The 123,867-nt window shown below is 42.1% G+C and overlaps 3 protein-coding genes and 1 pseudogene across 4 annotated transcripts; 1 reads left to right on the top strand and 3 right to left on the bottom strand.

Annotated features, from left to right (window-relative positions):
- Positions 1–15,101: 15,101 nt before the first annotated feature.
- On the bottom strand, positions 15,102–43,430 carry LOC120025146 (DNA damage-binding protein 1-like). 2 transcript variants are annotated; one of them, XM_038969595.1, is made up of 26 exons: positions 43,301–43,430; positions 42,192–42,340; positions 41,800–41,916; positions 41,422–41,643; positions 41,001–41,115; positions 40,662–40,759; positions 40,322–40,480; positions 39,781–39,864; positions 35,540–35,759; positions 31,548–31,623; positions 28,572–28,680; positions 27,055–27,233; positions 25,114–25,274; positions 24,109–24,216; positions 23,247–23,454; positions 22,861–22,956; positions 22,568–22,679; positions 21,890–22,013; positions 21,539–21,703; positions 20,905–20,999; positions 20,091–20,261; positions 19,545–19,654; positions 18,675–18,844; positions 17,730–17,832; positions 15,835–15,958; positions 15,102–15,611 (listed from the first exon to the last, which is right to left on the bottom strand). In XM_038969595.1, exons 1-26 carry the CDS (start codon positions 43,359–43,361, stop codon positions 15,528–15,530), a joined length of 3,420 nt encoding a protein of 1,139 aa, XP_038825523.1. In that variant the 5' UTR covers positions 43,362–43,430; the 3' UTR covers positions 15,102–15,527. The 2 variants fall into 2 exon arrangements, with proteins under 2 accessions (XP_038825523.1, XP_038825524.1); XM_038969596.1 differs by lacking the exon at positions 43,301–43,430 and adding an exon at positions 43,131–43,232.
- On the bottom strand, positions 16,595–16,703 carry LOC120025392 (annotated as a pseudogene).
- Positions 43,431–45,460: 2,030 nt separating the features above from the next.
- LOC120025086 (transmembrane protein 138) lies at positions 45,461–47,510 on the bottom strand. The gene is made up of 4 exons (XM_038969521.1): positions 47,383–47,510; positions 46,957–47,128; positions 45,951–46,026; positions 45,461–45,579 (listed from the first exon to the last, which is right to left on the bottom strand). Exons 1-4 carry the CDS (start codon positions 47,508–47,510, stop codon positions 45,461–45,463), a joined length of 495 nt encoding a protein of 164 aa, XP_038825449.1.
- Positions 47,511–59,292: 11,782 nt separating this feature from the next.
- LOC120025205 (CD151 antigen-like) lies at positions 59,293–112,855 on the top strand. Its single transcript, XM_038969670.1, has 8 exons — positions 59,293–59,494; positions 69,398–69,491; positions 88,618–88,809; positions 106,474–106,548; positions 107,619–107,723; positions 108,087–108,245; positions 109,706–109,792; positions 111,744–112,855. Exons 2-8 carry the CDS (start codon positions 69,399–69,401, stop codon positions 111,801–111,803), a joined length of 771 nt encoding a protein of 256 aa, XP_038825598.1. The 5' UTR covers positions 59,293–59,494; position 69,398; the 3' UTR covers positions 111,804–112,855.
- Positions 112,856–123,867: the final 11,012 nt, after the last annotated feature.

The following is a 123,867-nucleotide window of genomic DNA, read 5'->3' as shown; positions in this document are numbered from 1 at the left end:
TGTGCTCAGTGTGAACCTGCTTTCATCTGTGAAGAGCACAGGGCGCCAGTGGCGAATTTGCCAATCTTGGTGTTCTCTGGCAAATGCCAAACGTCCTGCACGGTGTTGGGCTGTAAGCACAACCCCCACCTGTCTGTTTCTGACCGTTTGAGCAGACACATGCACATTTGTGGCCTGCTGGAGGTCTTTTTGCAGGGGTCTGGCAGTGCTCCTCCTGCTCCTTCTTGCACAAAGGCGGAGGTAGCGGTCCTGCTGCTGGGTTGTTGCCCTCCTACGGCCTCCTCCACGTCTCCTGATGTACTGGCCTGTCTCCTGGTAGCGCCTCCATGCTCTGGACAGTACGCTGACAGACACAGCAAACCTTCTTGCCACAGCTCGCATTGATGTGCCATCCTGGATGAGCTGCACTACCTGAGCCACTTGTGTGGGTTGTAGACTCCGTCTCATGCTACCACTAGAGTGAAAGCACCGCCAGCATTCAAAAGTGACCAAAACATCAGCCAGGAAGCATAGGAACTGAGAAGTGGTCTGTGGTCACCACCTGCAGAACCACTCCTTTATTGGGGGTGTCTTGCTAATTGTCTATAATTTCCACCTGTTGTCTATTCCATTTGCACAACAGCATGTGAAATGTATTGTCAATCAGTGTTGCTTCCTAAGTGGACAGTTTGATTTCACAGAAGTGTGATTGACTTGGAGTTATATTGTGTTGTTTAAGTGTTCCCTTTATTTTTTGAGCAGTGTATATAGCCTACATACATATTTATAAATATCTTATCTAGGGTGTAGTAAGTTATAACACGCTTTGGTGATTACATTTCACTTAAACTATATTTGCGTTCAAATGTGAGTTACAATTCATATAAGTAAATCTGTCAATTAAATTAAATTCATTAGGCACTAATCTATGGATTCCACGACTGGGAATACAGATATGCATCTGTTGGTCATAGATACTATACCTTAAAAAAAGGTGGATCAGAAAACCAGTCAGTATCTGGTGTGACTACCATTTGCCTCATGCAGCGTGACATCTCCTTTGCATAGAGTTGATAAGGCTGTTGATTGTGACCTGTGGAATGTTGTCCCACTCCTCGTCAATGGCAAAGTTGCTGGATATTGGCGGGAACTGGAACACGCTGTCGTACACGGCAATCCAGAGCATCCCAAACATGCTCAATGGGTGACATGTCTGGTGAGTATGCAGGCCATGGAAGAACTGGGAAATGTTCAGCTTCTGGGAATGGTGTACAGGTCCTTGCGATGTGGTGCTGTGCATTATCATGCTGAAATATAAGGTGATGGCGGCGGATGAATGACACGACAATGGGCCTCAGGATCTCATCACAGTATCTGCATTAAAATTGCCATCGCTCATGAAATCAACACTTTACATTTTGCTTTTATATTTTTGTTCAGTATATATTTACTTTAGGGCCTCAAAACCCATTGCATGACCACCAAACTGCAGTACGCCTAAACCTCCCCCAGTCACTACAGGCACCCTAAAGGTTATACTAAAATGTTTCACATATTAAAAGGGCTATATGTTATTTCCTTTGAACAAATGTCCACACATGGTTTTCTCCCCCCACCTCTTGGAGACCTCCGCTATTGCGTTTTGAGTTCATCATAGACCTACTTTCTGCAAACCTCTCCCTACACTCAGCGGATCCATAATTCATTCCCATGTTCGCTTGCATTTCTCCCTTCCCGCACTTGATCAATAAAACATATACGTGCGCTCGCGGTCATCCTCTATCGCCTCTCGTCTCTCCGAAGCCGCTGACAGTTGATGAAACATTAAAGACGGAGAGCTGACTCGGAGTGCAAACATGACAATGGTTGAACTGGGGATGTTTCACAGTCAGCTTGTATCTACGAAGATGATTGGCCTGGTTGTACATCCACGGTATTGTCCTGGAGACTGAGGTCATCTAGTAGAGTTGCTTTCCCAATTTTTTTGTCAGTGTTCGTTAATTACAACCACTTAATTTGTAAAAAGGTGTCTAACAGTAGTATATCCCTAAGCTACATGGTGCACAGCTCTGTTCCTTGATTGCTGCATGCAGAGTTCCATCGTATTTTTATAGGGACTGATTTCTACATTGGAAACAGTAGTGCACACTCTCCGGCCAATCACAATACAGTACCAATTAAGTACCAGATAGAAACTAAAATCAGGCGCACGTTCAGCAGGACTCACAATTTTGGAAGATAGACATATGTTATGTAGAACAAACATGCCTCTGACATTTAGAACGAGGAATCTTGTCGGCTCTATTCGTGGCATTTCTATCGACAACGTTTGGCAACTGAACGTGGTGCAGCCCTTGTGGACTTACGGGCCTGAGTTCTGCACCCCTGCTATAGAATAATGACATTTCCAAATGAAGGCTTTAACCGGCAGAATATCTTATTGTCAAAATGAATATATTGCCATGGCGGAATTTCTGTAGTTTAATGCTTCACTTGTCTCCCTCTTCTGGCTCTTGGGATAAAATCCAGAGTGTGGTCTCAAAATGTATATGGCAAGGTAAGCAAGATAAAATTAACAAACTTACAAAGAGGGAAAGACATAGGAAGACTATCCATATCAAACTTTAAATTGTATTTCCAGGCACTAGCATAAATTTGTTTAGACATGATTCTTCTGCCCCCCACTGGCTGAGTATGGAGAGAAATATGATGTATCCTATTGCAATGGACATATCCCTTAAACAATGTTAACCTACATTTTGGTCCTATTATTGCTCACACTTTCTATTTGGCACAAAATAGCAAAACAATGTAACTGGTAATCGAAATGGCATGCCCATATTCAATAATGCTTTGCGATCTGGAGGGCAGCCTTTGCATCCCCCCCCCCCCAAAGGTCTAAATGTGGAATCTGTACCCTTGCTAATATGATTGACAGTAATGGTTGGAGAACATTCCAAGATTTGGAAAACACACATTACCAGGTAACTCCTTTTGTGTCTTCATATTTACAATTTAGTTCAGCTATTTACAATGATGGGATTTATAAATAATTTATCTGGGCTTCCGAAAGGACTGATCACTATAATATATATATATATATATATATATATATATATATATATAAAAAAAAAGTTTGGAAAGCTCATATTCTGAGCTAGCCATTAAAAAAGTATGGTCCACAGATCTAAGTGAATCCAAACAACCCTTTAACTGGAACAGAATATGCAGAAATATGACCTTGGCATCCCGTAATCCGAATCGTCAACCTTATACATTTTAAGTTTGTTCATATCCTGTATTTAACACCAAGAAAACATTTTAGGGTGAAAATGGCCCCAACTCCCAACTGTTCACTGTGTCCCCTAAATCAGTTAGGCAGACTCCTTCATATGATGTAAGAGTGCCATGTAGTTACATGCTTGTGGGAAAAAGTTAAAAAATTCATTTCGAAGTGCATGAATGTAAATATTCGATGCGTTGCATCTACTGTGTTACTTAAGATGATAGCTCCTTGAATCTCTCGATAAGAGACGATTACTACTGGCAGGCAGCGTTGACACAAAAAAAGATGTTGGCTCTTAGATGGCAATCAAGGAACTAGTTAAGGAACAATTTAGACCTGGACAAATATCCTTGACTCTGTAAAGATCTCAGCTAAAGCCCAATACATACAAATAAACAATCTATACTGAAGCAAAATATAAACGCAACATGTAAAGTGTTGGTCCCATGTTTCATGAGCTGAAATAAAAAATCCCAGAAATTTTCCATACTTTAAAACCTTATTTCTTTCAAATTTTGTAAACGAATGTGTTAACATCCCTGTTAGTGAGCATTTCTCCTTTGCCAAATAATCTTGACAAGTGTGGCATATCAAGAAGCTGATTAAACAGCATGATCATTACACAGGTGCACCTTGTGCTGGGGACAATAAAAGGCCACTTTAAAATGTGCAGTTTTGTCACACAACACAATGCCACAGATGTCTCACGTTTTGAGGGAGTGTGCAATTGGCATGCTGACTGCAGGAATGTCCACCAGAGCTGTTGCCAGATAATGAAATGTTAATTTCTCTATCATAAGCAGCCTCCAACGTTGTTTTACAGAATTTGGTAGTACATCTAACCTGCCTCACAACCGCAGAACACGTGTAACCACGCTAGCCCAGAGCCTCCACATCTGGCTTCTCCACCTGCAGGATCGTCTCTGGGAGGGGCCTTATGCCATAGATTAAGGCCTAATGAATTTATTTAAATTGACTGATTTCCTTCTAAGAACTGTAACTCAGTAAAATCTTTGAAATTGTTTCATGTTTACGTTTCTATTCACTATATAAAGCCCAACACATACAGTACCTTCTGAAAGTATTCATACCACTTGACTTATTCCACATTTTGTTCTTACAGCCTGAAATCAAAATAGATTTCTCTCCCAACTACACACAATACCACATAATGACAAAGTGAAAACGTGTTTTGACATTTTTGCAAATTTATTGAAAATTAAATACAGAAATATCTCATTTACATAAGTATTCACACCACTGAGCCAATACATGTTAGAATCACCTTTAGTAGCTGTCTTTCTGGATATGTCTCTAAGAGATTTGCACAGCTGTATTGTACAACATTTGCACATTCTTTTTAAAATTCTTTAAGCTCTGACAAGTTGGTAATCGTCATTGCTAGACAGACATTTAAGTCTTTCCATAGATTTTCAAGCCGATTTCAATCCAAACTGTATCTAGGCCACTAAGGAACATTCAAGGTTGTCTTGGTAAGTGTAACCGATGTGAAATGGCTAGCTAGTTAGCGGTGGTGCGCGCTAATAGCGTTTAAATCGGTGACGTCACTCGCTTTGAGACCTTGAAGTAGTGGTTCCCCTTGCTCTGCAAGTGCCGTGGCTTTTGTGGAGCGATGGGTAACGATGCTTCGTGGGTGACTGTTGTTGATGTGTGCAGAGGGTCCCTGGTTCGCGCCCGGGTCGGGGGGCGAGGGGACGGACTAAAGTTAAACTGTTACATTGGTGCCGTGACCCGGATCACTGGTTGGTGCGGAAAAGGAGGAGGTCGAAAGGGGGGTGAGTATAACCGATGTGAAATGACTAGCTAGTTAGCAGTGGTGCGCGCTATTAGCGTTTCAATTGGTGACGTCACTCGCTTTGAGACCTTGAAGTAGTGGTTCCCCTTGCTCTGCAAGGGCCGCGGCTTTTGTGGATTGATGGGTAACGATGCTTCGTGGGTGACTGTTGTTGTGTGCAGAGGGTCCCTGGTTCGTGCCCGGGTCGGGGCGAGGGGACGGACTAAATTAAACTGTTACATAAGCAACTCCAGTGTATACTTGGCCTTGTTATTGTCCTGCTGAAAGATGAATTTGTCTCCTAGTGTCTGTTGGAAAGCAGACTGAACCAGGTTTTCCTCTAGGATTTTGCCTGTGCTTAGCACTATTTCATTTATTTGTATCAACAACAAAAAACTCCCTGGTCTTTGTCAATGTCAAGCATACCCATAACATGATGTAGCCACCACCATGCTTTAAAATATGAAGAGTGGTGCTCAGTGATGTGTTGTGTTGGCTTTGCCCCCATTTTTTGTACTTTAGTGCCTTGTTGCATGTTTTGGAATATTTGTATTCTTTCAATTATCTTAGTATTGTTGTTGATCCATCCTCAGTTTTCTCCAATCACAGCCATTAAACTGTAACCGTTTTAAAATCCCCATTGGCCTCATGGTGAAATCCCTGAGCGGTTTCCTTCCTCTCTGGCAACTGAGTCAATAAGGACGCCTGTATCTTTGTAGTCCCCCATATTATTTTTGGGATATATACAGTATCAGTCAAAAGTTTGGACACACCTACTCATTCAAGGGTTTTTCTTTATTTTTACTATTTTCTACATTGTAGAATAATAGTGAGGACATCAACAATATGAAATAAGGAATCAGGTAATAACCAAAAAGGTGTTAAACAAATCAAAATATATTTTATATTTGAGATTCTTCAAAGTAGCCACCCTTTGCTTTGATGACAGCTGGTGCAAAGCTGTCATTAAGGCAAAGGGTGGCTATGTTGAATGTATGTAAACTTCTGACCCACTGGAATTGTGATACAGTGAATTATAAGTGAAATAATCTGTCTGTAAACAATTGTTGGAAAAATGACTTGTGTCATGCACAAAGTAGATGTCCTAACCGACTTGCCAAGACTATAGTGGTTGAAAAACGAGTTTTAATTAACTCCAACCTAAGTGTATGTAAACTTCCGACTTCAACTGTAGCTGCTGAAACCCATCTGTGGTCACATCTGCAGAGCCATTTGGGCTGGTGAGTGTTTCCATCTCAGTGTATTACATAGAACAGTAGTTAGTGAGTGCATTAATTATGCTTCAAAGTTATCAAGGTTACATATTTTTTTATTTATTTAACTAGGCAAGCCAGTTAAGAACAAATTCTTATTTACAATGACGGCCTACCGAAAGGCCAAAGGCCTCCAGCCGGGACGGGGGCTGGGATAAAAAAATATATATATATCTAGGACAAAACACACATCACGACAAGAGAGACAACACAACACTACATAAAGAGAGACCTAAGCCAACAACATAGCAAGGCAGCAACACATGACAACACAACATGACAGCTGATAACATGGTAGCAGCACAAAACATGGTACAAACTAGAGGTCGACCGATTAATCGGAATGTTATAATTAAGTCTATGATTTGATAGAGCAGTCTGACTGAGCGCTGGTAGGCAGCAGCAGGCTCGTAAGCATTCATTCAAACAGCACTTTTGTGTGTTTTGCCAGCAGCTCTTCGTTGTGCTTCAAGCATTGTGCTGTTTATGACTTCAAGCCTATCAACTCCCGAGATTAGGTTGGTGTAACCGATGTGAAATGGCTAGCTAGTTAGCGGGGTGCATGCTAATAGTATTTCAAACGTCACTTGCGCTGAGACTTGGAGTAGTTGTTCCCCTTGCTCTGCAAGGGCCGCAGCTTTTGTGGAGCGATGGGTAACGATGCTTCGAGGGTGGCTGTTGTCGATGTGTTCCTGGTTCGAGCCCAGGTAGGGGCGAGGAGAGGGACGGAAGCTATACTGTTACACTGGCAATACTGAAGTCCCTATAAGAACATCCAATAGTCAAAGGTATATGAAATACAAATGGTATAGAGAGAAATAGTCCTATAATTCCCTCAACCTAAAACTTCTTACCTGGGAATATTGAAGACTCATGTTAAGAGAAACCACCAGCTTTCATATGTTCTCATGTTCTGAGCAAGGAACTTAAACGTTAGCTTTCTTACATGGCACATATTGCACTTATACTTTCTTCTCCAACACTTTGTTTTTACATTATTTAAACCAAATTGAACAGGTTTCATTATTTATTTGAGGCTAAATTGATTTTATTGATGTATTATATTAAGTTAAAATAAGTGTTCATTCAGTATTGTTGTAATTGTCATTATTACAAATAAAAATAAATACAAATTGGCCGATTAATCGGTATCGGCTTTTTTTCGGTCCTCCAATAATTGGTATCGGTATCGGTGTTGAAAAATCATAATCGGTCAACCTCTAGTACAAACATCATTGGGCACAGACAACAGCACAAAGGGCAAGAAGGTAGAGACAACAATACATCACGCAAAGCAGCCACAACTGTCAGTAAGAGTGTCCATGATTGAGTCTTTGAATGAAGAGATTGAGATAAAACTGTCCAGTTTGGGTGTTTATTGCAGCTCATTCCAGTCGCTAGCTGCAGCGAACTGAAAAGACGAGCGACCCAGCCATGTGTGTGCTTTGGGGACCTTTAACAGAATGTGACTGGCAGAACGGGTGTTGTATGTGGAGGCTGAGGGCTGCAGTAGATATCTCAGATAGGGGGGAGTGAGGCCTAAGTAGGTCTTGCAATGGGTATACAGAGATGACCAGTTTACAGAGTATAGAGTGCAGTGATGTGTCCTATAAGGAGCATTGGTGGCAAATCTGATGGCCGAATGGTAATGAACATCTTGCTGTTCGAGAGCACCCTTACCTGCCGATCTATGAATTATGTCTCCGTAATCTAGCATGGGTGGGAATGGTCATCCGAATCAGGGTTAGTTTGGTAGCTGGGATGAAAGAGGAGCGATTACGATAGAGGAAACCAAGTCTAGATGTAACTTTAGCCTGCAGCTTTGATATGTGCTGAGAGAAGGACAGTGTACCGTCTAGCCATACTCCCAAGCACTTGTATGAGGTGACTACATCAAGCTCTAAACCCTCAGAGATAGTAATCACACCTGTGGGGAGAGGGGCATTCTTCTTACCAAACCACATTACCTTTGTTTTGGAGGTGTTAAGGGCAGAGAAAGCTTGTTGGACATTAAGAAAGCTTTGTTTTAGAGCATTTAAACACAAAATCCGGGAAGGGGCCAGCTGAGTATAAGACTGCATATAAATGGATTCATCTGCATATAAATGGATTGTCCATCCACTTGTTGTTTTTATGGTTATGTGGAATAACTATCAGACCATAAAACTCAGCCTGACTATTAGGACAAGCTTATTCCATCAGTAGTCCTCCCTCTTGCCGCCAAATGTAATATTGAAAGCAATTGACAAAGCAGGCCGTCACTGAATATTTTGTGGGTATTCACAAAACATCCATTTTCAACAAGTCATTATGACAATGACTTGTAGTAAAATTTGATATTTGCTGTATGTACCTCAACTCTCAGAACAGTACATGTAATATTCACAAACATTCTTATTTAACTAGGCAAGTCAGTTAAGAACAACTTCTTATTTACAATGACAGTCTAGGAACAGTGGGTTAAACAGGGGCAGAACGACAGATTTTTACCTTGTCAGCTCGGGGATTCGATCTAGCAACCTTTTGGTTACTGGCCCAACGCTCTAACCACTAGGCTACCTGCCGCCCCAAAACATTAACCCTTAGTTATCTACTGTAAGCTGAACTACACAACACAGTCATAATTAACGTAGAGTTAATTTCTTAGAACTAAAGATCTCAACTAAAGAGATGTGCCTCACCTCAGCTCACATTGTTGAATATAAGGTCATATTTACAGTGCATTATGAAAGTATTAAGACCCCTTGACTTTTTCCACATTGTTACGTTACAGCCTTACTGTAAAAAAAAAAGTATTACCAATCTTCACACGATACACCATAACAAAGAAAAAAACGTTTTTTAGAAATATAACATTTACATAAGTATTCAGACCCTTTACTCAGTACTTTGTTGAAGCACCTTAGGCAGCGATTACAGCCTCGAGTCTTCTTGGGTATGATGCTACAAGCTTGGCACACCTGTATTTGGGGAGTTTCTACCATTCTTCTCTGCAGATCCTCTCAAGCTCTGTCAGGTCTGAGGGGGAGCGTCGCTGCACAGCTATTTTCAGTTCTCTCCAAAGAGGTTAGATCGGGTTCAAATCCGGGCTCTGGCTGGGCCACTCAAGGACATTCAGAGACTTGTCCCGTAGTCACTCCTGCGTTGTCTTGGCTGTGTGCTTAGGGTCGTTGTCCTGTTGGAAGGTGAACCTTTGCCCCAGTCTGAGGTCCTGAGTGCTCTGGAGCAGGTTTTCATCAAGTATCTCTCTGTACATTGCTCCTTTAATCTTTCCCTCTATACTGACTAGTCTCCCAGTCCTTGTCGCTGAAAAACATCCCCACAGCATGATGCTGACACCACCATGCTTCACCGTATGGATGGTACCTGGTTTCCTCAAGATGTGACGCTTGGCATTCAGGCCAAAAGGTTCAGTCTTGATTTCACCAGACCAGAGAATCTTGCTTCTCATGGTTTGAGAGTCTTTAGGTATCTTTTTGCAAACTCCAAGTGGGCTGTCATGTGCCTTTTACTGAGGAGTGGCTTCCGTCTGGCCACTCTACCATAAAGGCCTGATTTGGTGGAGTGCTGCAGAGATGGTTGTCCTTCTGGAAGGTTCTCCCATCTCCACAGAGGAACTCTGGAGCTCTTTCAGAGTGACCATCGGGTTCTTGTTCACATCCCTGACCAAGGCTCTTCTCCCCAATTGCTCAGTTTGGTTCCAAATTTCTTCCATTTAAGAATGATGGAGGCCACTGTGTTCTTGGGGACCTTCAATGCTGCAGAAATGTTTTAGTAGCCTTCCCCCAACCTTTCTGGGATTGCACCAGAATTCCCATAATAATATCTCTCAAATCTCTATATCATTATGGATAGTTTGATGTTGGGGGGGTTCAAAAATCTTGTTCACAAAGCTGAAAAAACCCTACATCAAATAGATTCGATAGATCTTAATCAAACTCTAGAATGATGGATGTCATTGAGGATGTTTAAAAAGAAACTTGATACAACCGTGGTAAATTCTGAAAATATGCCTATTATACAGTGAGGTCCAAAAGTATTTGAATTGATAGAATTTATCGATATCAGGAGAACCGTTTAGAAATTACAGCACTATTTGTACATAGTCGTTGTTCTCCCATTTTAGGCAACCCAACGTTTTGGAGAAATTAACTTATGTGTATTAAAGTGGTCAAACGTTTAGTATTTGGTCCCATAGTCCTCGCACGCAATGACTACATCATGCTTGTGACTCAAACTTGTTGGATGCATTTGCAGTTTGTTCTGATTATGTTTCAGATTATTTTCTGCTACCATGATTACAGATAAACAAGAACTGTGAATATTTGTATTTTTGCATTTATTAGCAATCCCCATTAGCTGCTACTCTTCCTGGGGTCCACACACAAAACACAAGATAAAAACAGTACATCATATAACATTATTACGCCACTAAATATCTACAATACAAAATGTATAATACCACCATACAACAATATTACAATTTACGTGTGTGTAGAGTGCGTGTGCTAGCTTGTGTGTGTGTGTATTGTATGCGTGTGTCTGTTCTTGTCTGTGTGCATGTCTTCACAAAAAAAATCTGATTCTACTACTTGCATCAGTTATCTGATGTGGAATAGAGTTCCATATAGCCATGGCACTATGTAGTAATGGCTTTATGCAGTCATGGCTCTATGGAGTCTGTTCTTGACTCCGGGATTGTGAAGAGACCTCTGGTATACATGAGTGTCCGAGCAGTGTGCTAGTAGTGTGCAAGTTTGGTGGAGGAGGAATAATGGTCTGGGGCTGTTTTTCATGGTTTGGGCTAGGCACCTTAGTTCCAGTGAAGGGAAATCTTAATGCTACAGCATACAATTACATTCTAGACTATTCTGTGCTTCCAACGTTGTGGCAACAGTTTGGGGAAGGCCCTTTCCGGTTTCAGCATGACAATGCCCCCGTGCACAAAGCGAGGTCCATACAGAAATGGATTGTCGAGATCGGTGTGGAAGAATTTCACTGGCCTGCACAGAGCCCTGACCTCAACCCCATCGAACACCTGCGGGGTGAATTGGAATGCCGACTGTAAGCCAGCCCTAATCACCCAACATCCGTGCCCGACCTCACTAATGCTCAAGGGTGAATGGAAGCAAGACCCCGCATCAAATGTTCCAACATCTAGTGGAAAGCCTTCCCAGAAGAGGGGAGTCTGTTATAGCAGCAAAGGGGGACCAACTCAATATTAATGGCCATGATTTTGGAATGGGATGTTCGACGAGCAGGTGTCCACATACTTTTGGTTCTATAGTGTATCTCTGTTGATATCCCATGCATTATCAACCATATTATCCAGATACTACTGTTGGCACTTGGTCTATAGCAGCTTCCCACAAGAATGGGAATAATGATGATTAACAAAGTTCAAGGCATAAATATCATCATACCCCCCCCCCCCCCCCCCAAAAATGCTAACCTCCCCTGTTATCGATAATGGTGATAGGTTAGTATGTCTTGGGGGTATGATCATTGTGCCTAACTTTCTCACTCATCACTATTCACAATGAATTCATGATTATCTGTAGTCATGGTAGCATCCACATTAAGTGTTTAATTGTAAATAAGAGTAGAATGTTTCTAATGTGATTGCAAAATGACACAATACATTATTTACCATGCATTTCTATTGGGCACAAAACAATCAGAAACAACCTGAACTGTAGATGCATTCAACAAGCTTCTAGAGTCCCAAGCGTGTCATTGTTTGCTAGGGATATGGGACCAAACAAACTTTTGACTACTTTAATACACAAGTTAGTTTTGTCCAAATACTTTGGTATTTGGGGGGAGGGAGAGGCGGGCGGGGCTATATACAAAAAGTGCTGTAATTTCTACGTTTTAGTCATTTAGCAGATGCGCTAATCCAGGGCGATTTATAGGAGCAATTAGGGTTAATAACCTCATAGTCACTATCATTTCAAAGCCAAAGGGCTGCAATACCTCAATCGAAATGGATAAGTTCCCATCGCTTTCATCGGATGATAGAGCGCAACAAGGCTAGGATCACCCACTCAGCTGCTGTAAGGTATGTTCACATGTTCGTCATCAAAACAAACCACTGACAGACAAGGGAGAACCTGCCTAGAGAGAAAACTAATGAGGCATGCTGTTTGATTTAAAGTGCAGACTGTCATCTTTAATTTGAGGGTATTTTCATCCATATCGGATGGCAGGTAGCCCAATGGTTAAGAGCGTTGGGTCAGTAGCTGAAATGTTCGAATCCCCCGAAATGACTAGGTGACAAATCTGTTGACATGCCCTTGAGCAAAGTTATTAATTAAAAACGTCTTATGGCTGCAATCCCGTTAACGGGATGATATGACAACAGCCAGTGAAAGTGCAGGGCGCCAAATTCAAACAACAGAAATCTCATAATTAAAATTCCTCAAACATACATGTATCTTATACCATTTTAAAGGTAATCTTGTTGTTAATCCCACCAAAGTGTCCGATTTCAAATAGGCTTTACAGCGAAAGCACCACAAACGATTATGTTAGGTCACCGCAAAATCACAGAAAAACAGTCATTTTTCCAGCCAAAGAGAGGAGTCACAAAAAGCAGAAATAGAGATAAAATTAATCACTAACCTTTGATGATCTTCATCAGATGGCACTCATAGGACTTCATGTTACACAATACATATATGTTTTGTTCGATAAAGTTCATATTTATATCCAAAAACCTCAGTTTACATTGGCGCCATGTTCAGAAATGCCTCCAAAATGTCCAGAGAAATTGCAGAGCCACGTCAAATAACATAAATACTCATCATAAACTTTGATGAAAGATACATGTTTTACATAGAATTAATGATACACTTGTTCTTAATGCAACCGCTGTGTCAGATTTCAAAAAGCTTTACGGCAAAAGCACAATATTCAATAATCTGAGAACAGCGTTCAGCCACAAAAGGAAGCCATACAGTTACCCGCCAAATTGTGCAGTCAACAAAACTCATAAAAAGCATTATAAATTTTCACTTACCTTTGCTGATCTTCGTCGGAATGCACTCCCAGGACTCCCACAAGAAATGTTCGTTTTGTTCGGTAATGTCCATCATTTATGTCCAAATAACATTAGCTATTTTTGTTAGCGTGTTTGGTAAACAAATCCAAAGTCAGGAAGCGCGTTCACTAAAAGCAGACGAAATGTCCAAAAGTTCCGTAACAGTCAGTAGAAACATGTCAAACGATGTATTGAATCAATCTTTAGAATGTTTTTAACATAAATCTTAAGTAACGTTCCAACCGGAGAATTACATTGACTTCAGATGTGCGATGGAACAGAGCTCCCTCTCATGTGAATGCGCATGGTCAGAGCATGGTCCGGTCATGATAGACCTGACTAATTCCTGTCTCCTTCGGCCCCACTTCACAGTAGAGGCATCAGACAAGGTTCTACAGACTGTTGACATCTAGTGGAAGCAGTAGGAAGTGCAAACTCATCCATATCCCACTGTGTATTCAATAGGGGCTTGGTTGAAACCTCAGAATTCCCACTTCCTGTTTGGATTGTTTCTCAGGTTTTTGCCTGCCATATGAGTTCTGTTATACTCACAGACATCATTCAAACAGTTTTAGAAACTACAGTGTTTTCTATCCAATACTAATAATACTATGCATATATTAGCAACTGGGACTGAGGAGCAGGCAGTTTACTATGGGCACCTTTCATCCAAGCTACTCAATACTGCCCCTGCAGCCATAACAATTAACAGAGGTTTGGTCCTGGCGGAGGATGTTACGGACGTTCTGGTGTACAGCTGACGTCGGCAGATAATGCCTCTCTGGGGTTTCCTAAGAGCCTGTGTAACTACATATACACTTAAGTACTTCTTCAGCTACAGTGGACATGTGGTCCAGTTTCCTCTCTTGTCGACAGTAGTGCTTCTCTGTTCTATGGCATCAGTTGGTTGCTGGCAGCCTGGCACCACCATCTTTGTAGATGTAATTCCGGCAAGGGTCTAGCCGACATCAGGGACCGTATGTATCAAGCGTCGGAGTGCTGATTTAGGATCAGTTTTTCCTTTTAGACCACATCAAAAATAGATGAGCCGAAATGCTAAATGAATACGGGCCCAGTGCTATTCAATTCCAGCCTTCTCCCTGGCAGTTAATTAATCATTGGATTGACCAGAATTACAACCTGGTAGCCCAGAAACTCTGTAGATAACTGTCATGTAATAATTATAGCTAAGTACTTATCTCATAGCCCAAGCACAGCTCATTCGGGTTCCTTTGGAACCCTGAGGTCTCTGCACACTGGTCACAATATGCACCATGACTAACTACAAATACTCTTGACTTTGCTAATAAATCTTTCACCCCTTTCTTATGCCATACGTGTCCCCACAGTCAAAACAGAATTAAGAGAAGAATGAATCTATAGGAGACAATCCAACAACAAAAAAGTTCATAGTGCATTGTAGTAGTAATTTAGCACAAAGGACCATTACTGCACTCAGTGACATTGTTTAAGTCACGCAGTGATACATTTGTCATTTAGCAGATGCTTTAATCCAGAGCTATTTAAAGTAGTGAGTGCATACATATTCGATAATAGAATATGTCATTGTTGGTTGGCATGTGCGCTTCTATAAATTGCTTTTGAAATTATACTGTGGTGTAGGACTTTAGACATGCTTTGAAACCGACTTAAGTTAATGCTCAGAAGTGAAAATTAAATGAATATCGTCATTCTGTGGAAAGATCGGAGACCTGAACTCAGAGGTACACAGTTCTAAAGCAACCTTTATTAAAATAAACATGGAGAAACGCCAATGACAAAATAGCTAAGGTATCGTTATCTAACTTTAGTGGATCTCTGTCAAATCCATGAGTCATCTTTCCTCGCACTGCAGTGATTTGGCTGCCGCCCCCCCCTCTCTCCTCCATAACGTATGGCCTTCTAACCAGTCCCTTTGCTTGTCATCGTTATGGTCGATAGGCCATTTTGTTTATCCAAGCACCTGGGAAGAACTGAGGTGGAATCAGATTTAAAAAACATTGTCAATTCATTTGAAGTCCGGAGGACGGTCATGCAAACACCTTTTTATTTATTTATAAGTATTTACAGAGCTCTAGCCACCCCTCCCCCCGGTTCCCTCCCTCCACCCCACTCCCCTCCGTAATGGCCGGAGTCTGAGTGGGAGGGGGGCTAGTGGATCCTCGTCAGCTCCTCCACAATCTTTATGACCTCGTCCACGGTGGCCTCGCGCTTCATGCCGCTGCCATCGTCAATCTGAAACGCAGAAGAGGGTGTTATTTCAGCTCACTGGCCCAGTAGTTTGCATTAACCCGCACAGCTATGGGACACATGCATCTAAGTGGTACCTTTATCAAGCGTCACTGCATTCCAAGAAGTGTGTGTGAGCGAGCGAGCTCGTGTGTGTGAGAGTGTGAACGAGTGTGTGTGTGTCTGTGTGAAAGCGTGTATGTGTGAAAGTGTGTATGCGTGTCCGTACCTGTAGCGTGCTGACCACCTCCTGCATCTTGGCGCGGCCCAGGTCCAGGAAGCTCTCGATGAGGTCCCCGTCGATGAAGCCCGTGGCCTGCTCAGTCTTACGCTCCGTATGGAAGGACCTCCAGGTGCCAGAGTCAAGGAAGACAAATAACACATACACACACATCCCTACAGCAAAACCACTCCTCTTATTGGGAACTCTGTCCTTTTGAGTACCAGAACCTGCATTTTTGGGGGTTTGAGTACTCATAGAATGTTCACTCTAAAATATGAGCACCTGTACTGAATAATTTAAATGAGTAGCAGCCCCTGAAATGAGAACTGGCACCTTTTTCAAAGGAAAGTAGAGTGTAAGTGATTTTAGACCACTATAAGAGTCTCTCAGACATGTGATTCTTAGGGCTGGCACAATTACTGTATAACCGTGAAACTGACGGTTATGGATGGACACTGTCTTGAAAATAAAACAGTCATAAGAACGAACCGCTGACTGAAGACGGGACAGCCGGGAATTTGTGCGGTTGAGTCCGTTTCTGTGGTAACATGGACTCCTAACATGAAACTTTGTTGCTCCTTGCTGAAACAAGCAAGTGTTGTAGCAAACAAGTCTTTGGTTGCCTAGGCAACAGCCCCTCCCTGCAGCACAGAAATAGTGAACAGAAGTCAATAAAACGGGCTTGGAAGCTCTAACCCTTGCAATTTGACTGATAAAATGATGGGTACACGCAATGGCTGCCTGGTATTGTTTTCTTTTCTCTTTGAGCTTACAGCACCTGGTATTCCCAGGCGGTCTCCCATCCAAGTACAAACCAGGCCTGACCCTGCTCAGCTACTGAGATCAGGTATGTTCGGGGTGGTATGGCCACAAGCATATTTTTTTAAACTCAATTTTCTCTCCGAATTAGTCTTTGGCTCATCGCGGCAACTTCCAAATGAGCTCGTGAGATGCGAAGGTTGAGTCATGCATCTTCCAAAACATGACCTGTACTTATCACACAGACCTGAAGTCAGCTGCACCAATGTTTCGGAGGAACACCGTTTGACTGACGACTGAAGTCGGCTTGCAGGTGCCCGGCCCTGCGACAAGGAGTCACTCAAGCGCGATGAGACAAGGAAGGCCCTCCGGCAAAACCTTCCCCTACCCCGGTCAGCTCTGAGCCAATTGCGCACTGTCCTATGGGGCTCCCGGTCACGGGATCGAACCCCAGGCTGTATTGGCGCCTCAGCACTGCAATGCAGTGCTTTTGACCGCTGCGCCACTCACTGGTATTGTGATGCAATAATTTCCATGGTAATGAAGAATGTTGATTCAAATGATGTTAACTGATGTGGCTCATGGAATAGAATGTCGTTTTTGTAATGTCAGTTCAGTTGAGTTTAAATCAACAAATCACAGCACATATTGATGGCGACACTTCCTGCTTTGCGCCTCGCAATGGCCACCCATTATGCTATCATTGACTTGAATTGGGACGGCCCGTTCTATTCATTCTATTTTTATGGCAGCACCTGCAGTTAGGAGCGAAGGAGTGCCTATTCGAATGGTTATTACAGTGACAGCGGTTATTTGGCTGGCCAATTACCATTATCCAAAATTCCAAGGCCGTCAACCCTATTGTTACTTCCCCGTATCACATACACACGGCTACTTGTCAACTTCAGGCCGTCGCTTCATTCGCGCATAACGCGGTAAAACACGGGGCCTTGTCATTCATCCATTTACGGGCTAGGCATGTTAAAACAACCATTACCATTCTGACAGCCAACGTCGAGGTCGGTGGTACCAAGTTTTGCCACCCATGACAGTGGTGGCTCACCGGTTCTGAAAAGGCACTTTCAATGTGATACATAGGGGCAGGTCCACACACACACACACACACCAGAAGGAAAGGATATAAGCTGTGCTCGATCTTGCCCACGCTCTTGATGACCTTGTTGAGTCGGTTCTGCAGGTCCAGCAGCAGGCTGTACCAGCCCTCGGACAGAGAGGTCACAAGACCTAGAGACATAAGACGGATGGCTTGCCATTTATGGGAGAAAATAAAAGGAGAACCGAAATAGATTTGTGCAGATCGATACGCTCGTGGTGCTCGCCACTCATACCTAGTGAAGGAGAAAAGATGGAAGATGAGAGGGAATTTGAGTGTGGGTTGTCTGACTGAGGGAAGGTGACATTTTTTTTTCTCTCTCCAATTTGTGCCTACTGAACATGTTGTCGTCCACGAACACAAATGTGTTGTGCAGCTTTTTAACGGGGGAATAGTCATTGCAGAACTTCAGTGAACACTCCAATCATCATTCCCCTTTCTTTATTACCACAGCTATGAAAGAAATTGAGAAAGTAAATTGACTTTGAAAGTCACTTGGAAATGACTAGCAGATGAGTCCCCTCTCCACTGCTTCCCACCTCTCATCCTTAAGATGGGTGCTTATGTGGCCGAGGAAAATCTGTAGAGCGCACCGCTTCGCTGTAACAGTACATAGCCTAAAAAAAAGACACGGGGGAATTCGGGACCTTGAAAATCGGCATCAGTACTGGGTCAGTAGGCACCAGGAAAACAACATTTTGAAACCCAAGTGCTGCTACAGAAACATGTCCAATAAGAACACAGATCTCTCTCTTGCGGTCTCAAAATGTTTTGTGCTAATGCATACTCTACAACCCTGGGGTATATTCATTACGGCAAACTAACAAACCATAGCTAAATGTTTTGCAATGGAAAAAAACAAGTGTTTCTTATTGTACAAATTCAGGTTAGGCCCTCCCTTGTTTCATCCCGTTTGCTTCCATTTCGTTTCTAGTGAATACACCCCTGGCATGTGGCACTGGTGGGCCATTACCGATCATGCCGTTGACGGTGCCGAAGAGCACGGAGCCCTGCGTGGGGGTGGAGCTCTCGCCCAGGTTCTGCAGCACCAGTGACCCATGGGAGAAGACGTTGACAAACTCCCCCAGGTGGAACACGCCCACCTCCTGGAGGTGTTGTCGCTCCTCGTCTGTCGTGGCCGCGCTGCCAAGGGAGAGAGAGAGAGGGAGAGAGCTCAACTTCTATTTTGGTCCTAATTATTTCATGCTTTGGCAATGTGCACCCATTCATTTCATTCTAAAAAAGCTACATTTCAGAGAGTCAAAAATATTACACTTTTTGTGCTAATTATTGTACCCGTTTATTTATACATTTCTGCTTTGGCAATGTGTACCCATTTATTCCATACCAATAAAGTAGCATTGAATTTATTATAATTGAGAGAAAGAGATAAAGCGAACGATACAGAGGCAGGCAGAAAAATATAAAATGGGGAAAAGCAATAGCAACAGATGTAGATGAGTGGCAATGAGTAAGAAAAAAATGAGCGCGTGAGGGAAGTGGTAGTAAGAAATAAGATGGTGACAAACAGAATGCAAATTTGACGTCTTTCTAAGCGAAACACCACGGGAGGAAGAACGAGGGAGAGGAGACAGAAACGGTGGCATCAACAAACACGTGAGAGAAAGATAAAGGTCAATGGAATTCAGTGATCATGGATGATTAACATGACGGCTTATGGATGATGGCGGTGAGAGAGTGAGGACATGTCTAGGTCGGCCTCCATCTCAATGAGTCTTTCTGAGATTCTACGCATGCTACTTATTTGCCTCCTAAACCGTATTAGAGGTCTCTTCCTTCTGAGGCGAGGGGATTCCAGAAAGAGGTCAAGACTCCACCTCACCTGTCTTTTTGACACACAAAGAGGTTGAAGGCATTCTCCGCCCCCAGGAAGTTGTCATCGTCCAGGATCTCCACAGCACTCATCCAGTTGGGATTGAAGTCACGGGCGATCTGGGAAGAGTGACAGGTGAAAAGCAGGCGTATCACCAGTGCCTCAATTCAATTCCATTCAATAAACTTTATTCATCCAAGAGGTGCAATTATTGATAACAAACAATGGTTCCAACTCATCACGCAAGTTCTTATTCATTGCAAGTGTTTGGTGTCGAATCCTCCTTGATAAAGCCCATGAGAAATGAGGGCGACAAAATAAAAGCATTCAAATCTATATTTTGGAGGATGCTGTATTCCAAGGGGGAAAAAAACCTGTCTATGAGCAAAATCAAACAAATCGTCATTTAGACCTTATAAAGCCTGTCCCCAGTCTGTGTTCCAATTCTACACCCTCCTCCTCGAAGTGTGGCATTGAGCACATCCACCATCCTCTCAAGGGAAAAGGGTAGAAAATTGGGACACCGGCAGGGCCTTTCTTAGTATCATTCCTTACCTCCTCAAAGTTGCCCTCCATGGGTTTATAGGCCAGCAGCAGCACAGACCTCATCAGGTCTCCCACCAGGATGAAGTCTCCTTTGGTCTTCAGGTAGAGTGCCATGATGTTGTTGTAGTGGTTACACTCGGTCCTCAGCTCCTTCTCAGCGGTCCACTCGTACAGACGCACCTGGGGCGGGCGCACATTGATGATGCGTTGATATTGACATGCGCAATTGTCGAGGAGCAGAGTCCGGACGCTGCAGTGTAGTTTCGGAGTAACGAGGACTCGAAAGCACCACGGTTGTGTTTGTAGGAGACATGCATATCATACAATTACAAGAAATACCCCCTTCAATGTTCCTTCAGATTCCAACGTTCCATTGGAAAGAATACTACTGGATAGACATAAATGATCCCTAACACCCTTTCCGTATGGTTGTGGGTCCCATAACTACAGTTTCACTGTGGCAGCCATTACGGGTCAGTACGGTCCATTGTAGATGAAGCACGGAATTTGACAAGGCAGCAACACGAAGGTGTTTAACTCATTTTAACGTCAGGATTGAGAAATAAAACTTAAAACGCGGAATGTCTCCTTTAATTTTCTTCGTTTTTTTTATGCCAAGTAACATGGGGCGAATCCTAACTTTCCCTTAAATCAAATATTCATTTAATGATGCATTAATGGCAATGAGAGACATCGTGAAAGTTTTAAAATTAAGTGGACGTAAACATTTCCCTCCATGTGAGTATCTACAACTGTAGCCTGTAAAACAGGAGCTGGCCTTAAAAACATCCTACTTTCAAACCATCAAAAGTGAAATGCTCACTGTGCTGTTGATGCTGGCCAGCAGTTTGCCATTGAACTCCACCATGGAGTAGACGGCTCCCTTCACCTCCTTCTCTGCAACCGTCTGCAGCTTACCTACACAGAAGAAGAGACATAACAGTCGGGGTCAGGGCTGGTGCTGCAGTAGCCTGAAATCCAAACGTATATTTTTTGTTTCACCATTCGTTTCACTGTGAAAGAAAGGTGAAACTGAGCATAATGGTTTGGATTCCAGGCAATTCTTTGAAACAAATGGAGAAAAGCAGCACATCAGTTTGGTTTTCAGGCTCGTGTTACAGCTCTCTGATACTGTATTTCACAGCACCTGTTCACTCTTGAGTCATTCATCTTCACGACTGAGATGATTATCGAGAGGAAGGTGCTATCAGGCACTATCAAGGGAGGAAGAGGTGTGGAACGAGTGAGAAAAAGGTGAGAGAGAATGAGTGAGAAAAAGACGAGGGGAAGAAAGAGACTGTAGAAGAAAGTGTGAGAGAGCGCGAGCAAAAAAAACAGGAGAATATGAAAGATGGGGGGGTGAGAGAATAACAGGAGAAGAATGATGGGAACGAGAGCGAGAACAATGAGAATGGAAGAAAGACAGCCCTCACCGTCTCAAGAAAGTTAGCCCTCACCGTCAGTGTAGTGGAAGACGATGATGCGACCTTGCTTGGGCTCGGCCTCCTCTGGGTAGACCATTGCAGTGCCAACGATAAAGTAGACCGAGAGGTCCCTGCCCAGGCGACAGGACACCATGCTGAGGGCGTACTCACTCTGGAGGAACTGGTGGGCGTGGAGCACTGGGAGGACGAACACACATGTGAAAATCACGCAACACAGGACAAATCTCCACAAAAAAGTGAGAATTTTGTGTGCTCCTCAGAAGTACAATCAACAGCTTATCAATCACCAGTACAATCACCATTGATTAACTCACTTCAAAATGTTCTCTTTAATCAAGACGTTTTTAAAGGGGGGGAACTTACCTTCGAAGGTGTGTTGGTCGACCACCAGGAGGCTGTGCACCTCCACCTCCTCCCCGAAGGAGGTCTCGTGTGGGGAGGTGCTGCTGGGGAACAGCTTACTGGAGCTCACACTGCTAGACAGAGCCTGGGGAGAGGTAGGGAGAGAGGAGATATGAAAGGCAGAGAAAGTGGGAAAATATGAAAACCCAGACTATGCACACCCACAAGGCTAGGGGAAAAAGGGAGTAGGTTCTTCCTCACCTACAAGTTCTTGTAAATATTTTTTTTCTCTTTTCTTGTTTTTTGTGCAATAAACCTAGACTAAACTAAGTCATCTGGACACATTGTCAGCCAAGCGATGTGCACCCCTAACATTCAAGTCATTTCCCCCCCCAAAAAACATAATTGCACTAAAACTGCTAAATAAAATACAGTAACTCTGAATGCTGATGCTTCAGTTCATATAGAGCGAAGTTCACAGATATTTCCGGACTGTTCTTCTACAAAACACGCAGTTGCACTTAAGTCACGATGCATCATGAAAACACCGTTGAATACGGGAAACAAGGCTCATGGCCCATTTTCAAAAGGTCTTAATCTGTGATCAGCACTCCTACTCTGAGAATATTTATGACTACAGGCCCCAGAACAGGAGATCTTGGCAGTGGTACACTGAAATACCAGACGGTGTGAAGCTACCTGAGTGCTAGCGCTGGGGCGCACTGCTGCCGTGGTCCCGCTGGCGTCCTGCATCTCCACGCGGCTGGACAGCACCCCGAAACACTGAGACACTTCCTGGTAACAGATCCTCCTGAGAGGGGGAGGGAGCAAGAATAAAGTGGAGAGATAGGAGGGGGGAGTGAGTGACAGAGCAGAAAGAGTAAAAAAGAGACTGAAATAAATATTTCACTCTTGATTTACCTGAGGGTAAATCCATCGGATAGATATACTTCTACTCTGTAACTATTTCTACTGGTGTTGCTCCCTCTTACCTGGGAGACTCGTAGAGTGGAACTGTGCGAATGTGGAGCTTCTGGATCTCGTCGATGGTCCCGATGGTGAGAGTGCTGTTGTTGGCCAGAGCCAGACTGCCAAAGACACAGAAACGCAGGTTACAACCACACACCAACAACAGATAAGTTACATATTTATTTCTAGCTTTGCAATCATTCCTGTTCTTTCTTTAGAGTCGTTGAATGAGAAAAATAATCAACGTCTCCTCTCCACCACTTGCACTGGTCTGAAAACACAGGACAGATGACAGGGGGAAAAAAAGGTTTCTGTTTAAACCTGTTGAATTCGTCCCACATCAGTCCAAACGGAGAAGAAGTGCTAAGGATGCCACTTTGGACTATTGAGACGCGCGCGACTGACTAACCTGTCGGGGTAGCCCTCGGAGTTGAGCGGACACATGTAGTTGACCTCCTTGAGGTTGACATTGGAGAAGACCAGCTTGTGGTTGGAGGAGTAGATGACGGTGGGCCGGTCGGAGCAGGCAAACACGTTGGAGGTGGACAGGGAGCGGAAGGTCCTCAGCACCGTGGGCTGGGTGCCCAGAGTCACCTTCTTACGCTCGCTCAGCACACCTGTTGGCAACACAACAGGGTCAATGCCAACAGTTTAACAATAAGTTTGCAAACCTGCCAGGGGTAAGTGCACTTTCAAGTCAGTCTATTCAGGAGATAAGCGGAAATTCCAATCCAAAACCCTTTCCATTTTTAATATACACCGAGTGTCAATAACATTGTGAACATCTGCTCTTTCCATGACATACACTGACCAGGTGAATCTCTTATTGATGTCACATGTTAAATCCACTTTAATCAGCGCACATGAAGGGGGTTGTGTATTTGTCCCATTCAGAGGGTGGAGTCAACATGGGCCAGCATCCCTGCGGAGCGCTTGACACCTTGTAGAGTCCATGCACTGACCAATTGAGGCTGTTCTGAGGGCAAAGTGGGTGTGGGTGCAACTCAATATTAGGAAGGTGTTCCTAATGTTCTGCACACTCATTGTATTTCTAATGAAGAGTTCGACATTTTCAATACATTTTCAGAATTCTGAAGCAGAATCGAACTGCAGCTGTGAAGACACAATGAACAGCCTCCTATTTGACACATCTTAACCTAATTTGTTCTATCAATGAATTAGATGACGGTGCAGTTAACTGTCTGGAATTTTTATAAAAATTGGACTCAATCAAACGGCAACAGAAGTATGCGTTTCTCCAGCAGCCTGACCTGAGGTCAGGTCCAGGCCGAAGTAGAAGAGCGCTCCGTCTCCCAGGGCACACAGCAGGTAGTAGCTGGCCTCGAACGTCGTCATCAGGATGGAGCGAGGGATAATTTCTGTACACACACACACACACACACACACAAAATCGCGTCAAATGTGTGAAAAGCTTCAGAATAGCAGCAGAATTCCACTGTCAATTCAAAACAACTATTATTCATCCTTCGAGAACAAATAAGAAGGCATTGACAGCTAGGTCCCACAATAACATCTTCCACACGGTTGTGCAACATTGCAAATGGATCTAGGACGTGTGGACCCAGCAGTAGAGTGCTTCTGTCCCTTAGGATTCCCTCCCCTTTCATGGCCAAGTTACACAGGCTTTGAATAGGAGGGGTTTATAAACACATCCAAAAATAACAACAGGAGGACAAAGAGAATGTCGAATACAGAGAATGTGTGGCCAATTCTTTGCTGCTCCCAATCATGATATCCTTATAAAAATGTTGATATTTGAGAAGCTTTATTAAAACACCATGTGCGGGAGCAACAAAACAATGGGCGGACATTAGGGATGGACATTTGAAAGAATGTCTGGGTTCGAGTACTCTGGAATATAATTTTGCATGCTGGCGTGTTAGCGTGAAACAGGGCTGCAATAACAGTTGCTCCAATTACTGGTTGTTCTGACACTCAACTGAAAACTAAACTAATATTTTCAATGACAGACTCCAAACAACAAACACATCTTAGCATTAGAAATGTTGTCAGTGCTTATAAATTGAACCTGCTAAATAGTTGCATTTATTAAAATGTTGTCAATTAATAGTTACCAAATACAAAACCTTGAACCGCGTACTCGTACCCATCCACAGTGGGAAATTGGCTTTTTCTCAAAGTTACACAGACTTACCTGGCTACACAAAAGGTTCAAATCAGTTGCTCCATCTATCCATCCATTCCTCCCTCACTATCCCTTTAAGTACACTGTTGAATCTCCATCCACCTCTCACCTCCTCCGAGCATCTCCTTGTGCAGGGTGGTGAAGCAGGGCAGCTTGAGGACCCGGGCCGATATGTCCGTCCACAGGCCCACGGCGCAGAGGGGCGACTCTCCGCCCTCCCCCAGGGGCGTGATGTCTAGGCAGGCCACCTCATGCTCCATCTCCACCGTGCTGACGGGGGACAGAGAGAAGGGCATGGGATTGGATTCATTTTTGTATTAAATTATTTCAACAAAACAAATGACTAGCACTAATATTTATTTATTTTTACTCCAAATACAAACAACTTACAGACACACACAAACAACGACTACATCTCACCTTGCCAGACCGGCATGCTCACCCCCCCATCCCTAATGTCTGCATTATACGCCTTAAACTGTACCAATTTGTTTTTCCTCGCTATTTCCAGGCACTAGCATTTCGTCCCATCCTAAATTTGTTTAGACATGATTCTTCTACCCCCCACTGGCTGAGTATGGAGAGAAATATGATGTATCCTATCGCACTGGAAGAGGAGGTCTTAACTGACATATCCCTTAAACAATGTTAAACTACGCTTTATTATTGCTCACATAATTTCTCTTTAGCACAAACTTGAAAAACAATGTAACTGGTAATCGAAATGGCATGCTCATCGTCAATAATGCCTTGCGATTTGGAGGGCAGCATTTTGCATCCCCCCCCCAATGTTTCACATGTGGAATCCGTACCCTTGCAGATATCACGGATAGCAATGGTTTGAGGACATTCAAAGATTTGTAAGACAACACATTACCAGGTAACCCCCCCCCCATATATTTTAAACTTAAGTCAGCTATGTTGGCCTAAGGAGTCCCTTGTAAAACGCAACTACTGAACTATCCAATTATGGAATTTATAAATAATTTATCTAGGCTCCCGAAAGGACCGATCACTATAATATATAAAAAAAATAAACTTTTGGAAAGCTCATATGCTGAGCTAGCCAATAAAAAAGTATGATCCACAGATAAGTGATTCTGAACAACCCTTAACTGGAACAGAATTTTGAAAAATACAACCTTGGCATCCCGTAATACGAACCATCAATCTTTTAAAAAGTTTGTTCACAGACCGTATTTAACACCAAGGAAAAGTTTTAGAATGAAAATGGTCCCAACTCCCAACTGTTCACTGTGTCCCCTAAATCAGATAGGCACATTCCTTCAAATTATGTGGGAATGCCTTGCAGTTAAACGCTTCTGGGACAAAGTTACAAAATTCATTTCAAAATGAGTGAATGTAAATATTCAATGCGTTGCATCTGCTGTGTTACTTGAGATGATAGCTCCGTGAATCCTTGAATATCCTAAAACCCAAGGCCAAATCTACACTGGAGTTGCTTACCAAGAACACTGTGAATGTTCCTGAGTGGCCAAGTTACAGTTTTGACTTAAATCTACTTGAAAATCTATGACAAGACCTGAACATTTTAGTCAAGCAATGATCGACAACCAATCTGACAGAGCTTGAAGAATTTTGAAAATAATAAACGGGCAGATATTGCTCAATCCGGGTGTGGAAAGCTAGAGATTTACCCAGAAAGACTCACAGCCGTAATCACTGCCAAAGGTGCTTCTACAAACTATCGACTCAGGGTTGTGAATGACATTTACTTACTTATATTTCATTTTCAATACATTTTCAAAATAATTATACAGAAATGTTTTACTGTCATTATGGGGGTATTGTGTGTCGATCAATTTACACACAATACCCCATTAATTTAAATTATTTTGAATTCAGGCTGTAATAAAATGTGGAGTAAGTCAAAGGGTATGAATACATTCTGAAGGCACTGTCATTTCTTCTGTTGATTTAACTTTAATTCACACGTATTTACAAATCAGTTGGTATGGGGCTCACCAAGTCTCTGGTGCTGTTTAACAACACTGTAAATAAAGTCAAAATGGATTTGAGTTGTGTGTACCTGATCTGTTTGAGTTCCCCAGAGAGGATCTGGAGATAGTAGAGGGCCCGACCCACGGCCAGCACCACCTGGGAGGAGTTACATGCGGCCAAGCTGATGTTCCGGCCCTGCGGCTCCTTCCACTCAGAGACCAGGGCCTTGCTGTCCTGCATTACCAGACGCACACCGCCTGTCGTGATCTGAATCACACACACACACATAAATATATCAGCACCTTTGTACGATTCACTATTTGAAAACTTTGTGTTCACACGTGTATTTGTTTGATTTAGAACAGCACAAAAAAATAGATCATTCGATTTTTCAAAGTAAAAAATGGTGAATTAAATTATTCAAAATTCGAATTCATTTGGTTTATGGCAAGTGATTCTTGTTTATGTGTAATTTCTCACTTGTGGTAAGTGTCAGGTGCCTCTTGGGTAAAAAAAAAAGCCATTCAATCAGTTTTGCAGAGAAAACAGAAGATTCTGCTCCAAAGAAAAATTGCAAGGGTGCCCTTGCATTTGTGTGTGTGCGTGGCACCGGTTTGTGTGTGTGCGTGTCTGTGGCAGACGCACATGATGGAGCAGTGACTGTCTGATGAAGAACGGGCTGTCTTACCGTAGTGAGCTAGGTTATAGGCCTACATCATGGGCTGGATAGAAGCAGTCTGCAGTACTGGATAACAATTGCTAAATTTGCCTCAAAATAATAGAACAATAAATAATATCGTTTGTCCCATCTCTCATAAAGCTGTGATTGAGAACAGCCTATTCCTAGGCCGAGGCAATCGACTTTCATTCTTGTTATTTTTGAAAGCCACAACTTCAGGACATCTTCTTGGTTCGAATATTTGGGAAATAAGCTACTGTTCATAACTAACATATATTTTACCATAGGCCTTGTAGGAGGACAGGTTATTGGCCATTTGGTTTTCAACCTCTCGTGGAGGAATTTTCCCGGCCAGCATGGAGCCCAAATCCAGATGTGCAAAGCTGATAAGACATACCCGGGATGACTCAAAGCTTTAAACGCCGCCAAAGGTGCTTCTACAAAGTAATGACTCAGGAGTGTGAATACTTATGTAAATGAGATATTTCTGTAATTCATTTTCAATAAAATAGCCCCAAAAATGTAAAACATGTTTTCACTTTGTCATTATGGGGTATTGTGTGTAGCTGGGTTAGAAAAACAATCAATTTAATCAAATTTGAATTCAGGCTGTAACAACAAAATGTGGAATAAGTCCAGGGGTATAAATATTTTCTAGGCACTGTATTGCAAATCAATACTGCGATTGTATTGCGTTTCGATGTTCCAAACATATTGCTCACCATACGTCTGCCTCAGAGGGATAAGAGAGCCATGAGAAAAGTTCTGATCAGTCATGGAAATAGGAGTTTGTGCAGGTACAGCCAATTAGCAAAAAAATTATATTGCGAAATTCAAAATTATACCATATATTGTCAAAAATAGTATCCCAATATGTAACTATCGATTTTTTCCCTCATAATTAGTGTGTGTGTGTTTGTGTATACCTGGATGAGTTGCTGGTGGGCCACGTTGCCACAGTAGAAGGTCTGCAGGTTGTCCACAAAGCCAGGCAGCTCAGTCTCCTCCACCTCCTCCCCGCTTAGCATCAGCACCCTGAGGACACACACAAACACAGAACAACTTATTATATACTGAACCAAAATATAAAAGTGTTGGTACCATGTTTCATGAGGTGAAATAAAAGATCCCAGAAATGTTCCATATGCACAAAAAGTTTATCTCAAATTTTGTGCACAAATTTGGAATGTCCACCAGAGCCATTGCCAGAGAATTTAACGTTAATTTCTCTACCATAAGCCGCCTCCAATGTCATTTTAGAGAATTTGGTAGTACGTTCAACCAGCCTCACAACTGCAGACTACGTGTGACCACGTCAGCCCAGGACCTCCATTTCCGGCTTCTTCACCTGCGGGATGGTCTGAGACGAGCTACCCAGACAGCTGATGGGTTTGCACAACAGAATAATTTCTGCACAGACTGTCAGAAACTGTCTCAGGGAAGTTCATCTGCGCGTCCATCGTCCTCACCACGGTCTTGACTTCAGTGGGCAATGCTCACCTTCGATGGCCACTGGCACGCTGGAGAAGTGTGCTCTTCACGGATTAATCACGGTTCAACTGTGCCGGGCAGACAGCGTGTATGGCATCGTGTGGGTGAGCGGATTGCGGATGTCAACTTTGTGAACTGAGTGCCCAATGGTGGCAGTGGGGTTATGACATGGGCAGACATAAGCTACAGACAACGAACACAATTGCATTTTATCAATGGCAATTTGAATGCACAGAGATACCATGAAAAGATCCTGAGGCTCATTGTCCTGCCATTCCAGAAGTCACTTGACCCAACAACAACGGTCCGTAACACCATCGGCCAAAGGGGTGACTGAAAATGAGTGAAGAACAAAGATGAAGCTCGTAGATGGAGCGAGTGTCACAGTCAAAGTGCCCGGCTGGCTGTGCGGTGCTGGGTTTTAAATCATCGTGGGCTGCAGAGCAACTCTGCTGTCCTCAGAACTTGATAATTATAAACTGATTCCCATTTTTACCTCCTCATCCTCTCTTATTAGGCCTAGACTACTATATGTGTTGTTGTAGGTTGCACATTGCTGGAATAAATATACGGAATTCGGCATCGGCCAACTATGCATTTCTTTCATTAGCATTCCTCAGCTGTAGCCTAAGTTTCCTTTTGACTCCTCATTTGATTTCTCCATCGTGGTATTGTTGGCTCAATTTCACTTCTTGTGGCCTAAAATATGTCACTCAAAATAAACATGAGAATAGTATAGTCTCCAAATGTCATAATTATTCACATTTAAAAGCTGCAAACTTTAGGACATTAAATACTTTTAGAATATCTCTGAAAATACTCCTCATAACTATAATTTTGTCTTAATTGTTTTATGATATTTCAGTTAATAGGATTAGGCTTTTGTTCATTTCACATATATATTATTCTCTTGCTTTGTGTAAATATAACATGAATTGAAATGTGATATAGCAAATAGGAATATAGGCAATTTACTCAGAATGCCTAGCACGCACTGTCCTGTGGCAGTGCCGCCGCCTGATCCGATTATGATCAGAGTAATTGTTTGACGTTGTGATTTTTAACTTGTCCATTCGGACAACTGAAATCTACATTCTGGTTGTACAACTATTTATTTCACTTACCATGGACAAGCGGACAAAACTTAATGTTGAGCCCTGCATTCAACCGCTGCCATCACCTCATGTTTCAGCATGATAACGCACAGCCTCATGTCGCAAGGATCGGTACACAATTCCTGGAAGCTGAAAATGGTCTGCACACTCACCAGATACATCACCCATTGAGCATGTTTGGGATGCTCTGGACTGACGTGTATGACAGCGTGTTCCAGTTCCGGCCAATATCCAGCAACTTTGCATAGCCATTGAAGAGGAGTGGGATAACATTCCACAAGCCATAATCAACAGCCTGATCAACTCCATGCAAAGGAGATGTGTCACGCTGCATGAGGCAAATGGTGGTCACACCAGATACGGACTGATTTTCTGATCTACGTTGCTACTTATTTTTTTTTAAAGGCATCTGTGTTCCCAGTCATGTGAAATCGATAGATTAGGGCCTAATTCATTCATTTCAACTGACTGATTCTTAAATGAACTGTAACGCTTTGAAATTGTTGCATGATGCATTTATATTTTTATTCAGTGTAAATAAGAAATTTACATTGTAAAAATGGCTGGCTCACTCAATATGATTGGCTTTCAGACATGTCAATCATTTGGCTTTTCCAACCAATAAGGATGCTTGGACGCAATGCAGGGCTCCGCCCTAGACACCTCAAGTTAAAGTGTTTACATGCCGTTGCAAGAAAGAGGAAGTGCTGATCAACTGTTCACATGCTGTTTCCTAACTAAGTGTTGTGTGCGTCCATTGCAATAAGAGTAGTTCCGTTATTATTATTGCCACAAGTGTTTATTGAGTGCAACTAGCATAATCATTATTGGACCAAGTGTCCAGTATGGGCCCCAAAATGTTCTGACCAGACAGCACTATAGTGGGAAGATCTTAGTGAATCAGTTTAAGTGTAATAGTAAGTGAGGACATTCACAGTAAGCTACTCAGACAAGATCCAGCTGCCCGATATTGCATGGTCCTAGTATTCGCCGGATTTAGCGACCAACAGCTTCTTCATGCATTTGATCATTTCAACCTTTGTAAACTCCTTATATTGTTATAATTGGTATAAAAATCAATCCATGTCAACAATGTCTGACACTCAAAATTAAATAAATGTTTTGTTTTGTCTGTCTATTCTCCCTTTTGTTATAATAGGTGTCAAATCAACAACTCGATCATATAAACAAGATATGGTGGCATTAGGCAAGGCTTCACCAGATTGGACAGGGGATGATTGCATTGTGGTCAACACGTGCAGAACCTTTCTATAAGGCCACCACTGGTTGTCTCACCTTGTCTGGCCGACGAAAGACAGGACCAGCATATCGTCTGTCTCCCTCCCAGCCTCCGAGCGAAGGGGCCACAAACCTGGGAGGACAACAACAACAAAATATGGAGGAAAATAAACGTCAAGTGTTCCACTGAACTAGAAAACAAGCAGCACTCTATCTAGGTGGTGTTTCATTAGGGCAAACAACAGAAAATGTTTCAAAGTATTTTGCAACAGAAAACAATAATGAGATTCTTATTTGGACTACTATTGGATTAAGTCCAGGTAGTCCCTCCCGGTTCTAATCTGTTTTCTTCCATTTAGGTGCCTAGTGAACAGGACCCTGAACTAGAAAGGAGTCAACGCTGTAGCTTAATTGATCTGTGCCGTGGCCACAGTCCTGGTGGGCCCCGATAGTTTCTTAAGGTTTTTGTTCTCTATCTGGGCCTCATTGATTGCCCAAGTAAACTAATTGCGTCTCATCAGCGTGTTCACGAGTAAGAGGCCGATAAAAAAAGAAAAACGACAATCATAAACGGCAAAGATTATTCAGATGCAAACAATATGGAGAAAATCCCACTGAAGCCCCATTTCCATTGGCACTTTGAAGTCAACCCGGGTTGGGCTGGCCTTGGTGGGTTAGCTCAAATTGCATTTCCCCTGCCTGCAGAAATGATGTCATGTTGCTAGGTAGCCAATATGTGACTGCAGCTGGTTTCGCTAATGTTGCTAGCTAGCATGACGTTGAAGAATTTAATTCACCCTCACCATGCTGTAACTAACATTATCCCATACTCCTGACAGTGCCAGCCAGACTCAGAGCCATGTATTTAGCTTGCTGATGTTAGCTAGCTAGCTAAACGGTTAGTGTCTTCGCTAGCATAACAGGCTAGCCTCTTAGATGTAATGGGAAAATGTAGATTTCCGCATAAATCGACATACCCAAAAGTAACTGCTATTCATGTGTAATTACATGATTCTGACGTGCCAAAACTTGGGTTTATTTGGGAAAAAGACATCGGGGAGATGAGGAAATTATTAAATTATTAGAAGATAGGAGTTACATAGTTCAGAATACACAAGATCAAGCACACACAAAATAAAAAAAATATTTTGAAACTAATCTTTCATTGACAAGCTATAAGTGAATTATTGATGCCCAAAGCTGGAATAACATCACATGGCTTCCACAACATGTGAACAATATCAGAAGAAAATGGGATTGATAGACCTAATGAGAAATGGGCAGATATCTTAGTAAGTGGTGTCAGGTGTGGTCACGGGACATTTCCAAGTGTCCCTAAACCTCTCCAAAGTGGCACATCTGTAAATGAGATAATTCCTGTGCTATTACATATTTGCAATCCCTAACTGCTATTTGTTAAGTATAAAAACACAATTGCTACCATATCAACCTCACTCAAACATTGTGGTGATGTTATGTGGTATCAAGGGTACAAGTGTCCGAATGTGGTAATTGTACTGTTTTGGCACACTGGATGTGCCCAAAAGCGATTGTTCACTATAGAAAACTACATTTCTAGAACAGCAACCTCTCTTAAACATTGTGGTGGTGTCAAGGGACATACAGAGGATATCCAAGTGTTTATCATATTTTTCATAAACAAAGATAGTCACTCGGACATTCGATGTTGCCATTAAGTCATTCATCATCAGATACCATTGGCAATAGGCTACATTTGTTCCTACCAACTTAAGGATTAATGTCACACCCCACAAGTAACTATAGCTCAAACACAGGCCAAATCGAAGCTTATCTTGTAAGATGTTTGCTGTTAGGTTAAAACGTTGTGTGAAATCAATATTTTGGGGCTGGTGATCAATAACGGTAGGTCACAGACAGACAAAAAAAGACATCCTCGTGATCTGTGGAGTCCCAGCTTTCGGTGTGAATCAACAAATTCCGTGTGCATTTCGTTAATGCTTCACAACTCTAACCGGATTGTAGGTAGCAACCATCTTGAAATTAGGTCATCGGCACAGCCTGCCCTTATACATTCGTATGCTCATATATGGTAGTTTTTTTTATTTCACCTTTATTTAACCAGGTAGGCAAGTTGAGAACAAGTTCTCATTTACAATTGCGACCTGGCCAAGATAAAGCAAAGCAGTTCGACACATACAACAACACAGAGTTACACATGGAGTAAAACAAATATACAGTCAATAATACAGTAGAAAAATAAGTCTATATACAATGTGAGCAAATGAGGTGAGATAAGGGAGGTTAAGGCAAAAAAAGGCCATGGTGGCAAAGTAAATACAATAGAGCAAGTAAAACACTGGAATGGTAGATTTGCAGTGGAAGAATGTGCAAGGTAGAGATAGAAATAATGGGGTGCAAAGGAGCAAAATAAATAAATACAGTAGGGGGAGAGGTAGTTGTTTGGGCTAAATTATAGATGGGCTATGTACAGGTGCAGTAATCTGTGAGCTGCTCTGACAGCTGGTGCGTAAAGCTAGTGAGGGAGATAAGTGTTTCCAGTTTCAGAGATTTTTGTAGTTCATTCCAGTCATTGTCAGCAGAGAACTGGAAGGAGAGGCAGCCAAAGGAAGATTTGGTTTTGGGGGTGACCAGAGAGATATACCTGCTGGAGCGCGTGCTACAGGTGGGTGCTGCTATGGTGACCAGCGAGCTGAGATAAGGGGGGACTTTACCTAGCAGGGTCTTGTAGATGACCTGGAGCCAGTGGGTTTGGCGAGTATGAAGCGAGGGCCAGCCTACGAGAGCGTACAGGTCGCAGTGGTGGGTAGTATTTGGGGCTTTGGTGACAAAACGGATGGCACTGTGATAGACTGCATCCAATTTATTGAGTAGGGTGTTGGAGGCTATTTTGTAAATGACATCGTCGAAGTCGAGGATCGGTAGGATGGTCAGTTTTACAAGGGTATGTTTGGCAGCATGAGTGAAGGATGCTTTGTTGCGAAATAGGAAGCCAATTCTAGATTTAACTTTGGATTGGAGATGTTTGATGTGAGTCTGGAAGGAGAGTTTACAGTCTAACCAGACACCTAGGTATTTGTAGTTGTCCACATATTCTAAGTCAGAACCGTCCAGAGTAGTGATGTTGGACGGGCGGGCAGGTAGTGATCGGTTGAAGAGCATGCATTTAGTTTTACTTGTATTTAAGAGCAATTGGAGTCAGTAGTAAGTCACAGTAGTAAGACACACCAATGATTTTAAGGCACAGATCAATAGCCAAGATACTCAGCTTTCCGCAGACACCCTGCCTTTGCAGATAGGGGCTACCGTTCTAATACCAGACTGAATTACATTTAAAAAATCTAATAGGGTCCCCAAATATATGGGATTTACATACAAGAGGCTAGCTAGCTAGCTTAATTCCAACCTTGCTTACCATGGCATTGGCTATTAGCTAGCTAGCTAACCAAGCAAACCAGACGACAGGTTTGATATGATGTAGCTAACGAACATTAAATATGACCTGATCAGCTAAAATTCCTGCTAGCACACGTTAGCTAGTTTCAACTGATTTGCAAGCTAATGCTTTAGGTAGCTGGCATTCTAGGGCTGACTGTTCTCCTAAAAGTTTGTGTTGTGCAAAAATGAATGAAGGATCCAGCTATGGTGGTAACTCGTGTCATGTCTGACTACTGCATGTCCATGTGCTAGCTGACAGCAACAAGCCCAGACAAGCTAGCTAAATGTTGCGTCAGCATCCAGCAGTGATCAGCTTGGTGGTTGTGTAGTAACGGCGTCACCAGCCCGGATTCTAATTGAGCTGGCACCAGTTGTGAAACTGGGCTGGCCTGGGTTTCCCTCCACCCAGCTTGAATTTGACAATTCCATTCAAGCCAGCTCGAATTTGGCCCTAATTTATCAGAGGTAGAGGAACTACCATATATTGCTTATACCAATTCAACTCCTTCAGATCTTCAACTGTCCAGGGGGATAGGGGCTAAGGGTTGATTGGGTAATTGTCCAGAGAGCAGCGCCCCCCCCCCATAGGGCCCAGAAGCCCTCCTACTGACCTTTGATCCCTGGCAGGTCGATGCTGGCGTGCTCGTGGATCCCGATACCATTCCGGATGATCCTGAGGGAGCCCTCCTTGAACGCTCCAGAGCAGGTGACCAGCTGGCCCTGTCCCTGTCTCTCCAGGTCCACCACACACATGTCCACGATGGGCCCCAGGTTGGTGAAGGTCTCCATCACCGCCACGTACGACCCTGAGTCGTTACTGTCCACATTGAGCTGGAGGGGAATAATCATTTCCATTACAAGCCATAACAATAATGTGACAACTCCAGATAAATAACAAGTGGACTTTGACCATACTTATTTTTCTTTGAAACAAAGGGGATGATGTCCACCACTCAGTACAGAAAAAAATAGTGATGCTTGCTTATCCTTTCTTATACTCTTGAATTTCAAAACTGGTTTGATCTGTACCTTTCGATTACTGGGCAATTTTTATGTTACCTTTATTTAACCAGGTAGGCCAGTTGATAACAACTTCTCAATTACATATGCTACCTGGCCAAGATAAAGCAAAGCAGTGCGACAAAAACAACACAGAGTTACACATGGAATAAACAAACATACAGTCAATAACGCAATAGAGAAAATCTGTATACAGTGTGTGCAAATGAAGTAAGGAGGTAAGGCAATAAATAGGCCATAATGGCGAAGTAATTATAATTTAGCAATTAAACACTGGAGTGATAAATGTTCAGATGAGGATGTGTAAGTAGAAATACTGGTGTGCAAAAGGGCAGAAAAACAAAACAAATATGGGGATGAGGTAGGTAGTTGGTTGGATGGGCTATTTACAGATGGGCTGTGTACAGCTGCAGTGATCGGTAAGCTGCTCTGACAGCTGATGCTTAAAGTTAGTGAGTGAGATATGAGTCTCCAATAAAGGTCGACCGATTAATCGGAATGACCGATTAATTAGGGCCGATTTCAAGTTTCCATAACAATCGGAAATCGATATTTTTGTACACCGACTTGGCCGAATTTGAAAAATACATTTTTTACACCGTTAATTAACTAGGCAAGTCAGTTAAGAACACATTCTTATTTTCAATGACGGCCTAGGTGGGTTAACTGCCTTGTTCAGGGGCAGAACGACTGATTTTTACCTTGTCAGATCGGGGATTCGATCTTGCAACCTTCCGGTTACTAGTTCAACGCTCTAACCACCTGCCTTACATTGCACTCCATGAGGAGCCTGCGTGGCAGGCTGACTACCTGTTACGCGAGGGCAGCAAGAAGCCAAGGTAAGTTGCTAGCTAGCATTAAACTTATCTTATAAAAAACAATCAACCTTAACATAATCACTAGTTAACTACACATGGTTGATGATATTACTAGTTTATCTAGCGTGTCCTGTGTTGCAAATAATCGATGCGGTGCCTGTTAATTTCTCACAGCCTACTTCGCCAAACGGGTGATGATATAGCACTGTCGTTGCACCAAACCTAACCATAAACATCAATGCCTTTCTTTAAAATCAATACACAAGTATATATTTTTTAAACCTGCATATTTAGTTAATATTGCCTGCTAACATGAATTTATTTTAACTAGGGAAATTGTGTCACTTCTTGCGTTCCGTGCAAGCAGTCAGGGTATATGTAGCAGTTTGGGCCACCTGGCTCGTTGCGAACTGTGTGAAGTCCATTTATTCCTAACAAAGACCGTAATTAATTTGCCAGAATTTTACATAATTATGACATAACATTGAAGGTTGTACAATGTAACAGCAATATTTAGACTTAGGGATGACACTCGTTAGATAAAATACGGAACGGTTCCGTATTTCACTGAAAGAATAAACGTTTTGTTTTCTAAAATGATAGTTTCTGGATTCGACCATATTAATGACCAAAGGCTCGTATTTCTGTGTTATTATGTTATAATTAAGTCTATGATTTGATATTTGATAGAGCAGTCTGACTGAGCGATGGTAGGCAGCAGCACGCTCGTAAGCATTCATTCAAACAGCACTTTCATGCGTTTGCCAGCAGCTCTTCGCAATGCTTAAAATATTGAGCTGTTTATGACTTCAAGCCTATCAACTCCCGAGATTAGGCTGGTGTAACCGATGTGAAATGGCTAGCTAGTTAGCGGGGTGCGCACTAATAGCGTTTCAATCGGTGACGTCACTCGCTCCGAGTGGAGCGATAGGTAGCGATGCTTTGAGGGTGGCTGTTGTCGATGTGTTCCTGGTTCGAGCCCAGGTAGTGGCGAGGAGAGGGATGGAAGCTATACTGTTACACAGGCAATACTAAAGTGCCTATAAGAATATCCAATAGTCAAAGGTATATGAAATACAAATGGTATAGAGAGAAATAGTCCTATAATTCCTATAATAACTACAACCTAAAACTTCTAACCTGGGAATATTGAAGACTCATGTTAAAAGGAACCACCAGCTTTCATATGTTCTCATGTTCTGAGCAAGGAACTTAAACGTTAGCTTTTTTACATGGCACATATTGCACTTTTACTTTCTTCTCCAACACTTTGTTTTTGCATTATTTAAACCAAATTGAACATGTTTCATTATTTATTTGAGGCTAAATTGATTTTATTGCTCTATTATATTAAGTTAAAATAAGTGTTCATTCAGTATCGTTGTAATTGTCATTATTACAAATAAATACTTTTTAAAAATCGGCCGATTAATCGTTATCGGCTTTTTGTGGTCCTACAATAATCGGTATCGGTGTTGAAAAATCATAATCGGTCGACCTCTAGTCTCCAACTTCAGTGATTTTTGCAATTCGTTCCAGTCATTGGCAGCAGAGAGCTGGAATTAAAGGCGGCCAAAGGAGGTGTTGGCTTTGGGGATGACCAGTGAAATATACCTGCTGGAGCGCGTGCTACGGGTGGGTGTTGCTATGGTGAGCAGTGAGCTGAGATAAGGCGGCGATTAACCTAGCAAAGACTTATAGATGACCTGGAGCCAGTGGGTTTGGCGACGAATATGTAGCGAGGACCAGCCAACGAGAGCATACAGGTCGCAGTGGTGGGTAGTATATGGGGCTTTGGTGAAAAAACGGATGGCACTGTGATAGCAAATTGGATGCAGTCTGAGTAGAGTGTTGGAGACTATTTTGTAAATGACATCGCTGAAGTCAAGGATCGGTAGGATAGTCAGTTTTACGAGGGTGTTTGGCAGCATGAGTGAAGGAGGCTTTGTTGCGTAATAGGAAGCCGAATCTAGATTTAATTTTGGATTGGAGATGCTTAATGTGAGTCTGGAAGGAGAGTTTACAGTCTAACCAGACACCTCGGTATTTATAGTTGTCGACATATTCTATGTCAGAACCATCCAGAGTAGTGATGCTAGTCAGGCGGGCGGGTGCGGGCAGCGATCGGTTGAAGAGCATGCATTTTGTTTTACTTGCATTTAAGAGCAGTTGGAGGCCACAGAAGGAGTGTTGTGTGGCATTGAAGCTCGTTTGGAGGTTAGTTAACACAGTGTCCAAAGAAAGACCAGATGTGTACAGAATGGTGTCGACTACGTAGAGGTGGATCAAATAATCACCAGCAGCAAAAGCGACATCATTGATATATACAGAGAAAAGAGTTGGCCCGAGAATTGAACCCTGTGGCACCCCCATAAAGACTGCCAGAGTTCCGGACAACAGGCCCTCCGACTTGACACACTGAACTCTGTCTGAGAAGTAGTTGGTGAACCAGGCGAGGCAGTCATTTGAGAAACCAAGGCTGTTGAGTCTGCCAATAAGAATGCGGTGATTGACAGAGTCGAAAGCCTTGGCCAGGTCAATGAAGACGGCTACACAGTACTGTCTTTATCAATGGCGGTTATGATATCGTTTAGGACCTTGAGCGTGGCTGAGGTGCACCCGTGACCAGCTCGGAAACCAGATTGCCTAGTGGAGAAAGTACGGTGGGATTCGAAATGGTGATCAATGATCTGTTTGTTACTTGGTTTTCGAAGACTTTAGAAAAGGCAGGATGAATATAGGTCTATAACAGTTTGGGTCTAGAGTGTCTCCCCCTTTGAAGAGGGGGATGACCGCGGCCGCTTTGAATCATCCCCTTTGTTGTCTGCAAGTGCTATAGTACACTCTACCATACTCAAAAAGCACCTTGTAAAAACAGTTTTCTGGAGCTGTACAATTTTTACCCATTGGGGCACACAATTGTTTTCTTCTCATTTATGTTTTATTGTTAAAACCAACACTTTACGGGGGTTACATTCATCGAGGTGTTTCCTATATGACCGGTCCAGCCTTACCTTGACCAACTGAGAGTCACCCAGTCTGGAACCCACAAACACCACACCGTTGTCCAGGTAGGTCAAGCACTCTGCAATGGACGTCTACATGGGAGGGAGGGAGGGAGGGAGGGAGGGAGGGAGGGAGGGAGGGATGTCATCAACTTACAAAAAGTGCCCGGTGTACACTACCACATTTTTTACAATACACACTCAAGGATAATTCTGCCATTGAGACTCAATTGTGTAATGCAGAGGTTGAATGTCAAATAGGAAAGAAGCAGAGAAAATGGAGAGTTCAAGAGACATCATTGAAAGCAAGATATGAGATGACAGAGCCAGATAAAAAGAACACGAGATCATAGGGAAACAGAAAAAGCAAGAGAGACATCAGAAAGAACAACAGAGAAAGCTTTATATGGAGAGAAGGACAGATAAAAAGAAGAAAAGACAGAGACGTTGAGAGGAAATGAGACAGACCACAAAAAAAGAGAAAACAACCAGAAACACAGAGCCAGGGAGACAGACCACGAGAAAGAGACAGAAGGCCTACAACACGTACCTCTCCAAGCAGCTCGACGCGGAGGTCCTTGAGCACCACGGCCCCGTCCATCAGCTCCTCCTTCTCCAGCAGCAGCATAAACAGGCGGCCCTCCATGTCCCCCAGCAGGTAGCGCGAGCCGTTGGGGTCCACACGGTTGTGACAGACAATGGTGCTTTGCTGTTGGGGAAAAGGGAACAGAGGTGGTGGATGCGGGGAGTTTCCCTCTGATCTACGTAAAGTGCTTTGAGCATCTGGAGAAGTGACGTACTCTATATCCAATTCATCATTGCTATGAAGGTGCATGATGTTGGAAAAGAGTTGAAAGACTCTGCATTGTTTTGACTTAGGTTGACCTTACCTTGATGGTGGGAGGTGCGATGGCCAAGTATTTATCCCCGTTGTGGTAAGTGATCGATTCTTGTCCAATGATTATAGCCCCCCCAAATGGTTCTGGGACTAAAACAGATAGACAAATACATAAACCACCAAGTCAAGCGACCAACAAGGGAGTCACATTCAAATACGCTAGAAGAGGAAGAAGTAGAAGAGGACCCTTGGGCACTGCAGTTCCAGTGGAAGTGATCTTTAAACACTAATCTAAGAGTTTCGAACATCAGAATAGAGTAAATCTCATGAGGATTGGATCACGGCCCTGATGACCATTGTCTAAACCTGCCTGGACATGATATTTTCTCACCTGGGATGACCATAGAAGCCTCAGCCTCCACGTTCTCCTGTTTCCACGGCCCCTTGTTGAACTCCTTCTCCCTCAGCGACACCTCGTAGGTCTTTACATGCCGTCCCTGAGGGTCCTACAGCACAAACACACAGATACAATCAGACTGACACTCGCAGATATTCACACAACATTTCTGCTAACTAAAGCACACATTCCCCCTTTCACCGGACAAGCACTACTGTCTCATATACACATCCCCTCTGACTCCCCAATGATCTCTCAAACAGCATGAAATTCCTACTCGTGCATTCCTACTCGTGCCGCCTCAACATACACCCATATAAATGCATACACACAACCACTCCAACATTGTACCCCTTTCATCCACCACTTCCTACCTGTCCCTCCCCCACCCTATTTTACCTCCTCCCCTCCCTACCTGATAGATGAAGCAGACTGTGGGCGCCTGACAGCCGTACAGGAAGTGGACGTCGATGACCTGCAGCTCCTCCAGGCGGATGTTGAAGGCCTTGAGTTCTCGGTTCTCCCGGTCCAACGGGATCACCTTGAATAGGCCGTCGTACAGCCGCAGGCCGATCATGCGGCACTCAGGGTCTACAATGCCGATGATGCCCGTCTCCGAGGGACGCCCGATGCGGTCCTATGCAAAAATAAATAAGTTGGTCAAGTTAAGAGGAGTTTCATGGCATCCTATTGCTTCAGTCTGCAGAGTATTCCTGTTGTAGTTATGCAGAACATACTTTGATCTCCAACAGCTCAAAGACACTGGCTATGCTCATATTTATTTTTCTCCTACCTGCACGTTGCCGTGGGCGCGGGTGATGATGTCGATGCTCTCCCCATTCTGTTTGTACTCCAGGATGCAGGCGTTGTATTTGGCAGTGAGAACGAACAGCAGGTCCTTGCTTTCGCCCTGCAGTCAAAACAGACGAAAGGTTCCTCTTCAATGAAGCCAGTGAAAACATATGTCCATGTTCAAGTTCGGCATAAGTTTATATGTATGGCAGTTACAGAAAGAAACCAGGGTCTTGTTCAGAAGGGCACACCGTAGTGGAACCTTCTGCAATGTAAAACATAATTCTGTGTTCTTATTGAACAAGTTCAGGTAGTACCTCCTTGTTTCAAAATGTTTTCTCTCTATTCAAATGACTAACATGCACACACAAACATACAGGTAGTAGTACTCACTTTTGGCCTAAAGAGCTCCATGACGGCGATCTTGCCGTACATGCCCACCTCTTTGACAGGCCGGAGCCCTTCCGCTGTGACCACATAGATCTCCAGGCGTGTGTTTTTAGCTATGAGCAGATTCAGGTCCTCTGCAGAGGTGAAGTGGCCTGGAGAAGAGAGGGTGGTCTAGTCAGTCGGACTAACTTTTTCTAATAGTTAAATGAGTAGTTCTTGGGAGTGCTTTCCGTATGACTAGCAGATCTCGTTCCTGTATTTTGAAAAGGCACATTTCTGGAGTTCAAGTATTTGTTTTTCTATCTACTAGGAATACAACTGGCATACTTGTCTAGCTAAGCAGACCATTTTTACTCACTAAATATGCACTAAATTGCACTGTATTGATAGCGTGATTTATTAAATTAATAATATGGGATTTGTTTGTCAGTGTCATAATGCCTTAAATTAAGTTTTGTTTTTAATCACACGTGATTTTAACCTAGAAAGTAATAATACAGTAAATAATACATTGAATATTTTGGCAATCAAATAAATGCAGGCAGTTAAAGGATAACGTTAGCTAACTAAGTAAATTGCCCTACATTCGTAACTATGCAGTGTCCCTGATTGTATAATTTGCCAATTTATTATTTAGGTGGACATATTGACTGGCACTGCAGTGGCCTGTCTGCTACCTGTGTAATTTAGCAACACTGAAGTTCCAAACCTGTCTAAGACTCTTAGCAAACTGTTAAACAAGAAGCTAATAGCAATCCAATTGACTGACGTTAGGTAGCAAACAAATTGACATCAACAAACAGCTGAAGATAGCTAGCGTTGGCTTCAACACATCCTGGCTGAGCATGAGTACCCACTGACTCGTGCTATCTTGTGTTCACTTGAATGACAATTGATAACTAGCCATATGATATTAGTCGATGCAAACCACATGTCCCATACCGTGGATGGTTATTCAAAATTGCTATTTAATGGACTTGATAGACTTGCTGGCAAAACAATATCAAAGGGGGCCTGGCCTGCAAGTGCCTGTAGCTTGGCTTCTCGCGCGGGAGCTTAACGTTTTAGTGGATGAGGTGCGCGAAGCTAACAAGAAACAAGAACACATTTACCGGTGATGCAGGCATTGACTGCCGTCGGTTTCTGCGCTGTTACCACGTAATTATACGACATGGCGTTACAAGACAGAATAAGAACACCAGCGAAATTGTATCAGTCCTTCTCAAGTGTTGAAACCATGGATATTAAAATTATTATTAAAAAAAACAAGCGGAAGTGGATTGCTAAAAGCTCTAGATTGATATTTACTTTCACAGCGCCTCATGTGGCTCGGAAGTCGATTTGTCGTTGGTGCGTTTATTTGTATAATACGGTGCACTGTCCATCTGCATTGGACATAAGAATGTTCCATAACTTCAATTATTTGGCTTACCCCGCTGTAATATGACGTTTTTTCACATCAGTCTTTAAATTGTCAACCTCAGCAGCAGAGAGCCAAGTGACTGAGGAGGACTAGAGATCTTTCAGAGCCATGGCATTGTTGCTCACGGTTGATCAAGCAAAATGCCCCTGTAAGAGACACTTACTGTATCAACCCAAATCGATAATGGTCAAAGTGGCAGGCATTCTAGTACTGTGTGTGTGTGCACACCCAGTTAGGTTAACATAGGACTGACACCAGAGATGGTTGAGAAAGCGAGACACCTGCCTCAATTTCTTTGGGGACGGGCCACTCCGGTCTACTTATTGTTCCCGCCCCACGGATGTGGTGCCAGAAGCGAGACATTTCCCTGGCAATTTTTTTCTAGTCAGGGTGTATGGGGAGAGCAGGGAGAGGACAATAAGTAGACCAGAGCCATTGGTCTCACACGGGAAAGCATACTCACGCGAGAGAGGGAACACCCACTTACACAGAAAGGAACATTGACCATTTTTTCCAATGGTAAACTGCCTGAGTAAGACATCTTGGTTTATCCACCATCCTTGCTGACACCTTCATAAACACATGGCCTGAGGTGACATCACTGCTGTCAAAAACACTGGCCTGTGGATTGTAGGCTAAAGACTAAATCCCTGATTAATCCCAGGTATAAAAATAGATCCCTGTCTGTGGCTTCTTGAAAGCAAGCATGCGTACTGTGTATTGGTGTGTATTTTTACTGTCGAGCACTATTTATGGGGTGGGTTAGGAGAGATGTGGTGATAAATTGACTGACACATCCAGTTTTACCTTCAGTAATATATAGACTGACGTAGATCTTTAGTCCCCTATTCTGAGACATATTGTATCTGCACAGCATACATTCTATTCACCCAAATTGTTTTTGGAGATTTTGCATGCATATGACTGTTTAACGGTTTGTCTTTTTCCATCTGTTAATCCAGTGGGTTTACGTCAATGCAATGACTGCATAGGGTCATAAGAAAAAGGTAAGCTCAGTCACAATGCTGAGAGCTTGTGACGTAAATTGATGTGTCACAAATGTGTGCTTATGCTGAGCGCATGTGTGTGCATACTGAGCACAGACACGGTTTATCAGTGTATGTACTGTCTGGGTTTTGTTTAATACATTTGTACAAAAAGCAGGAAAAAAGTAAGCATTTTAAACACATAAAACATTATTGGTTTTTCTTTTCCAGTCATCTTCACAAGAAAATCTGGCACACAAACTCACAAATCATCCCACATGAAAAACAACACATAATAATTACATTGATAGATGACACAGACAAACCTAGTTTCAAAGTGTGAAAAAAACAACTTGTTGTGTCAATGTCACATCAAACTATGAGTTCCCACATGTTAGCATCAAAGTCATCTTGGTATAACATTCTGTCCATTAATCAAGGCCCTAAACCAGTTTGCCTGTACATCTGGCTTGATCTGTAAAGTGGCTTGCTGTATCCAAGCAGAATCACATTTTTGACCCTCCTTGTTAAAGTTGTCCCATGTCTGATAGAGCACAGAGGTCTTCCCTCTGGTTTTCCCCTCCATATTAGCTCAGGCCTGTGCACTGAAGCGTCTATTTCAGCTCTGCACGCACTGTAGCAGTGTCTCTCTGTGTCCTGTAGCAGTGTCTCTCTGTGTCCTGTAGCAGTGTCTCTCTGTGTCCTGTAGCAGTGTCTCTCTGTGTCCTGTAGCAGTGTCTCTCTGTGTCCTGTAGCAGTGTCTCTCTGTGTCCTGTAGCAGTGTCTCTCTGTGTCCGCGGGACGGGGAGGGGTTTATTTTGGATCTGTCCATACCAGTTTCATGTCCACACATTGCTCTTTGCTCACTGGCGGGCCCTGGCATTGGCAAAGGCGTCTCTGAGCCAAGGCGAGTCTTCATAGAGCCGAGGGTCACCCAGGTACTCTGTGGTGCGCTTGTAGAAGTAGTAGTACAACACGGACGCTGCACACAAACACACATCACACGCCAATGAAACACTGAAGTCATTTGGTTTTGAAACAGAAAAGACAACAAACAATAAATCCTCTTAACCAATTAGGAGATAAAGGGAATGAAAATCAGACCCATATGGCACTCAAGGGTCAACTTGGTACCTATCTACTACGCTATATCAATAAACAGTATGAGAGCTGGGTGTGCGTGTGTTTGTGCATGGCTGATGTAGTACTACCCACCTTCAATAAGTATTTGCCATGTAGCACTGATCTCCACCTTATTTGATTCAATGAAGGCACCCAAGATGGATTGCATTTCAGGCCTAAAAGGTTTCCTAAAATGCGTTTCAGTAAGTGTGTGATCAAAGACAGCCTCACCTATTCTTTGGAAGACAAAAAGCACTTGGAGACCATCAGTCCACACATAGCGGTTTGATTTTAGCCAGCGTAGATTCTGCAGAGATAGACACAACCCAATACACCATACAGTTTGAGGGATAGCATTCTTTCACTAAAACATATAATAAACCATAATTTGATAGTAAATTACAATACACATGTAATAAACGATTCGGAGGCCTACAGAAAACTTGAAGCCATTAAGCTCGTCAAGGACTCTGGTCAACTGAGCCACGGACTATTCACTCCATTACCACCTGGCAAGCGGTATCGGAGCATCGGGTCTCAGAACAACAGGCTTTGAGACAGCTACTACCACCAGGCCATCAGACTGCTGAACAGCTAATCCTAGCTGTCTGCCTGCACAGACCTGCACCTTAGAGACTATTTTCACCTCAAAGATGATCTGCACTTTAGAGATTATTTGCACTGATTACCCACACATCCAACCCTTACACAAAAAACGTACACACAAACACATCCATAAACACACACACTTGACATTTGTACATTTGAGTCATTTAGCAGACACTCTTATCCAGAGTGACATACAGTTAGTGATGGTGGGACAGCCACATATGGTGGGACAATCACATATCTCAGTCATATCTCAATCATAGTAAATACATTTTACCTCAATAAAGTAGCTAATCACAAAGTCGGTGCTAGTAGGGGGGAAGAAAGTCAAGTGCATCACACACAGTCAACGCTGCTGTTCTATTAAATACCATTTATTCCACTGCTAGACCAAGTCCCTCACTGCCCACTTTATATTTGTAAATGCAGTGTAAATACAGTCCATTATTACTATGCATATTATTTCTCTTACTTTTTATTTATGACTTGACTCTTTTTGTTGTTGATATTGACTAATGTACTGCATTGAGGGAGCCAACACATAATCATTTCGCTGCACCTTTCATACCTGCTGTAAACTGTGTATGTGACGAATAAACTTTGATTTTAAGTGACACACACAGCGTACCATGATCCAGGAGTGTAGGGAGATGCTGAGGGTCAGGTAGAGGGCAGAGAGCAGCAGCAGGGCCCTGAAGCGCTCCAGCAGCAAGGACACCAGGCCCACCTGGAACACGTAGGTGTTGAACAGCATCAGCAGAATGATGATCAGGTTAAACAGGATGGCTATGTCCTGGATACTGAGAGAGAGAGAGAGAGAGAGAGAGAGAGAGGAGCTTCCATTTAGTTACAGTTACGTTAAATGAATGAAGACACACAAATGAACACACTGAACACACTGTGCTCAGGGACCAGAGTTGAGAAACACTGCTTTTTACATTGTGTCAATCCCCCTTTTCTCCCACCCTTTCTACCTCTTAAATGAAGAAGCTTTAAATAATGAATTTACATCAGAGTCTACCCCCTGGCTTTCCCATCCTTCCCCGCGTCTTACATGAAGAGCACCAGCTGGACGACGGGCGCGGCCCTCAGCAGCTCGCTGAAGGAGTTGACGAACAGGTCAAAGGTCAACAGGCTCAGCTGGATCAGCAGCACCAGGGAGTAGTTGTTGGTCTGCAGCATCTCCGGGCCGAAGGCTGGGCGCCCGGGCTGTGTGTGGCTCCGAGCAGGATCCAAGGTGGCGAACATTCACACACACATGCAGACAGGAAAACATACACACTAACTATACAGACACAGGTGCACACATGCAGAAGTGCCAGCTGCCAGCTGCCGGCTTGAGCCTCTCCACGGCAGCTTGATGTGTCCAATATATCTATTTATGTAGAGCAGATGGCGGTGCAGTGTGTTTGTTGTTCCTAATTAAGGACTATTCCACTGACTGAGGAGCTCGGAGGCCTGCTGTCGGCCAGAGACATTGGAAGAGCTCTCTGAAAATGCTATTGCTAGCTATCAGCATGTTGAAAGTGGAGAGGGTCTTTCCAGCCCAAAAGAATAGTTCCAGCCCACAGTAAAATCGTTGTAGCACACAGTTCCTTATGGCATGGTGTTAGCTTTGAACACCTACAGGCAAAGGTGACAGTCGCTTTCCAATAGGGTGTTCTACCCGCATCACCTTTCTACTGGCTGTAAATCCATTCCACAGCTACATTCAACAGAGACTCTGTAGTAGAGAAAAACAGAATGAGCAGAGAGTAAACAATATACAGTGGTAAAAAAATAAATCATCAGTAATACCTTAAACAGCAGAATGAAATTATATAGGTAGAGTTTTTATATATATATATATATATATATAAGGAGAATGGAAATCTATCCTCCTTCCCAGATGTTTTTTGTGGAAATAGTGTGAGAAGAAGACAAGTGAGTGTAGTCAGCTCAGCTATCCCCACTGAGACCGTGTCTTTGCCTCGACCTAGCTTGGGCAAACCTAAACATGGCGGTGTTCGCCTTAGCAATCTCACTGGAATAAAGACCTCCTCCATTCCTGCCATTATTGAAAGAGATTGTGATACTTCACATCTCAAAATAGGGCTACTTCATTTTAGATCCCTCACTTCCAAGGCAGTTATAGTCAATGAGCTAATCACTGATCATAATCTTGATGTGATTGGCCTGACTGAAACATGGCTTAAGTCTGATGACTTTACTATGTTAAATGAGGCCTCACCTCCTGGTTATATTAGTGACCATATCCCCCGCGCATCCCGCAAAGGCGGAGGTGTTGCTAACATTTACAATAACAATTTTTTTTTTTAAATGTAAAAAATACGTTTGTCTTTTGAGCTTCTAGTCAGGAAATCTATGCAGCCTACTCAATCACTAATTATAGCTACTGTTTACAGGCCTCCTGGGTCATATACAGCGTTCCTCACTGAGTTCCTATCGGACCTTGTAGTCATGGCAGATAATATTCAAATTTTTGGTGACTTTAATATTCACATGGAAAAGTCCACAGACCCACTCCAAAAGGCTTTCGGAGCCATCATCGACTCAATGGGTTTTGTCCAACATGTCTCCGGACCTACTCACTGCCACAGTCATACTCTGGACCTAGTTATGTCCCGTGGAATAAATGTTGTGGATCTTAATGTTTTTCCTCATAATCCTGGACTATCGGATTACCATTTTATTACGTTTGCAATCGCAACAAATAATGTGCTCTGACCCAAACCAAGGATCATCAAAAGTCGTGCTATAAATTCTCGGACAACCCAAAGATTCCTAGATTCCCTTCCAGACTCCCTCCACCTACCTAAGGACGTCAGAGTACAAAACTAAGTTAACCACCTAACTGAGGAACTCAATTTAACCTTGCCATAAGAAACTAGCTCCCTGGTATACAGAAAATACCCGAGCTCTGAAGCAAGCATCCAGAAAATTGGAACCGAAATGACGCTACACCAAACTAGAAGTCTTCCGACTAGCTTGGAAAGACAGTACCGTGCAGTATCGAAGAGCCCTCACTGCTGCTCGATCATCCTATTTTTCCAACTTAAATCGAGGAAAATAAGAACAATCCCAAATTTATTTTTGATACTGTCGCAAAGCTAACTAAAAGCAAGCCTTCCCCAAGAGAGGATGGCTTTCACTTCACCAGTGATAAATTCATTAACTTCTTTGAGAAAAAGATCATGATCATTAGAAAGCAAATTACGGAATCCTCTTTAAATCTGCGTATTCCTCCAAAGCTCAGTTGTCCTGAGTCTGCACAACTCTGCCAAGACCTAGGATCAAGGGAGACACTCAAGTGTTTTAGTACTATATCTCTTGACACATTGATGAAAGTAATCATGGCCTCTAAACCTTCAAGCTGCATACTGGACCCTATTCCAACTAAACTACTGAAAGAGCTGCTTCCTGTGCTTCGCCATCCTATGTTGAACATAATAAACAGCTCTCTATCCACCGGATGTGTACCAAACTCACTAAAAGTGGCAGTAATAAAGCCTCTCTTGAAAAAGCTAAACCTTGACCCAGAAAATATTAAAAACTATCGGCCTATATCAAATCTCCCATTCCTCTCAAAAATGTTAGAAAAAGCTGTTGCACAGCAACTCACTGCCTTCCCGAAGACAAACAATGTATACGAAACGCTTCAATCTGGTTTTATACCCCATCATAGCACTGAGACTGCACTTGTGAAGGTGGTAATTACCTTTTAATGGCGTCAGACCGAGGCTCTGCATCTGTCCTCGTGCTCCTAGACCTTAGTGCTGCTTTTGATACCATCGATTACCACATTCTTTTGGAGAGATTGTTAACACAAATTGGTCTACACGGACAAGTTCCGGCCTGGTTTAGATCTTATCTGTCGGAAAGATATCAGTTTGTCTCTGTGGATGGTTTGTCCTCGGACAAATCAACTGTAAATTTCGGTTTTCCTCAAGGCTCCATTTTAGGACCACTACTGTTTTCACTATATATTTTACCTCTTGGTGAAGTGATTCGGAAACATAATGTTAACTTTCACTGCTATGCGGATGACACACAGCTGTACATTTCGATGAAACATGCTAAAGCCCCAAAATGTCCCTCCCTGGAAGCCTGTGTTTCAGACATAAGGAAGTGGATGGCGGCAAACGTTCTACTTTTAAACTCGGACAAAACAGAGATGCTTGTTCTAGGTCCCAAGAAACAAAGATATCTTCTGTTGGATCTGACAATTAATCTTGACGGTTGTACAGTCGTCTCAAATAAAACTGTGAAGGACCTCTGCGTTACTCTGGACTCTGATATCTCTTTTGACAAACATATCAAGACTGTTTCAAGGACATCTTTTTTAACATTGCAAAAATCTGAAACTTTCTGTCCATTTTTCTGCAGAAAAATTTATCCATTCATTTGTCACTTCTAGGTTAGACTACTGCAATGCTCTACTTTCTGGATACCTGGATAAAGCACTAAATAAACTTCAGTTTAGAATCTTGACTAGAACCCAAAAATGTGATCATATTACTCCAGTGCTAGCTTATCTACACTGGCTTCCTGTTAAGGCATGGTCTGATTAAGGTTTTACTGCTAACCTACAAAGCATTACATGGGCTTGCTCCTACCTATCTTTCCGATTTGGTCCTGCCATACATACCTACACGTACGTTACGGTCACAATACGCAGGCCTCCTTACTGTCCCTAGAATTTCTAAGCAAACAGCTGGAGGCAGGACTTTCTCCTATAGAGCTCCATTTTTATGGAATGGTCTGCTTATCCATGTGAGAGACAGAGACTCGGACTCAACCTTTGAGTCTTTATTGAAGACTCATCTCTTCAGTAGGTCATATGATTTAGTGTAGTCTGGCCCAGGAGTGTGAAGGTGAACGGAAAGGCACTGGAGCAATGAACCGCCCTTGCTGTCTCTGCCTGGCCGGTTCCCCTCTCTCCACTGGGATTCTCTGCCTCTAACCCTATTACAGGGGCTGAGTCACTGGCTTACTGGTGCTATTTCATGCTGTCACTTGAGTGAGTTAAGTCACTGACGTGATCTTCCTGTCCGGGTCGGCGCCTCCCCTTGGGTTGTGCTGTGGCGTAGATCTTCGTGGGCTATACTCGGCCTTGTCCCAGGATGGTAAGTTGGTGGTTGAAGATATCCCTCTAGTGGTGTGGGGTCTGTGCTTTGGCAAAGTGGGTGGGGTTATATCCTCCTTGCTGTCTCCAGTCCACCTGGCCGTACTGCTGCTCCAGTTTCAACTGTTCTGCCTGCGGCTATGGAACCCTGACCTGTTCACCAGACGTGCTACCTGTCCCAGACCTGCTGTTTTCAACTCTCTAGAGACAGCAGGAGCGGTAGAGATACTCTGAATGATCGGCTATGAAAAGCCAACTGACATTTACTCCTGAGGTGCTGACCTGTTGCACCCTCGACAACCACTGTGATTATTATTATTTGACCCTGCTGGTCATCTATGAACATTTGAACATCTTGGCCATGTTCTGTTATAATCTCCACCTGGCATAGCCTCCACCCCTCATAGCCTGGTTCCTCTCTAGGTTTCTTCCTAGGTTATGGCCTTTCTATGGAGTTTTTCCTAGCCACCGTGCTTCTACACCTGCATTGCTTGCTGTTTGGGGTTTTAGGCTGGGTTTCTGTACAGCACTTTGTGACATCAGCTTATGTAAGAAGGGCTTTATAAATACATTTGATTGATGAGAGGGATTAATAGTCTTGGTTGATCCAACTTTGTTTTTACATATTGTGGTGTTACACAAGGTCACTGGAGGGGAAAGACTGTTACATAGACAGGCAGGCAGTCAGGAAGGCAAGCAGGCAAATGACAGGTGTAACCCACTGAGTGGCGAAATCTTCACTGTCTGAACTATTCCCCTTCTTTACGGTCACTACCTGGTGCGTAGGTCTGTTTCCCAAACACAAAAACACACACGCACACAAAGGGTTACTCAAAATAATTGATATGACTATGTTCAGTTGCGGATTTAGGTATAGACAACATGGGCAGCCGCCCAGGGCAGCATCTTGCCGGAGGTGGCAAGATGCCAGGTTGACCTCAGGTCTCCCCACTGGAAGCCCGAGATAGGTGGAGTGGGTAATCTATCAAATAGCGCACCTCTAACTTTGTACAGTACTAATGCAATTAGTCAAATCCGTCACACTCCGAAATGCTACCAAATAAACCAGGTTCTCTTCTTTATAAGTGTGTTATTCTATTTGTGTATTTGTGTGATATAGGATTTGTGAAATTTAGTTTTATTTGTGTTTTGTTAGCAATAGGGTAATAGTGTAATAATTCAATTTGCTTTTATATTTGTATTTATATACTACAATTTGTTTATATTTGTCTTTGTTACTTCTTTTTGAAATTTATGAGTCTTATTTTTGTATATATTTTTATGTTTATATAGTTTTAAATGTTATGATTATTTATTTGTGTTGGTCCAAATGTCTGAATAAAAATGACAGTTAGTGCAGAATGGTGCTGAAGGGGGGGTTCGCCCAGGGAGCCATACATTTACATTTAAGTCATTTAGCAGACACTCTTATCCAGAGCGACTTACAAGTACATACATTCATACTTTTTTTTTTTTTGTACTGGCCCCCCGTGTGAATCGAACCCACAACCCTGGCGTTGCAAGCGCCATGCTCTACCAACTGAGCCACACGGGGCCTACATACAGGCTAGAACCGCCACTGACTATGTTGCATGAACATCCAGGACAGTATTGTTGAGTGGTTCACACCGTAGGTGTGTACAATACTTTAGGTGTGCCTGATTTGGCTTTCCAGGCACAATAGCACCCATGGGATAGTTCTAAAAGTGCAACCCCTGCCCATCCGACACTGACACCAGGTGAGCTAAACCAAGTGCACCTAAAGTAACTGAAAAAAAACAACAAATAGAATTGACCCAGGTCTGACTGGCACTGTCTGCCTAAACTAAGATCACTTCTTAACAGGGTTGGTTTAGGCACCACATACTGTAACTTAATTAGTTAAAGTAAACTGGCCCGTCTCGACACAATTAACAAGACCTGACCTTTTGCGCCTTGTAAAAGTAACTTGTCTGGTCGGAGTGGCACAATGGCAGACTCACCGCCTCTGTCACCCGCTGGGTGTGTTTCACATAGGTGAAAGGATTATGACTGTGTGTTATGCTGCCCAATGCCATGCTCACAGAAGTAAGGACAGAAGATAGGTTTTCTCCACCATATTTCTTACACCAGTTTCCCTTCAAAATCCATTAACAGAAGTGATCAAGTGCTGAAGATCATTGGGACTCAGAGATGGTCTGCTTTATGCTATAGCATGGCCTACTGGATTAAAACCATTGACCTAGCCTAGGCCACTCCAGCTGCAGGAGCAGAGAAGCCTAAACATAACCATGACCCCATTGACCTATACATTAGTTAACCCTTTAATCATCACCTTCTGTTAAAATGTGCAACATAATGAAGATGTTGGCATATGACCTCTTACTTTACATAGTCATGACATTCAGTACAATGATACCTACAGTTTTGCTATTTAACTAGGATTAACGCTGTAGTCTTGCATTCACTCTGCCTGGGAATCAAGGCTTCAAGTGTTGTGGCCTCCAAGAGTAATAATAATGGCCACACCGGGATATTATCTGGTCTGAGTCCTATCCATCACAGATTGACTGCTTGGCATAAATTGTGATTTAAATTGGTATGGTGCTGGCAGCAGTGGGACCAAGTTGTGTGGTGGATTTGAGAGATAAAGTACCAGCATATTCACAAAAATATATATAAAAAATATATATATATAAATATAAATGCATGAGCTGAAATAAAAGATCCCAGAAATGTTTCATACTCACAAAAAGCTTATTTCTCTCAAATGTTTGAAATTTGCTTACATCCCTGTTTGTGATCATTTCTTCTTTGCCAATATAATCCATTCACCTGACAGGTGTGGTATATCAAGAAGCTAATTAAACAGCAAGATCATTACACAGGTGCACCTTGTGCTGGAGACAATAAAAGGCCACTCTAAAATGTGCAGTTTTGTCACACAACGCCACAGATGTCTCAAGTTTTGAGGGAGCATGCAATTGGCATGCTGACTGAAGGAATATTCACCAGAGGTGTTTCCAGCCACTTTGCACAGCCATTGAAGAGGAGTGGGTCAACATTCCACAGGCCACAATCAACAGCCTGATCAACTCTATGCGAAAGAGATGTGTCGCGCTGCTTGAGGCACGCCAGCTACTGACTGGTTAACTGATGCACTTCCCTACTTTTTTTTTAAGGTATCTGTGACCAACAGATGCATATCTGTTTTCCCAGTCATGTGAAATCCATAGACTAAGGCATAAGGAATTTATTTCAATTGACCGATTTCCTTATATGAACTATAACTCAGTGAAATCTTTGAAATTGCTGCGTTTATATTTTTGTTCAGTTTAATAAGCCATTTCAGCATGGTTTACCATGCCTATGACTTCACTCTACAATTGTCACTGAGGCTTCATGACCACTAACTCTATCGCCTCGATCAGACCAACAGCGTCGGTGCATCAATGCTGCGAAAAATCTATTTGTAAATTTGTAATCCAACTTTTACTGGATATGCATGCAGCAGACGTTCAACGTTCCCCTTTTGCTACTACTTCTGTCAAATCTACACATACAATTTGATGAATCCGTTGGATATATCCAACGTATGCACCACACAGAACACATAACTATGCAATGAAATGCTGCAAGGGCAAACACAGCGTTCCATTGAAAATGAATATACTTCTGATATACCAAAACGCAAAACCCTGTTGGTCTGATGAAGGCGGACCCCCCCCCCCCCTCCCTGTGTTTTACGCAATGCCTGGATTTGAACCTTTATTTATAGCTTTTCATGAAACTGTCTCGTATTATTTTCAGACAATTGCTTTCGTTTTGTGGTGTAATTCTCATTTCTGGATATGGCTTAAAATACAGGATAACATTTTGCTATATCACATGATCGCGCAAAACACAGGGCCCTAGTCATATCATTCTTGGCCAGTCAAAAGTGCAGCCTATATCAGAATTGGGCTGCTTGTGTAAACGCAGAGATGTCTGCTTGTTGAGTAGACAGGCAGCGTCCACTGTCTCTGTCTCATACTGATACAATCAACCAATTATTGAGTGTTGGTGCTACTGCAGCTTGTGACAAAGCCAGGTAGAGTACTATAGTCCTTACACTTGCTGTGATGGCATCCTGTGAGCCAGCCTTCAAAAACTTCCTAATGACTCCAGATGGACTTTAATGACCTGAGATGCAATCGACATATTTATATATAGCCTCACACTGTGGCAGGTGTGAGGTGGATTAGGACTAGTTTCACACACTGAAGACTCTAGGCCAAGCCTTGCTGGTCCGATGCGCAAACTGTTGCTATAGTTGTTACCTAGTAAACTGACTCACAGTAGCATTTGAACAGTGACATAGGCTAACTTCCAATAAACTGTGCCCAAGAATAATAATAGGCTGCACTTTGTATCATCATTATAATTTTATACATACGGAAAGTTGACGCCATAAGACAAAGATTGTAATTACATATTTGATGTATTGATTTAATTTATTTTCCCTTCTGATTGGAAGATGAATAGCAACTCACCATTCAAACAACCAAACATTTGACTGTGTAAATAGGGAGCCAAAAGCTGCTGGTTACAAGCCAAAAAACAAGCCATCTAGCCAAGCCTGTTTTTGACAGTCCAACCGGCCTCACAACCGCAGACCACATGTAACCAGGCTTATGGTAGAGAAATTAACATTAAATTCTCTGGCAACAGCTCTGGTGGACATTCCTGCAGTCAGAATGTCAATTGCACACTCCCGCAAAACTTGAGACATCTGTGGGATTGTGTTGTGTGACAAAACTGCACATTAAAAGTGGCCTTTAATTGTCCCCAGCACAAGGTGCACATGTGTAATGATAATGTTGTTTAATCAGCTTCTTGATATGCCACACCTGTCAGGTGAATGGAGGATCTTGGCAAAGGAGAAATGCTCACTAACAGGGATGTAATCAAATTTGTGCACAACATTTTAGAGAAATAAGAGTTTTGTTCATATGGAAAATGTCTGGGATTTTTTATTTCAGCTCATGAAACATGGGAACACTTTACATGTTGCATTTATATTTGTTCGATTTAGTATATTTGAGTTTGTTCGGCCTACAACCTTATATTGACATTGTACCTGATAATGATGTTGTCAAGTTTTGCTTTTCGGCTTCTGCCGTGTTTTCAAAGCCTTAGCAACAAAAAGATTGTAAGGGCTAGGTAGTTAATCTCCTTAAGAAGCAACCTGACAGCTTGTTGTCTACAGGAAATGGTGAGCAGTAGTGTCAAGTTTAAGATATTCTGAAAAGCACAATATTGAAATTAAAACACATGATAAAATGAAGCTAGTACCTGAAATGTCCCTTTTTTGAGATGTTGAAGATTTCTCTACGTGGCGTCTACCCACGCGCAATTCTCTCCAAATTACGCAAACTCTCCCGACCATCCACAACACAGCAGTGCACAGACCATTGACACATACGCAACCTCCGCGTCTCCCTTGGTGACAGGTTTTTTCCGCGCTACATCCATAATAGAAGGGCGTGAATTTTTGTACTATGGAACAAACCTCTGCAGCCTTTTTCTATTGCAAACACATTGCGCTCCAAATGTAATATGAAAACAGCCTAGGCCCTACTTCAACGACTCTTTTGTATTGCAACAGGAACAATTGGGCTATTATCATTTAATAGATCAAAATTAAAGTAAGATAAATAAAAGGGTATCTTCATTGGGTTTTCAAATGTGATGTGGTATTTGAAGGTCTGTTTGCAAATATCTAAAACGTAATACCCTCACATTTCAGATGACGCTGACAGTAACTTTGAATATATAGCCGGCCCTATTTACAATACTACGGTAATGCATAACATGAAACCGACCCAAATGTAAACCATTGCCATCTAGTGGTAATACAACGTTTAGACTTGACGATTCGTAGGCTGTGTACAGTGCATTTAGCGTTCAAACATTGTTGCACATAGGCAATATGTTACCCCATTTCAAGTCAGTCTAATTTTACAATAAAACAAACAGCCAATCTGTCTCTTTTGAAATTAAATTAACATAGAGCATAATGATATGATATGGGATGTCAGCCTAAAGAAAAAAGAATGTGCACAAGGTCAGTGCCATCATACTCAGTTCCAACTGTTGGCTCCCATACCCGCTTATATCATTTTCTTTATATGGTTAGGTGCATATGCTTTTTCGATTGACATAAATGTATTTTGTGTTTTCCTGCTTACTTTTAGGATATCATATTTTGTTACCTTTTTGAAAGATCATAAATCAGTAGCAAGTAATTTCCATGTAAAATGACCCATTAGCACCAACATGTGAAGTTCATAGGAGCATGTCAAATGAAGGCTATGAGTCTATATCATTAAATAATTAAGGAAAATACATTTTTCAACCATTTTCCATCCTAAAAATGTGGAATAAGCAAAGGCTTTGATTTCCGGTCAAACAGATGGAAACGGGGGTCTTAGAAAACATCTACCAGAAAAAGTATATACATTGCATTCGGAAACTATTCAAACCCCTTCCCTTTTCCCACATTTTGTTACATTACAGCTTTATTTTAAAATGTCAGTTTTTCCCCCTCATCAATCTACACCCAATACCCCATAATGACAGAGCAAAATCTGGTTTAGAAACTTTTGCAAATTTATAAAAAATTTAAAACAGGATAATGAAAGTTCACAGAAATAACAAGTAAAGGTAGAACTATCAATTAGTTATGGTGTTTTTACTGATTCAATTTAGTTTATAAATTAATTAGTGATTAAAACTCAAACCAAATCGGTAATCCAATTTTCCCTGTATCCCAGATAAAAATCTGTATCTGCAGTTAAATTGGCTACAATGGGAAATCATAGTAGTCACAAACCACAGTTGGATTCACAAGTTTGGACAGCACAGTACAGTAAAGTACTACGAAGTAGAGTTCAGTACAGTACTCAGCAGAGCACACTGGAGTTGAGTACACTATAATGTACTGTATTGGGTGAGCGGTTTCTTGTTTGTTTATACAGTTTGTTGAGTGCCAAAGTGGTGTTGGCTTGTGGAGGGATGTATACAGCCGTGATGAATATGGATGACAACTCTCTTGGTAGATTAAAGGGTCTGCAGCTTACCATGAGGTATTCTATATCAGGTGAGCAAAAGGTTGTGATTTCTTTCACAATGTGTTTATGAAGAGACACACTGTACTCTACTTTGCTGTACTTGGATGTCCGAACTTGTGAAACATAGATGTCTATGATTGGTTCAGATTTGGTCCGAACCAGACCAACCAAATTTGGTATTGTTTGGGGGCAGAGCTCATTAAAATAATAGCCAGTGTGTAGAATAATACCCAAAAATGCAAAGGAGGATATTGCATATTTTTACCTTTGTGTACCTATTTAGGATACATCACCATGAAGAGAATGACATTCATAACTATGCATTTCTGTGTAGTATAAATCAGGGACCCATGATGAAATTCAGTTACCTCAATTATGTTACTTGGTGAAAATCCAGTTCACTTACTATAGTTCAATACGCAAAATAGATTTTTTCAAAGTCAATGTGTCATGTCATGTCACATCCTTGAATCATAATTCAGAGCAGATATTTAACAGAGTTTTCAGAAAAAACTGGAACACACAGAATGGAGTACACAGCTCTTCCAGTAAATATGTTTAACTAACATTTACAGTGAACATTATTAAAAATAGTCCTTGTGCATAGAGTTGTAGCCTATGGTTTGGTAAACTTTGAAATCAATATTTTTTGTTTGGCATACGTTTAAAAACTCTGACTCTCAGCGCAAATCCGTTTCCCGTTCGCAAAGCAGCAACCAGGAACATAACTGCCTCAGGGCAGAAAAAAAGCAAGGTGATTGGGGTGGAGTCGACACGACCTAGTGTACAGTCACAGACTCCAGTGGACTAGCTAATCACAAGTTTAGCATTTTGCCCTTCCCCTCTTTGGTTTGGACAATTGAAGGAATCCCTGAAAAATAGAGTTTTAAACGTCTATCTATTATTTTGGATACATCAACGCCTTGATACTTGTAACAACACAGCCGCAGGTAGGTACGGAGCAGCTGCTTCAAGCTTGTTACTTTGTAGAACATTAACATGTTCGACAGCCACAATGTTGCAATTCACAGAAAAGTTAATTTAAACGTACCGTTTTGGATTATAAGGCAACCTATTTATTTATTGTTTTAGTGATACCAAGCAGGGTTTAAATGTCAATTTGAACGTATTACTGCGGCAAAGTGATTGTTGTCTAGCTAGCATGTAGGCTAGGTTAGCTCACAGGAACACAGCAATTATATATTATTTGTGAATCGGAGATACGCAGTCAACTGCTGTGATTAGGTACGCCAAAAATTCTTTAGAACAGGGATCATCAACTAAATCTCCCCCTGTCAGACTTGCTTGTTAGTGGAGATTTCCGCTCTTCACTCCGTTGTCAGTTTAGCCTACATTTCACTGATCTTAGTAGCAGAAAGCATTTTGTGTGTGTCCTTCAAGGCAGCTGTCAATGATCACGTTAGGCTGCGTTATATATATATTTTATTTTTATGGCGGTTTGATCGCAGGGGAGGCACTAGTAATCTCTGCAGTTTTCGGTGTGGCTATTTGTTTCAAGTGTATTAGTCTATAAATAAATCTCTTTGCAAACTTCGTCATGAAAAGTTTATTGCTTGCCTACATTTTACTCCCTCCTCTATGGGCGGAACATATAGTTGTAAATAATTCGTAGACTGCAAATTGACCGCAAGAAGCCCAAACGGATATAATATTTGACTAAAACGTTAAATCATTTCAAACCTTGCTCACATTTTGTATATGGTCACACATACAGTGCCCTGCAAAAGTATTCACACCTTTTGGAATTCGTTACATTTTAATGTGTTACAAATCTACACAAAACACTGTAATGTCAAAGTGTAAGATGTTTTTGTTTGTTGGGGGGGTAAATACACAATTCATAACTAAAATATAGTCGTTGTGTAAGTTTTCAGCCCCTTTGTTTAGGCAAGTTAAAATTAGTTCAGGAGTACAATGTGGCTTAACAAATACATTTGAATGAGCAGTTGCCATACCAAGCAGTCAGGATGCTCTCGATGGTGCAGCTGTAGAACCTTTTGAGGATCTGAGGACCCATGCTGAATCTTTTCAGTCTCTTGAGGGGGAATACGTTTTGTTGTGCCCTCTTCACGACTGTCTTGGTGTGCTTGGACCATGTTAGATTGTTGGTGATGTGGACATCAAGGGACTTGAAGCTCTCAACCTGCTCCACTACAGCCCCGTCGATGAGAATGGGGGTGTGCTCGGTCCTCCTTTTCCTGTAGTCCATAATCATCTCCTTAGTCTTGATCACGTTGAGGGAGAGGTTGTTGTCCTTGCATCACACGGTTAGGTCTCTGACCTCCTCCCCATAGGCTGTCTCGTCGTTGTCGGTGATCAGGCCTCCCACTGTTGTGTCATCTGCAAACTTAATGATAGTGTTGGAGTCGTGCCTGGCCGTGCAGTCATGAGTAATCAGGGACTACAGGAGGGGACTGAGCACACACCCCTGTGGGGCTCCTGTGTTGAGGATCAGTGTGGCGGATGTGTTGTTACCTACCCTTACCACCTGGGGGCGGCCCGTCAGGAAGTCCAGGATCCAGTGGCAAAGGGAGGTGTTTAGTCCCAGGGTCCTTAGCTTAGTGATGAGCTTTGAGGGCACTATGGTGTTAAACGCTGAGCTGTAGTCAATGAATAGCATTCTCACATAGGTGTTCCTTTTGTCCAGGTGTGTAAGGGCAGTGTGGAGTGAAATAGAGATTGCATCATCTGTGGATCTTTTGGGGCGGTATGCAAATTGGAGTGGGTCTAGGGTTTCTGGGATGATGGTGTTGTGAGCCATGACCAGCCTTTCAAAGCACTTCATGGCTACAGACGTGAGTGCTACGGGTCGGTAGTCATTTAGGCATGTTACCTTAGTCCCTGTGCCCAAGAACACTATGGTGGTCTGCTTGAAACATGTTTTGTATTACAGACTGAGACAGCGAGACGTTGAAAATGTCAGTGAAGACACTTGCCAGTTGGTCAGCGCATGCTCGGAGTACACATCCTGGTAATCCGTCTGGCCCTGCGGCCGCGTGAATGTTGCTCGCTGTTCTGATTTCTAGAAGCTCTATTCGGTCATAAGACACGGTGGCAGAAAGATTATGTATAAAATAAGTTACAAATAACGCAAAAAAACATACACAATAGCACAATTGGTTACGGTATTGTAAAACGGCAGTCATCTCCTTCAGCGCCATTTCTTAATATGCCAGTCGTTTGCAAAATACCCCAAAACCTATGTATTAATTATTATAATGGATTTTATTTATCATTAATCTAATTAATAATAGTTTGACTAAACACGTGTAGGCCTATAGCCAATATAAAAGTATACGAATGTGAAGGAACATGGTTTCTTCTGTCAAGTCCTAAACATGTCTGGAACTGGAAGGGTTCAAGGCCTTCAAATACTTGAATGATCTGTCATGCACAGGAGACAAGTCAGTGATTACTCATTGGGGGTAAGTTGTGAGCCTATTTCATACAGGCGTGGTATGTCTGGGGTATTTCTGCTTGTCAGCGGTCTTGTATTGAGCAGTAGGCGACTCAATTAAGATTTAAGGAAAAAGGGGATTTCAGTGTTCAAAATGTGAACATCCATGTACGTTTTCAGTGTTGAACCCTGTGTATTGAAAGAGCCTTTGATTTTGTATGTCTCAGATTAGGAATTTAAATTGGACCTCTTTAGTGTATTGTGCTCCTCCTGTACACATTCGTTTTCTTTACTCAGCTGCCCCATTGATGTACATAATACAAGGATGAGTTCCTGTCAAAGGTTTGTTTGAATTTAATCGACAGGGACACACTAAAGGGGTCCACCCTAACAGATGGTCAACAGACACCGGGCAGGTTCAGTCGACAGACCCCCACACAAATATAGGCCTACACACACTGTAAAACCATGAACGCTTGATGACGTAACCTACATTGTCTGCTAATGCCAAATGTAAGCATGGTGTGCTTACTTAATGAGTTGCTGGATATGGAGTTCTCTATATTAGATGCCAGAAAAGTTATTCCACCAGAAATAGCTTTGGCTACTGTACGTTTAACATTTTGTTTTTGGAGACACACAAGTGTAATAGGGATGTTAATGTCAGCAAGTCCTAGTCATGCCCACATCATTTTTGTGGGCCATGTGTGACAATTTTTACTTTACCGTCTTTTTTGTTGACCATGCCCTCCTTTTGCCTGTGGATATAAACTCTGTATGATCTCACTGGTTTTATGCTCCTCAACCCACCTGAAAGGGCATCCACAGACACGAATGAACTCAGTGACTCAGCGTGTAACTCATTGGGGTGTTGACTATATATGTTCAGGCCAACTTTTGATCTCCTATATAGAGAGATATTGTTATAGATATGACCTTTTTATGAAATCAATCCAAATATATTATTGGTCACATGAATTAAGTATGCACTCTGAGAACGCATGATGCTGATGTGCTCAGTGTTATAGTGAATATAAGCCCGTTCAAACAGTTCACTACAGCACAATGCAAATGCGTCTTCATTCCACAGCTGTTGTTTGCTTTGTCCTCTCTTCCCTATGCTGGTCGGCAGTAGCCTGTTACAGTAGGCTCGAGAAGGCTGTCGTGTGTGTGTGTGTGCACGAGTGGTGTAGATAAGGCTCTTACTATTACAGAAAGCTTAGATTAGTACACTCTGGTACGGCCTGTGTGTGTGGGAGAGACAGACGGAGGAAGAGGAGAGGGCAGGTCTGGACGTGACTGATGAGTTAAAGGTGCTGTATGGTCAATCCAACGTCATTAAAACTCGTTTTTTCAACCACTCCACACATTTCTTGTTAACAAACTATGGTTTTGGCAAGTCGGTTAGGACATCTACTTTGTGCATGACACAAGTCATTTTTCCAACAATTGTTTACAGACAGATTATTTCACTTATAATTCACTGTATCACAATTCCAGTGGGTCAGAAGTTTACATACACTAAGTTGACTGTGCCTTTAAACAGCTTGGAAAATTCCAGAAAATTATGTCATGGCTTTAGAAGCTTCTGATAGGCTAATTGACATCATTTGAGGCAATTGGAGGTGTACCTGTGGATGTATTTCAAGGCCTACCTTCAAACTCAGTTCCTCTTTGCTTGACATCATGGGAAAATAAAAAGAAACCAGCCAAGACCTCAGAGAAAAAATTGTAGACCTCCACAAGTCTGGTTCATCCTTGGGAGCAATTTCCAAACGCCTGAAGGTACCACGTTCATCTGTACAAACAATAGTACACAAGTATAAACACCATGGGAGCACGCAGCCATCATACCGCTCATCCTAGAGATGAATGTACTTTGGTGCGAAAAGTGCTAATCAATCCCAGAACAGCAGCAAAGGACCTTGTGAAGATGCTGGAGGAAACAGGTACAAAAGTATCTATATCCACAGTAAAACAAGTCCTATATCGACATAACCTGAAAGGCCGCTCAGCAAGGAAGAAGCCACTGCTCCAAAACCGCCATTAAAAAAATCAAGACTACGGGTTGCAACTGCACATAGGGACAAAGATCATACTTTTTGGAGAAATGTCCTCTGGTCTGATGAAACAAAAATAGAACAGTTTTGCCATAATGACCATCGTTATGCTTGGAGGAAAAAGGGGGAGGCTTGCAAGCTGAAGAACACCATCCCAACCGTGAAGCACGGGGGTGGCAGCATCATGTTGTGGGGGTGCTTTGCTGCAGGTGGGACTGGTGCACTTTACAAAATAGATGGTGTCATGAGGGAGGAAAATTATGTAAATATATTGAAGCAACATCTCAAGACATCAGTCAGGAAGTTAAAGCTTGGTCGCAAATGGGTCTTCCAAATAGACAATGACCCCAATCATACTTCCAAAGTTGTGGCAAAATGGCTTAAGGACAACAAAGTCTTGGAGTGGCCATAACAAAACTCTGACCTCAATCCTATAGAAAATGTGTGGGCAGAACTGAAAAAGCATGTGTGAGCAAGGAGGCCTACAAACCTGACTCAGTTACACTAGCTCTGTTAGGAGGAGTGGGCCTTAAATTCACCCAACTTATTGTGGGAAGTTTGTGGAAGGATACACGAAACGTTTGACCCAAGTGAAACAATTTAAAGGCAATGCTACCAAATACTAATTGAGTGTATGTTAACTTCTGACCCACTGGGAATGTGATGAAAGAAATAAAAGCTGAAATAAATAATTCTCAACCATTATTCTGACATTTCACATTCTTAAAATAGTGGTGATCCTAACTGACCTAAGACATGGAATTTTTACTAGGATTAAATGTCAGGAATTGTGAAACTGAGTTTAAATGTATTTGGCTAAGGTGTATGTAAACTTCCGACTTCATCTGTATGTAAGAATGCTGTTTATTGACTATAGCTCAGCCTTCATCACCATAGTGCCCTCCAAGCTCATCACTAAGCCCAGGGCCCTGGGTCTGAACCCCTCCCTGTTCAGCTGGGTCCTGGACTTCCTGACGGGCCGACCCCAAGGGGTGAAGGTAGCCAACAACACCTCCACCACGCTGATCCTCAACACTGGGGCCACACAGGGGTGTGTGCTCAGCCCTGTCCTGTACTCCCTGTTCGAGTGACAGCCTACAGGGAGGAGGTGAGAGCCCTGGCGGATTGGTGCCAAGAAAATGACCGCTCCCTCAACAAAACAAACAAGCTGATCGTGGACTACAGAAGACAGCAGAGAGTGCACTCCCACCATCGACATCGACTGGGCCGCAATGGAGAGGGTCAAAGCTTCAAGTTCCTTGGCATGGACATATCTGATGACCTGAAATGGTCCCTTCACATCTCAGGAGGCTGAAGAAATTCTGCTTGGCCTCTAATTCCTACAGATGCACCATTGAGAGCTTCCTGTCTGGCACCGGTGTCACAGGAAGGCCAAGAAGATCATCAAGGACCTCAGTCACCTGAGCTACAGCCTCTTCACCCCGCTACCATCTAGAACGGGTAGGCAACCCTAGTCCTGGAGTGCCGCAGGCACTTCATGTTTTTGATTTAACCGAGCTAGAAGATCAGGCATGTTGAATTTAGGCAATTATTGAACTGATCAATTGGTTCAGTTGGGAACAGAACCCGGTTTCAACCGGTCCCAAGAATAAAGTGATCACTGCACACGGACAACTGCAGCTGTTGGATCACTTCAGAGTTCGTATCTACACCATAATCAAGATGTCGGATGGACTGCAGCTTTGCCTGACACAAAGCTCTATCGCGGACAGGAAAAGAGCAAAAATGGGACGTTATTGCACCTGGATACAATGCACCTCATTTTGGCCAGATATTCTGCTTATTTACTTCCTTAAAGTGACTGAGACTCGACTATTACTTTACTCCAGAGATTGGAAACCACTAGCCTAGCTACTAATTACTGTTTACTTCCTGTTGTCTTGACTTCCTTTTTAGTCACCATGGATGTGGAGTCTCTATACACCACCATTGAACATGAACAAGGTTTGGCAGCTATGCACCATTTCTCGAGTACCCGACCTGAAACTGAGATGCCTCCTACAGAATTCATTGTCTCACTGACTGAATGGACTCTTAATCATAACATCTTTATCTTTCAGGACCGTATTTTTAAACGGGTCAAAGGATGTGCCATGGGAGCTTGCTACAGCCCTTCCTACGCTGGTTTGTACTTGGGAAAATGACTTCATTTTGGATCCTTCTAACAACCATTTCTTTGACCGGATTATATGGTGGGGACGCTATATTGATGATGTTTGCCTGTTTTGGTCCGGCTCAGAAGATGAACGTATTTCCTTCCACCAATACCTTAACAGCATTAACCCTAACATCAAACTAACTATGGAGTACAGCAAGGATAACATTCATTTTTTGGACCTCGACATCAGTAAAAATGACAAAGGTTGTTTGCACACATCAATCTTTAGGAAGCCTACAGATGGGAATACCATTCTGAGGGCAGACAGCTTTCACCCCTAAAGGCTAAAAGAGAATATTCCATATGGCCAATTCCAAAGAGTCCGCAGAATTTGCGATCAGGAAATAGACTACAGGGTCAAATCTGCTGAATTGGAGAATCGCTTCTTGAATCGGGGCTACAGCGTTCAGGTCCTGAAAGATGCAGGTATAAGATTGTATTAGTTGACAGAGAGAACTTGTGGCGAAGGGGAGTGCCTCGTGATACATCAGAGAGTGTATTTTGTTACAAAATACAGCACTGAAGCAGAGAACATTAAAATAATCATAAAAAATAATTGGGGAATCATCCAAAGTGATACGCTACTACGCCAAGTCTTTCCTGAGCCACCAGTCATACATAAGCTTTAAGAGATGTCCTACCCTAAATGACAAATTTGTCCACAGTTATCTTCCGGGTGACTCTCAAAAAACTTGGCTTGACCACAAACCCAAGGGCTCTTTTAAATGTAACCAGTGCAACCATTGCAGAAATATTGCACAGAAAAAGTATTTCGTTGACACCGCTTCCAAAATGGAGTATTATGTCAAGCATTTCATGAACTGCAAAACCACTCATGTCATCTATAGATTGGAATGTCCACAGTGCAAGGTGTTCTACATTGGACGGACAAAGAGACGCCTTCAAGACCGCTTAGCGGAACACAAGTAGGCCATACGGGTAGGCAATGAAGACTACCCCATGGCAAGGCACTACAAGTCCTTACACCATGGCAACCCTGCCTCCCTACAAGCTATGGGTATTGATCATGTTCCGGCCTCTATTAGAAAAGGGGACCGTCTTAAACAGTTAAACCAAAGGGAAAGGTTTTGGATTTACAAACTACAGGCCACTAAATACCCTGGTTTAAATGACGGTATGGATTTCTCACCCTTCCTGTAGGGTTGTGATGGGTTCATTTGCTGTCATCTAGTGGACATTTTGCTCAATTGCCCTCAGCTATGTTTAGACTGTTGTTGTTCATGTTTTGCTATGTTCTAGTGTACTATGGAATATATTGCTTTCTTATTCTTGACACTTCTCCCAGTCATATTTAAGGTTAGAACTACCTTTCTAAGTGTCCTGATACTTCTAGCTTTGAGTTGTATTTTTATGATAACAGCTTCAGTGTTTCACTTTTTAATGTGTATAGTATTGCTTACTAGGTGTGTCCAATCAACATTTTAACCACTCCCTCTTCAAGTTAGGGCTAATTGGAAACGCTGTTCAAAAGAGGACATTGTATTATTTCTTTGTACTCCCTGACGAAGGCCATGCAGCCGAAACGCGTCGGATTTTTAAAACTTTGTTTCTATTGAACATGCCATACAAATAAAGGCATTTTAATTAATTATATGAAGAGTGCCTTGGTCCTCCTTTTTGACGACCAATTCACCCCTTTTACCAAAGAGCGCCTTCTGTCTACTAAAAAATTTACAATTGTGTACCTTAGTAGCGCTTCCCTTCCTCCTCTTTCTACTAGTACAAGCATACATGTATTTTTGTTAAGATTTAAGTTGATTAAAACACAAACTACAGTTATGCATATTATGCATCTAGCCATCTGCCAAGATTAGGAACAATTAGAAACTTGTGTACACCAAGACGTTTGGAGTGGACAGGTAGTAGTTGATGCAGAGAGAGAAGAATTAGATCAGGGTTCAGGGACATCAGGGATAGAAGACCTACAAGTGGTGGACAGAAATGCTAACAAATGAGGGACGAGAAGATGACCATTACGTGACTACGCATGCACTTTTGGTTGGGGGGCATTGTTATATTGTCATCATTCATCCAGGTGATTTCTGTTTTTACCTTTTGTAATACAACAGTAGAGAGGGAAATTTGAAACTTTCTTCAGATAGGCTTTAGGAAGTCAAGTTGAACTAATTAACAAAAAATAGCAGTGCAGGAAATGTGAATGAGCTCTCAGTTAATTCATAGAAATGTGTGTGTGTTACGGTCTTTGTGTGGCTTCTTATCCAGAAAGGTAATTTTTTGCAGATTATTTTTACCAAGCAATAACACCCAATTCAACTGATCATTTCTTGATTGAAGTCTATGATTAGTTGAATCAGATGTGTACTGGTTGGCAAGAACAAAAGCCTAATTTCACATTGATCTCTGTGGATATGTTTGGACCCTGTTATGAGTGCTACTTTCATGATAAAAGTCATGATCAGTTTTAACTTTAGAATATAATCTAATTGTACGTAAGAAATGTCAGTTTAAGATTTGAACATTTGGAAATGAATTCAAATAGATTATTTAAGAGGTGGGCTTATTTGGAACACCCATGGGTTTAAAGCCCATTGCTGACTTTTCATATATTATTATCAAATATTTGTATGTCTTATTAAATAATATTGTAAGTAAAGCCTCAACTTCCCATGAAACATTTATTTCATCAAAATTAGGACAGTATATGTTAAAAATATTTAAAAATAGATTTTGGTTGGCTTAATAGGCACACTTATATTGTTCCAAACATTGTCTAAAAATAAGCAAAATCAAAAAGTTAACTTTTGAGCTATTAATATTTTTTACATTGAATAAATCTATTTAACATGTTTTATTTCATAGTATAGACATACTCCATATTTTAGAGCATACTATAAGGAGTATAATGACACCAAGATGTTGTTCCTACCATGTATGGTTCACAGATGATAGGGCCTTAAAGGAGGCCTGTATATGTAAAAAAAAAAAAAAAAAAAAAAAAAAAACATTTTCTCAATAATGGTTTGTGATACGAATGTAAAAAGCATGTTTAAACATTCTTACTCCAATAAAGCTTTTATTTGAGAATTGCCAGAACGATCTGTGATTAGCAAAAATAGGATTATTCTGTGTCTGGGGAAACTGGCCCTAAAAGAAACAACGGATACAGGGTTAACTGTTTGAACATTTCAAATCCACCTCTCTCTTTCTCCGACAGCATGGGGGCACCAGCGACAGCGTACGACGAGAAGGAAACATGCGGAACCGTCTGTCTGAAGTACCTCCTATTCACATTCAACTTCCTCTTCTGGGTGAGTCTGTCTGCCTGCATGTGACTTTCATGCTGGGAGGACAACCCCTCTGAGAAATATGGTATTTTGTATCTTTCCGGTGTCCACAGACCAACACAACACCACCAGGCATTCCATCCCACGTTCCCTATATCGCACAACTGTTACCCAGCCCGCTAGACGGAACAGCTAGTCAGCCACACTGGGGGGAAATTGAGAATTCTACTAGTTATGATTCTGTTCCTTTACAATTTTGTCAGTGTCAAGATAACATTATGTCGGGGCGATGTTTAAGTTAGCAGCAGCTACTGTATTTCCTCTGTAAAATCTTATTTAATATATCTAATGCAGTGCCTTCAGACAGTATTCACACTCCTTGATTTCCCCCCATTTTGTTGTTACAGCCTGAATTTAAAATGGATTAAATCGAGATTGTGCTGGCCGACACCCAATACGCCATAATGCCAAAGTGTAATTATGATATTGGACATTTTTACAAATGTAATAAAAATGAAAAGCTGTAATGTCTTGAGTCAAGTATTCAACTCCATTGTTATGGCAAGCCTAAATAAGTTAAGAAATAAAAATGTGCTTAACATGTCCCATAGTAAGTTGCATGGACTCACTCTGTGTGCAATTATAGTGTTAAACATGAGTTGTGAATAACGTCCCCATCTCTGTACCCCACACATATACAATTATCTGTAAGGTCGAGCAGTGAATTTCAAACAAAGACCAGGGAGGTTTTCCAATGACCTGCAAAGAAGGGCACCGATTGGTAGATGGGTAAAAATATAAAAAGCAGACATTGAATATCTCTTTGAGTGTGTTGAAGTTATTAATTACACTTTGGATGGTGTATCAATACACCCAGTCACTACGAAGATACAGGCGTTCTTCCTAACTCAGTTGTCAGAGAGGAAGAAAACCGCTCAGGGATTTCTCCATGAGGCCAATGGTGACTTTAAAACAGTTACTGCGTTTAATGGCTTTTAGGTTGTAATTTAACAGAGTAAAAAACTCAGACAACTATGAAAAGCTCAGACCAAGTTTATTCACACAAGTGCTGGTATTTAACCCTTCCTCCTATGCTGAGTGTCCTTACACATCTGAACAGCAATACACCTCTGTTGCTTGACAGAACTTCCTCACTTCATCTGACCTGACCTCTGCCCAAGTTCCGCACTACTCCCCAACTCACAGCTGTCCTGTTGACTTGTACCAGACTGTTGCCATTCTCCTTCCCATAGGATCCCTGATATCTAACAATAACATATTCTGACAGAACCCACCACCGTGATAGGAGAAAACTGAGGATAGAGCAACAACATTGTAGTTACTCCACAATACCATCCTAAATGACAGCTTGAAAAGAAGTAAGCCTGGATATACATAATAACATGCATCCTATTTGCTAGGCACTAAAGTAAAACTGCAAAAAATGTGGCTAAGAAATGTACTTTGTCCTGAATACAAAAGCGTTATGTTTGGCGCAAATTCCACACAACACTGAGGACCACCCTTCATGTTTTCAAGCAGGGTGTTGGCTGCATCATGTTATGTTTATGCTTGTCATCGGCAAGGACAAGGGAGTTTTTGGGGGGATAAAGAGAAACGGAATAGAGCTAAACACAGGAAAAATTCTTAAGGAAACCTGGTTGTCTCCGATCCGACAGACACTGGGAGACAAATTCACCTTTCATCAGGACTTAAAAACTGCATTGAATGTTCCTGAGTGGCCTAGTTACAGTTTTGATTTAAATCTACTTGAAAATCTATGGCAAGCCTTGATTGTGGCTGTCTAGCAATGTTCAACAACCAACGTGACAGAGCTTGAATAATAAATAAATTAATAATGTGATAATATTGTACAATCCAGGTGTGGGAAGCTCTTAGAGTACCCAGAAAGACTCACAGCTGTAATCGCTGCCAGAGGTGATTCTAATATGTATTGACTCGGGTGTGAATACTTATTTAAATGACATATTTCTGTATTTCACTTTCAATAAATTAGCAAAAAATTCTAAAAACATGTCTTCACTTTGTCATTATGAGTTATTTTCTATAGATGGTTGAGAAAAGAATACATGTAATCAATTTTGAATTCAGGCTGTAACACAACTCAATGTGGGATAAGTCAATGGGTATGAATGCTTTCTGAAGGCACTGTATATATTTATATTTAGGCTGTTTTCAACCAGATAATATTTTTTGGGGTTTCAGTTCCTCTTTAATCTTAAAATGGTATTGATATTAAGCACTGTGTGTCTAAGACACTATCTTATTAAGCATGCGTTTATGCTTGTCTAAATTTACCTTTACTTCCAGTGCGTGTGTTTGTGCCAGGAGGGAACAACTGCCGCCCTCATTTAAGCCACAAAGTTCAAGGCCGACCGTGGTATTGCAGGCATTGTTTACAGAAAACAGGATCCCCCATAATAGTGAATGAGAAAATGGCAATCTTTGTGTACATATTTAAAAAATAATTTAAGACAATCATGGTACCAATAATTGCTTCTATTACATCAGGTGTATGTCCTTGAACCGATTTATTTTAAAATCGCACACTGAAGGATTTATAATGATTCTTTAGTTTCCAATGGCAGCCTGCAGTACCCCAGTCGGCCTTCAACTTGAGATACTCAATGAGAGGGGGCAGCACTGAACTAGCCTGCAACGTCACTTCCTGGAGTAGCTCAAACCGCACATGTTATGTATCTATGAGACGACATCTTAACCCTACTTCAAATGTGCAATTGAGACTTCACGTAGGAATGAATTGTCACGTGATTGATGACTTTGACCATTCATATATACAGTCGTTGGTGTGTGCGTGCGTGCAGGTATGCGCATGTGATTTCACATGCCCAGTCACGTGAAATCAATAGATTAGGGCCTAATGAATTGATTTCAATTGACTGATTTCCTTATATGATCTTTAACTCAGTAAAATCTGTACAGTATCTGTAAAACAACTGTTTTATGACAGTTTTTGTAAGGGTGCTCCAAAAAAAAAAAATAATAATAATTAAAAAAAATGTACCGGTAGCCTACAGACTTCACGTGTGTAGTTTGTTATTGTTGGTCACCCTGGGGAAGAATGAGCCAATTGGATGATTAGGTGGCCATGATGATATGAGGGCTAGATTAGGAATTTAGAGAGTCAGGACAGATTATTGTGTGTGTACACATACAGTAACAGTCAAAAGTTAGGACACCTCATTCAAGGGTTTTTCTTTATTTTTACTATTTTAGAATAATAGTGAAGACATCAAACTATGAAATAACACAGATGGAATTATGTAGTAACCCAAAAAAGTATTGTTGGCTGCTTTTCATTCACTCTACGGCCCAATTCATCCCAAACCATCTCAATTGGGTTGAGGTCGGGTGATTGTGGAGGCCAGGTCATCTGATGCACTCTCCTTGGTCAAATAGCCCTTACACAGCCTGGAGGTGTATTTTGGGTCTTTGTCCTGTTGATAAACAAATGATAGTCCTACTAAGCGCAAACCAGATGGGATGAAGAATCGCTGAAGAATGCTTTGGTAGCCATGCTGGTTAAGTGTGGCTTGAATTCTAAATAAATCACTGACAGTGTCACCAGCAAAGCACCCCAACACCATCACGCCTCCTCCTCCATGCTTGGCGCTGGGAACCGCAAATGCGGAGATCATTCGTTCACCTACTCTGCTTCTCACAAAGACACGACGGTTGGAGCCAAAAATCTAAAATATCAAGATTGCTCGTGTTTCTTGGCCTAAGCAAGTCTCTTCTTATTGGTGTCCTTTAGTAGTGGTTTCTTTGCAGCAATTTGACCATGAAGGCCTGATTCGCTCTCTCTTCTGAACAGTTGTTGAGATGTCTGTTACTTGTGCTCTGCAGCAGAGGTAACTCTCGGTCTTCCGTTCCTGTGGTGGTCCTCATGAGAGCCAGTTTCATCATAGAGCTTGATGGTTTTTGCGACTGCACTTCAAGAAACTTAGACGTTTTCTGCATTGACTGACCTTCGTGTCTTTAAGTAATGATGGACTGTCTTTTCTCTTTGCTTATTTGAGCTGTTTTTGCCATAATATGGACTTGGTCTTTTACCAAATAGGGCCTCAAACAGCAAGTAAACAAAGTCTGTTTTTACATCCGTTGCGAATGACCGTAGTTCCTCAATGTATCTATTTGAAAAATCTTTCCAGCTCTCTCCTTTTCGATAACCACTCAGCATGAAAGCGGAAAGGAATGTCATGCTCTGATCTGGTGGAAACATCATAAAATAGGCCTAGCTGACTTTCTTATCCGTTGTGCAAATAGTCTACTGCTGTGTCTTTCTGTCTCGAACTCACTGTTGCAGGAAACTCTCCGAGGGCCCAGAATATTTTATACTATGTTTCAAGTTCCTTGAAGACAGGCCATGCGTAGCCAATGTGATTTATAGGATATTTTTTATCAGGATATCATCTACCTGCAGGCTGCAATGTTTTTATTTGTTGGCTTTATGTAGGCTATTTTTACATATTGGCAATTTGCTCCCGAGTGGCGCAGCGGTCTAAGGGACTGCGTCTCAGTGCTAGAGGTGTCGCTACAGACCCTAGTTCGATCCCGGGCTGTATCACAACCGGCCGTGATCGGGAGTCCCATAGGATGGCACAATTGGCCCAGCGTCGTCAGGGTTAGGGGAGGGTTTGGCTTGGATAGGCCGTCATTGTAAAATAAGAATTTGTTCTTAACTGTCTTGCCTAGTTAAATAAAGCTTAAACATTTTTTTTTAATAAGATTTAAATCGTTTTCATTTAGATTGGATTTTGATTAACCACATGACATTGATTTTGAGATGAAGACTTTATTCTAAAATAAATGAAAGTGTTCCATAAAAATGGGGCAGCAGGTAGCCTAGTGGTTAGAGCGTTGGGCCAGTAACCGAAAGGTTGCTGGATCGAATCACCAAGCTGACAAGGTAAAAATCTCTCATTCTGCCCCTGAACAAGGCAGTTAACCCACTGTTCCCCGGTAGGCCGTCATTGTAAATAAGAATGACTTGCCTAGTTAAATAAAGGTAAAAAAAAATCTGAACTTGCACTCCGATAAGTAGAAATTGTACGATAACTTGGCACTTGAAATGGAAAAGTTGCCGACTGGTGTAGCTTATTACAGGCACCGTCAGGAGCTTAATGGCAGAATCTGGAAGGGCAGTGGGAGGAGGGGGGGTCGGGAACAGTCTTACAGAGTACAGTATCTTAACATCAGCGTGACTGACTGCGCTTGTGTTTGTGTATGTATCACAGACTGAAAGTCATTGACATCGAGTGTATTGCCACCCATCTCCTCTGCTCCCTTAGTGAATGAATGACCCTGCGTTACAAGGAGATCAGTAGCTGTGTAAGTGATTGAGTTGGCACGGGGACACGTTTTTTGGCGCAGTGCTGCAACATCTGCTGATGTACAAGTGTAAATGTTTTATGCGGTCGATTTAACCGCTTGTCATAATATTCAAACTGGGATATATTTTCTAAGTTGATATAGGCCTACACTTCTAGAGGGAATTATTATGTTGCGTTTTGAAGAAGAATACACACCAAATACTGGCATTTTAATTAACACTCATGGGAACTATTCCACAGTATTTAATACTGCACAAGGATGAATGGCTATAAGGATTGAAGGTGGCAGTGGTTAATTTGTTTGCCACTGTAGGTGGTGGGCTGTAGCAAGCTATCTGCCTTGGTTTTCGAGATGATCGATCTATGTCAAGGGAGGAGCTGGTTTATAGGGTTCATCCCATTTAGTCGGCTGGTCGATTGTTTGGTCAATAGGCTGTTGGTCGACCGAGATTTCTTTAGTTAAGCAGTAGTGGACTGTTCCATTGTGAAGGCCGTGGGGATGGCACTGTACATCAGTCTAAGACATGTATATGGTTATATTACATAAGAACAATGGTGCAACACTAATACAAAGAATATATATTGTTTTTATAACAAATGCACTTTCTCCCGCAATGGATAGTGGTCGCTGTTGAATTGGCGCCTTTTCCTAGACCGTGTTGCTACAGTGGCAAGAAAAAGTATGTGAACCCTTTGGAATTACCTGGATTTCTGCATACATTGGACATCAAATTTGATCTGATCTTCATAAAATAGGCCTAGCTGACTACTTCAACAATAGACCAACATAGTGTGCTTAAACTAATAACACACAAATGATTGCATTTTTCTTGTCTATATTGACTACATCATTTAAACATTCACAGTGTAAGTTGGAAAAAGTATGTGAACCCCTAGGCTAATGACCAAAAGCTAATTGGAGTCAGGTGTCAGCTAACCTGGAGTCCAATCAATGAGACGAGATTGGAGATGTAGGTTAGAGCTGTCTTGCCCTATAAAAAACACTCACAAAATTTGAATTTGCTATTCAGAAGAGGCATTGCCTGATGTGAACCATGCCTCGAACTAAAGATATCTCAGAAGACCTAAGATTAAGAATTGTTGCCTTGCATAAAGCTGGAATGGGTTACAAAGTATCTCTAAAAGCCTTGATGTTCATCAGTCCATGGTAAGACAAATTGTCTATAAATGGAGAAAGTTCAACACTGTTGCTACTCTCCCTAGGAGTGGCCGTCCTGCAAAGATGACTACAAGAGCACAGCTCAGAATGCTCAATGAGGTTAAGAAGAATCGTAGTGTCAGCAGAAGACTTACAGAAATCTCTGGAACAGGCTAACAACTCTGTTGACGAGTTTTCGATACGTAAAACACTAAACAAGAATGGTTTTCATGGGAGGACACCACGGAAGAAGCCACTGCTGTCCAAAAAAAAACATTGCTGCACGTCTGAAGTTTGCAAAAGTGCACCTGGATGTTCCACAGCGCTACTGGCAAAATATTCTGTGGACAGATGAAACTACATTTGAGTTGTTTGGAAGGAACACACAACACTGTGTGGAGAAAAAACGGCACGCACACCAACATCAAAACCTCATCCCAACTGTAAAGTCTGGTGGAGGGAGCATCGTGGTTTGGGGCTGCTTTGGGGCTGCTTTGCATGGAAAGCTTGCTATCATCGCCGAAAAAATACAGTTCCAAGTTTATCAAGACATTTTTCAGGAGAATGTTAGCTATCTGTCCGCCAATTGAAGCTCAGCAGACGTTGGGTGATGCAACAGGACAACGGCCCAAAACACAAGAGAAAATCAACAACAGAATGGCTTCAACAGATGAAAATACGCCTTCTGGAGTGGCCCAGTCATAGTCCTGACCTCAACCCGATTGAGATGCTGTGGCACGACCTCGAGAGCAGTTCACACCAGACATCCCAAGAATATTGCTGAACTGAAACAGTTTGTGAAGAGGAATGGTCCAAAATTCCTCCTGACCGCTGTGCAGGTCTGATCCGCAACTACAGAAAACGTTTGGTTGAGGTTATTGCTGCCAAAGGAGGGTCAACCAGTTATGAAATCCAAGGGTTCACATCATTTTCCCACCCTGCACTGTGAATGTTTACACGGTGTGTACAATAAAGACATGAAAATGTCTAATTGTTTGTGTGCTATTAGTTTAAGCAGACTGTGTTTGTCTATTGTTGTGACTTAGATGAAGATCAGATCAAATGTATGCAGAAGTCCAGGTATTTCCAAAGGTTTCACATACTTTTTCTTTCCACTGTAACTCTGGGTCTTCCTTTCCTATGGCGGTCCTCATGAGAGCCAGTTTCGTCATAGCGTTTGATGATTTTTGTGACAACCCTGGAAGAAACTTTTGAGGTTCTTGACATTTCTGCGTTGACTGACCTTCATGTCTTAAAGTAATGATAGACAGTCATTTCCCTTTGCTTATTTGAGCTGTTCTTGGACTTGGTCTTATACCAAATAGGGCTATCTTCTGTATACCACCCCTACCTTGTCACAACACAACTGATTGGCTCAAATGTATTAAGAAGGAAATAAATTCCACAAATGAACTTAACAAGACACACCTGTTAATTGAAATGCATTCTAGGTGACTACCTCATAAAGCTGGTTGAGAGAATGCCAAGGCAAAGGGTAGCTACTTTGAATAATCTCTAATATAAAGTATATTTTGGTTTAACACTTTTGCTTACTACATGATTCCATATGTGTTATTTCACAGTTTTGATGTCTTCACTATTATTCTACAATGTAGAAAATAGTAAAAATGAAGAAAAACCCTGGAATGAGTACGTGTCAACTTTTGACTAGTACTATGTATTGTTGTGGAAATTCATGTATACTGAGAGACACTTGGACAATTATTCAAACAATACCTTCCAGAGGAATCCTGGTTCTTATATATCTGACACTAAAAATGCTTAATAATGGCTGGTCATAACCACGAGATGAACCCAAAGTGGCTTATCTGCACTTGGTGTTGTTTTACCCCCAGCCCAGGTGCCAGGATGATTAGGAACAATGAGGGTTTTGTTCTACTCCTGCAGGTTATCTTGATCTCAGTTCCACCCACCACATCTTGTCTATGGAATGCAGACTTTAGGTTTTATCACCAAGTCAACTATCAGCTCAAGCCCCAGAGGCCCAACTCAGTCCCACAGACACAGATGGGGGAGTACTCATCATAGCTATTCGATGCATAAACAGTATTAAACAATATAGTAATTATTCTATTACAATCCTCCATTTTGAGACTTCTCTCATCTTAAAAAGACATTTAAAATATCGCTAAGAAATTCTCTGCAGTCTAAGTCGGTATGAAACAAAATCATCATGTTGATAGAGCATACTCCCTGAGCATACTCCCATTGGTCAGCATGGTAGAAATAGCCTTTTCCATCCCTATAGCACCATCTGAAGAAACTGAAATTAGCATTATCTTGTTGGATAGAACGATAGTAACAACCTGATTTTAAGTAAAATATCTTCAAGTTAGTGCCTAATGAACATGACCCAGGACAAGCATCATGATCCCGCTATTCATACGGCGACACCTATGGACTCTATGTCCCATTAGTATAAACCTGCTATACTTCCTGAGTATTATCATTATCATAAAAAATTGCAATTTGGTAATGGATATAGGTCAAATAGATTAGGATCAGTTTCACTCAGGATCAGAGTTCACCCTCTCCATCCACCAGGGCATGCTGAGAATAATGTCAACATCTTTGGTACACAACTTCTTTACACATGTCACAATCGACATAACAATCAATCCATAATACATTAATTGCGCCACTCATATAACAGATCTTTATTGTAAAGGGTTTTAACACTGTTTCCCATGCTTGTTCAATGAACCATAAACAATTAATGAACATGCACCTGTGGAACGGTCATTAAGACACTAACAGCTTACAGACGGTAGGCAATTAAGGTCACAGTTATGAAAACTTAGGACACTAAAGAGGCCTTTCTACTGACTGAAAAACACCAAAAGAATGATGCCCAGGGTCCCTGCTCATCTGCGTGAACGTGCCTTAGGCATGCTGCAAGGAGGCATGAGGACTGCAGATGTGGCCAGGGCAATAAATTGCAATGTCCGTACTGTGAGACGCCTAAGACGGCGCTACAGGGAGAAAGGACGGACAGCTGATCGTCCTTGCAGTGGCAGACCACGTGTAACAACACCTGCACAGGATCGGTACATCCGAACATCACACCTGCGGGACAGGTACTGGATGGCAACAACAACTGCCCGAGTTACACCAGGAACGCACAATCCCTCCATCATTGCTCAGACTGTCCGCAATAGGCTGAGAAAGGCTGGACTGAGGGCTTGTAGGCCTGTTGTAAGGCAGGTCCTCACCAGACATCACCGGGAAACAACGTCGCCTATGGGCACAAACCCACCGTCGCTGGACCAGACAGGACTGGCAAAAAGTGCTCTTCACTGACGAGTTGCGTTTTGTCTCACCAGGGGTGATGGTCGGATTTGCGTTTATCGTCGAAAGAATGAGCGTTACACCGAGGCCTGTATTCTGGAGCGGGATCAATTTGGAGGTGAAGGGTCCATCATGGTCTGGGGCGGTGTGTCACAGCATCATCGGACTGAGCTTGTTGTCATTGCAGGCAATCTCAACGCTGTGCGTTACAAAGAAGACATCCTCCTCCTTCGTGTGGTACCCTTACTGCAGGCTCATCCTGACATGACCCTCCAGCATGACAATGCCACCAGCCGTACTGCTCATTCTGTGCGTGATTTCCTGCAAGACAGGAATGTCAGTGTTCTGCCATGTCCAGCGAAGAGCCCGGATCTCAATCCCATTGAGCATGTCTGGGACCTGCTGGATCGGAGAGTAGGGCTAGGGCCATTCCCCCCAGAAATGTCCGTGAACTTGCAAGTGCCTTGGTGGAAGGGTGGGGTAACATCTCGCAGCAATAAGTGGCAAATCTGGTGTAGGCCATGAGGAGGAGATGCACTGCAGTACTTAATGCAGATACTGACTGTTACTTTTGATTTTGACCCCCCCCCCCCCCCCCCCCCCCCCCCCTTTGTTCAGGGACAAATGATTCAATTTCTGTTAGTCACATGTCTGTGTAACTTATTCAGTTTATGTCTGTGAAACTAGTTCAGTTTACGTCTGTTGAATCTTATGTTCATACAAATATTTACACGTTAAGTTTCCTGAAAATAAACGCAGTTGACAGTGAGAGGACGTTTTTTGCTGATTTTAGTTATTACCATACTAACAATTTACTCAAATCAATTAGTCAGTTTTAAAAGTCATTCAGTTAACAAATCATAATCAAAACACAATTATCCAACCCACATTTTTAGGATGACATTGCTCAGTGATTCACATTGAGTGGTAGAACAGAAGTTAAAACCCTCAATTTAACACACATCCACACTGACAGAATGTACATTTATATTAACATACAAAATATGAATCTTATAATTCTAGTGTTTAACTTTCTCATCATGACTATAATTACAGATCAGTATCTCAATGCATTCTTAGTCTAAATTACTATAAATTTAGCAGTGTGTAGACTTCCACAATCAACCTGATACCCCCAAATAACAATTTTGGACAAGTCTAAATCAATTACAGGCACATTTGATCAACCCCCCCCCCCTTTCCCTGAGCACTCAGTCTTCTGGTGTCTCTTCATTGTCTTCTTCAGATAGCTTCACAGTTCAAAGTGGATGGCCCATGATAATGTCCCAATTTCAATGTCTCACCTGAGCCGCCACCACCTTTACTACCCATTATGTCTTGTCCATTTGCCAACCAGTATACCAGCAACATGAGAAGTTTTGGAACGGATCTCTCTCCATGCTCACTCCACGTGGACTACTGTCGCACTCCTTGGAGAAAAGGACGAGAGAAAAGGCAGTTGATAGCTTCGACTGGATGCTGTGTACAGGTTGCTGGCTTGGACTCAGGTCTCTCAATAGAAGTGGTGCAGGACATGGACGTATTGAACACCATTTCTTCAGCCGGTTAGAGAGGGTTTTGAGGTCCACACGGTTTGGTCAAATTGTCCCTTCCATGCATACCATCTGTAGTTACCTTTGCCATAATCTCAAAAGAGGATAGATCAGAACAACTATTTTAGTTTAGGCTATTCTGATTTCAAGAAATCCAAACAAATGGTTTACTCTATGCCAAATTATTACTACAACCAATTTTCTCAATGCAAATTTCTAAGACCAATGTCAAAGAAAATAACAACACTGTTGAATTTTCCTTCTCAAATTGGTTTATACTCTATCACAGTGTCGACCTAACTGCTGGAGTAATAGGGTTAGGGAGTTAGAGGCCTAATCCTTAGGGAGAAATCCTGATCATCCAGCAGATGCAATCTGGTGAGCTTTGTATCGAAACAAAACAAACAAACAACGCAACAATACACTCCTTTATATATCCACTCGATACACTTCATATATCGCTCGAGGTGTGAACTTCAATCCAAAAACCTCGAAGGGCTGGTAATTCCCCCATTTTGACACATGACTCACAATGTGATTAATGTTTAAAAACCAACACTGCAAATCAAATTAGAATTACTACCATTAACTCCATGGATATTTTTTTTTACCCATAACTTGATTCAAGGAATAGAAAAATAGACTAGAGACAGGTCTATCCTTTTCGTGGTCCGAATCACACAGATAACTATTAATTATGAGTATTACAAATGACCTTCAAATCAGTATTACATATGACCTTTAAATCATCAACCAATGTCTCTTGGCTTTCCAGTGAGGGCGATCAAACCACACTAGAATGTCAGGTCAGAGGTCATTCAAACCCTTCAAAAAAGCGTTTCTTTCCCGATTAGACAAATTATTTAAAAACAGTCAAACATTTCATACATTTCGTATCCCAGGTTACAGTAATTTCTTCAGTACATTTCTTACCAAAATAATTCACGTGTTCAATTTACACAAAAAAATAAAACTTTCAATTTGTGTGCCCCTTTTAGATACCTCAGCTCTAATCTGTGAAAACCCCACTAAAACCAAATGAAATGGACCCCTCACAATAAGGCAGACATGGCATTAAAAACAATAACAAATATTCATAATATAGGGTAAAAACAAACAATTTGCCAGGCCTTATTTAATGTGGAAGCTCCCATAACATACATACTGTAGTGGACTTCCATCAGTCCTGGAAGAAAGAATCCTACTCAAAACACATCAGATAATGGTGTTCCATTAAGTGGAATAGACACCTTCTAAAGTAAACAATCGGAGATACCCTTTCCGGTGATCTTATCATTGTCCCGATTTTTATTTTATTTTTTTCCAAGCTGTATGGGCTATTTTATTTAAATGTATTACCCGGACGTAGAAAATCCCATAAGCGTTTATAGTTTAATTGGTTCGTGTACAGAGTCCATGTATAACGTAGGAAATCTTAGGTACTCACATTAACCATTCCATGTGTGTTTTTTATGACTCTCCATCGCCGTACTCCCAGTGGAACCCAAAAAGCGTTAGTTTCCCGGACGCTCCCCGGCCGTTCATGGGAATAATGCTCCACACTTATCCTCAACGGTTCTCTAGACTTCCAGAAATGATAGATAACGCTACATATCGAAACCAAATTTAAATCAACTTATTTTACACATTTCTATATCTTATCTAAACTTAAGATTTAACACTTATTTCCACACTCACACAACTCTCATATCATATTCACAAACACAGGACACACAGGGGAAGAGGAAAAACCAGTTAGCGCTGTTTTCAGATATCAAACCCTGTCAATATGAACAGGGAAACCCATACCATTATCAAAATATTGCCTAATTAGTGGTCCCAAAACAAGTGTTGTATCCACACTGGGATATCGCCTGCTGTGATTACTATGGTATAGATTCTTACATCTATCTAAATGTGCAAAACTACCTACGGAGTACCCATGTCTCCTATCTATGTAACACGGTCCCAAAAATCCAATCTTACCTCGTATTTTGTAAGTACCAGGAATATCAAATCACTCACAATAACACCTCACAATAGTAACCCAAGGTATACCGGTTTACCTCATTTATCAACATTTTTATCAAAACATTACACGTTATAATTGAAACTTCACCAAGCCGAGTGCTCTCGCAAGATCACTTGCGCTCTAGTCCCTTGCTCTACAGTCGTGGCCAAAAGTTTTGAGAATGACACAAATATTAATTTTCACAAAGTCTGCTGCCTCAGTTTGTATGATGGTAATTTGCATATACCCCAGAATGTTATGAAGAGTGATCAGATGAATTGCAATTAATTGCAAAGTCCCTCTTTGCCATGCAAATGAACTGTATGCCCAAAAAACATTTCCACTGCATTTCAGCCCTGCCACAAAAGGACCAACTGATATCATGTCAGTGATTTTCTCGTTAACTTGTTATGGCTACAATCCCGTTAACGGGATCGATATGACAACAGCCAATGAAAGTGCAGGGCGCCAAATTCAAACAACAGAAATCTCATAATTAAAATTCCTCAAACATACATGTATCTTATACCATTTTAAAGGTAATCTTGTTGTTAATCCCACCAAAGTGTCCGATTTCAAATAGGCTTTACAGCGAAAGCACCACAAACGATTATGTTAGGTCACCACCAACTCAGACAAATTCAGCCATTTTTCCAGCCAGAGAGGAGTCACAAAAAGCACAAATAGAGATAAAATGAATCACTAACCTTTGATGATCTTCATCAGATGACACTCATAGGACTTCATGTTACACAATACATATGTCTTGTTCAATTAAGTTCATATTTATATCAAAAAACCTCAGTTTACATTGGCGCCATGTTCAGAAATGCCTCCAAAATATCCGGAGAAATTGCAGAGAGCCACGTCAAATAACAGAAATACTCATCATGAACTTTGATGAAAGATACATGTTTTACATAGAATTTAAGATACACTTGTTCTTAATGCAACCGCTGTGTCAGATTTCAAAAAGCTTTACGGCAAAAGCACAATATTCAATAATCTGAGAACAGCGTTCAGCCACAAAAGCAAGCCATACAGTTACCCGCCAAATAGTGCAGTCAACAAAACTCATAAAAAGCATTATAAATCTTCACTTACCTTTGCTGATCTTCGTCGGAATGCACTCCCAGAACTCCCACTTCCACAAGAAATGTTCGTTTTGTTCGGTAATGTCCATCATTTATGTCCAAATAGCTATTTTTGTAGCGTGTTTGGTAAACAAATCCAACGTCAGGAAGCGTGTTCACTAAAAGCTGACAATGTCCAAAAGTTCCGTAACAGTCCGTAGAAACATGTCAAACGATGTATTGAATCAATCTTTAGAATGTTTTTAACATAAATCTTGAATAACGTTCCAACCGGAGAATTACATTGACTTCAGATGAGCGATGGAACAGAGCTCCCTCATGTGAACGCGCATGATCAAAGAATGGTCAGGTCATGGCAGACCTGACTAATTCCCCTCTCATTCGGCCCCCCTTCACAGTAGAGGCATCAGACAAGGTTCTACAGACTGTTGACATCTAGTGGAAGCCATAGGAAGTGCAAACTCATCCATATCTCGCTGTGATTTCAATAGGATCTTGGTTGAAAATCGACCAGCCTCAGAATTTCCACTTCCTGTTTGGATTTCTTTCCCAGGTTTTTGCCTGCCATATGAGTTCTGTTATACTCACAGACATAATTCAAACAGTTTTAGAAACTTCAGAGTGTTTCCTATCCAATACTAATAATAATATGCATATATTAGCAACTATGACTGAGGAGCAGGCCGTTTACTCTGGGCACCTCTGTGCACCTTTCATCCAAGCTACTCAATACTGCCCCTGCAGCCATAAGAAGTTAACACAGGTGTGAGTGTTGACGAGGACAAGGCTGGAGATCACTCTGTCATGCTGATCGAGTTTGAATAAGGAAGCTTCAAAAGGAGGGTGGTGCTTTGAATCATTGTTCTTCCTCTGTCAACCATGGTTCCCTGCAAGGAAACACATGCCGTCATCATTGCTTTGCACAAAAAGGGCTTCACAGGCAAGGATATTGCTGCCAGTAAGATTGCACCCAAATCAACCATTTATCGGATCATTAAGAACTTCAAGGAGAGCGGTTCAATTGTTGTGAAGAAGGCTTCAGGGCGCCCAAGAAAGTCCAGCAAGCAGGGACAGACTGATATCCTGCAAAATGTACAGGGATTGGACTGCTGAGGACTGGGGTAAAGTAATTTTCTCTGAATCCCCTTTCCGATTGTTTGGAGCATCCGGAAAAAAGCTTGTCCGGAGAAGACAAGGTGAGCGCTTACAATCAGTCCTGTGTCATGCCAACAGTAAAGCATCCTGAGACCATTCATGTGTGGGGTTGCTTCTCAGCCAAGGGACTGGGCTCACTCACAATTTTGCCTAAGAACACAGCCATGAATAAAGAATGGTACCAACACATCCTCCGAGAGCAACTTCTCCCAACCATCCAGGAACAGTTTGGTGACGAACAATGCCTTTTCCAGCATGAAGGAGCACCTTGCCATAAGGCAAAAGTGATAACTAAGTGGCTCAGGGAACAAAACATCGATATTTTGGGTCCATGGCCTGGAAACTCCCCAGACCTGAATCCAATTGAGAACTTGTGGGCAATCCTCAAGAGGCAGGTGGACAAGTAAAAACCCACAAACTTCAAGCATTGATTATGCAAGGATTGACAGCATGCCAGGGCAGAATGCAGAGGTCTTGAAAAAGAAGGGTCAACACTGCAAATATTGACTCTTTGCATCAACTTCATGTAATTGTCAATAAAAGCCTTTGACACTTATGAAATGCTTGTAATTATACTTCAGTATTCCATAGTAACATCTGACAAAAATATCTAAAGACACTGAAGCAGTAAACTTTGAGGAAATTAATATTTGTCATTCTCAAAACCTTTGGCCACGATTGTACACATTAACCTCACCAGTCCTACTGTTATAAACCCAGTATAATGGATACACTTGTACTGAAAGGCCCTAGAGTCTGCAACACCACAAAGCAAGGGGCACCACCAAGCAAGCGGCACCATGAAGACCAAAGAGCTCTCCAAACAGGTCAGGGACAAAGTTGTGGAGAAGTACAGATCAGGGTTGGGTTATAAAAAAATATCAGAAACATTGAACATCCTATGGAGCACCGTTATGGAAAAAAAATGGAAAGAATATGGCACCACAACAAACCTGCCGAGAGATGGCCGCCCACCAAAACTCACGGACCAGGCAGGGAGGACATTAATCAGAGAGGCAACAAAGAGACCAAAGATAACCCTGAAGGAGCTGCAAAGCTCCACAGCAGAGATTGGAGTATCTGTCCATAGGACCACTTTAAGCCGTACATTCCAAAGAGCTGGGCTTTACGGAAGAGTGGCCAAAAAAAGCCATTGCTTAAAGAAAAAAATAAGAAAACACATTTGGTGTTCGCCAAAAGGCATGTGGGACACTCCCCAAACATATGGAAGAAGGTACTCTGGTTAGATGAGATTAAAATTTAGCTTTTTGGCTATCAAGGAAAACACTGTCTGGCGCAAACCCAACACCTCTCATCACCCCGAGAACCCCCTCCCCACACTGAAGCATGGTGGTGGCAGCATCGTGCTGTGGGGATGTTTTTCATCGGCAGGGACTGGGAAACTAGTCAGAATTGAAGGAATGATTGATGGCGCTAAATACAGTGAAATTCTTGAGGGAAACCTGTTTCTGTCTTCCAGAGATTTGAGACTGAGGACGGAGGTTCACCTTCCAGCAGGAAATGACCCTAAGAATACTTCTAAAGCAACACTCGAGTGGTTTAAGGGTAAACATTTAAATGTCTTGGAATGGCCTAGTCAAAGCCCAGACCTCAATCCAATTGAGAATCTGTGGTAAAACTTAAAGATTGCTGTACACCAGCGGAACCCATCCAACTTGAAGGAGCTGGAGCAGTTTTGCCTTGAAGAATGGGCAAAAATCCCAGTGGCTAAATGCCAAGGGGGTGAATACTTTCACAGCCACTGTAACTCTGATTTAGGTGTTTACATGTCCTAATAATTCAAAAGATTGCTCAGAAAAACTGGTTTTAATGCTTACTATGCATATGCTTACTTCGATTATGACCTTATGTGATTTAAGATAAGCAGAGTAAGGTGTCTACATGACTAATGCCATAATCAGATTAATATCAAATTATTAGTGTGCATGTAAACATACTGAACATTTTAGTATTTGAAACTCAAACATTACTTTCTCAACTCCTTTTTCTATAATCCTACAGGCTCTTTATCATTCTCTATTGCTTTTATTCCAATGCATCCGACATCATGCAATGCCAACCATGGTATTGACTAGCTGCTATTTGAGGACTCCTCTGGTTTAGAAACCAAACTCTGGTTATCTTATTGCAGTTATCTTATTGCAGTTTTTAGAGAATATTTTATTGCAAGGTGTGCTATATGTGTGGGCTATGTCATATGTATTGGCTAATTATGCAAATGCAGCTGTCGTTTTTTAAACCTCCATTCTAGCATACATTGCATTCACAATGTATTCCGACCCCTTTTTCCACTTTTTGTTATGTTACAGGCTTATTCTAAAATGTATAAAATAAAAACAATTCCCTCATCAATCTACATACAATACCCCATAATGACTAAGCAAAAACAGGATTTTAGATCTTTCAGCAAATGTATTTCTCACATTTGCGAAAATGGCCCTTGAATGTTTAGGTACACCTACTGGAGAGCACTTTGTCAACACCCATTCACCATCGTTCACACCCTCTAAAGCCTTAGTCCCACCCATCTCTTTAAGGATTCACATCTGGCCGAGCACTAGGATTGATCCGAGCATTCTGAACTAACGACAGCAGTCAAGCACCCAAGCTAACTGGCTGATGTTGGATAGTTTGCTAGCTACTTCCAGACACAAATGAGAGAACAGCTCACTCTGACCATTTTATTCACCCTAGCAGAGCTGGTTAGGCTGTTTTTATGTTATCCAGAGCATTGGTGACTGCAACTGTGCTGCTGGCAACAATTTAATCACGCTTTTTTGGCCAACGTTTATTGACACTGGCCATATTCAATGGATGTTGATCGTTCGTAAATTCGTCAGTTATTCTGCGCTCTGGCACACAGAAGAGAGTGCTCTGAAATCAAAGTAGATAGCCAGAGCGAATTTACCAGTCACGTCTATCGGCAGTTGTCACAGTGACATCATGAACATTCTATTTGTAATAAAATGGTTACTTGCATAGTGGAGTCTTTTTTTGTTTAGACATGAACCATAATCCCAACTCATAATGTTACTACCCTGCATGAATCTGCAGGTAGCTAACCAACCAGGTTAAATGTTAGCTATAACTAGCAATACAAATGGTTCTGAGATACGTGTATGATCTGTGTAGTTATATTATTCGTAACTTTAGCTAGTGAGCCAGCCAGCTAACTTTAGCTAGCTAGGTAATAGTACACTTTAACTTGAAATGAAAACAACTATCTTAACTGTATACATGGATGGACACTTCTCCCGCTCTGTCACGGATGCCATGGTTGCCCTTTAGTTTGAAGATATAATCCGGAGACAGGTGTTTTATACAACAGTCTTGTGTGTTCTCTTTTCGACTCCGTCTGCATATTTGCAATCAAACGGCAGAATTTTGATTGCACTGATTTCATAACTCGGTCCTCCAGAAAGTGGAGAGTAACACTTATGCAGTTCTACAATGTGATATCTTTGTCCTCCCAGCTGGCAGGGGGCGTGGTGATGGCGGTGGGCATCTGGACGCTGGTGGAGAAGAGCGACTACATCAGCCTGCTCTCCTCCGCGACCTACGCCGCCTCCGCCTACATCCTGATCCTAGCCGGGGCCATCGTCATGGTGACGGGAGTGCTGGGCTGCTGCGCCACCTTCAAGGAGCAGAGGAGGCTGCTGAGAGTGGTGAGTGGTGACCCTCAATTATGCACAGACATTTGCACGCACACACACACACACACACACACACACACACACACACACACACACACACACACGTGTGACACAAGTGGAAATTCTGTCCCGACCGGGACGCAAACTTCCAATCCTCCACACCGTAACACATATAAAAGTTTATTTGCGGCATGCACAGGATACAACAGGTGTAAAATTCTTACCTTGAGAGCTCTTTCCCAACAATGTAGTGATAAGAATGATATAGATAATCGAGAATATAATAAACACGTAAGAAACTCAAACACAAGAATGCAAGTATATACATGTCAGAGCCAGTACCTTATTCAATGTGCAGGGAGACTGGGGTGGTTGAGGTAGGTTTATACATAAAAGTGACTGGTAGCAGGATATACATAGAAACAGGTCTGAAAAGCGTCAGTGAATATGTGTGTGAGTATGTGCGTGACAGTGAATGTGTGTGTGTCTAAATGGGTAGAGACCAGTGGATGAGCATAGTAAGTGGGGATAGGCTGTGGGAGAGGGAGATGAGTTGTTGTTAGCCATTTAAGTCTTGTGGCCAGGGGATAAAATCTGTTGGTCTTTGCCTTGATGCACTGGTACCGCCTGCCGGACGGGAGCATGGAGAACTGTCCATGTCTCAAGTGGCTGGAGTCTTTGGCAATTTTTTAGGCCTTTCTCAGATATCATCTGGCATGTACGTCCTGGATGACTGGGAGATCACCCCCAGTGATGTGCTGAGTCATTCGCATCACCCTCTGTTGGGCCTTCCGGTCGAGGGCGGTGCAGTTGCCAATCCAGACGGTGTTACAACCAGTCTCGTGGATGCTGTCGATGGTGCAGCTGGAAAAGTTCCTGAGGATCTGAGGGGCCATTTCAAATCGTGTCAGCCTCCTGAGGGAGAAGAGGCACTGCTTTGCCTTCTCCACGACTGTGCTGGTGTGAGTGGACCATGTTAGGTCCTCAGTGATGTGGACACAGAGGAACTTGAAGCTCTTGACCCTCTCCACTGCAGCCCTGTGCATGGGGGTGTACACCCCCACTGTTCCCTGTAGTCCATGATCAGCCCCTTGGTCTTGCTGACGTTGACAGAGAGGTCATTGACCTCCACAATCGATGAGACAGCCTACAAGGAGATCAGGCATACCACCACCGCGTCATCAGCAACCTTGATGTTGGAGTCGTGTGTGGCCACACAGTCGTGGGTAAACAGGGAGTACAGGACGGGGCTAAGCACACCCCAGGGCAGGCCCATGTTGAGGGTCAGCATGGCAGAGGTGTTGTTGCGGTGACTGTATTACCGCCACACCGGTGGTCATGAGTCATGAAGGCAGTCAAATACCACGTGATCGTTTAATCACGGTAATTAGGCTTCTCCAAGCTCTGTTGCTGCTGATGGTCATTAGTAGCCTACCAAACTTGCAAACTGCCTGGTACTCAGCACTCTTGCCCTTCTAATCACTCTGACATCAATGCAAATGTACTTGAAAATCTAATCAAACACTTCATGAGAGTCCATGAGCTCATGTTGTTCAACATTTCAATAGGCTATGCAATTGCGGGAGAAAACAGAGTGATGGCCCCTAGTAAAAAGAGGTGGATCAGCATTCTATAGGCTAGGACTACAATATTTATTTCTCAACTTTCCTAATATTAAGCACATATATTTACAAGAGAACTATAGCCTACCTGGCTGGCATGAAATATACCACGGGGAAAACTGTCCTCCATTCGCTATTTAAGTGCATAGATGACATGTATTTTTTCCCCTGCCCCTGTTTCGATACAGGTGCATGATAATGGTCCATTCTAAATCAAAACAAATGTCACACATTTTATTTAGTATATGTAAAGACAAGATTAAATCAAGAATAGTCTGATGGGTGACAATATTAGCCTATCACTTGTGAATTATATATTATCACTTGTGAATGATGCCCAGCATAAGAAACAATGCCTTTTTTTTGGCGACTTTTTCTAATCATAGTCGCACACCTCAATGTAGCCTAGCCCATAGGCCTCTGTTTTAATAAGGTTTGTATCACAACTAAAGTGGCCAAATAATTTCTTAAAATTAAGAACGTTAATCTGCTTTACAAGGGATGTATTGCCTAACTGGCATATATAAGCAGCGAGTGAGTTTCAAGTTTGGGGAAGATCCTTTTCACCATAATGCGCTTTTAGAATAAAAGTATTACATGCATAATTGCATTTGCTGTCACTTTTGATAATGGTGTTTTGCGCTAATAAAACATTTGCGCTTATAGCCTACTACCATGTGCGCATTGCAATGTAAAGAAATAGCCTAATAGTTTATAAACATTTCAAGCTAAAAGTTCTGATCTGTTGCATCAGCCACATTGCATAAACAAGTTTTTGATACTTGTGGTTGTATTTAATTTGATCTATCGCATCCCACAACTGTCACAGACTAAGTTTGGAATATTTATTTCTCGCATAGAATAGGTCGACCTTTGTACTATGGGGGATAGTAGATTGACATAGGCTAGTGCTTTTGCTGTTCGTTAAGCCGACACATCTTGTTGGCTGACGAAAAGTAAATGTGGACAGTTCTGTCTTCAATATGCACCTCGGAATTGGATAAGGATGCGCGCAGTTGCGTCTCCGATGTGTCTGTCTTCACTTGTAGCCTGTGAGAAAGACCCGATCACGTGATGGAGTGTGCAGCACTTAGGGAGAAGGGCACAACGGCCATTGGCCGCAAAAGGCATGAATGTTTTTAGGGTGCATTACGGCCACACAAAGGGGAGGCCGCTGTGAAATTCTAGGCATTATCAAGTGCAAGTCAAATTGTGACTGATGTACAGCCTGTGCAAAAAACCTTTCAAACAACTTTTTTCAAAACATCTTTAGTCACATCATGCAGCCTTACAATGTATTAAATCAAAACATATAGCCCAACGTTTGTAGAACAACTAAAGTTACATGAATAACTCTAAATTAAGCATATATGAATACCTATTTCTTTGTTAACCGCTCAACACAGAATAGCTTTGTGTGCCCACTCCCTCAAATCGTTTGGAGAAAATATCCTTTTTATTGAGCTTTGTTCAATTGTATTCTTCATACTTATTTACCCCCTTTTCTCCCCAATTTCGTGGTATCCAATTGTCTCATGGCTGCAACTCCTGTACGAACTCGGGAGAGGCAAAGGTCGAGAGCCGTGCATCCTCCGAAACACAACCCAACCAAGCCGCACTGCTTCTTGACACAATGCCCACTTAACCCGGAAACCAGCCGCACTAATGTGTCGGAGGAAACATCGTACACCTGGCGACCGTGTCAGCATGCACTGCGCCCGGCCTGCCACAGGAGTCGCTAGTGCGCGATGGGACAATGACATCCCTGCCGGCCAAACCCTCCCCTAACCCAAATTGTGCGCCTCCCCATGGGTCTCCTGGTCGCGGCCGGCTGCGACAGAGCCTGGACACAAACCTAGAATCTCTAGTGGCACAGCTAGCACTGCGATACAGTGCCTTAGGCCACTGCGCCACCCGGGAGGCCCTATATCATCCTTTTGCCTGTTTGATGGCTTTGCGGATGTTGTACCTGGACTTTTTGTTCACGTTCCTAAGCCGTAGCCTCGGGGTTGGCTGCGATAGCCCTGTGTGCGGTAGCTCTGTCCTTTAGCTTAGCATGTACCTCTTTGTTAATCGAGGGCTTTTGATTGGGGAAGTATCGAACCTTCACTGTGGGGACAACGTCGGCGATGCATTTCCTAATGAAGCCGGTGACAGAGGTGGCTAGCTCGTTGATGCTATTGGTGGAGTCCCAGAATATATTCCAGTCAGTGCTAGCAAAGCAGTCCTGCATCATAGCCTCCGCTTCGGTTGACCATTTCTCTACGGAGCGCATCACGAGTACTTCCTGTTTGAGCTTCTGTTTGCAAACAGTAAGCAGGAGAATAGAGTCATGATCTGTTTGCTGAAGGGGGGACGAGGGAGGGCCTTGTATGCTTGCTTGTGGGTTGAGTAACAATGGTCTAGGTCTATATCGCCCCTAGTGGCGAAAGAGAAGTGTTGACAGAAGTTGGGGATCACCTGTCTTAGTGATGAGGAATTAAAATCAATGGTAACAAGAAAAGCTACCTCTGGGTGCATGGTTTCCTGTTTGTTTATAGCCTCAGACAATTTAAGTGCCACCTTGTTGTTGTCCTGAGGTGGAATACTGTATATACAGCAGTCACGATAACAGATAACTTTCTCGGGATTTAGAAGGTTTGTGATTTGACCATCAGGTATTCCAAGACAGGTGAACAATGGGTCAACACTGAACAACATATTTTGTTGATAAAAATACATACTCCTCCTCCCCTAAGGCGAAGGTTTTCCCTTCGCCTTAGTTTCATAAGGACGCCCTCTCTCCTGCGTTTCGTCTTGGGTAGCCTGTAGATTGGGTTGTAGGTACACAAAGAGCCCAGGGCAGATGAGTCGAAGTTGAAGCCTGAATTGAGGTTGGTAACTTCCCATCTGGTGTTCGATTTATTGTCGGTCATAAGAAATGATAGTGGATAACTCCGGTAAGCGACATATCGACCCTTCAGCCATCGGAGAGGTGCGTCAACTGCTGAAGCTTATGTGTAAACTCCTAGAGTAGACAAAAGCCAATGTATTGGACCTTATCAGAAAACATTCATTCTATAAATTAAAATGACATGTAGATTTAGTCAACACTTGTCACATATGTTATAATTTTATTGTTTACTATTTATATAATTTTTCATTCCTGCTACTGAAGAATGCTCTTTGTTGAAACACACACAGCACAACATGTACTCTTGCGTTGGGCATGGTTGGTGAGCTTAGTCTAAGTATTGTGGGGGTGCATCAACCACACACACAATACAAGAGACATACCATACTTAATATATCCTCTGACACATCAACTGCTGGAAAACACACACGCACACCCACACACACACACACAACCCTTTTTATTTTATTTTTGTGTTTATGTATTTCACACACACACACACACACACACACACACACACACACACACACACACACACACACACACACACACACACACACACACACCCCTTTTTATTTTATTTTTGTGTTTATGTATTTCACACACACACACACACACACACACACACACACACACACACACACACACCACAACCTTTAAAAAATATATTATTCCACACACACACACACACCTTTTCTATTTTATTATCTAAAATAAAAAATAAGATTCTGTAGTTTTTTGGGGGGGTTTCTCACACACACACATTTGGATTGTCCTGTTATATATTTGTTATATATTTGTGTATATATTTTCCTATGTACTTTACTCTAACCAAATAATATATAGATATACAGTGCCTTCGGAAAGTATTCAGACCCCTTGACTTTCCACATTTTGTTACGTTACAGCCTTATTCTAAAATGGATTAAATAAATAAAAATCTACAGCAATCTACACACAGCACCCCATAATGACAGAGAAAACAGGTTTTAAGATTTTTTTGGGCAAGTGTATTAAAAATAAAAAACATACTTTATTGACATAAATATTCAGACCGTTTGCTTTGAGTCGAAATTGAGCTCAGGTGCATCCTGTTCCCATTGATCATCTTTGAGATGTTTCTACAACTTGATTGGAGTCCACCTGTGGTAAATTCAATTGATTGGACATGATTTGGAAGGTACTCACCTGTCTATATAAGGTCCAACCGTTGACAGTGCATGTCAGAGCAAAAACCAAGCCATGAGGTCGAAGGAATTGTCCGTAGAGCTCCGAGACAGGATTGTGTCGAGGCACAGAGCTGGGGAAGGGTACCAAAACATTTCTGCAGCATTGAAGGTCCCCAAGAACACAGTGGCCTCCATCATTCTTAAATGGAAGAAGTTTGGAACCACCTAGACTCTTCCTAGATCTGTCCAAACTGAGCAATTGGGGGAGAAGGGCCTTGGTCAGGGAGGTGACCTCTGTGGAGATGGGACAACCATCTCTGCAGCACTCCACCAATCAGGCCTTTATGGTAGAATGGCCAGCGGAAGCCACTCCTCTGTAAAAGCCACATGACAGCCCGCTTGAAGTTTGCCAAATGGCACCTAAAGACTCTGACCATGAGAAACAACATTCTCTGGTCTGATGAAACCAATATTGAACTCCTTGGCCTGAATGCCAAGCGTCCCGTCTGGAGGAAACCTGGCACCATCCCTACGGTGAATCATGGTGGTGGCAGCATCATGCTTTGGGGACGTTTTTCAGCGGCAGGGACTGGGAGACTAGTCGGGATCGAGGGAAAGATGAACGGAGCAAAGTACAGAGAGATCCTTGATGAAAACCTGCTCCAGAGCACTCAGGACCTCAGACTAGGTCGAAGGTTCACTTTCCAACAGGACAGCGACTCTAAGCACACACACACACACACAAGACAATGCCAGAGTGGCTTTGGGACAGGTCTCTGACTGTCCTTGAGTGTCCCAGCCAGAGCTCGGACTTGAACCCAATCTAACATCTCTGAAGAGACCTGAAAATAGCTGTGCATTGACGCCCCGTCCAACCTGACGGAGCTTGAGAGGATCTGCAGAGAAGAATGTGAGAAACTCCCCCAAATACTGGTGTGCAAAGCTTGTAACGTCATATCCAAGAAGACATGAGGCTTTAATCGCTGCCAATCGCTTTCAACAAAATACTGAGTAAAGGGTCTTAATATTTACAGTACCAGTAAAAAGTTTGGACACCTACTCATTCAATGGTTATTTATTTTTACTAAGTTCTTCATTGTAGAATAATAGTGAAGACATCAAAACTGTTAAATAACACATATGGAATCAAGTAGTAACCATAAATGTGTTAAACAAATCAAAAAATATTTTGGATTCTTCGAAGTAGCCACCCTTTGCCTTGATGACAGCTTTGCACACCTTTGGCATATTCTCTCCATTAACTTCAGCTGGAATGCTTTTCCAACAGTCTTGAAGTTCCCACATATGCTGAGCACTTGTTGGCTGCTTGGACGTTCACTCGGCGGTCCAACTCATCCCAAACAATCCTAATTGGGTTGAGGTTGGGTGATTGTGGAGGCCAGGTCATCTGATACAGCACTCCATCCCTCTCCTCCTTGGTCAAATAGCCCTTACACAGCCTGGAGGTGTGTTGGGTCATTGTCCTGTTGAAAAACAAATGATGGTTCCACTAAGCGCAGCAAAGCACCATCACACCACCACCTCCATGCTTCACGATGGGAACCACACATGCGGAAATCATCCGTTCACCTACTCTGCGTCTCACAAAGACACGGCGGTTGGAATCGAAAATCTTATGTTTGGACTCATCAGACGAAAGGACAGATTTCCACCAGTCTAATATCCATTTCTCGTGTTTCTTGGTTCAAGCAAGTCTCTTCTTATTATTGGTGTCCTTTAGTAGTGATTTCTTTGCAGCAATTCGACCATGAAGGCCAGATTCACTCAGTCTCTGAACTGTTGATGTTGAGATGTGTCTGTTACTTGATCTCTGAAGCATTTATTTGGGCTGCAATTTCTGAGGCTGGTAACTCTAACATATCCTCTTGTGACGACCCTCCCACTCTGTCTGCTGTATTCTTTCTCTTTGTTCTTGTTTTCCTTATTCGGTTGTCGGTGGGCGACCCTCCCAGCTCCGCCCACCGACATCCTAATAAGGAAAACAAGAGCAAAGAGAAAGAATACGACAGACAGAGTGGGAGGGTTGTCACATTCTGCAGCAGAGGTAACTCTGGGTCTTCCTTTCCTGTGGCGGTCCTCATGAGAGCAGGTTTCGTCATAGCGCGTGATGGTTTTTGCGACTGCACTTGAAGAAACTTTCAAAGTTTTTGAAATGTTCCGTATTGACTGACCATGTCTTAAAGTAACGTTGGACTGTAGTTTCTCTTTGCTTATTTGAGCTGTTCTTGTCATAATATGGACTTGGTCTTTTACCAAATAGGGCTATCTTCTGTATACCACCCCTACCTTGTCACATCACAGCTGATTGGCTCAAATTCGTTGAGGAATGAAATTCCACAAATTAACTTTAACAAGGCACACATGTTAATTGAAATGGATTCCAAGTGAAGCTGGTTGAGAAAATGCCAAGAGTGTGCAAAACTGTCATCAAGGCAAAGGGTGGCTAATACTTCTAGAATCATTTCTTGGTGATTTATAGATACTCGATGTCCTTCAGGCTAAAGGGACATTCTACTTCCATCATTAAAACATCAAACGGGGCACGGACTCGGGAGGAATTATCTTATGGTGTTAACAGGACCTTTCACGGAGCCAAATGAAAAAGGGTAACACCCACATTTGGTTAACTCAACAAAGGAACAATCCTTAGTGACAATTATTTATATATAGTTGTGGCGTATGCTTCTCCCTGATGATATTCGCCAAAGAGAGACCAACCAGTTTTGAAGCCGGAGGGAAATGTGCTTGTGTATGGGGATTTTAATGCTAGAACAGGTTCTGACCCTGAATGTGTAAACCCTGAGGGTAATAGACATATTGTATATTCGGACATTCCTCCTTATACCCGATTCCCATCCCTAGTGATAGAAATAACCCTGGCCAGGTAGTGAACAAAAATGGAAAGGCGTTTAGTGCATGTATTTATTTAGATCTTTGTCAAATAGAAAACATCACCAGCTACAAGATAGAGACGTTCGGCAACAATATTGTGACACATTGAAAGAATACAAACAAAATCTATGATGTAAGAATTTTGAGAACACTCTGAAAGAGGTTTGAAGACTCCATTGATGGAAACCAGTTCTGGGAGAAATGAAATGGTGTAAATGGAAAATAGAGAAAGGACCTAGCCATTCAAAATGGCAACATTTGGGAAGATCACTTTGAAAGTCGCTATGGAATAATTCCATCAGAAGACTTTACTTTAAACCAAAAAAGTATGCAAGAAAACTCCGCTCCCTTGAACACACAATAAAAAACAAAAAAAACAACCAGAACCAAATTGACAACCTCCTATTTGACAAATTTGAAAAATGTAACAAAAACACAGAATTAACTAAATTGCTCAAAGGAGAATACAAATTGGAAGAATATCTCTCCTCTGTCAGAGATACAAAATAGACGTCAACAGTGAAGAGGCGACTCCGAGATGCTGGCCTTCTGATCAATTTGATGTTATTTTAATGGACAAAAAAATGAGCTTTTCTTTAAAAAACAAGGACATTTCTAAGTGACCCCAAACTTTTGAACTGTAGTGTTTATACTGTATTCTATACTATCTATTGCATCTTTAGCCTATGCCTAGAGAGAGCTTGCAGAAGGAGATCACAGAAGGAGAGCACAGAAGGAGAGCTCGCAGAAGGAGAGCACAGAAGGAGAGAGAGCTTGCAGGAGGAGAGCACAGAAGGAGAGAGAGAGCTCGCAGAAGGAGAGAGAGCACAGAAGGAGAGAGCACAGAAGGAGAGAGCTCGCAGAAGGAGAGCACAGAAGGAGAGTGAGAGAGCAGAAGGAGACCATTGAAGGAGCTCGAGCTCATAGGTGAGCACAAAAGGAGAGAGAGCTCGCTCGAAGAAAGGGGAGCGCAGAAGGAGAGAGAGAGAGCTCACTGAAGGAACGCACAGAAGGGCGGCGAGAGCGCTCACAGGAGAGCACAGAAGGAGTGAGAGAGCGCTTATAGGAGAGAGCGCTCACGGAAGGAAAGCACAGGAGAGAGAGGGGTTTGGTATGAGCACAGTCCATTGTTCTGGGGCAGAATTGAGAGGTGGCACAGAGAGTAGAGGGAATCTGTTTCCCTTCCAAACGGACACAATTTATACCACGGCTGAGTCAGAAAACCCCAGAGGCAATGAATAGAGAAACTGACCGCATACTCTCACTGACCAGAGCCCTACAAGGCTGTCATAGACACAGCTGAACTGTGGTGGAAGCAGAGCCAAACTTAAAGGGGTAGTGCACCCAAATGACATTTACATTTACATTTAAGTCATTTAGCAGACGCTCTTATCCAGAGCGACTTACAAATTGGAAAGTTCATACATATTCATCCTGGTCCCCCCGTGGGAATTGAACCCACAACCCTGGCGTTGCAAGCGCCATGCTCTACCAACTGAGCCACACGGGACATAATTTGTTCTTCTTTTCCTCACCTTTTGAAGTAATTCAATATGAATGACTGTAATTTACAATGACACTTTCTTTACTTAGCCTTTGGTGGCCATGGCTAACATTCACGTTGATTACTCTAAAGTAATAGTTGGTAAGGTGCCCTTGTCTCAGAATGAGAAGAATACCCTGTAGACTTATTTTTCTTTATTTAAACATGGTGCAAATTATGTCTACACCAATGCCTGCTGACAACATGTTGCCAAGTAATTTTCAGTCGGTGAGGAACAGAACTAGTGTTATGACTTTTCCCTGTTGGGGGAGGTTTATGACCCCCATAAATACCTTTCCCCCTTTTCTCTCCACTCTACAGAATGGTTTCTTGAAAATCCCTTTGTTAACATAGAGAGAGTATGGTGACATCAAAAGGTTGGGGAAAGGTACAATATGTCTGTAATCCAACCAGTTGAAAGTGTCCATTGGTACTTAAAAAATATGATGTCCGATCAGTTGGTGTCTTGGACATATCTGATGATAGGACGACATAAATTGTATCTTGGAAAGTCTACACATTCTAGTTATCAGATTCACATGGAATTATTGTGCAATTTAAATGTTTAAATATGAAACTATTTGTGGAAAGATTAAATGTAATTTTAGCTTCTAAATGAGAGAATTGTTTTCATAAAGTAAACTATGCTCACTCAGTGGCCGCGCCCAAGTGAACAGACATTGATTGAGAACTATGAAACACGCCCTTCTCTCCCCCACTACAAAAGCCGTTGACGGAAGTCAAACCTTAGTTCCCGATGACGTGAGGACTGGTGTCCATACGTTTAAAAGGGCTAATTTCATTGTGGAGGTGACAATCACCATGCTGGAAGGATGAATTTCGACTAGTCCAGCCAGAATACAGCACTAGCTGAGTATGGAAAAATGGTATGAACTTTGAACTCTTATTCACTAAATAAGAGTTGATACATCCTAGAAGTTGAGTTATCAGCTGTAAACGTACGTGGCCTAGGAAAGGACAGACAATCTCCTGAGAAGACAGGGTACAACGTATCCACCATACAACACTACGCCCAGACAGATTCTACAAAGGACAAAGGCGATCTCTGCTGGGCAAACCAGTCCTCCATCTTCGACCCATCTATCGAAGCGCAGCTCAGTGTAAATATATATCTTGTATTTTCCTTTTCTGCATGGGCGGTTATTAGAATGCATAAGATTCTGTATTTACGTCAGCATAGCTTTTCAAGGTCCGATAGAGACCCAATCTCCTTTGTACCTCAGTCTTCCCACTCTTTCATTCAAACCCAACCCCTTTTCTTTTTGTAACCAGCCGTCATATTGGTTTCTTCCGCTAGGGACTTTTTATTTTATGACATGATTAGTAATTGATGTATGATCCATCCTGTGTATTCGTACTTCTGTGTGATTATTTAGGTAGTTAGTAAATAAATAATGAAGACAATTTTTGAATTGCAGATTCAACTCGTTAGACAGGGTTCGTGAAGATAACCAAGAATTTTACGACGTTCAGATGAGACTGAATAAGGTGACGATTAATAGTTGACTGCTATTGATATAAAAACTTCAAGAGTGGATTCGGGAGATAGCCGCTTTATATAAACTAATGTTTCCGTGGTGCCCCAGGTTATTAACGAGTTAATTGTCGCATGGTTTAATTCAATCACGTAATCAATCAAATGTTAGGTAATCGATTTGATAAAATAGCATGTCGTATAATTTAATCAGAGACATGACACTAGGTCAACAGAACCTGTATGGTGTGTCTGGTTTTGGCATGCGATGACCTACATGCCCAAAAATGTATTCAAGTGATATCTAGGTATTCACATAGGACAATCTGTTTTCCATATCAAATTGAACATGGAATTTTGAGGAAACCAATACTAAAACCGCAACGAGTTTAGTTATTTAGTAATAATAGGATCTCTCAGTCCTTACCCTGACCTTTTGTGCATTATATTCCTTAGTGAAGGGACAAGGGAGGAGTAGTTGAAATGCTCTAATCCAGTATTATTCATTCACATTGGGTAAGGCTTCTCAAACTATTGTGTTATCTGCTCCTGTTCTAGATGGGCCTTTGCTGTATGTCCGCGTTTGATCCCAAACATATGCTGTGGCTTTTGTGTGCAAGTGTGTTGGAATGCAGAGCGCATCACAAGAAGTTAAGATTAGGCCGATGAATCATGCTGAAGGAATTAACTTGTCAGGAGGGAGGGGAGAGATGATGACGAAGAGGTGTGTGTGTAACTTAACCCTGGCAACGAGAGGCGAGAAGACTGCTGTCGAATCTGTGTGAACTACCTCCGATGTTTGCCTCGGTAGCTATATCGGCTTTCTGTCAAACTCCATGTATATCACAGGTGTGATACACCATGACAGCGCAACACACAAGGGGTGGAACAGTGGCAAAGGTACCCACAGGACAAACAGAATAATATTAGTCTGAGGAGAGATTAAATAGCATTAATACAACAAAAATAATTCAAAACAATGTGTGTGTGTGTGTGTCTCTCTGTGTGCGTGTTAGGGTTGGGCAATATCAGTCTTTTCCTATCATGATTATGTACCAATAAAACATTGTGATATACGATGCTATCGCATCGTATATCGTATACAATTGTTTACAGACAGATTATTTCACTTATAATTCACTGTCACAATTCCAGTGGGTCAGAAGTTTACATACACTAAGTTGACTGTGCCTTTAAACAGCTTGGAAAATTCCTGAAAATTATGCAATGGCTTTAGAAGCTTCTGATAGGCTAATTGGCATAATGAGTCAATTGGAGGTGTACCTGTGGATGTATTTCAAGGCCTACCTTCAAACTCAGTGCCTCTTTGCTTGACATCATAGGAAAATCAAAAGAAATCAGCCAAGACCTCAAACAAATTGTACACCTCCACAAGTCTGGTTCATCCTTGGGAGCAATTTCCAAACGCCTGAAGGTACCACGTTCATCTGTACAAACAATAGTACGCAAGTATTAACACCATGGGACCACGTTGCCGTCATACTGCTCAGGAAGGAGACGCGTTCTGTCTCCTAGAGATGAACGTACTTTGGTGCGAAAAGTGCAAATCAATCCCAGAACATCAGCGAAGGTCCTTGTGAAGATGCTGGAGGAAACCGGTACAAAGTATCTATATCCACAGTAAAACGAGTCCTATATCGACATAACCTGAAAGGCCGCTCAGCAAGGAAGAAGCCACTGCTGCAAAACCGCCATTAAAAAAAGCCAGACTACGGTTTGCAACTGCACATGGGGACAACGATCGTACTTTTTGGAGAGATGTCTGTCTTATGTCTCTGGTCTTATGAAACAAAAATGTAACTGTTTGGCCATAATGGCCATCGTTATGTTTGGCAGCATCTTGTTGTGGGAGTGCTTTGCTGCCGAAGGGACTGGTGCACTTCACAAAATAGATGGCATCACGAGGAAAGAAAATTATGTGGATGTATTGAAGCAACATCTCAAGACATCAGTCAGGAAGTTAATGCCTGGTCACAAATGGATCTTCCAAATGGACAATGACCACAAGCATACTTCCAAAGTTGTGGCAAAATGGCTTAAGGACAACAAAGTAAAGGTATTGGCGTCACCATCACAAAGCCCTGACCTCCAGCCTATAGAAAATTTGTGGGCAGAACTAAAAAAGTGTGTGCGAGCAAGGCCTACAAACCTGACTCAGTTACACCAGCTCTGTCAGGAGGAATGGGCCAAAATTCACCCAACTTATTGTGGGAAGCTTGTGGAAGGCTACCCAAAACGTTTGACCCAAGTGAAACAATTTAAAGGCAATGCTACCAAATACTGAGTGTATGTAAACTTCTGACCCACTGGGAATGTGATGAAAGAAATAAAAGCTGAAATAAATCATTCTCTCTACTGTTATTCTGACATTTCACATTCTTAAAATAAAGTGGTGATCCTAACTGACCTAAGACGGGGAATTTTTACTAGGATTAAATGTCAGGAATTGTGAAGAACTGAGTTTAAATGTATTTGCCTAAGGTGTATGTAAACTTCCGACTTTAACTGTATATATGACTGGTCTACCGTCTTCAGAACTGGATAATTAGTGCTTTATTTACCTCATAAAAGAATAAAAATAAAATATTGTTTTCAAATAGATATGAGAACCACATTTCTGGGATCTTTTATTTGAAACATGGGAACAACACTTTGCGTTGCGTTTGTTTTTGTTCAGTGTATGAAATGTATGGCTCGCCTATTCTCACTATTTGGTCCACTTCTATTCAATGCTAGAACTACTTATTTTTTTCTAGTTCTAATGCTTCTGACCTTGATGTGCATTTTGATAACATATATTTTTCACTTTTGAATGTATAGTGTTGTTTACTAGGTGTTGTGTAATGAATTGAGGCTGTTCTGTAACCACTCCCTCAATCAGGGGTGGAAAATGCTTTGTTCGAAAGAAGACTTTGTTTCATCGTATCTTCGGCCATGCAGCCGAACCGCGCTTGAGTTTTTAAATCTTTGTTCCATTGAACATGCCGTACAAATAAAGGTATTTTAATTAATTATATGAAGAGTGCCTTGATTCTCCTTTCTTTTTGATGACAAATTGACCCCTTTTACCAAAGAGCACCTTCTATCTATGAAGACCTATTATTGTGTACCCTAGCACCACTTTCCTTATTTTTTTAACAAATTTAGTTTGTTCTATCATAACTTTTATTGAGAATAGCCTAGGCTATAGACTTTCATTGTTATTTTTGAAAGTCACAACTTTAGGACAACTATAGGCTAGAATATTTGGGAAATACGCTACTGCTCATTAGGCTTGGGCGGTATCCAGATTTTCATATCGTCATACTGTCCTTCTCTCATCCCGGGATTTATGGTATTACCGGCATAGCACACAAGGGGGCTCAAATAATGCAAGAAAAGCCCATTGTGCCTCTCTTACCAGAATGCTAACAAAATTAGCACAAACTAATAGCGAATTCACATAGACGCTGTTAGCTAAATGCTAACGAGCGTAAACGAACATAAAGACAGGCAAATACAGCTCATAAAGTTATGCAAGCATAGCTAGTAGCTGCCGAATGTCGTTTTCGGTGAGTGTGGACATTTTACAAATGAAATTGAAAGAGAGAAACTGCAAATGATAAAGCTTTTCTGAAGGAAGCGCAGCATGTGTACACGGAGCGGAGGAGAGAAGAACGGAGGAGGAATAAAACGCTAGTTGGAAGCACAGGGAAAGAATGGCAGCTGTGCAGATAACTCATCCAGAGCTCTTTGACTTCTGGTAGAAAACCAGACAAATGTAACTTCATCACCTCATGTGCGCTGCACAACAGACTCCACCATTTCCCTTTGTGCTATTTACAAACAAACACGACTGGCTCAACTGTTCTGGGGTACTATGGTAAGCTTCATAATATAAAATAATGTGACGGGTCAAATGAAGAACGCAATCTGCTTTATCTCCTAACTTATTGCACAAATTGACTGGAGGTATTAACTTAAAGTAGCTACAAATATTCCAGTTTATTGAAAAACTTCAAGTAAGTTGTCTTGATGGTTTTGAAAAACTATCCCGTGGCTTTTTTCCCAAATACCCCTGTTTAAGGTATATACGGTATACCGCCCAAGCCAACTGTTCTTAACTTTAACTTGAAATAAAGCTTTTAGGATAGGTTATTGGCCATTTGGTTTTCAACCACACTTGGAGGGATTTTCCCAGCCCGCAACTTGATTAAACTTGTCATTCGATTTTTCTATAGGCTATTGATATTGTGTGTTCTCGATCGTTATTCGTCCCCTGTCTACGTTACGTTTTTTAGGCTATTCAAATCACTTTTGGGGAGATAGCCATTGAATAAAACGATGAAGCGTAGCCTTCAGTCATATTCATATAGCCTATCGAATGGAGAGAGAGGGGAATATCGGCCGCGTTTTTTTTTAGCGGCTTAACACAAGATGGTCAAGGAGTGTACATTTATACATTAAAAAAATGAATACGTTTAAGCTATAGTGTAAAGCCCATGCATCCAACAGAAAGAGAAAGGAACAATATTGGACATTATGCGCTTCTTTGGCGGAATTCTCCGCTCTGTCTGGCCTACATTGCTCTCTAGCATTCTGTATCACATATTAAAAAGGTAATAGCAAGTAGGAATAGGCAAATTACACGGAACGTCACTTGTGTGCTGCCCTGCTTTGCACTGCGAGACACCGTTCTTTACTGCAGGGCGCCAACCATCGTCTGTCATATCACGATGTCGCTACCATCGGCGATGATTGACAGCCATTGTCGATGGTGACGACATCGTGAGGTGACAGACGATGGTTTAGCCTACGCGATCGTAATATCGCCCAACCCTAGTGTGTTTGTGTGTGTTTCTTCAACACCATTGTGACCGCATCATCAGGCATCGATCAGTCCGCTTCGTCAGCCTTCAAGATCAGAGCCACTTTGAGAAAAGACAAAGACCAACTCCACTTAACACCAAAGATCAGCGGTGAGCCAGGAGATTTGGGTCAAGGTTTTCCCCGATTTTTATCTCCCCGTCTGTCTAACGCTAAAGGAACTTGGCGGTGAATGCAGACCTGCCCATGCCCTACCTCCTGTGTCTGCTTAAATCAGATGGGAGATAAAACTCTAATCTAACTCTGTGACTGAAAGGAAATGGCCTCCCTCAAAGTACAAGGCATCCATACAGTTTAAATGTAGTCCATTTGCAGGGCAAATGCAGAGCACACATTGAAGGACCACATACAATATACTGCCACAGACCCCCTAGGATCTTACCCTTACCATCTTGGCTCTTGTGTAGATTTGTAAGGATTTGATGGGTATGAAGTGAAAATTCCACCTAGCCTGTTAGAGGGCAAGGTAGAGCTATGAACATATTGCTAGTACCTAATCAATCCTTCCAGAGCTACACACGAGTTGATGGGATATTTTTGTATCTACATTAAGCACTAAGGGTTTGAAATTTTATTGGACCGCTACATCCCTAAATGAACAGACAAGGACTGTGCTTACTTCTTTAAAGGGACAGGGGATTTGATTTATTTTTTTATTCCTATATTAAGAGGGCAATCGGTTATTGCTACAGTGCCTTCAGAAAGTATTCACACCCCTTGACTTATTCCACAGGTAATCTTGGGTTGCACAAGATGGCGACCGGCAAGTTCGGCATGGTGGCAGCACTTTTACTTTATGTGTTTGTTTTAAATGTTACTGGAAAAAATTGCATCTGCTATTTATAACAACATTGACAAAATCCTGAAGCATCCCTTTAAGGGCGGCATACTGTTTGTACGGCTCCGTTGACATTTCACCACATAATCAATACGCCACAAATTAAAACTATGATTGGCGAACATTCTTAGTCCATTTTCTCAAAATAACAAAACGACAACGGTGACCCCCACTACCACCAAATCGACAGCTCTGCTAAATTTAACTCCAGCTCGTCTAAATTAGATTTGCCTGTTTTAACTGTGAAGTCCATAAACAGAGGGCCAGGGGATATCCATTTCAACCTAATCCCCTACCTTTCATTGTCTCCCCACAGTACTTTGTCCTGCTGCTGTGTATCTTCCTGCTGGAGATCCTCGCTGGTGTCCTGGCCTACATCTATTACCAGCAGGTAATGAATGACTTGATTCACCACCTGATTCCACCGCCAGGAACACTATCTATTCCCAGAGCCTGCCCAGAGACAGAGTGTTTGTTTGTTTGTACAAACTGAAACCCAAACAAGGGAAGGTTCACGGATAATTCCCGACTCTCTTTCTCCATCTGTTGCTTTTCTCTCTCTCTCTCTCCCGCTCTGCTTTCCCACGCCTGCCACATCTTGTTGTAGCATTTCTGTATTGTGATAATATCACTAAGATGTGATTCCCACTACTATCCTTGTCACTAGCACATACCCCTGCTGTGTAGATGTTAGACCTGAAGGAATGTTATCCTACCAGCTGGTTGTGTATCATTTGAACTGTAGTTGTCTGCTCATGTTCCTAAGGCCTTTCACCCTGTTTTCATCTGTCAACAGGTCAAATAAAAACCTATTATATTTCTCTCTCTTCCTCTGTCCCTCGTTCATTTATTCCCTTGATCTGTCCTTTACGTTCTGACTTGGCTCTACATTCTGTGGTTGCCATAGCAACTGTGGACCAGCTAGATGTAGGCCCATGCTCTTGCCTAAGTTTTGCGCTACTGTTATAAATGAATGAAAATGTACTTCTTCTTACCTTCATGTGTATCATTTCCCCTTTCAAGAGGAGTTCCTTCTGTAATTACACTTTTAGCTATTCTGGACCTTTGATACAGTGGATCATGCCATTCGATTAAATCGACAATGAGAGGCATTACATTCCTTCAAGTATTATTTTACTGATAGAAGATTCACAGTCATTGGTGAGCTTATGTCTGCTTCTCCCACTACCTTGTTCTCAATGTACATGCTTCCTATTCAGAAAGACAATGTCCCTTTTTGTTCCAGCTTAGTGCTAACATACCTGATTTAAGTAATCAACAGGGTGTGTTAGAGTTAGGCTAGAACAAAAGCCTGTGTTCAAATACCGTAGTTTCCCCTTCCTCGGTATTGTATATGCTTCTATTTCTACCGTCTGCTGGATAGCTGTGTTGTAGTCTGACCAAGGTCATGTTTACTGTGTCCGTTCTCTCATATCCCCTGTGTCCCGTCTTCCTCTGCAGCTCAATGAGGAGCTGAAACAGAACCTGCAGGAGACCATGGTGCAGAAGTACAGGCAGCCAGAGCAGGAGCACATCACCAAAGCAGTGGACAAGCTGCAGCAGGAAGTAAGAGAAGACACCATACGCAGACTTTGGTTGGAAGTTTTTGGAAATATTCATGTGGGAATTAGTCGATTTTCTCCAATGTGCATTAATAATCTTTTTATTTTTTAAAAATCTTTCATTGAATCTACTATTATTTCCGCTGGCACAGTTATGTGTTTTCATTATGCATGGTTGCAGTATGTTATAGCCCTACATGTAACTCGTCATTATGAAACCTTGTGATTTGAAAGATGGCCCGTTGTTTTGTATAAGGATTTGGTTCATGAACGGAATATCATTCAGCTCGTCTTCTGAAACAACTGGAAAAACATCCGCCACCCTGTTTGTGAAATGCCCTCCTCCTCCTCCTCCCTCTCCCGCCAGTTTAAGTGCTGTGGCAGCAACAGCTCGTCGGACTGGGGCGAGAGCGTGTGGATCCGCACCAATGAGGCGGATGGCAGGTTGGTGCCGGACAGCTGCTGTAAGACCCAGACGCTGGGCTGCGGCCACAGGGACCACCCATCAAACATCTACAAGGTGGAGGTGAGTGTCCGATACTGAGAGCAGCTGGTGTCGTTGAGTGTTATTGTGCTTGCAATTCCTAGTGCAAATTCTGCTTGAGTTCAGGTTTGTGTATCAAGATCATAGCTGCGGGAAGTAGTTTGGGGGTTGGTGTGCTGTCATTTCTTCCGTGGGGTGGGGGTTAAATATAGCTAAGAATCAAAAGGTATAAGGTTTAAATCATTTCATATTGCTTATATTAAGTAAAACAGACGGCACAATTTTTTTTTTTTTTTACGGATAGCCAGGGGCACACTTCAACACTTAGACAGTCAGTTAGGTTTAGGTTGGGTTTAGTGAGTCCGCCAGATCTGAGGCAGTACAGATGAGCAGGGATGTTCTCTTGATAAGTGCGTGAATTGGACCATTTTCCTGTCCTGCTAAGCATTCGAAATGTAACAAGTACTTTTAGGTGTCAGGGTAAATGTATGGAGTTAAAAGTACATTATTTTCTTTAGGAATGTAGTGGAGTAAAAGTTGTCAAAATATAAATAGTAAAATACAGATACCCCCCCCAAAAACTACTTAAGTTGTACTTTTAAGTATTTTTACTTAAGTACTCTACACCACTGTAATCTGATAATACATGTGGAATATAAAAATACTTGCCTGATATATGTTTTCCAGTTTCTTGAAATACTTTGCAAATGCAGCTTATTTCTATTTGTAAACTGAAATGGTCTATTCAGTCCTTTTACATTTTAGTAGATGCTCTCATCCAGAGCAAATTGCAGTAGTGAGTACATAAATGTTCATACTTTTTCGTACTGGTCCCCCCCTGGGATCGAACCCCCAATCCTAGCGTTGCAAGTGCCATGCTCTACCAACTGAGCCACATCATCACAAACCACTTGATGTTTCATTGTACTCAATTTCTCTATTGTGCATTGTTCATGGTGATACAGGTACACAACTAGATGACCAGCCTATGTAAAATACAGTAATTTACTTTAAGTGGTTTGTAAGGATGGTAAATGAATACTGCATTCAAATATTTGATTTGATGTGGATGTTTTGTGTCTTTTGCCCATAATGCACCCTTTGATGTAAATGTTTGAGGACAGGGTTTTGTACTTTCTGGATGGATACCATTAGAATGACAATTGCAGAGAAAGAGACAGGGCAATGACTATTACAATTCCAACTATTGAAACCTGTAAGATACTGTTCTTAATTATACAACTACCTTTTTTGACAAAGCCCAGATGCTGAAAATATGTTTTGCGCCCGTGCTACAGACATCTATATCGGTCCACTAATACTAGTAAAGACCCAGTGCACTACTTTAGTAAAACAAAACAATTCTACAGTACCAGTATATATTTTTTATTGTTAATATAACTTTTTAATTCAGATTTTTCAGGGGGTGCTGCAGCACCCTCAGCTCCCATCAAGAGTGAAAGTCTTCTTGAAAGTCACACGCACTTTTCCTCTCTCTCCAGGGGGGTTGTATCACTAAACTGGAAAACTTCATTTTGGACCACCTGAAGATCATTGGAGCGGTGGGCGTGGGCATCGCCTGTGTACAGGTTAGCAAAAAGAAGCCATTTCACTGTTTTACAGCACAGAGATAACCCAAGATGGCCACCATAAACATCAGAATCCTTGCCCTGGTCTCTGGAAATTCAGGGGTAATGGTAGAAGTGTAAAGCAACCCAAAGTAATTTTTGAGTTTCATTCTGAATTATGTGGACACTGAAACACTTAAGCATGTATTCTTATGTGGCCTCAGACATATATGTTGAAATGTGCTGGCACCAACTGAAACATGTACAGTTGAAGTCAGAAGTTTACATACACCTTAGCCAGATACATTTAAACTCAGTTTTTCACAATTCCTGACATTTAATCCGAGTAAAAATTCCCTGTTTTCGTTCAGTTAGGATCACCACTTTATATTAGGAATGTGAAATGTCAGAATAATAGTAGAGAGAATTATTTATTTCAGCTTTTATTTCTTTCATCACATTCCCAGTGGGTCAGAAGTTCACATGCACTCAATTAGTATTTGGTAGCATTGCCTTTAAATTGTTTAACTTTGTGTCAAACGTTTTGGGTAGCCTTCCACAAGCTTCCCACAATAAGTTGGGTGAATTTTGGCCCATTTCTCCTGACAGACCTGGTGTAACTGAGTCAGGTTTGTAGGCCTCCTTGCTCGTTCACGCTTTTTCAGTTCTACCCACACATTTTCTATAGGATTGAGGTCAGGGCTTTGTGATGGCCACTCCAATACCTTGACTTTGTTGTCCTTAAGCCATTTTGCCACAACTTTGGAAGTATGCTTGGGGTCATTGTCCATTTGGAAGACCCATTTGCGACCAAGCTTTAACTTCCTGACTGATGTCTTGAGATGTTGCTTCAATATATCCACATCATTTTCCAACTTCATGATGCCATCTAATTTGTGAAGTGCACCAGTCCCTCCTGCAGCAAAGCACCCCCACAACATGATGCTGCCACCCCCATGCTTCACGGTTGGGATGGTATTCTTCGGCTTGCAAGCCTCCCTCTTTTTCCTCCAAACATGACAATGGTCATTATGGCCAAACAGTTATATTTTTGTTTCATCAGACCAGAGGACATTTCTCAAAAAAGTACGATCTTTGTCCCCATGTGCAGTTGCAAACCATAGTCTGGCTTTTTTATGGCGGTTTTGGAGCAGTGGCTTCTTCCTTGCTGAGCGGCCTTTCAGGTTATGTCGATATAGGACTTGTTTTACTGTGGCTATAGATACTTTTGTACCTGTTTCCTCCAGCATCTTCACAAGGTCCTTTGCTGTTGTTCGCACCAAAGTAAGTTCATCTCTAGGACAGAACCCGTCTCCTTCCTGAGTGGTATGATGGCTGCGTGGTCCCATGGTGTTTATACTTGCGTACTATTGTTTGTACAGATGAACGTGGTACCTTCAGGCGTTTTGAAATTGCTCCCAAGGATGAACCAGACTTGTGGAGGTCTACAATTTTTCTTCTGAGGTCTTGGCTGATTTCTTTTGATTTCCCCATGATGTCAAGCAAAGAGGCACTGAGTTTGAAGTTAGGCCTTGAAATACATCCACAGGTACACCTCCAATTGACTCAAATGATGTCAATTAGCCTATCAGAAGCTTCTAAAGCCATGACATAATTTTCTGGATTTTTCCAAGCTGTTTAAAGGCACAGTCAGCTTAGTGTATGTAAACTTCTGACCCACTGGAATTGTGATACAGTTAATTTTAAGTGAAATAATCTGTCTGTATACAATTGTTGTGGAGAAATGTGTGGAGTGATTGAAAAATGAGTTTTAATGACTCAAACCTAACTGTATGTAAACTTCCAACTTCAACTGTGTGTGTGTGTGTGTGTGTGTGTGTGTGTGTGTGTGTGTGTGTGTGTGTGTGTGTGTGTGTGTGTGTGTGTGTGTGTGTGTGTGTGTGTGTGTGTGTGTGTGTGTGTGTGTGTGTGTGTGTGTGTGTATTTATCTCCTCTCTCTTCTCTCTCTCAGATTGTGGGGATGGTGTTTACTTGCTGTCTATATCGGAGTTTGAAGGCAGAGCCCTACTGAGAGTAGAACACGAAGAGAAGGAAAAGGGAGGGAGGGGTCTAGTCTCTGCCACCCAGTGTCATCATATTCCAGCAACCCGTTTAGTCATGGGATCTACCACTGTGCCATGCAAACAGAAGATGACGATATGTGTAATGGTCTAGGATGCACTTATGATAGTGTCTCTCAATCCATTCCTTGGGGGGACCATTTTGGTTCTAGCCTTGCACTAACTCCCCTGATTCAACAAAACAAGGGCTTGATTTGTTGAATCAGTTGTATTGAGCTAGAATTCCTAAGGGGTCCCCACTTGAAATGGAGAATCAGATTTAGGCAAGCCGTTATATGCTATCGGATCTACAAAGCTCTATATTTTGGTAGTGTGCAACAACAGAGCAGTTGGTGTAACCTAGTGTGATGTAAAAGATCAGTGGACCAAAATGGCCCATGCATGAGAACAGCTTGCCTTAACATTGCAATATTCATGACTGTGGCTTAATGAGCGAGAACTGACCTCTGGGGCCGATTACCATAGCAACACATGTTCTTTATACATCAAGTAGCTATTTATACATCTACACACGCCTTTTACACTGTTTCTCTCTCAACTTTTTAATTGTTAGTTTATTCGAATTTTTAAAAATGTATGTTTTAACACAAGGGATTTCTACACTTATGCCAAAGTTGTCGTCAACACTGACTTTGTGTAAAATCATATCAAACTGACTACTCCTGCAAGCCTTTTTCATGTATACTGAACAAATATATAAATGCAACAATTTCAAAGATTTTACTGTGTTACAGTTCATAGAAGGAATTCAGTCAATTGAAGTAAATTCAACAGGCCCTAATCTATGGATTTCACTTGACTGGGCAGGGGTGCAGCCATGGGTGGGCCTGCACCCTTGCCTGCACCACTGGAGCCAGGTCCAGCCAATCAGAATGTGTTTTTCTGCACAAAAGGTCTTTATGACAGACAGAAATACTCCTCAGCACCCCTCCTCCCCCCTCAGGCGATCCCGCAGGTGAAGAAGCCAGATGTAGAGGTCCTTTGCTGGCGTGGTCTGCGGTTGTGAGGCCGGTTGGACGTACTGCCAAATTCTCTAAAATGATGGCTTATGGTAGAGAAATTAACATGTAATTATCTGGCAACAGCTCTGGTGGACATTCCTGCAGTCAGCATGCCAATTGCGTTCTCCCTCAACTGGAGACATCTGTGGCATTGTGTTGTGTGACAAAACTAAACATTTTAAAGTGGCCTTTTATTGTCCCCAGCACCTGTGTAATGATCATGCTGTTTAATCAGCTTCTTGATATGCCACACCTGTCAGGTGGATGAATTATCTTGACAAAGGAGAAATGCTCACAAACAGGAATTTAAACAATATATGGGATCTTTTATTTCAGCTCATGAAACATGGGACTTTACATGTTTCGTTTTTGTTCAATATATATTCTGATTGTCTTTGTGTGCATTTGAAGATAACATTTTTTATGAAGTTTTGCTTTTATTCAAACCGGAAATGTTATTTTATTGTGTATTTAACAGACCAATAGGAGGATTTTATTATAAGTGTGCCTCAAAGACGCCACAAATGAATAAACTGCTGTATTTCTGTCGGTTTTCCTCTATACATGGAAGTATTTAGCTGAAATAAACACAATTACACCTGTTTGTCTATGTTTTGGGGTAAATTCACAAGGTGTAGGTAGCTCTGGTATGTCAAATTAACTGTCAAAGGGAGTCATAAAGTTATACATATATAGGTAGGAGCTACCGAATGTAATTTTTGGTGAGTTTGGACATTTACAAGCAAATGTGAACGAGAGACATTGAGCAAATGAACAGTACTGGCTCTGGAGCAGCATTTTTACATGCTGTGGAGTCTGGAGTCGCTAGGGCAAGGGGGAGGTGCAGACAGGCTGAAAAGATAGCAGTGGCAGCTGTACAGATAACTCATCCAAAGAGCTTTGACTTCTCAAACATGGCAGAAAACCAACACAATATGATTCCCCCGTCACCTTATTAATCCAGCCACTTAGATAAACTAAGTTAACTTTCAGAATTCTTCATTTTTCATGCAGGAAAAAAAATATTGAACTCATAAGAAATATCTTGCTTTGTTTTGTAAATGCAGATCTAAAATGCTTATTGTAATTTCTAACTTTAAGAAAAACATTAGGAAAAGTAGCTGGTTACATTCTTTATGATAAACAGAAATATGCAAAAAAATACCTTGCTTTTTCATTGTAATCTAATTTAGCCTACTTGTGTGGCTGCCAGCCAAATAGCGTTGCACTTCTGTTGTAATCTGATAGCTGAAGATATTTTCTCTCCAATGTGTTGCACAAATTTATTTTCTGTGAAGGAAAACTAATTGCACGTCCCTGATCACTCGATTGAAGCAACAAAAAAAACACTGGACTGTCAATATACAGCTGGACTCACCTGCTCCCGCTTTCTCCAGTTGTGATACTTACAAACAGACGTGACTGACTCAACTCTTCTGGGGAACTATGGTAACTTCATAATGTGACCAGTGAATTGAAGAACGCAATCTGCTTTATCTTCTAACATATTGCACAAGTGGACTGCAGGTATTTACTTAAAAAGTAGCTACAAATATTAAATGTATAGATATTTTTTTCAACAGTATTGACGGTATTGAAAAACCATCCTGTGGCAATTTCCAAGTACCACGGTATACCGCCCAAGCCTAGTATGGGATGTTATGATGATAAGTTGACTGAAAATATATTTATTAGTCTTTTTTTAAATTAAAGGTGCTGAGTTCCGGACCCCCCTTGGCATAGCAGCCTTCTTGAAGTTGAACCAGTTTACATTAGCCTATAGCCCAAATATCAATAAGCTCATGTAACTGCATTGTGCTTGTGTATTATTTGGCATTTAGGCCATGTCCCTCTTGTCTCCTCTGACAAGAGGGGAACTGACATGTAAGCCTACGTTGGCTGTATTACAAGTTGTTGACTATTTCAGGCCATGCGATTTTACTTTTACGACTCATAATTCATAACTGTGTTACTGTGGATGCGTTTACGCAAGCAGCCCAATTCTGACATTTTTTTCCCAATAATTGGTCTTTTGACCAATAAGATCAGATATTTTTCAGAGCTGATCTGGTTGGTCAAAATACAAATGAGTTACAAGAAATATCAGAATAGGGCTGCCAGTGTAAACACAGCCTGTGGGTCTCTGTAATGAACTCAGCAGCAGCCCAAAAAGCAATCACTCTTTCCAAACACCAGGAGGCAGCACTTGCCAGATAATTATCCTGGAACGTACAGTATTATTGTCCCTTGTGACACAGTCTGATGAAAACAACTGGAAAGAGTGCCTCCAAATCTTCAATAAGAATTCTGTAGGTGAACAAGGATTTCCTCTGTAACCTACCCCCTGCGTAACACGCTAAAGAGCCTACCCCCTGCGTAATATGACAAAACCTTAATTAAAGGTCAAATTACACTGCACTAATTATTACTGCGCTAATGTCCCGAAAAATAACAATATCCGTCCATTATAGACAATAAGCCAATTATGAATCGAGGTCTTTTGAATAGCACACATTCATGTGAACACCGCAAGGTGAGTCATCGCTTGCTAATCAAGACTATAATAGTTTCTTAGAGGCAAAGCGTGTAAAGGGGGAAAAAATGGTTTTACATTTTCATTGGATAAAAAGTAATGCAGCACATGGACCAATGTAGTTTAACAGGAAGCCTTCTGAGGCTGACCATCTGTAGAACCAGCCTGGACTCAGAGCCATACGAAATATCAGGGGCGCAACTTTGGTTTTAGAAGTGGGGGGGACATAACATTTTACTTGTATTTTATTAAGTCTGATAAACACTCCACAAACAGCCTACCGGACTGCTCAGAGTCATCCGCATGGTCCTAAAGCATACCTTTGCCTCGCTTTGTATCACATTCTAATGATAAAACTTGGGGGGGGGACAAAAATGCAATTTCGGTGAAAGTTGCACCCCTGCGGAATATACTATACATACATACATTTCTGAGCACCTACATACAGCAAACGACTAGCAATCCAAAGGTTGCGTGTTTGAGTCACATTGGGGACAACTGTAGCATTTTAGCTATCCCTTCCCTTTTCACCTAACCTGCTACATAAATTATACTATAATACTATACGTCACCAATTTATATGCTATTGTACGACCAGGTAAGGTGTGATACTATACTTCCTCCAATTCGTATGATATTGTAAGCCCCCTATTCAATTCATAATGTGACCTAACACATCATACTAAATTAGTGGTATTCAAAGGTGGCGTTGCGACCCCTAGTTGGGTTGGGAGTGAACTGTGTTCACCCCCCCCCCCCCCCCCCCACAAAATAAACAAATCTGTAATTTGTTTCGGGAACAAAAAATTAACAGTACAGATTACTGTATAGGACAAGACATTTGAAAAAATATCATTTGATTGAGTAAATGTATTTATTGGTTTCTTTTCATTTTAAAAAATCGAAATGTACAGATTTTTAGGTTGTCATTGGATTTGGGGTGGGGTTGAGAGTAATTCTTGAGGTTAAAATGGGGGCCCCAGAAATTCTGCCGGGAAAAATTGGGTCCCTGCTGAAAAAGTTTGAATTACACTGTACTTAATGGAGGGAAGAGATTAACATACCAAATCCTACGAATTGCCCTGAGACCAGGTTGGTGATCACCATCCATGGGAGCTGCAATGCTACTGATCCTGTGGCTTTCAAAATGTGTATCTGTCTGTCTCGGGATGTTGGGGAAAAGGAAGAAGACAATTGTCCATTCGATTCTATCTACAGTTGAAGTCGGAAGTGTACATACACTTAGGTTGGAGTCATTAAAACTTGTTTTTCAACCACAAATTTCTGGTTAACAAACTATAGTTTTGGCAAGTCAGTTAGGACATCTACTTTGTGCATGACACAAGTAATTTCCCCAACAATTGTTTACAGATATATTATTTCACTTATAATTCACTGTATCACAATTCCAGTGGGTCAGAAGTTTACATACAGTAAGTTGACTGTGCCTTTAAACAGCCTGGAAAATTCCAGAAAATGTCATGGCTTTAGAAGGTTCTGATAGGCTAATTGACATAATTTGAGTCAATTGGAGGTGTACCTGTGGATGTATTTCAAGGCATACCTTCAAACTCAGTGCCTCTTTGCTTGACATCATGGGAAAATCAAAAGAAATCAGCCAAGACCTCAAATTTTTTTTGCAGACCTCCACAAGACTTGGTTCATCCTTGGGAGCAATTTCCAAACGGCTGAAGGTACCACGTTAATCTGTAGAAACAATAGTACGCAAGTATAAACACCATGGGACCACGCAGCCGTCATACCGCTCAGGAAGGAGACGCATTCTGTATCCTAGAGATGAACGTACTTTGGTGCGACAAGTGCAAATCAATCCCAGAACAACAGCAAAGGACCTTGTGAAGATGCTGGCGGAAACTGGTAAAAAAGTATCTATATCCACAGTAAAAACGAGTCCTATATCGACATAACCTGAAAGGCAAGGAAGAAGCCACTGCTCCAAAACCGCCATAAAAAAGCCAGACTACAGTCTACAACTGCACATGGGGACAAAGATCATACTTTTTGGAGAAATGTCCTATGGTCTGATGAAACAAAAATAGAACTGTTTGGCCATAATGACCATCGTTATGTTTGGAGGAAAAAGGGGGAGGCTTGCAAGCCGGAGAACACCATCCCAACCGTGAAGCACAGGGGTGGCAGCATCATGTTGTGGGGGTGCTTTGCTTCAGGAGGGACTGGTGCACTTCACAAAATAGATGGCATCATGAGGAAAGAAAAATGATGTAGATATATTGAAGCAACATCTCAAGAGATCAGTCAGGAAGTTAAAGCTTGGTCACAAATGGGTCTTCCAAATGGACAATGACCCCAAGCATACTTCCAAAGTTGTGGCAAAATGGCTTAAGGAATTTTTACTAGGATTAAATGTCAGGAATTGTTCAAAACTGAGTTTAAATGTATTTGGCTAAGGTGTATGTAAACTTCCGACTTCAACTGATTATATTGCCATTCTGCAGTTTCTCTGGATGAAAGCCATACTAATAAAAGATCTCCCTTCCTCTGGCGTAAGCCTACTAAGCCCCACTGCCAGTAGAATGCTGGTTACTTGTCCAACACTTTGAAGCCCTAAATCAATCACCATCAGCACGCTAGAAATGCCATGCATGACAATTCGCAAATATTTCCTCCGGACAGAAGCATACCTCACTGGGCAGTTGTCCAGTAATTTGCACCCACCACGCCAAACAGTGTATCTTGACCTGTAGGTCCAACGTGTTTGGAAATAATTTTTGGTGGGGCTCCCTTTCTATACTCCTCACCTTTGACCCTTATTGGAAGGTGTTTTTGTTTCCATAGCGACAGGCGGTGAAACAAACAGTGGTCGATAACATGCTTGTATAATTTGTCCTGGGGTTGTTGTCAGGGGCTGGTAACGGGGACGGAGACTCAGTGTCCCCGCAGGCATTCCCCCTCAGGGTCACTCACCAGCGAGGGGGAGGGCTCTTGGGTTATGGTGTGCAAGAGGGTCGACGCAGAAGTGTGTCACCTAAGCACATCTTCCATCTTATTCAAAATTCTGAAAGCGCTGTCTTTTTTTATGTCTTTTTTTTTATACAGCTTCACGAAAAGACCGTTATGAAAAAGCTGGCCATGTGTTCATTTATTTAGGATTTATGGAGTTAAAGCCTACTGTTTAAGATACAGTACGTTTGCATAATTCAGTGGGGACTTGTGTATGGTTATCTTATGCCCTGTAGATGGCAACCTTCAGTCTATAAAATGGGAAAAAAAGGATGCTTTTGTTTTGGCTGTCGAGCTACAGACTTGAAATTGAAATTTAATTGAAATATCTAGCGTGAAGAAAATCTATTTCAACCTTAGTCGTGAAATAAATCTACATATCTGCAAGGCTCAGCCTGTCTAGCCTCATAAACTACATTCACATTGTACACATACATTCACCCAAAGAGACGTTGCCATTGCTATTAATAGACACACACACACACACACACACACACACACACACACACACACACACACACACACACACACACACACACACACACACACACACACACACACACACACACACACACACACAGGCCCACATACACGTGTTTATTATACAGAGGCACACTATCCATCATTAAAAAAGAACATACTCTGAATGTTATATACTTAAAAACATACCAAATGCATTCACACACTTTTAAAAACTTAAATCATTAACACATAAACACACACACAAACACTAACACTAAACACAAACACACACACTAAAACAATCCCAGTAAGGGGTCCACTACACAAAGTGGACGATGAACACGAGACCGGGGATAGGATAAGCTTCATTATCCCTGAAAGAAGAAACATCAGTTTCCTTCCACTCTGTCTGGTCCAACTTCAATTGACTGCCTCAACATTAGGCCTACTTATTATATTTTGGCTATTTTTACACTGTTATCAAGGGTGTTGTGAAGCGCCGACTTCACATTTTGCTGCTGATTATGTGACTTGTTTACATTTCACCAATTGGAGAGTGACTGGCTCTGCTGGGTGTTGGAGTTTGAGCCATGATGGCAGCCCTCAAGCTCCCTGCAGACTCGCCAAAACACTGCTACAAAGAGGGTAGGGTGACACGAGGTATTTTTGTCTAGTGTGCCCTAGCCAAATGTGGCATAACCCTTATGTCACCTATGTGTATGATATTTAATTATATTGTAAAATGTTATGATTTAATGATTTGTGAAATATTTTGCTCATGAGTGGGACGGTCTGGCCCTTTCTGTCCAATGAGGTGATTTCTGGACAATATTTGTGTCCATTTCAGAGTTTTGCAAGAGCACCCTCAGAGACAATAATAGTTCTGTATAGTATGTTTAATGAAGCCTTCATAAGATGTACTTCAAGATGTTTAAAGTGCGACTCACTTTTCGAATTTACCGACTATTTATTATGAGAACTTCAATATTTCAGATGTTTTTTTGCCCTGGGTAGCAGAGAGCTGCTGAGATCTGACTATAGTGCTTCCTTTCTCTGTATCATTGAGGGAGAAAGCGGAGGGGAGAGCGGGAAAGCCTCTGGGGCAGAACCCGTCCGCTTCTATTTGTCACTGCCGACTCCCATGGCCGGCAGTGAGACGACTTGCGTCCGCCCGTTCTGCCCGCTGCGCTGCCTGAACGGACGCTATACTAAGGGTTTCTGGGAGCCCGCACCTCCACCATTGTGTATCTGCCCACACAGAACCCGGGCTGGGCCGACCTGTTGCACCATGAACACCCAACCCTAACCCTCTCCCCCCTTTTCACACACACATGCCAACCCCCCCACATGGGCATGGTACATGGGTACAAAGAAGGTGGTGAGGGTAAATTAGGAAAGGAGGGAGGAGGGGGTTGGAGGTTAATGTAGTCAAGCAGGGCAGGCTGGCAAGGAGGGATGGCTGGCTGGCGGGAGGGAGGGAGCCTGCCTTCCTGCCTGCCTCCCCCTTAGGCTAGTTCCTCCCCTTCCACATGAGTCACTCCCCAACACACAGGTCATCGGCTCCCTCAACGTGGTAATGAATGAATTCCAAAGCATGCTGAATTAAACTGCAATCACAAGATGGGCCCGTGATGTCTTAGTCAAGCTGTCTCTTGCATTAAGGTTATATAATTGAGGCAGTGGGAGATGGAGGGCGACCGGACTGTGTGTAGGAGGCGTAGGGTAGGCCTATAGACTAGCTCGACTTCTATCCCTCGGTTTATGGTTACGCCCCGTTATTAGCATGCCCATTGGAGGGTTTCAAAGAACAACAGAGGAGGAGGCAGGAAGCAACATAAATGGGACATTAGTGTTGATAATTGAATTGTTTCATTAGAGTCATTTTTTTGAAGTTTGAGTTTTTTCAAGATGGTAGTGTATATATTAAATGTGTGATATTATATGTAAACAGACCATATTTTTGAATGGAGCAGCAGAGTGCATTTGGAAGATGAAAGAGGGCAATTTTCCGTTCGTACATTAGAAACATACGATTTGAAAGGAAATTCAGTACAATCAAACCCCTCAACTGTTCCATGGTCTGAATTCAACCTATGGTAACTGGAAAGAATGGCAAGCTAGAAAAATGCTGGTATCTTTGTGTTGCACACAAAGCTATCTAGACATACTCCGAATAACAGCATTAGAAAACGGAGCAGTACGGTTCGTGTCATTTTCGGCTTGGAAAGCGGACAACATATATAAACATGATATTCATTGGATAACGCCAACTCAATAGTGATGATGAGACATGTTAGATAGACCACAAACCATTTATCACGTGCTTGTGTCCCCAGCTTGGTTGCTGTGGTAGGGAGTCTGTCTGCAGTGAATGCAAGGCCCATGCTCGCTTGTGCAGATCTGTTATTGTTTGCACCCTTTGTAGCTTTCCTAGCTGGGGGGCTGGGGGGGGGGGGGGGGGGGGGGGCTGGAAGCTGCCACTGCTCTGACTGTTATCAGCATAGACTGAGAGGAGGAGTGTGTGTGCGCCCGGGCAGGTGGGTGGGCGTGCATGTGTGTGTGTCAGAATATAATATAATACAACTTTATTATCCAATGTGTGTATGTGTAGGGTGTATGAGGGGCTGGGTTAGTTTAGTGGTTCACCTTTGTAATGTGACTTTTGGACGAGATGCACAATGGAAACAGGACCACAGTTCCCCCAGATTTCATTTCACTCGGTCATGTGGCCTCCAGCACTCTACTCATGCTTGGTTCAAACTCATTTGTCTTTTCAAACAACCGCTCTGTTTCCAACACAGTCATACCCTTCTGTCGTTTTGGAGACCTATTTCGAAATGGGGGGAGGGAGGGAATGCCTAATGCGAGTGCCTATTTTTAATTTTGATTCACTCTAGTAGAGTGAGCATACTGTGATGTCAATCAGTCAACGATGAAACACACTCACGCAAAGAAAGACACCCAGCATACACTGGCTGTGCCCCGGAGGAAGCATAAAACATGTTTGTCCTCGGCATACATCGATCCACACGCCTGGCTCATTATGATAATTCATCAGGCATTATTTGAGTGTGCTCTTCAGGGTCCTGAGGGTGCAGGCGTGTTCTCATGCCTCTCTGTTTATTTGCGTTAATTTTTTTAAATGTAATTGATCAATTAAATGAAACTAATTGCAACGTTGTGACGATTTCTCTGCGTATGCAGAAGGGGAAGGATCTTATACATTTTGTTGATGATTTTGATATTTTCCAACTCTTCGGCATTTAAGGTACAGTATTTCATAGAGGATCAAATCCTTACTTACTTGAAATATGCACCAATTGACATTTGAAAGATTACCATATTTAAGGTGGGAGTGAGTGAGCTGATCTCAAGTTAGATTTTAGACCCCCAAGAGTGATATTGTCGAGACTGCCTCTAAATGTTAATTGCATTTGAAAAGAAGGTCTTCTCACATGCTATCTTACATTTTGAGTTGATTCGTTTTTGTAAAAAAACAAAACAAACATATTCCGACAATAAATCAGAATTTTAACTTGCATTGGGTCGTATTAATTTGGTTCCAAATGGAAGAGAACGGACTGAAACAGGGCTGGATTACGTTTCAATGCGCTTTTACACTGAATGCAACCCTGGTGATGGAGGATCGGTTGGCCTGCTGTGTTGGTTTGTTCCAGAACAGACTCATGGAATCAGCCCCTGGCGTCTCCCTGGAGAAGCCAAATTAGATGGCTGTAATTTTGAACAAGTGGAAGAGAGCAGGCACTAATGATATCCAATGTAGGTCAGGCTGATTCATACAGGAATCAGCCTTGCAAAACAAAATCTCTCTGGCTGACTATATGGAAACCGCCAGACATGTGAGGGCTGACTCTGATGGAGCAGCCTGACTGCCATCCGTTCGTCCGTCCCCAGCTCATTGAACTCTCCCTCCATCCATCCATCGCGTAGTGTTGTGCATCCTATCTGCACTGACAGTATAACTGCCTAGCCAGACACATGACTTACGTCATTATGGTTTTATGGCTAATTTAGTGGGAGATATTTAGATGCATTAACATTGTGCTATGCCGGTGCAATACTGCAATGTTGTTGCTCATGTGTGTTTGATCAGGATTCAAACCTGGGTCTCCTGCTTGCCACAAGACTGTGTTAGCCTGCTGAGCTACAGTAGGTAAGTTTTTAGGTCCCAGACAAGGTTACTCATCACCGAGTGTGGTTCCGCAACAACCCCGCTATAATTCACCCCACCTTTGACCTTCTTTTTCATTTGCAAGACGTATTGTGTGATTTGTAGGTTCAGATGAATAGTTTGCATCATGATCACGATAAAAGCTCTATTTTTGAGCAGACCTTTTAATAAAGGCTACTGACTCATTGAGTTTATGTATAGGATTCAACATTGTTAATGGCCAAGAAATGTGATTAGGTTGACAGCGTTGGCTGGTTTAAACATAACGAACCGTGTTTTGATATGACGAAAAGGAGCAGTTGGGATGTGCTAAATGATTTCTGGAAGTACAGGATAACTACAGCGCAGGTTTAAATAAATCCAGACGATAGTCTAGGGGCCACTACATTATACTGTACTTTGGTGAAATTTGAATTCATGCCCCTTTTCTTTGTGCTATCAGATGGTATTGGCCCTGGAAACCAACATGTGTGCACGTGTGCTGATGCACGGTTGTCCGGAGAGTTTGTCTAGGAGGTGTGGATCAACCAATGCATTCCTCTCACTGAAAAACATAATTGTCTGTGGTTTTTTTACGCGTCATTTCTGTATTTAGGGGCCCTTGCCCTGTCTGCAGTTTGTAACTTTTAAGCAGGGCAGCAGACTATTCTATGAACACCCCTGTCAGGGTCCATCAAATCAATTCGGCGTGTAGGCATTGTTTCGTCCCCAAAATACAGAGATGACATCATCGTCGTGCAAAGTACAAGGGATGACTCTGAACGCCTTTGCTTTGTGGATGACCTAGTGTTTGTACATTTGCTTTTAGGGGATAGACAGCCAGAGGTTAGTATCTTTTTGACTTT

This window comes from Salvelinus namaycush, chromosome 30 (genome assembly GCF_016432855.1).
Source record: "Salvelinus namaycush isolate Seneca chromosome 30, SaNama_1.0, whole genome shotgun sequence".
In the NCBI taxonomy this organism is placed as follows: Eukaryota; Metazoa; Chordata; class Actinopteri; order Salmoniformes; family Salmonidae; genus Salvelinus; species Salvelinus namaycush.
This window is presented reverse-complemented; position numbering and strand designations above follow the sequence as displayed.

Bases quoted from the DNA above. Each gene is read 5' to 3' on its own strand.
- LOC120025146 (XM_038969595.1), bottom strand. From the start codon at position 43,361: ATGTCGTATAATTACGTGGTAACAGCGCAGAAACCGACGGCAGTCAAT. The intron at 21,704-21,889 runs GTAAGTTCCCCC...TCGTCCTCCCAG, and splicing joins CGACCAACACACCTTCGAAG to TGCTCCACGCCCACCAGTTC. The intron at 19,655-20,090 runs GTAAGGAATGAT...CACTCTTCCCAG, and splicing joins TGGAGGGCAACTTTGAGGAG to ATCGCCCGTGACTTCAATCC.
- LOC120025086 (XM_038969521.1), bottom strand. From the start codon at position 47,510: ATGCTGCAGACCAACAACTACTCCCTGGTGCTGCTGATCCAGCTGAGC. The intron at 46,027-46,956 runs GTACGCTGTGTG...CTATCTCTGCAG, and splicing joins CCCTACACTCCTGGATCATG to AATCTACGCTGGCTAAAATC. The intron at 45,580-45,950 runs GTGAGGCTGTCT...GTTTGTGTGCAG, and splicing joins TTTTGTCTTCCAAAGAATAG to CGTCCGTGTTGTACTACTAC.
- LOC120025205 (XM_038969670.1), top strand. From the start codon at position 69,399: ATGGGGGCACCAGCGACAGCGTACGACGAGAAGGAAACATGCGGAACC. The intron at 106,549-107,618 runs GTAATGAATGAC...CTTCCTCTGCAG, and splicing joins CCTACATCTATTACCAGCAG to CTCAATGAGGAGCTGAAACA. The intron at 107,724-108,086 runs GTAAGAGAAGAC...CTCTCCCGCCAG, and splicing joins TGGACAAGCTGCAGCAGGAA to TTTAAGTGCTGTGGCAGCAA.